Source organism: Mustela nivalis, assembly GCF_964662115.1.
Source record: "Mustela nivalis genome assembly, chromosome: 12".
Lineage (NCBI taxonomy): Eukaryota > Metazoa > Chordata > Mammalia > Carnivora > Mustelidae > Mustela > Mustela nivalis.
In genome coordinates this window covers 98,458,113-98,580,073 of record NC_139031.1, presented here as the reverse complement: position 1 = coordinate 98,580,073, position 121,961 = coordinate 98,458,113, and the positions used below count along the sequence as shown (strand labels likewise).

Sequence of the window (121,961 nt, the reverse complement as noted above, 5' to 3'; positions counted from 1 at the left end):
ATTTGCGACAACATGGATGGAACTAGAGCGTATCATGCTTAGCGAAATAAGTCAAGCAGAGAAAGACAACTATGATATGATCTCCCTGATATGAGGAAGTGGTGATGCAACATGGGGGCTTAAGTGGGTAGGAGAAGAATAAATGAAACAAGATGGGATTGGGAGGGAGACAAACCATAAGTGACTCTTAATCTCACAAAACAAACTGAGGGTTGCTGGGGGGGGTGGGTTGGAAGAAGAGGGGTGGGGTTATGGACATTGGGGAGGGTATGTGCTTTGGTGAGTGCTGTGAAGTGTGTAAACCTGGCGATTCACAGACCTGTACCCCTGGGGATAAAAATATATGTTTATAAAAAATAAAAAATTTAAAAATAAAAAAAATAATAAAAAATAAAAATATGAGATTATTCTACATGCTGGACATGAAAATCATGGTGGATTAACTTGGATGGAAATGGAAATCATGAATAGGAAATGGATGAATAGGAAATGGAAACGGATTTCCATGGAAATGGAAATCATGAATAAGAGTGTTTTTTCTGTATCCAGAATTTTCCAAATGAGCTGGTACCTCAGTTAAAAAGTTAGCCCACGGATGTTTTAAAGCCCTCGTGTCCCCCTTCTTAAAGACACACTGTGTTTGCTGTGTCCACACACCCAGTTCCCAAACCCTTTTGACAAATAAATGTTCTGATCCAGTTGTTTCTGCACAAAAAAAAAAAAAAAAAAAGAAGGGCACTTAAAGTAATGAGCAACAGACGTTGTATGCAATTGATGAATCACTGAGTTCTAACTCTGAAACTAATAAAATGGAATATGTTAAACTGAATTTACATTACAAATTTTTAAAAGAGTGATGCCTGGGTGGCTCAGTTGGTTGGATGACTGCCTTCAGCCCCGGTCATGATCCTGGAGTCCTGGGATTGAGTCCCACATCAGGCTCCCAGCTCCACGGGGAGTCTGCTTCTCCCTCTGACCTTCTCCTCATTCATGCTCTCTCTCACTGCCTCTCTCTCAATAAATAAATAAAAATCTTTAAAAAAAAAAAAAGAAAAAACATTTAAAAAATTTTTTTAAGATTTTATTTATTTATTTGACAGAGAAAGAGAACACAAGTAGGCAGAGAGGTAGGCAGAGAAAGAGAGGGGGAAGCAGGCTCCCCGCTGAGCAGAGAGCCTGATGTGGGGCTCAGTCCCAGGACCCCAAGATCATGACCTGAACTGAAAGCAGGTGAGTCACCCAGGCACCCCAAGATTAAAAAATTTTTTTTAAAGATTCTCTCTTCCTCCCTCTCCCTCTGCCCCTTCCTCCCACTCACACGCCTACACGTTATCTCTCTGTTTAAAAAAAAAAAAAAAAAGGCACAGAAACTGCACACAGGGCAGAACACATGTGAAAACAGAAGTAGAAATTGGAGTGATGTGTATCTAAGGTCAGGAGTGCCAAGGATGGATGGCAACAGCAGAAGCCAGGAGAAAGGCATGGACCAGCTCCTCTAGATCTTTCAGAGGACGCACGGCCCTGAAGACACTGTGACTTCTGATTTCTAGCCTCTAGAACTGTGAGAAGACAAATATATTGTTTGAAGTCACCCAGATTGTGGAAGCTTCTGGAAATGAATACAGAGAGTAACAGGCCTCCTGCCAGCAGCAGCACCAAACTGACAGCCAAGTGGGCGAGCCATCTTGGAAGTGTTCCTCCCCCTCCAGGTGACATCTAATTGCAACTTCATGAGAAACCCTGAGCCAGAATTGCACAGCTCAGTTGATTTTTAATTTCTGTCCCATGGACACAAATATGTTTACTGTTATTTTAACCCACTAAACTTTGGGGTAACTTGTTACACAGCAATAGATTGGTAATACCATAAGGATCTTGGGGGAAGGCCATACCATTGAATGAATAAATGAGCAAGTTCACTTATGTATTTGATAAATTAGGTACTCTGGTCTGGAGCTTTGATGATAGTTGGATGCTTGTTCTAAGTAATCAACTGAAACTAAAGATGATCAGAAACAGTTTGGAAAAATGGCATGGCCTTAAGCGTGGTTGAAAGACTAATTCCATGCCATAGGCTTTCCTCTGAACACTGCTTTTCTTCAAGTTCTTTCCAAGAGACATGTCTCTTCCTTTCTGCCTTATCTTATCCCTTCTTGTCCAACCACTAATCTTCTGTGTCAGAGACTTAGTTTCCCACCATCCTTCTCCAAATCATTGTATCTCCATGGTCCCAATCTCAGATCCCAATTAGAGGAAATTTTTTTAAAAAGACATCAAAACAAGGATTAGAATAATGAACTCTTAGGTACACATCACAAACCATCAGCAATTATAAATTCATGACTAATCTTGTGTCACCCATCTGTATTACTTGTGGCCCTTCCCTAGATTATTTTGAAGCAAATATCAGACATTTTGTCTATAATTATTTAAGCATGTAGCATTATCGTCTTAAACTCAGCAATTATTCTTTAATATCTTTAAAGATCCAATCAATATTTACATTGTTCCTGATTGTCTTGCAGTTTCTTTTTTTCATTTATTATTGATTATTGATTACTACATTTTACACCTCTGTAAGGATAGAGGTTAACTTGTTGAAAATAGGTGACAATCTAACGGATTTTTGTCTGAGAGCCACATAAGTGAATTTTGTTCTGCAATCGTGCAAATGGTTTCAGTGTGAGAAAAAAAAAGAACTGAGTTCTAATTGTACTGCTCTATAGTACATCATTCAGCTTTGCATGTAGTTTCATAGTCTTATTCCAATTTTCTTCTTTTCAGTTTTCAGTAATTATATATATGTCTGTATCTCCTCTACTTCTTTTTTAAAAGATACTTAAAATTTTTTTTCCTATTCTTTTTTTTTCTTTTCAGTGTTCCAGAATTCATTGTTTCCCAGTGCTCCATGCAATATGTGCCCTCCTTAATACCCACCACCAGGCTCACCCAACCTCCCCTACCCTCTGCCCCTCCAAAACCCTCAGTTTGTTTCTCAGAGTCCACAGTCTCTCGTGGTTTGTCTCCCTCTCCGATTTCCCCCAATTAACTTCTCCTCTCCATCTCCTAGTGTCCTCTGTGTTATTCCTTATGCTCCACAAGTAAGTGAAACCAAGATTATACTTTTTAAAACAGTTTAGGTTCATAACCAAATTAGGAGGAAGGTACAGATATTCCCACCCCCACATATACGTAGCCTTTCCCATTATCAGCATCCCCCATCAGAGTGGTCCATTTTTTATAACCGTTGACTTTGACACACCATTATCATTCAAGTTCATAGTTTACATTAGGGTTCATTCATGGTTTGTACATTCTGTGGGTTCGGACAAATTAATATTGACATGTGTCTGGCATTATAGCATCAAACAGTTCACTGTTCTAACAAATCGTTCCATGCTCCATTCATCTCTCAAGTCCCTACCCTGGGCAGTCACTTACCATTTTACTGTTTCCAGATTTTTACCTTTTTCAGAATGTCATACAGTTGGAATCATACAGTATGAAGCTTTTACATATTGCTTTCTTTTACTTTGTAATATGCATTTAAGTTTCTTCCATATGTTTTCATGGCCTGACAGCTCATGTCTTTTTAGTGCTAAATAATGTTCCCTTGTCTGAATATACTCGTTTACTTATCATTTTATCTACTGGCGGACATCTTGGTTATTTCCAAGTTTTGGCAATTACAAATAGAGCTTCTGTAAATATCCAGAGCTTCCATAAATATTCACATACACGCTTTTGTGTAGACATAGGTTTTCAGTTCCTTTGGGTAAATACCCAGGAGTACAGTTGCTGGATCATATGGTACAAGTAGGTTTAGTTTTTAAGTAATCTCCATACTGCCTTCCAAAGTGGCTGTGTCCTTTTATAATTCTCGTTAAGACTTCCTTTTGCTCTGCATCTTTGTCTCCCCTTCTAATTTCCCCCAACTCACTTCTCCTCTCCATCTCCCAGGGTCCTCCATGTTATTCCTTATACTCCACAAGTAAGTGAAACCAAGATTATACTTTTAAAAACAGTTTAGGTTCATAACCAAATTAGGAGGAAGGTACAGATATTTCCCAATATTTCCACCCCCACATATACATAGACTTTCCCATTATCAGCATCCAGTGTTCTGGATTTTGGCCATCCTGATAGGTGCACAGTGGTGTCCCATTGTTGTTTTAATTTGTAATTCCCTGATGACATATGATGTAGAATCACTTTTCATATGCTTATTTGCCAACTGTTTATCTTGTTTGGTGAGGTGTCCATTTAGGGTCTTTGGCCCACTTTGTAATTGGGTTGTGTATTTTCCTATTGTTGGGTTTTCAGAGTTCTCTCTATATTTTAGATTATAGTCCTTTATCACATGTCTTTTATAAATATTTTCTCATAGTGTGTGCTGTCTTTTCATTCTCCTGATAGCATCTTTCATGGAGCAGTAGTTTTTTATTTTAATTTTATTGCAGTCTAGCTGTTCAATTCTTTCTTTCATGTCTTGTGCCTTTGGAGTTGCATGTAAAAGTCATTATAAAAACTCTTATAGTTTTTCTGGTTTTTGCATTCTGCATTTAGGTCTATGATATATTTTGAGTTCACCTTTTTGAAGGTTATAAGGGCCAGATTCTAGATTTACTATTTTTGAAGGCTATAAAACCTAGATTCTAGATTCACTGTTTTTGAAGGCTGGAAGTGCTAGATTCTAGATTCACTATTTTTGTGGGTAGATAGAGTTGTTCCAGTATGATTTGTTGAAAACACAGTCTTTGCTCCATTGTATTGCCTTTGCTTCTTTGTAAAAAATCCGTTGATGTATTTATTTGTGGGGATCTACTTCTGGGCTATTTTATTTCATTGATCTTTTGTCTAATTGTTCACCAGTATACTGTCTTCATTACTGTAGCTTCATAGCAAATTGAAGTCAGGTAGTATCGGTCCTCTGACCTTCTTCTTTTCCTTCAATATTGTGTTGGCTTTTCTGGGTCTTTTGACTCTCCCTACAAACTTCACAATCATTTTGTCAATATCTATAAATAACTTGCTGGGATTTCTTACCAACCAAGTTGGCAAGAACTAACATCTTGACAATATTCAGTCTTATCCATGAATATGAACTATCCATTTAATTAAATTTGTATTGGTTTTTATAATTTTTCCCCAAAATTTCATGTTTTGTTAGATCTATATCTAAGCTTTTAATTTTAGGGGATGCTAAATTAAATGATACTGTGTTTTTAATTTCAAATTTGACTTGTTCAAATTTGACTTGTTCAAAAGCTAATGACTTTTGTATATTAACCTTTTATCTTACAACTTTATAATAATAATTCTGGGAGGTTTATTTGATTTTTATTGATTTTTTCAGAATTTTCAACACTGATTATTGTATCATCTGTGAAGGAAGACGGTTTAATTTCTTCTTTCCTAACTTGTACACCCTTTTTCCTTTCTTTTATTGCATTAGTTGGTGTTTCCAATATTATGTTGAAGGGCAGTGATGACATTAGTAGGAAAGCTTTGAGTTTATTACCATTATACATTATGTAAGATATAGGTTTATTGTGCATATTTTTTTTTTTATCAACTTAAGGGAATTCTCCCCTATCCCCAGTGGCTGAGAGTTTTTAGCATGATTGGATGTTGGATGTTGTCAAATGCTTCTCTGCATCTATTGATATGATCATGTGATTTTTCTTCTTTAGCCGGTTGATGTGATTAATTACATTAATTGACTTAGTAATATTGAACCAAGCTTTATACTTATGATAAATCCCACTTGGTCAGAGTGTATAGTTATTATTTTTATACATTGTTGGATTTGATTTGCTAATATTTTATTAAATATTTTTTTATCTATGTCCATGAGAGATACTGGTTTGTAGTTTTCCTGAAATGTCTTTGTTCAGTTTTGGTAATAGGGCAATACTGACCTAAAGAAAAGAGTTAGGGAGTATTACCTATTTCTATTTTCTGAAAGAGATTATAGAGAAATAGTTTATTTTCTTCCTTAAATATTTGGTAGAATTCACTAGTGAACCCATCTGGGCCTGGTGCTTTCTCTTTTGCAAGATGATTAATTACTCATTCCACTTCCTTAAAAGATACATGTTTATTTGGATTGTCTATTTCCTTATGTAGGAATGTAGCAAAAGGTAAATGATAAAATCCCATCTACACCTACCCCCTAGAATTGCCTTTTGTTTTCTCTGTCACATGACATATATTTTTTTAAAGATTTGAGAGAGAGAGGGAGAGAATGCACACATGAGACGGGACAGGCAGGAGGGAGAGGGAGAGACTGAATCTCAAGCAGACTCCCTGCTGAGCATGAAGCCCAACATGGGGCACCATCTCATGACCCCGAGGTCATGACCTGAGTCAAAATCAAGAGTCAGACACTTAACTAGGTCACCCAGCTGCTGCTATCACATGGTATTTCTATATAATGTTGAAGTAAGCTGCTGAACTTTAACCAAAGAAAAAACATCACAAATCGACTCCCAGCATTTTCTCAAGATTGATCCCAAGCTATGTACCTATAGTTATTCTATATAAAAATGTATTTTAAAAACCTGTAACATCAAAGGAAAAGGAAATACAGAGGATTCTCTTGGACTCTACTCTTTCAAGGTTTTACCAGTCTCTGGCATTGAGAAGGCACCCTTTGGTGGGTCAGAGCTTCTCATATTTAGAAAATCCAAATGTGGATTTCTTTTTCATTCACTTCTCTGATTTGTAGCTGGTGGTCTGACCAACTATTGTGTTCTCCCACTGTTCTCCTTTTTGAGAACAGCCTCCAGGTTTCCTTTCCCTCATCCCCTTTTCCCTTCTTGTACTTGCAGCATGCTATTACTCATTCTGTTCCTTCTTCTCTCCATCACCACCAGAGGTGCTCACATTGGAGTTATGCATTTGCTTTCTCACTTCTTCATATTTAAGGGGATTGTATTCTTCCCATCTGTAGTGCAGTTTGCTACTTGTGTCCCAATATTTATTTTCGCTTTTCCCCCATAATGGTGGCTGTTTAAGCTGAGTGCAGACTGCAACATTTTCCATGCGCCTTTGAAGCGAGGTATTTCCTTCTCATTCACGCACCATGTGCCTCTCCGATTTACTGAAGTGTGTTTTCCCATAATGTCTTCATTCTTGACCTTCAGCTGAAAGCAGCCACCATTGGGACTGCTCCTTCTTTCCATGGAGTAGTCTTCAGAGACAATCATTTTCAATTATTTATATATTTTATTCTTCCAATGCTTAACTCTCTATCCAAATATTATGGTCACAGTGCTGTTTTGATTTACCAGCTACAGACATTATCCATTTATAGGCTGCAATGAAATATTTGGATTTTTAAAAAAAATTCAACTTTCACTTCTCTTATTATTTAGGCACTTTTATTGTCAGTCTAACTTATTTCTAATCATCACCTCTGTAGTTTTTTTTAATAAAGATTTTATTTATTTATTTGACAGGCAGAGATCATAAGTAGGCAGAGAGGCAGGCGGGGGTGGGGCGGAATAGGCTCCCCGCTGAGCAGAGAGCCCGATGAGGGGCTTGATCCCAGGACCCCAGGATCATGACCTGAGCTGAAGGCACAGGCTCAACCCACTGAGCTACCCAGGTGCCCCACCTCTGTAGTTTTAAATAAAATACCTGAGATTGTCGTCTTCATACGCTTGGGCTGCCATAACAAAATACCTTAGCTCTAGTCTTGTGTTGCAGTTTCTTACAAATAATTTATTTGTATCAGGATCCAAATAAAGTCATACCATGAAATGGATTTCTAAACCTCTTTGAATGTACAGTTTTCTCTCCCATCTCTTTATCTTTTTGTAAAACAAACCAGGTTGTTTATCCTGCAGCTCTATCCACAGTCTGGAATTTGCTAAAAGCATCTCCATGATACTTGTATTTCCTATAAACTAGTAAATACAGAAACTTGATAAGATTCAGATTCTTTTTTGTTGTGTTGTGAAGGTCTGCTTGAGAGGTGGTGGTGTATATCTCTATCAGAAGGTATGGAAGGTCTGCTTTGTCTCCAGATAGCCACTGATGATCATTGCCTAGAGTCATTAATTAAGGGCAAAGCAGTAACATTTACATTCTGTTGTTCCCTCCAGTGTATAATAGGGTGAACCAGTGAGAATCGTGCTTCTTTGAGTAGGATATAAAACAAGAATATGGAGCTCATGTGATTGATTTTAATGCTTTAATTTTGAGCACATCTTTCAGCTGCTGCTTTGCTGTCTCTGTCCACTGAGCTTACTAAGCTTTAGATGCTGTGCTGTCACAGTATTGCTCATAGTAATGGCTTATCTTCCTTTACTGCCTTCACCCTTCAGCAAGAATGGAAATCAGTTCCATTTTTATCCTTGACCTTGAAACATCTGATGCTACTCCCATAAATTTGGGTCTGGTTGACTCTCTGCCTTACAACTCCGTGACACTGGGCAGCTCTCCCTATCCTGAGTTGCCTCCCAGCTAGTAGAATGGGGCTCGGAAGCCTCTGCACAGACTTTTGGAAGGCCTGAATGGGATAACTGCATATAGTGATGCTTGCCAAGTGCTCCACACAGTGCCCAGCTCAATAAGTGATCGATACTATTACGGTATGTTAGAAATGAAAAGCACTCAAGTGATTAAACCCATTAAAAGATATGAGAGCCTAGAAGAAAGAATGTGAAGAATCCCAATTGCTATATCCCTTGAGTGGGCCACTGGGAACGTTACCAGTGACTCAGAATGTGCTAGTTCTAAATTAAATACCACATCTTTCTGGCAGAGCTCATCATATGTGGGGGGGTGTGTGTGTGCTGAGGCTGCAGAACCTCAGTGGGAGAAGCAGGCAGCTCGCTGAGAAGAGGTCTGGTGCTCACCACAAGCAGCAGGGAAGTGGTGCTGGAATGGGAAAAGGGTGGTAAAAGCTGCCTCACCTGGCTTACTTCTGGGGTGGTGCTACCTCAGTTGCATTATTAAAAACTTCTTCCCTTAGAGAATCATTCCTGATTTAACTGTAAAGGTGACATTGATTTTGTGAATATTTGTACTGTGTTAGCCACTTTGCTCGGATTATTTTATTCAGTCCCCCAAACACCACTGTAAAGTACTAAACGTGGCAGAGCCCAGAGAGGAACCCAGAGAGTCTGACGTTAGAGACTCTCTAGAGACTCTTGAGTATCTTAGTATCTGTAAATGCTGATGAGATACTGAATAAAATGTACCTCCATCTCCCCAAGGCACTTTAGTTTTACGACTTCTCTCCAGATGGGGAGTACAGGAATATCAGCATTCGTCTGTAAGGCTGAATACTTTTCAAAGCAGGGGAGGTAGACGGGGAGTGCTTTCAGCTGTCCTGCACGCCCATGGCAGCTCCCATGTCCTGTCCCTTCCCACCTACCCTAGCCACCTTATTGACCTTCAAGGTCTATTCTTTCAGAAATGGCTATTTGTGATGGTAAAATGATTGAGAAACGATGGTGTTTTGCAAACACTTGACTTCTTCATTTATGAAGTTCTTCAAAATTCATTTATGAGTTTTCCCATTTGACAAAAACAACAGGTTTTCCCCAGGGGACAAAAATCACAAAATTAAGATGTTAGCAAAAACAATTCAATGTAAGAAAAATTCAGAAAACCAGAGTGGCCTGGGGTGTGCAGTGTGGAAGGTGATGCCCATCCTTCACTAGTCTGTTTGAACACACAATAGTGATGCTGACAACTGAGTAAAAGGGTGTTTCAAGTCTGCTCAATCTGTGATGATTATGGTGGCTGGGCAGTGCTTAGTGTAGCTTAGGAAGAGTCCCAGGAAAATGATAGAGGTTGAAACTCTTGAGGGATCAAAAATATTGGGCCACTCCTGGCCTTTCAGGCCAGCCAGGGAACCTCAGGAGAAATGGCATGGCTGAGGGACACCCTTGGGCTCCCTCCCAAGGTCTGCTGGAGTACAGCATTCCCCTCCCCCCCAGCCCCCAGTGTCTTTCGACAAAGAGTATGAGATCAAGAGGGAGGAAATAGCCATGCCTTTGGGGAAGCCAAAGAGTGGATGGATGAGTGATAAATGACTGAGCAGAGAAAGGCTGTGGAAGGAGGAGGAGCAAAGTGAGTCCAGAACCCCCAGCAAGGAGAACAAGAGCCACCTGGCCAGTTACCCAGGCCCTGCACAAGGTTGTGGGACTGAGAGCTCCAGGGCCTCTGGGTGGCAATGAGAAGATTAAGTCTAGTTGGTTTAAACCCCCAGTCAGTTCTCCAGATGCTTCCTCCACCTACCCAATGGCATCACAGCCCTGTTCCCAACCCTAGCAAAACTGAATTTTGAAAGCTTCTTTTCTGGAAAGAGTTCTCGTCTTTGGCCCAGAGGACACTTGATCTAATTGACAGTCAGACGACCATCTGTTGAAGGTGGCCACCCAGCTCACTGTCCGTACTTCCTCCGGCCACCTGAGGGCAGTTTTTGAGTTGAGGGAGTTAAGATGGCACAGTATTAGGGGGACCCTGTGCTGGCCTCATCCCTCAAACACAGCTAGATAAATATCAAATCATTAGGAGCACCCAAGAAATCAATTTGAAGACAAGAGAACAAACTGCACAATTAGAGGGAGAAAAGAGGCCACATTGTGGAAGGAGAAGATCTAGAGATTCATGATTTGGGGAGGAAAAGGATCATGGGTGCTGCAGCAGAAAGGGAGCCTTGGATCATGGAGACAAAAAAGAGAGAGAGAAAAAAATGGAGAGAGAGAGAAAAAAAAACACAGCACACAGGGAATTGCACAAGGAAAGTACTTTTCCAGAACCACCAACTGGGAAAACAAGAGGGGCTGATTATCATGAGGTTTTACAACCAGTGGAGCTCAAAGACTGGAGTTTTAGAAGTCCCTGCCATGGCCAGTGTGGAGCCTAGCATGTGCAGCCGTCTGTGTTCCTGTGGAGGAGGGCATAGGCCTGGGAGCAGACAGCACAGTCTGTGGATCCCCAAGGTCACACTGGGAGAGATAGTTCCCCTTCTTGGAGTGCTTTTGGGAGGTGTGGCACTGTTTCTCAAGGGACAACAGAACCAGTGGGTGCCATTGCATTCATTAGCACAGGGGCAGAGACCCCTGCTGAGGGCAGCTAACCTGGAAGCCTGTGTTTTGCTGTACTTTACTCTAAACTCCAACCTCCTGTGTTGGTAGGACTACCCTTCTGCGACAAACCGGCGCCAGCCCCAGCACAGTGAGACCCTCCCCCAGAGGATCAGCATGGGTCTATGCTGCCCTGGGTCCCTAAAATCTGAATTTAGAAACTCAGCCTGTGTGCCTGAGATAAAACACAAGTGCAGATAAAGACTAGAAAGAAAGAAATAATCTACAGAAACAATGACTTTACAGGTAATACAATGGCACTAAATTCAAATCTGTCAATAATCACTCTGAATGTAAACGGGCTAAATGCTCTAATCAAAAGATACAGGGTGTCAGAATGGATTAAAAAAAAAAAGAGAGAGAGAGACCCTTCTATCTGCTGCAGCAACAATGCCTAGAACTTTGAGAAGTTCCTGGTGGGCCCAGATGGTGCCGGTGAGCAGGTACAGCTGCTGCTTTCCAACCATCTATATTGATGTCATAGCCATCTATACTGATATCATAGACCTGCTGTCCCAGGGGCCCATCTCTTCTAGGCAACCCTATTCCTGCTGCTTGGCTGTCATAGCACTGCCCTCTGGGGATTTCATCCATGATGGGTGTTTTCCTGAAATCTGCATGGAGGAACACCTGATTTCCCAGAAAATCCCTTGAGATGGCAGCTTCTTGTCCATCCCAGCAAATCCCCTCCCCAAACCAAGTCTCCTCACTAAAAAAATGTCAGTTGTCAGCCTAAAAAACAAAAACAACAGCAACAACAAAAAAAAGGCAGGGGGAGGAAAAGAAAACCAACAAGAAAACAAGGGCTTTGAATGACCCAACTGACCCAGATGGACTTAACAGATACATTCAGAGCATTTCATCCTAAAGCGGCAGAACATACATTCTTTTTCAGCACACATGGGACAATCTCTAGAAAAGATCACACACTGGGTCACAAGTCAGCCCTCAACAAGTACGAAAAGACTGAGATCAAACCATGCGTATTTTTGAATCACAATGCTATGAAACTTGAAGTCAATGAAAAGAAAAAATTTGGAAAGGCCACAAATACATGGAGGTTAAAGAACATTCTACTAAAGAATGATCGGGTTAACCAGGAAATAAAGAAGAAATAAAAAAAAAATACATGAATGCAAATGAAAACATAAACACAAATGTCCAAAACCTTTGGGAGGTAGCAAAAGCAGTCCTAAGAGGGAAGTATATAGCAGTACAGGCTTACCTCAAGAAGCAAGAGAAGTTTCAAATACACAGTCTAACCTTACACCTAAAGGAACTAGAAGAGGAACAGCAAATGAAGCCTAAAGCCAGCACAAGAAGGGAAATAATAAAGATTAGAGCAGAAATATACATAGAAATAAAAAAGAGAACAGATCAATGAAACTAGGAGCTGGTACTTTGAAAGAATTAATACAATTGACAAACCCTGAGCCAGCCTTAACAAAAAGAAAAGAGAAAGGATCCAAATTCTTAAAATCAGAAATGAAAGAAGAGAGATCACACCCAACACCACAGAAATACAAACAATTGTAAGAGAATATTATGAAAAATTATATGCCAAGCGACTGGGCAATCTGGAAGAAATGGATAAATTCCTAGTACATATAAACTACCAAAACTGAAACAGAAAGAAATAGAAAATTTTAACAAACATAACCAACAAAGAAATTGAATCAGTAATCAAAATCTCCCAACAAAACCCTGGGAAGTTTTTTGCAGCATATAATCAGTGAACCCTAAAATATGAAAGGTGAAAACTGAAGCCAACAAATGCAAAAAAGCAACTCAGATAAACTAAAAAAGCAAACTGAACATGGCTGAAGAAAAACTCCCAGCCCAGTGACTGTTCTCACCTGTGCTCATGAGCTTGTGGTCATGTACTGGCGTACTTGCAGGTCCACTGAATCTGGACCCCAGTAGCCAGGGGGAGGAGAAGAAGTGCGTTTTTTTGAAAATGGGGTCACTAGATCAGCAGCATTGCTGTCAACCTGGGACTTATCAGGAAAAAAATTCTCCAGCCCAACCCCAGACCTAGGGAATTCGACACTAGCCCAGGGATCTGTGTTTTAACCAATCCTTCAAGTGTTTTCTGAGTGTGTTGAAATTTGGGAACCACTCCTTCCACTCGCCTAGGCAATACTCACTTGCTCTTCTCTCTTCAAATCCCAACACTGATGTCTCCTTCATCTTCACTCAGAAGTGAAGTTTCCTACTTCAACTGAGAAGACCAAAGAAATCAGAAGAGAACTCCCACAGCTCCCACCACCTCCCACCCACCCACCAGCATCTGTGCCGTCTGCTGACCACAGCACAGTGGCCAGGCTCCTGTCCACAGCTTACCTGCACTCAGGCACTGGCTTCCACCTCCTCTCTTTCTGAAGGACATCACTCCAGCACTGCCCCTTGTACAATGTCACTTTTTCTTTTTTAACTGGCCCATTGGTTCACACCCATTAATTTTCAAGCATGTTATTATTTTTCTGAACTGAAAAAGTCTTTTCTTGATCTTATTTCTTTGACCAGCTATAGTCCCATTTCTTTGCTTTTACAACAAAACTTTATGTATTTAAACTTTGAGAGAGAGAGAGAGAGAGAGCGCACAATTAGTGGGGAGTAGCAGACTCCCCATTGAACAGGGAGCCCAAGGCAGGTCTCCGATTGATCCCAGGGCTCTGGGATCGTGACCTGAGCCGAAGGCAGACTCCTAACCGACTGAGCCCCCCAGGCGCCCCTCTTCTCCTAACTTCTTAATACTGGTGTGGCCCAAGGCTCTTTGACCTCTTATTCTCTTCCCTGTTCTCTTTATCCTCACTTCCTGGGTGAACTCATCCAAGCCTATGGCTTTCAATAACACTGATATGATTCCAAAGTGACAGGTGCATCCCAGATTTCTGTCTTAAAACTCCAGACTTTTCATGTTTGGCATCTCAAACTCAATATGCTCAAAATTGAGTCCTCATCTTCCTGCCTTCATATCTCAGCCTCTGGTTACTGGGGACAAACACTTTGGAGTGGTCTTCGTCTACTGTTTTCTACTCTGGACCAGATTATAGGGAATTCTATAGACCCTAGCTTCAAGATACATCTAGATTCTGACCACTTCTCACCAACCCTGCTGCTTCCAACTATAACAGGGTAAGCTACCACCACCATTTCTTTCTTGGACTAGCTTTCTGATTTCCCTGCTAATCCCCTGCATTCTCCCACATGATCCCTTTAAAACATAGAACAGATAATATCCTTCCTTTGCTTAAGACTTTCCAGTGGCTCTCTACATCCCCGAGAGTGAGAGACAAGTTCCTGAGAACTACCTTCCAGGCCTAGTCTTCCTCTGTCTTCTATCACTCTCCTCCTCATTCACTCCGCTCCAACCAGGGTTTCTTTCTTTTCCATGAACGTAAGTCGCATGCTTCCACCCCACGGCCTTTTCACTGGTCTGCCTTCTGTCTGGGTGCTCTTCCGCATTCATCTGGCCAATCTCTCCACTTTCTTCATGTCTTGGCTCAGATGTCACAGTCTCTCGTCTCTCCACCACCATCAGTCCCTTTTATTCTGCTTTATCTCTTCTCCATATTATTACCTTAACATAAAACAACTTGCTTATTTATGTTCACTGTTTCTCTCTTCCTGCTATACTGCAAACCCTACAAGGTAAGCATCTTTGCTTTGTTCGCTGATGGATTCCAGGGGCCTAGAATAGTGTGACTGGTCTTGAATGAGCTCTTATTGACTACTTGTTGAGTAAGTTAACATCCTCCAAGAGAAAAGATACTGCAGCCAAGAAAAGAGAAGACAATAGACATAAAAGGTCTCTAAGAACAAGACAAACCCCTGGACATAAGGAAAGGAAACACTCAATAGAAGGAAGGACTGGAAAATAGAGTTGAAATCTCTTGGAAAGTAAAGCAAAAAGACAAGGGGATGTGAAAAGGGAAAAAACAAGGTCCATCATGGGGATTTAACACCCAAATAACAGGTGTTCAAGAAAAAGACAAGGAAATCAAAGGGGAAAAAACATTAAGAAGTTAAGAAAAGTCCTGGAATTGAAAGACACAAGTTTCCAGCGAAGCTGGAAGGACTTACCAAGAGTCCAGGACTGGCTCATTGTCATATAGAGAAGAAATCTGTAGCTTGCGAAATAATTACATGCAAAAATCACACATAAAGAAACAAGGATCACAATGGCTATGAATTTCTCAGAGGCTGCATTGGAAGCTAGAAGACAGTGCAGCAATGCCTTGAAATTTCACCAGTGATTTCCAGTCCAGAATTCTATAAACCATCTGTGACTTCTGTGCCAGAGAAGAACCAAAGCATCTTTCAGGCATGCACGGTCTCAGAACATTTAGTGCAGGTGCCAAGAGGGAGTGGGGTCCTCCTTCCCACTACTGGAGAGACTCAGGGCTCCTTGAAGCCAGAAAAGCAGGACCTGTTCTTTATCCCCCTTTTAGTTCCCAACAGCTGATATAGCATTTGATAACTTCAAGAAATGGTTTGAAAAGCCAGTCTCCCCCAGGTTTTAATTTGTACTTTCTGTAGGGGGCACCTAGGGGAAGGGGCATTGGGTGCAAGTCAGAGTATGACCATTGGGTGCAAAATGGTGTGGGTCTGTTGGAAACCTACCTGTCCTCCATTCTAGTGCTAATCCTGGGCAAGGTTGTCAGCTTTCTCACTTGTAAAACAGGCGTAACAGTGCCTGCCTCCAGCAGCCTTGTCACCATTTGTCACCATTAAGGACAGTGAGTGCAGTGAGATGCTCTTACCATCATTGTCCAGCTTTCACGGAGCCTTGAGATAAAAAAACAGAATGCATGTGTAGACACCGTCCGTTACTGTTCAGCTGAATTATTCAGTAAATTGTGATGTGGGCCATTGCCACATGTGTAAGTTGAAGAGTGAAATCTTCAGAACGGTGACCAATACTCCTAGCCAACCCCACTGTCACATGCAGACAGAGGTTGGAACAAACGAAGAGCCCACAAGTCGTCATCGTAAAACTGTCTTTACTAACAAAACCAAAGAACCCCACACACGTTTTGTGGCCATCACCTTTTTTTCTTTCAAATTTTAAAATGGTATTGTGCATACACATAGTTTTTAAATTTAGACACATCTTGGAGATCACAAACAAATCAAGAGATCACTGGGAGATGTTCTGAGATCTGAATTCAAACACGTAGAACCGCTGAACTGACTTCTGGAAGTCCTCTGTTCCTCAAAGTGGGTGCGCTTCCGCCTCTGCCTTCAGGGACTGATCCGGCATCTGTCCCTTCGGCAGCAGCTACGTGACAGATGCCAGGAAGGGGGACGATGCAGTCCGAGAACTGCACAGCTGTTACCACCCGGTGGGTAAGCAGGAAGGTGTCAAACCAGCTGACTAAAGAAGGAAAACCCATAAATAAAAGCTCCATTTATTCCATAAATATTTTGTCTTTCCCTCAGTACACCAGTTGGAAAGAAGCCTAACACTGACTTCTCATACGTGGGGAGATGCCCGGGGAAGTGAGTCCCCCTCGCTGTTTCCGGTCTGGAGACACGTGCCCCGAATCAGGGCTTCCACGTGTACCCCCTCGCTGAGGCAGGACGGGCTGCAGGTGTCTGGGGGCATCCCAATTGCAGTCCCACTGGCTTCCCCTGAAGAATTAAGTTTGGGCAAAAGCTTTTAGCCGAAGCCTCGAGGCAGGCAAGACCTCCTGAGCTCCCAGGTGTGGTTTGGAGGAGGTGGGTGGGGAGGGAGCGAGCAGGGCTGCTGGGCTCCGCTGTGTCATCAGGGGAGCTCTCCTGCCAAACCGTCTCCCTCAACGGGTTCAGGACCGCAGAGTCTGACTAGGAATGGGGCGCTTGGCCCCCGGAGAAGCACTGGGCGGGCCGGGGAAGTTGGTTACACTATAACCATGAGAATTTATACCCCGGGAAGCCATCAACCTAACTTGAGAGAGGATGGTCACGACTTAGGAACAATGTCTGCAATGAAGGGATCCATGAGGCTTCATTTAGAAAATGAAGGTCACAAGCTAGGAGGCCGCAGCCCTGCAAATACAGGGTCAGCAACATCCTACGAAGAAGATTTGTCTTCCACGTTGATATTCTTGCTCCTTTATGAAAGGAGAGGGAACCAGGGCTGATGAGTGATTAGACAGACCCTTACAGGCAAGGAGCAGACCAGCGAAGAAGCCTGTCTAGGCTTTTATGACCCGTGCCCTAGCTCCCAAGAGGACAAGTACATGGAAAGTCCTAGGCCACTGGTATAGTGATGACAAAACTCTTCTAAAAACTGAAATCCAAAAGAATTATTGAGAATATGCTAATCAAAATTAATGCCTTTTTTTTTTTTAGATAAAACAGGTCAGACAGATAATACCACAATTTTCTTGGTTAGATTATGTTTCCCATATGTATAAATGCAGACTAGTCCCTTTTCACTTAATATATTTCATCAAATGTGAGATTTCAAAAGTAGGCCAAAAAATGACTGTATTCCTCCCAAATTTATACTGCAGTAACTTACCAAATTTTGAAGTAAGCTTAATTGCAAGGACAAGGGAACAGATGAGTATCTGCTTATCACCACCTGGAACTGTATCCACTGAACTTATAATAGGTTACCATGTTGTCGTCTGTTTTAATAATGTAAACCAAATCTACAACTGCCAGTGCTTAGTCACTCCTACTTGATTTACATTATGCTCATGAAAAGGCTTCCCTTGACTGTTTTGTGGGATCACGACGTCCACTGGCCAGGGCACAGGCCGTTTTGGATGGGGTTGAAAGGAGCCTCTGAACGCCACAGGTGGCCGGAGCTTCTACTGAGAACAGGGAGCCCCAGTAGAGCTGCCATGCATGCCCTCTGGCTTCTTAAAAACACTAAGGGTGAACACAGAACACAAAGGGGGAGCATTCAGCTAGTTTGTGCAAAGGTGCAACCCCCACCCCCCCATCTGTCCTGTTAATTTCAGTCTTCGGACCAGTCTCCCCTCATGCTTGTCTGAAAGGTACTCACAGAAAGTGCTGACAAAGTATCACTAGGATATCACCTCAGAGAAACTTCCTGATCTGTAAGAGGGACACCATCTGACCATTCCTGCTTGTCAACACAGAGGACACCTCCCTTGAAATACTATGTACAGAGAAGTGGCTGCCACTGTCCTCTCGTGCGCGGTCGGCTCCTGTCTGGAGCAACTTAACCTACACATAACACACACCAAGAAACATGCAAGTGCTACAGAAGGCCGGATGTGAAGAATTCGTATTTTACACGGGGAGGGGAACACTGTTACAAAACGCTGATGGGATGGTTTCTGTCATTCATGCTCTAACTTGAGGGTCTCTGCAACAAAGGGGGCCTGTGAAGGTGTTTGCTTCTCTCTCTCTCTCCTTTTTTTGCCTTCTTCAGGATTCATAGTTGGTTCCGTGGCAGGCACTAAGCAATCTGGCTTTTGGTCCAAACAGGTGTCTTAGTAGTCTCTCTACATCTTTGTGTTCCTCTGCGAAGGGGCAAGTTCAAATGCCGGAAACCGGGAGGTCTCTGGTGCCAGGATGTCGGAGAGGAAGTGAATCGCGCCGGCCATGCCTGCAAAGTACAATGTGGGTCCCTTTATTAGAGGCCATTAGGGAGTGTCTGAAACCAAGTGAACTTTAATCATTTCCTTTACCAGGTGCTATCGGGATGATGGAAAAGGTGCCGAGGACTTTATCAATGACTTAATAAAAAAAAAATACAAAACAAACAAACAAAGAAATCCTTACATTAGCACCCAGCAGATAATACCAGTTTTCTTCCTTTTTTTGTTTTTTTTTTTTTTAAATTTGGGTTCTGGGCTTTAATCTCATATCTTGAAACTTTAAGATGATCTCACGGAATGGCTTCCTACAAAGCTACGATGCTGCTATTGTGCTATTTCAACTATAAAACTTCCTCTCTCAGAGCTTTATTCTTCCAAACAAAAGGTTGCATTTTTTTTTAATCTCCTTTAAATTTTAGGAATGACACTTTAATTTTTAAAACTTTAAATTTTAACATTAGCTTCGGGTGTACCACTGAGGGAGTCAATACTTCTATACATGATTCTGCGCTCATCCTGGGTCCTCTTCATCCCCTTCCCCTGTCCAGCCCCCGCCCGCCCACCTCCCCTCTGGTAACCTTCAGTTTCTTCTCTGTAGTTAAGAGTGTTTCTTGGTTTGTCTTTTTTTCCCTTTGTTTTGTGTCTTAAATTCCACATATGAGTATATCATAGGGTATCTTTCTCTGATGGATTTGGTTTGCTTTGGGAAGTGGAACATTTGACCTTCTCCATCTATGGCATTATGGCAAGATTTCATTTTTTAAAAATATTTTATTTATTTGACACACACAGAGAGAGGTCACAAGTAGGCAGAGAGGCAGGCAGAGAAAGAGGGAGAAGTAGGCTCCCTGCTGAGCAGGGAGCCGGACACGGGACTTGATCCCAGGACCCTGAGACCATGTCCTGACCTGAAGGCAGAGGTTTAACCCACTGAGCCACCCAGGTGCCCCAATTTCCTTCTTTTTTTGGTGGTTAAATAAATATTCCATTATTCTCTCTCTCTCTCAAACACACACACACACACACACACACACACACACAAATGCCACTTGAAAATGAACTTTGTTTTCGGGCGCTTGGGTGGCTCAGTGGGTTAATCATCTGACTTCAGCTCAGGTCATAATCTCAGGGTCCTGGAATGGAGCCCCATGTCAAGCTCTGTGCTCAGGGGAGAGTCTTCTTGTCTCTGCCCCTCCTCCTGCTCCTGCTGCTCTTTCAAATAAATAAAATCTTTAAAAATATATATATAAAACGAACTTTGTTTTCATCAAAATCACTGCAAATCATTGTGGTCTGCACCAAGATCGAGTTTTAAATTGATCTACAGGAAGGTGGGCAAGGTAGTCTGCTAGCTGGCTGGCCCCAGCCTCTAGGCCCCTTTTTAACTATTAAACAGGGGCACCTGGGTGGCTTAGTGGGTTAAGCCGCTGCCTTCAGCTCAGGTCATGATCCCAGAGTCCTGGGATTGAGCCCCCCATGAGGCTCTCTGCTTATCGGGAGCCTGCTTCCTCCTCTCTCTCTGCCTGCCTCTCTGCCTGCTTGTGATCTCTGTCTGTCAAATAAATAAATAAAATCTTTTAAAAAAATAAACTATTAAACAAACTGAACTTAAGTTTTAAAACTACCCCTGCCCAAATCTCTACTCCAAGGTTTTACTGGAGAATTCTACCAAACATTTAACACCAATTAATATATTTTATCTGTCCCAGAAAACAGAAGAGCAAAGGACAGTTCTCAATACCATTTATTAGGTTGGTATTACTTTGATACCAAAGCAGACAAAGAGAGTATAACAAGGGAAAACTCTAGGCCAAATTCCTCATGAATATAGATGCAAAAGTCCTCAGCAAAATATTAGCAAATGCAACTCTTCAATCAGAACATTTCCTCCCTTATTGGATCTTTGTTTATAGCTTTCCTTTTGATGTAAAATTCATAGCAACAAAACACACAAGTCCTCAGTGGACTCCTCTGAGTTCCAACAAATGCATACACCCGTGTAAACCAAACTCCTATCAAGAGATAGGGCACCCTTCCATCACCTGCCCTGGAAGTTCCAGTCTGTCCCTCTCTTGCCCTCGAGGCCGCCATCGCCAGCACGGATTAGCTTGGCCTGTTTCAGAATGTCCTTTGAAAGGAATCCCATAGCATACAGCCTATTCTGTGTGGCTTCTTTCCTCGATGATTTTGCAATTCATTCATATTTTGTGTGTGTCATACGCTGTTTTCCTACATTTTCGTTGTTCTCAGACTAAACCTGTAAGTTTTTGTTTGAAGAAAGGGTTCCAGTAGCCCAAGAAATCTGAAACTCACTGATTTATTAGAACCCAATAGGAAAAGATGATGACCAATGACTCCCTAGAGTGGTCCATGCTGGAATGACCTTTGTTTTCTTGTTTGGTGTGGTGGGGCAGCAGACTCACTGAGTCATAGCACCTGGGCCGGGGAAAGCTCCAGAAGGGGTTACAGGTGTCAGTGACTCTTTCGGCCTAGTCACCTCCACGAAGACACTAGAACTACTCTCCACACACCCCACAAGGATCTACTTTGACCCAACTGCCGGCACTTGTGAGGCACCGGGAGCAGATGAGTCTAACTTCCCAGCCTTTGGGAAGTGTACATTTGACCTAGTCGGGCTTTGGAGCTGCTGTTAATAAACTTGAATAAACTCCACTGAGAGTTTGGATATTAACTCTGTTAAAGCTGATGCAAAAATGCTGCATTTTTATGATGCAAAAGACTGAAAATTTTTTCTGAGAATTATTTTTTCATTATGATGGCTTTGAATATTAAAAGGATATTATTCTGCATAAGACAATAGCAAGTGCTCTGTTTTCTGCTTTTTTTTTTTTTCTAATATATGATTAAAAAATATAACCAAGAGCAGAAACAGAATAGGGCCAACCACCAGACAATTCAGACACCAGAAGGGAAACAGAGGGGCACTAGCTTTACACACATCAACGTGACACACACCAGCTTCACAGAGCAGGTGAAATAGAAACACAAACTACTGAAACTTACCAGATATGAAACTGATAACTTGATATTATTGACACTGTTGATAAATTGATAAACTATTAAACAAACTGAACTTATAGTTTTAAAACTATCCCCTGCCCAAATCTCTACTCCAAGGTTTCACTGGAGAATTCTACCAAACACTTAACACCAATTAATATATTATCTGTCCCAGAAAACAGAAGAGCAAAGGATACTGTTTATTGGGTCGATATTACTTCAATACCAAAAGCAGACAAAGATAGTAAAACAAGGGAAAACTCTAGGCCAAATTCCTTATGAATACAGATGCAAAAGTCCTCAGCAAAATATTAGCAAATACACTTCAGCAATATGTAAGACCAAGTGAGGTTTACCCCAGAGATGCAAGGCTGGTTTAAAATTTGAAAATCAACCAATGTAATCCATAATATATTAATAAATTTAAAAGAAAAAAAAACACATTATGTTAACTGATGCAGAAAAAAGCATTTGACAAAATGCAACACCATCTATTGTTTGGTTTTTAAAAAAATATTCAATCATTTATTCCTTCTGAAGTTTACTTCAGAGTTAGTTTAAAATGTAGCCCTAAAGTAATTAAAAGTCATCAACAATTTATGCTAATACCATTTAGCCTTTGCCCTTTGATCTCTGTGGCTGGCATTACAAATTATCTAATTCTCTCTTTCTCACACACACACACACACACACACACACACACACACACACATAGAATACAAATACAAAAAATATATGAGTCCTCTCCGTAGGGTTTCTATTTTGTTTTCCTGAATTATATTCTACACATGGTGCTTTGCAACAGACTTACTGTGTTTGTTCATTTCCTGTCTTTGCTTGTTTTTCAGAACTTTCTTCCCTATGCTATCATTTTTCCAACTACTAATACTTTCACATTACTAAGATCAATTATTTATACTTTTTTATATACCTGAAATAGTTAAACACATTTAAGTAACCAGTTTCCTGTGAATAGATCAGTTTTATATACACACTGTTACAGACAATATGTAGAGGAGTAAACTTATTTCTTCTATTACTGAGCAGCAAACATTCTATCTTGTGTGCACATATTTTCCACCAAAGATTGAGAAATATCTGAAGGACACTCATGGGTACATGAATTAGGTAAGGCAGAGAGACTCCATACAACTTTCAGCAATAAACTACATTGTTCACAGTTATTTCATGGCTGTGGAGTTATTACTCGAGTTAGGAGCCAATGTAATAGAGCCAGTGCAGAGAGAGGCAGAAGCACCAAACTCACTCACCCAAGTATTTAAACCTGGCGTTTCCTGCTCGCTCTTACCTTCGAAGAGAGAATAGGGCCGGTCGGGAATGCGGCACCCGTGTGCTCCATAGTCTAGACACCACTCGGCAAACTACGAGGAAACATATTTAAGAGCAGAGATTTCACTCGGTGAAAAGGCAGCAAGTAAGACACCGCATGAATTCACCAAGAACTCAAGGAAGAGGATTCTCAGGCAACAGAGAGCAGTCAACATGGCCCAGCTTGACCAGGGGTACGGTGGGGGGGGCGGGGCAGGAGAAACAGGGAGACCACAGAGTTGCAAGAAATGGGCTAAGAGAAGGGGAGAAGCCATATTTTTTTGATTCTGCGCAGGCTCCGGAGTATTCAAAAGCTGTCTGAGTAAAGGTTCCTTACTTTGCAAGCTCGGTAGAGGTACTTTTTATCCTGTGTGACATGGTACAGGGACAGGAACGAGTAGCCATTGCCGGCGGTCCCATGGCAGATCCCATAGCCCTTCCGAAGCAAACCTCGCTGCCAGATGACGTCACTGCACTCCATGGCGTCCTTCAAGTACTTCTCCTCCTTAAAGACCTGGGCCATGAAAAGGCAAAGCGGTGTTGAAAAGATGTTTCTAGTTTCCCGTTCTGCTTAGTCAATGACACGTTAGGAAACGTGACACGGCTCTGGGGGTAGAGCAAAAGCCACCAGCAACGCCGTGTACCGAGCCTCACCATCTTAATCCACCCAAAGTCTCCTCCCCTTGTCCTCCTGGTTCATGGTTTTGCAGAAGTAAAATGAGTGGTTTGGACGGAAAGAGACAAATGAGCTCAGCGAGGACAAAAGCCCAGTGAGAGGAAGCTGTTTGTGCCTCCTCCAATTCCCTTTTACATTTTCTTCTCTTTCTCCCCACATTTCATTTATTTTGTTTCTCTAGTCCTGCCCTCAGAACCTGTCCGCATCTCCCCCTGCTTAGCTCAGTCCATGCGCGCGTAAATGAATTAGAGGCAAAAGCGTCATCAGAGACGCTCTCCTTGGGGGGAGCAAACAGGATTCATCTACCTGCGACTGATTAGCAGCGACCTCAAAAAAAACAAGATGAACAACGGGAATCCCTGTCTGCAGAGGGTCAAAGGGGAAGGAGAGAGACATTTGCATTTCACTTACTTTCCTCATGTGGGATCTATTTACCAGGGTCAGAAGTGAGACTCTGACTCCTGAGAGCAGCTGAGTGTGAGCTCTGGGGTCACACTGCCCTGCGTCAGAATCTCAGCTCTGTCACCTTTTTAACTGTGTGGCCCGGCCCTGGACAAGTCGCTCAACCTCTTATGTCTCAGTTTTCCCAGCTATGCAAGGATACAAGGTCTTCATCTCAGTGGCTTGTTATGAGTATTAATGACACCAAATCAATCAAATGGGGGAAAAGAAAAGTCTTTTCAATAAACAATGTAGGGACATTCAGACATCCTGATGCTTAAAAAAAAGACTCTTCTTCTGTCACATATACAAACCTAATATGTGAAATATACATGTAATATATAAAACTCAAGATAGCTCATAGTTCCAAATCTTAATCCGTGCAGGCAGGGAAGAATGCTATCTGTATAATCTGTGGCTAAGTAAAATCGGTGACCATTAAAAAAGTGAAAACTGGGGCGCCTGGGTGGCTCAGTGGGTTAAAGCCTCTGCCTTCGGCTCAGGTCATGATCCCAGAGTCCTGGGATCGAACCTCGCATTGGGGGGGGTTCTCTGCTCAGTGGGGAGCCTGCTTCCCTTTCTCCCTCTCTGCCTGCCTCTCTGCCTACCTGTGATCTCTGTCTGTCAAATAAATAAATAAAATATTAAAAAAAAAAAAGGCGAAAACTCACTGAAGTGGGGTCAGGAGGTTAGAAGGAAAACCTGCTCAATTCCAGGAAGACTTGTCAGTTACAGATCCCAGCAGAAAAGGAAACAGGAAAGAGGAAAGAATCATCAATTTTAGGCCCCAACAGGAGATCACGGTGTCTCCTACAAGGAATCGGCTAGCCCTGCAACTCAGCCAATGAGAAACCGCCATGACCCTGAACTCCTGCTTTTGTCCAGTGGACTTACATTCGAAACAATCTCTCCCCCCCTTCCTTCTCCTTCTCCATAAAATAATGTTCATCTCCTTTGTTTGTTGGACTTGCCTATGGTTCTGTTATAGCTTGCATGTCCCAAAATGTAATTCTCCACTATTCTTGAATAGGCTCATTTTGCTGGTAAAATAACTGACTTTTATTTTTTAGGTTAACAATTTCTTAGACAAGATACAGAAAGAAATTATCATAAAAAACTTGAAAACACATAAGACTTTATCAAAATTAAAAACTCTATTCATCAAAAGATACCACAAACATTATGATCAGGAAACTACAAAATTATTTCTAAAACATCTATCTGACAAGGACTTGTAACCAGAACATATGAAGAATCCTTACAATTCAATTACAAGATAAAAGAAAGAATAAAACAATGTGGATAAAAGGAATGAACAGACATTCAACAAAGGAAGATATATAAATGAGCCAGGAACACAGGCAAAATTGCTATCTATTAAAAACTACAGTGGGGGCACCTGGGTGGCTCAGTGGGTTAAGCGTCTGCCTTCAGCTCAGGTCATGATCTCAGGGTCCTGGGATCAAGCCCTGCATCTGGTTCCCAGCTTAGTGGGGAGCCTGTTTCCCCCTCTCCGACTCTCCTGTTTGTGTTCCTTCTCTCTCTGTCTCTGTCTCTCTCTCTGTCAAATAAATAAATAAAATCTTAAAAAAAACCCCAAAACTACAATGAAATATCCGCCAGAATGTAAATAAAAAGCCTTTCAATACCAAGTGTTGCCAAATATGTGAACTCTCTTACGTTGTCGATGGAACGTAAAAGGAACAACACCCTTTGTGAAAAGGTCTAGCAGTTTCTTACAGTTACTCTGATCCAGCGATTCAACTCCTAGTATTGGCCCCAAAGGAATGAAAACGCGCATCTACAAAAAGGCCCGTACAAGAATGTTCATAGCAGCTTATGCGTAAAAGAGTAAAAAACTAGAAACAACTGGAAAACAAACGGATGAAGTGTGGTAGATTGATGTAAGTGATGCTTAAACTTAGGAAGGTCTCCCAATCTTGAGGAAGAAGGAAAGAAAGTGCAATTTGAAGGGATCTCCAGCTGATTCTGACGGGCATCCCAAGATAGTCCATGTTTCAAAATAATCAACTTGCAAATGAGCTTCTGGAACACTGTTTACATGAAAGCATGTTTGATGTAAGCTCAGCAGCCGGCCATCAGAGAGCACTTCTAATACGGCTCTGATGTGGGGTTTCCAGCAGAGGGACGTAGGTAGGAGTGGGGAAGGCAGGATGGTTTCATACTTCACAGAATCAAGAGTATATTATCTCACTGTGGTATGACTTACATGGTTTTCCTGGGCAGCATATTCGTAAATACCTTTCCAAGTACAATTTCATTGGACCAATGTTAGCATTTGTTGATAGTGGCTGAATCCACACAAATGCTAACACCGGAGGGCCCATCTGTATAGTTCGAAGGTAGAATTTGTTACCAACACCTGTAATCTATTGTCAGATAATCAAGAACTACTCAGCAAAGCAGCTTCTAGCTATAGGGTCCAGAAATGTAAGCTGCTAGAAAATCATCTGCAATTCCTATAATTCCTAATATAGCATAGGATATTATTAAAACCCTGACATTTTTCAAGGATCATCTAGAATACTCCATAATTTCAAATTAACAATATGTGTTCATACAAAGTAGAGGACACCCAACTATGCACATGATCAGCATTTCTGGGAAGGGAAAACAAATTAAGTGAAACTAGATTCAGTTTATAGTTTTATCTGTGAAGGATATTAATATTTTTTTCAAATACTTGAAAACCTTGTGATTCGGTAAGCATTCTTGAAGAACTTATGGGTTCACATGCCAGCAAGAGAAAATAGTGAAAACTTATATAAAATGTAAGCACTTCCTAATTCTGAGACTGCTTTAGTGAATGCAGATGCTCTGAATCTGAGTTAACAATAACGCGAGAGAAAAGGGAGCCTCGAGCTGATTTTCTTCTCGCCTACCTCGTGTTTGAGAGTCTTGATGGAAATGGACAAAATCAAGTTTTAGTGACTGAGTATGGGATATTCATGTCTCTGCTCTACGCTTAAGAGAAGAGAGAACTTTCTGTTTCAGAGTAAGCAAGGCAGGGCCAGACATTCAAATGATACTCTGAGCCGAAGCCAGACAGGAAGCAGGGGCTCTGGGACATCTGTGGCATTGCTCCCCATCTGACCAGCAATGCTAGAAGCAGATGGCAGGGACAGGCAACAGCACCAGGAGAAATGGGCCTTCTCAGGACGATGGCCCCGCTGGATGTCGGGGCTCCTAATTACCTGCTTACCACTGGCTCGGGTGGGGACAGGGGAGGTCCCCAGAAGCAAAAGGTTCCACTTTCATCAAAGTCATACATCTGTTTTGGATATCAAAGAGTCCTTGTTTGTTCACAATACACTCATTAGGGTTGGACAATTCTAAAACGGCAGATCTATCTCTGTGTCACTGAAGTTGCAACAGTCTCTCTAAAGCTCTAAAAAATGGGAGGCAATGATTTGAACAGAATTTTGTTTTAATTTAAAGACTGAGGTTGTGTTAAGATGAATCATTAAGTTCTTATTTCCAAAGAGTATATTTCACTGCACTTTTTAAAATCATAACTTTCTGAGTTATTTTCTTAAATGCTCATACCTGACTTTTATATTTGAATATTTTAGGTATTACTGTTGTAGGAAGACTAAAAAATTCAGAAAAATTAGCCAATATCATGAACGATTCCCACAATTTTTCTGAATTATTATGGTTAGCCACTAAGGGAAAATAAAATTGATTCGGGGACTAATTCTTTTGTTATTTCTAGGTAGAAATATGAATTTTGCTTCACTGATTCTATTAAAACTAAAGAGTTTAGGGGCACCTGGGTGGCTCAGTGGGTTAAGCCTCTGCCTTCAGCTCAGGTCATGGTCTCAGAGTCCTGGGATTGAGTCCCACATCGGGCTCTGCTCAGTGGGGAACCTGCTTCCTCCTCTCTCTCTCTCTCTGCCTGCCTCTCTGACTACTTGTGATCTGTCAAATAAATAAATAAAAATCTTAAAAAAAAAAAAAGAGTTTATGCCAAAACCCTAATCAATTATTATGGTTACTATTATATACCTTGATATATGAACAATCTCCAACACCAAATATTACAAATAAAGATGCATTAAAAAGATAAAATTACAGAAGAAGTACTGCTTATAATGCAATTACAAAATGGGCAGAGGACCTGACTAGACATTTTTGCAAAGAAGACATGCAGATGGCCAACAGACAATGAAAAGATATTCAACGTCACTATCAACAGGGAAGTACAAATCAAAATCATAATGAGGTATCATCTCACACTGTCGGAATGGCTAAAATCAAAAAGACAAGATATCACAAGTGTTAGAGAAGATAGGGAGAAAAAGAAACCCTGGTGCACTATTGATGGCAATGTAAATTGGTTCAGCCACTGTGGAAAACACTATGGAGGTCCCTCAAACATTTAAAACTAGAGATAACATATGATCCATTAATTCTACTACTGGGTATTTGACCAAAGAGAACAAAAACACTAATTCAAAAAGATTATGCAACTCTGTTTACTGCAGCATTATTTCTAATAGCTAAGATATGGGAGCAACCTGGATGTGCACTGATAGACAAATGGATAAGAAGTGTGTGTGTGTGTGTGTGTGTGTGTCTATTACTCAGCCATAAAAAAGGAGATCATAGCCATTTGGTACAACATGGATGGACCAAGAGGGTATTATGTGAAGTGAAATAAGTCGAACTGAGAAAGGCAAATGCCATGAGATTTCACTCATGTGGAATCTAAAAAAGAAAAGTGAATAAACAAACAAAAAGCAGACTCACACCTGTAAATACAGAGAACAAACTTGTGGTTGTGGGGGGATTGACAAAATGGGGGAAGGGGAGTGGAAGCTAACAGGCTTCCAATGGTGGAATGCTACGTCATACGAATCAAAGGCGCGGCATAGGGAATAGAGTCAATGAGACTGTAGTAGCATCGCGTGGTGACAGACGGCAGCTACACTTGTGGTGAGCAGAGCATAATGTAGAAATTGTGACATCACTATGTTGTACGAAGTACTACAAGTCTGTGTGTCAACTACATTCAAAGAAAAAGAAAATTAAGATTTTATTTATTTATTTTAGAGAGAGAGTCCGAGGGACAGTGGGGCAGAGGGAAAGGGGGAAGCAGACTCGCCACTGAGGGAGCCTGATGTGGGACTCGATCCCAGGACTTCAGGATCATGACCTGAGCCAAAGGCTGATGCTTAACCGACTGAGCCACCCAGGTGCTCTCAAATTAGAAATTTAAAAAATAAAATAAAATGTGGTATAGTCTTCTAAAAAACTTGCTTGAAAACTTTTTTTTCTTTAAATGTGTATTATTTTTCCAAAAAATGCTAAAATACTTAAATATTGCAGGATACAGTAAGCTGTTTGTAATTTCAACTTCTATGTAATAAAATACTATGAAAACATACTTAAAGACAACGAAAAAAAAAGCAGCATTGTTTGCTTTCAACTTATAAGGTTAATTCTTAGTCTAGGAGAGAAATCAAATATATTCCTAATATTATACCCAAATATTATCTTGAGACTACCAGAATTAATCAGTAAAGGTACTGCCTATTTTTTTTGTAATACCCCATATGTGTAAAACTTTGAATACCACACTCCTCCCTTATGAATGATTTTATAACAATTTGAAGGTCAAATTTAAAGGGCCCCAAATAAGCATCGTCGTCCAGGAATGAAGCTTATTCAAGCAAGAAAATAAAATGATGTGAAGTACAACAAAAAAGCATTTGGTTATAATAGTGCCTACTGCCTTCTCAGATATTCACATGCAGAATGTAAATCCTTACTCTGCTGCCACCCAGGCTTTCTTTTACACATGAATATAATCCCTGTTAAAATACACACGCATTGGGGAGGGTATGTGCTATGGTGAGTGCTGTGAAGTCTGTAAACCTGGCGATTCACAGACCTGTACTCCTGGGGCTAATAATACATTATATGTTGTTAAAGAAATTTAAAAATTAAAAACAAAACAAAAAAAAACACACACACATGCACTCACAGCTCCAACTGCCGGGGCAAGATAAAGTGAAATAGGGAGACTTAATTTTGTAAAAACATCGATTGTGAAGGGTTTTTTGTTTGCAATCAAATGGGCTGGCCAAAACCAGACTGAGAGCCTGGTAGAGGAAAGTGGATCTTCAAATATCCAATGCATGTGACACGAACGGCGACACTGACCTTGTAGGCCTGCATGAGCATGTGGATGACCCCAGGGGCGCCGTGGCACCAGTGGACCAAGCGATCTGTTTCATTGCTCAGTGATGACGGGTAGTTTCCAGAGCGGAATCTTTTGTGGCGCACATAATCGATACTAGGTTTCACCATTTCTGTCAGGGTTTCTTGGTCCACTTTTGCTGCTGGCTTTAAACAGAGGAAAGCAAAACATTTATTTTTCCTTACTTTTTTTTAAAGGGTTTGTACTGTAGCTACTATAGCAAAGCCTCAAGGCTTGGAATACCGAGAAGCATATAAAGCTCAAATTAATTCAATTATCTGGTTATTTAAGACTTGGGGGGGACCTTTCTTTAGTTCAATTTGTTTTGAGGTCGAAGCCGAAGTCTGAAGGCCGTCTGCTGGAGAATTCTCTCTTGCTCAGGGCAGGCCTTTGACTGACTGAATGAGGCCCACCCACATTATGGAAACGGCTTTACTAAAAGTGTAAGCATCTATGGGAGTGCTGACAATTATGACTCCATCTCCGGCCCCCCATCTTGTTCCTGTTCACTCGGTGACCTCTGCTGTGGCTACGTGCTCTGGGCCCCTGGGAGACTGACACATGTACCTTAGAAATGGTGACCAAGGCAGGGACTGGGGGAGGCTTATTTTGGCCTCTCATGAATTTGTCCAAGGTAACACAGTCTTGCCCTTTCCTGATGCACAGACGGGGGCCCCAAGATCTCCGTAAAGGGCAGTTGTCAGTTAGGTGCCTACAAACCCTTTGAGGTTGTGCAATCCCTCTGACCTCACTACAGTGCCCTCTGCACATTCCCTCCGTCTACACAATCTATGGTCTAAGGTCTGGTCTTCGCAGAGAATAACTAGGCAGCTGCTGTAGATCGTCCTCTGCTGCCCTTCCCCGGTCAGAAAGTCACCCTGAATAAAACTCTGTAGTCTCTGCTTCATTTTCTGGTCTCCAAGTGTCTTCTCAGTCGGGGGATACTTTACTGTCCCTCCTCACCTTCTAATGCCATTTAAATGTAAATCTCACCCAAAATGTCCTCACAGAAATATCCAGAAAAATGTCTGACCACTTACCTGGTCACTGTGGCTCGGCCAAATTAGTAGAGACTAAGAGCCATCTTAGACAGCCAGCTAACATTTATAATGGGGGCTCTGAAACTCCTACATTAGGCAACCTTTCAACCGAGCAGTTCCTCCAATAACAAAATATAACAACAACAGCCCAACTTCAATCCCCGTGGGGGCAGGGAGGGCCGCCCAGAACCTGGTGGACACACAGGCCTGCCCCTGTGTTCGGTTCTATGCTTCACTTCAACTGTCTCCACACTGGCCTTTCTGAAGCTGCAGGATCTGGTTCAGTTGCTCCAGACCCTTCCACCTCCAGCAGGAGTCAGGGGAGGAACAGTCAGTTCGCGGGCCATCTCGCTGATGGAGATTCAGTGGCTCCATGTGAAGATTTTCAAAGCCGCCCTCCTGCACCCACACCTCCCCTGTATGCACAGGCGTTCAGCTCTGCCTCCCCCAGCAATGGCACTTCTGGTCCCCGGGGCCCGGGTGCTGCCTCGCGGACGCGTTGGCTTCCAGGGCATCTTCCTCTGACCCCTGCATGATCCACCTCTGTCCCGTCTGGTCCCCCGCTGCTCTTTCCTCTACGCTCAGTCTATGTACGTGTACTCTGGGGCCCCAGAGTGTCTCCTAGTCTCATCAAGGAAGTTGGGTTTCTGGGGTTTTTTGTTTTTTGTCTGTTTTGAGCTCTTTTTCAAGAGGAGAAATGTCTTTATTCTGCCATCCTGAAAGCGAGTTTAAGTCACATTTTCAGTTTTCGTGCGGCCTCTTCTGAGAGCCTCCCCAATGAAACCGCACAGCAGAACCTACAGCACCACGCAGTTCCCCGCTGCTCTGAGGAGCGGCGTTAAGTGCCTGGCTGAGCGGACAGGTAAGACCTGGCTCTGGCTTGGGAGCTGGTGTAGCACACTGCGGCCTGTGATTGCTACAAGAAAACTGACATCGATTTCTATACAGAATCCTGCCTGAATTACAGCCTGAAGTGTATTCTCACATTCTTCACTTTAAAACAGATAAAGGGGACAACTTTGTGACTTGCGTTTCTCTCAAGGAAGCCCCTGATATCCAAAAAAATTAACCTAAATATCTACATCTAAACTTTAAGGTTATGTCTTACTGGTGTGGTTTTCATAGGGTTCCATTCCCCTAAGGGCATCATTTAAAAAGAAAGTTTCAGGGGCACCTGGGTGGCTCAGTGGGTTAAGCCTTTGCCTTCGGCTCAGGTCATGATCTCAGGGTCCTTGGATCAAGCCCCGCATCGGGCTCTCTGCTCAGAGGGGAGCCTGCTTCCCCCTCTCTCTCTGCCTACTTGTGATCTCTGTCTCTCAAATAAATAAAATAAAATCTTAAAAAAATGTTTGAAAGGCTAGTGTTAGCACATTTTTTGCAGAAATAGAAAATATACACAAACTACCAGTGTTCCAAACTAATAGCGCTATTTTAAAATGAGCTCTGGAAACCCAGTTACTTTGAAAACGTGTCTGCACCATAAAGAAAATTCATAAACTGGGGTATGTACACTTTGCTTCCTACAACAATAAACAAAGAGAACTAATTACCAGAAAAGGGGTTTTCGTCCCATGTAGATATGGATTTCTTTTAGTGGTAGAGTAGGTTCAAAAAAAGGAATTTGAAGTAAAAAATTTCTCGCTTTTAGTTAAAAAGTTTTAATCCAAATGCTAATCCATGTTCCTTGACTTACTAGCTGTGTGATTTTTTAGCATTAATTAACTACTCTGTTATGGGTGTGGTAAAGAAAGGCTTAATTAAAAAAAAAAAGAAAAGAAAAAGAAAAAAAGAAAAGGCTGTGTAAAAAGCAGGGAGGGGAACCAGAGGCCCGGAGGCTGAAGCAGGGTGAAGCGGTGTTGGCGGGTGGGGGGGGGTGTTCTCTGCCTGCCTGACGCAGCAGTGACCACTCCAGACGGCTGGCACGACTGAGAGACGAGATCATAACCGCGACAAAGCAGTTATAGGTTTAGAACAGGTTTAGAACACAGCTGGTAGCAAGTTGGGGTGTGTGAACATGAAAAAGTCCCTGTCTCCGTTGGGATTCTGGAGACCCTTTCTGCTCCGAGGGTCCCCTCTGTTCAGAGTCACTAATGCAGTGCGCAGAAGGACGCCGACAGAGGAGGAATGTGGGCAACAGACCCGACTTGGCACAGAACCGAGTGGAGAAGGTGCTCTCGGCACCTTACTGTCGGGGGGCCATGAGGCAGAGCTTAGGTTTTCATGATTTAAGGGAGGATCCTTCTTTTATATCAGCCTGCTTGACTTACACTAAAATTTCCATCCCCATTTACTCTTTGGCCAAATAGTTTCTTTTCTTTCTTTCTTTCTTTTTTTTTTTAAGATTTATTTATTTGAGAATCAGACAGAGATAGCGAGAAGACAGCATGGGCTGGTGGGGGGGGGTGAGGAGGAGAAGCAGGCTCCTTACTGAGCAGGGAGCCTGATGTGGGGCTCGATCCTAGGACCCCGGGATCATGACCTGAGCAGAAGGCTGACACCCAACCGACTGAGCTACCCAGGCACCCCATGGCCAGATACTTTATACCGTGGCCCCTGTCTTAGCATTTCCGAGTGCTCTCACCCACCTGCATTAACATGTAGTAGATCCCTGTCATGCCGTGGGCTGCCCCCACGTACTGCTTCCGGTGCCACTGATACAGCAGCGGGCAGCGCTCGGCCTTCCTTTCTTCCCTTGACAGAGTCTTGCCGGAGTCAATGATAGCACTGACCACCTAGGAGATAAGGCGACAGCGTTAGTCTAGAAAACTTACATGGACCCTGCTTTCATCTCCTTGACACTAACAACTCTCTATTGATCACTTAATCTAAAAATCTACAAGCAGTCAGCAGCCACGACTGTTACCTTTAGTTCATAATAAATACAAGCAGAGAAAAATCAGAAGACAATCTCAGGACAGAAAAAGAAATGAGGAAGTCAAACCATGAGACTGAAAGTTCTTGGGAAGAACAGTTCACTAGAATCTAGTAAAACTTCCTATAAAAACTCTTACTTAGTTGCCTTGTATCTGCAACGTTTCCCCAAAGGACTGGCACTATATCTTCTAGGAAAGGCTGGAGGGATTAGCCTTATTTATGGAAAGGCTAATGAAATGAGGTCTCTTGTGGCCTGCAGGGTTTAGTTAAATCAAAAGAAGAGCCTGTCTGTAGTGACTATGTAGCAAAGGCACAAAATGTTCCCTCCTCTCCTTTCTCCCTTCATACTTTCGGTAACAGTGCTCCAGGTTCTAGCTGGGTGTCTGGCCTGTTGGCCATAGACAGACACAGTCCTTTGACTATTTCTGGAAGTAGGAAGTGAGCAGAAGTGTAGCAGACAACTTCTGGATCGTGGCCTTAAAAAAGAAGCTGCTTATCTTCTACTTCCTCCCCTGTCTTGAGCTGATGGGTACTCAATTAGCTTTGAGCGGGCAGGCAGGCAAGGGCATGGCCCTAGGATATGGTAGGATACAAGAGAAGAACCCAGATCTGGAGCTGTATGTGCCGGGACTGCCTACCAGTTCGGATGCATTAGGAAAGAGAAATAAATATCCTGTCTTTCTGAAGCTGCTGCTGTTTGGTTCTAGTAAAGACAGGTGAATTAACAGGCCCAAGAGGGGGACAGATTAAAAAAAAAAAATTCCAAGAAAGGAGAATAAAGGAGCTACATATTGCCTATATGAGATCCCTTAAGAAATGACTCCTACCCAGAAGCAGTGTCCAGCCCGTAATGGTAGGTTGGGATGGTAGAGATGACGGGGTGCCCATGGTTGATGCCAACCCCACAGTACCTCTTTAATAGCTGACTCACACACGGTGCCTGGACCGATCTCCGTGTTCAGGTAGAGCAAGGCGTACAGGTAACCTGCCCGTCCGTAGAGCAGCTCGTCGGGGAGGTCTGAATCCCGGCACACAATGGTCCTCTGAAGCTGCAAAAGTCTATCCAACAAAAACAATTCCGTTTTCCCAGAGAATGTTGGAAACACCTCTTCAGGAAACTGTTAGTAACCCTATCGCTGTAGAAGTTTCCTGTTATTTATTTTTCATTTAAAACTGATTTTAAGGAATGCAAACAAATGGAACCCAAACAACAAAAACTTCTCCACTACACTCATCTCCCTCTCAGATATCACAGTAACGACAACACACCTTTCTGTTCAAAATATCTACCTTGATACTAGCCTAACCTATGTGAGAGATGATAATCAATTTTGAAATCAGAATTAGAAGAAGGTGATTTAAAATTTAAGAGAAAATAGTACTAAATAAATAAATAAAAGGAAAAAAAAAGAAAATAGTACTAAAATGTAGTCAATGCTTGGGAATTAGCTTAACTCAGTCTATCAGTCAAGAAACATCAACAGATACTCCACCAGGCACCAGGGGAGTGGAGTCTGATTTCTATCTCTTCCAAAACAGAATATAAACCAGAGGGGCAATAAAAGGTTTACACTGGCTGTTCCAAAACAACTGAACCTAAAAATAACTTAGTTATGATAGCAGATCTAAGGCATATAAGCTAATTTTTGTGCAATGAAGGCAACCAAAAATTAATTACGAAAAGGATCAAAGTAACATGAAGAAACATGTTTGTTTCTCCCAAAATTAAGGCAGACGCAAGCTTGATAGAAAGGAGGCACGTGAACTTATCATCACGCTCAAGGTTAATATGCAAACCTCTTTACTTCTTGGAAAGACCTGCTGGCAATAGCAGATGAACTAAAAAAGAATTTATCTTTTTGAATGACTTCCTACAGGAAGACCTTGATCTGAGAAGTTAGAGTAAATACTTCCAGTTTTAAAGACTCACTTTGTGATGCATTCCTGGGACTCGCAATCACTTTTGAGTTTATGATACACCACAGCTCCTACAGCAAGGGGTCCAGCATCCCCACAGAGGAAGGTGACCCTGCGGCCATTCAGGTTGCGAAGGGTTCTCTTTACGTAGTCCAGGGATCGGAGCAGGTAGGTCTGGTCACAGGTGACCCGGTACAACTGCAGGTACAAAAGGGCTATGCCTGGAAAATTCCCCCGGCCCCAAAGAAAAGCATTATTACCTTCCAGACATTATTTTGCGATCACCTGAAAAACTTACACAAACCCTCTGTTTCTGAAGGAGCATCAGCAAACTAATTACACCTGGCACATCTTTTAAAAACAGAAAGAAAAAACCTCTCAGGGTAGAAAAACCTGAACTGAGTTTAAATCCCTTCTTTTGCTAATTGCTCTTTTAGAGTGATTCAGTACCTCCTAGACAAGGTAAAAACCTAAGACTGCCCACACATTCCCATTTTCCGTACATTCATTTCAAGATTTTACTCCTCTGTATTTTAAGCTAACTGGATCCTCTCCTTTCTACTTCTCATATAATCACTTCTTCCTATCTTACCCCAAATTAAATCATGACTTTCTAAATTTTACAGACCTACCAGGCTCCCCACCAAGCAGGACCCGATGTGGGGTTTAATCCCAGGACCCTTTCTAAAAAATTAGAAAATTTTTCTATTTCTCACAATTTTTCAATTGTCTTTAGTGACCAAACTATCCAAATGGCCAACCGACCAGTGAGACAACTCACAGTTTATGGAATAAGCCATATGACGCAGAGTAAGGTAACAAACACAGAAGACAGAGTTTATCACCTATGCAACTTTCCTATCTCAAAATTTTTATTTATTTATTATTTTTATTTAGGGAGAGAGCAGACCATGAGCTGAGTGTGAGCCCCCTGTGGGGGCTCCATCTCACAACCCTGAGATCACGACCTGAGCTGAAACCAAGAGTCGGATGCTTAACTGACTGAGCCCCCAGGTGCCCCGTCTCCTTCCTATTTTAAAGGACAAATCCAGACACTTAGGTGAACCAGAGAGGGGTCATCTTCTGGAAATCTCCAGAGGATGACCTATATAGCTTCTGGAAGAAGCCTGCTATTATTCCTGGCCTCCAGTCACTATGATGGCTAAGTAAAAAAAAAAAAGGATCTGTATAAATATATGCTTAATAAAATATGTTATGGAGAAAGTACTGAAGGAAATGATAGGATGGTGAAAAGGACAAAGAGAACATTTATTCATGTTAGATGGGGATTCTCTCATATTATGTTCTTTGTCTAACATCCTACGCTCACTTCTGTTAATTTTCATTTTGCTTTTTATTTTGTTGTGATGTTTCACTTGAGTGTAACTGGCACGCGACATTCCAGCAGTCTCCAGTGCACCACACGGCGTGCTTTACCAGCTGTGTTCTGCTGTGTGTTTTGCTTTTTAAATTTCTCTAAATAGGTAGTTTCTTTTTCTTTAATTCTCCATTTCGGAGCATCCTATTTCACTTTCAAATGCTTAACAGCTCTCTCTCTACATGTATCTGAAAAGTCCTTTTCTCATTATCTATTTCTTGAAAGTTGTTAAGTTAGATATAAAAGTACCCTATTTGTAAGCCTTAAAAAGTGTCCTATAGGGGCGCGTGGGTGGCTCAGTGGGTTAAAGCCCTGCCTTCTGCTTGGGTCATGGTCCCGGGGTCCTGGGATCGAGCCCCGCATCGGGCTCTCTGCTCTCGGTAGGGAATCTGCTTCCCCCTCTCTCTGCCTGCCTCTCTGCCTACTTGTGATCTCTGTCTGTCAAATAAATAAATAAAATCTTAAAAAAAAAAAGTGTCCTGTATTTAAGCTGTTTCTGTATTCAATAAATTGAAATTATAAACATATAGAAAGCAAGCTGAAAGTGAAGTACCTACAAATTTCAAACATATTTATTATAAAAGGTTTACAAATAAGTACTTCATGATTGACTCAGAAATCCTTAAAAAAGAGAATGATAATGTGGTCAGCCTGTGAACATTAAAACCTATAGTTATAGATGTATTCAACACTTAAATATTGTAATTAATTAAATAATTAATTTTAGAGATAGGGAGGGGCCGAGGGAGAGAGAGAATCTTAAGCAGGCTCCACATCCAGCACAGGGTCCAATGTGCAATAAACATAGGGGTGCAAGTATCTTTTCAAATTAAGTTTTCTCCCTTTGGAAAAATACCCAGAAGTAGAATTGCTTGGATCACCTGGTAGTACTATTTTTAACTCTTTATATTTACTTTCCCACCAAAAGTATACTATGGCTCCCCTTTCTCCACATCCTTGTCATTATTTTTCATCTCCTTTATTTTTAACAAAAGCCATCTTAACAGGTATGAGGTGATATCTCATTATGGTCTTGATTTGCATTTCTTGATAACTAGTGAACACTTTTTCAGGAATGTGTCAGCCATTTGCATGCGTTCTTTGGAAAATATCCACTTAGGTCCTTGGCCCATTTTTAAAAACTGGATTATTGTTATTATTATTATCATTTTTACTATTGAGCTGTGTAAGTTTCTTATACATTTTGGATACTGACCCTTTACCATAAATATGGTTTGCAAATATTTTCTCCCATTCTCCCAAAAGAAAATTACCTTTTCTGTTAATTGCTTCCCTTGCTGTGCAGAACTTTTTGTTTGACATGGTTCCTCTTGTTTATTTTTTCTTTTGTTGCCTAAGCTTTGGGTATCATATAAAAATAATCATTGCCAAGATTTGGGTCAAGGAGCCCCTATGAATTCTCCTAAGAGTTTCATGGTTTCAGGCATTACATTTAAAGTCCCTAATCCATTCTGAGTTAATTTTTGAGAGTGGTAGGAGATAGTAGTCCAGGTTCACTGTTTTGCACATGACTCTCCAGTTTCCCCAATATGATTTATTGAAGAGATGTTTTTTTTTTTTTCTCCACTGTGTGTCCCCTTGTTGCCTTTGTTAAGGATATTAACCATTTATGCTGGGTTTATTTCTGGGCTCTCTATTTTGTCCCACTCAGCAATGTGTCTGTTTTCATGCCAGTACCATATTGTTCTGATTACTATACCTCTGCAATATATTCCAAATTCAGAAGTGTGATGCCTCCAGTTCTGTTCTTTCTCAAGACTGTTACTGCTATTTTGGTTGTTTTGTAGTTCCATGCAAATTTTAGGATTTTTGTTTTCCGATTTCTGTGAAAAATACCATAAAACTTAATAGAAATTATATTATCTATAGATTTCTTTGGGTGATATGAATATTTTAACAATATTAATACTTCTGATCCATGACAATGAGATTTTATCTACATCTTCTTCATTCTTTTATCAATGTCTTACAATTTACAGCACAGAGGTCTTTCACCTCCTTGATTAAATTTATTCCTAAGGATTTTTCTTTGATGCTATGATAAATGGAATTGTTTTCTTAGTTTCATTCTCCAAGTTTCCTGCTAGTCTATAAAAACACAACTAATTTTTGTATATTAATTTTGTACTGAATTTGTTCATCAGTTTTAACAATTTTTTGGCAGGACCCTTAGGGTTTTCTCCCTCCAAGATCATGCTACCTGCAAACAGAAACAATTTCACTTTTTCTCTCTGACTTGGACAGCTTTTATTCCTTTTTCTTGCCTAACCGCTCTGGGTACACGTATATATTCATTTCCTCTTGATGAACTAACTCCTTTATCATTACATAGCAACTGTCTTTGTCTCTTGTTAGAAGTTTTTGAAGTTGAAGTATATTTTCTCTGTCATAAGTATATCCAACCCAGCTCTATTTTGGTTTTCATTTGCATCAAATGTTATTTTTTCCGTCTCTTCACTTCCAGCTCTTCCACTTTCTGCAGTCCACTAGAGCTGACATGAGTCTCTTGTAAGCAGCATATTGTTACATCTTGTTTTTTATCCATTCAATCACTCTGTTTCTTTTGGTTTGATAATCCATTTGAATTTAAGGTACTTATGATATGTAAGGACTTACATATACCATCTTATTCATATTATTACTCATATTCTGGCTGTTTTATATTTTCTTCCTTCCTCTTTCTTTCTCCTAGTCTGATGATTTTCTGCATTGGTACACTTTGGTTCCTTTTTAAAAATTGCTTGACTAATACTATACATTTTTCCTTTGTGGCTTATATAACATATAACATTCTATTTTAAGCTGATACGTTATCTCTGACAAAAACTCTACTCCCTCCAACATTTTGTTTCTAATGTCACATTTACATATTCTATATCATATATCCATTTAAAAATGTCATAGCTATAGTTCTTTTTAATATTTTTTGTCCTTCGACTTTTGTGGTAAAGTGATCTACACTACAGGGTCTGAATTTGACTAATACACTTCCCTTTATCAGTGTTTTATTTGTTCATATTTGCATCCTTTCATTGCAGCGTAAAGAACTATTTCAGGGGGGACCAGGGTGGCTCAGTGGGTTAAGCCTCTGCCTTTAGCTCAGGTCATGATCTCAGGGTCCTGGGATCGAGCCCCACATCTGGCTCTCTGCTTAGCAGGGAGCCTCCTCCCCCCCACCACTGCCCCCAACTGCCTCTGCCTACTTGTGATCTGTCAAATAAATAAATAAATCTTTAAAAAAAAAAAAGAACTATTTCAGCATGTCCTGTAAGGCAGGTCTTATGGTAATGGACTCCCTCAGCTTTTGTCTGTTTAAGCCTTTGTCTCTCCTTCATTTTGAAAGGATGGCTTTGCTGGGTATAGTATTTTTGCTTGGCGTTTTTCTCCTTTAAGGACTCTCCTCCCAACCTACGAGGTGTTAGTTGAGAAATCCACTGATAGGTTGATGGGTGCTCCTGTGACATAAGGAGTTTTTTTTGTCTCTTACTGCTTTCAAAATTACAAAATTATCTGTGTCTTTGGTTTTAGACATTTTATTACAACGTGTCTCACTGAAGGACTCTTTGGGTTGAATATATACTGGGAATTACAGGCTTCATGAACTTTGATGTTCATTTCTCTCTTGAGATTTGGAAAATTGCCAGCCATTATTTCTTTAAATAAGCTTTCTGTCCTTTTCTCCCTCTTTGTCCTTCTGTGACTCCTCTAATGCACATGCATTGTTTCACTTGATGATATCCCATAATTCACATAGGCTTTCTTCACTCTTTTTTCATTCTTCGTAACTTTTTTCTCCTCTGACTTTACAATTATTAATTACATGTCTTCAAATTCAGAGTCTTTTGTTCTGTTTCAGTCTCCTGGTGACGCTTTCTATTGCATTTTTTCATTTCATTCACTGTATTCTTCAGCTCTCCAATTCCTCTTCAGTTCTTTTTTTGTTTTTATGATTTCTATCTCTTGTTAAACTTCTTCTTTTATATATAGTTTTCCTGATTTCATTGAGATGTCTTCCTGTGTTTTCTGGAAGCTCAATGAACTTCTTCAAAACCATTAATTTAAGTTTTTTCTCAAGCAAATTGTAGCTCTCCATTTCTTTTGTAGGTACTTGAAAATTATTTTGTCCTTTTGCTGGTATTCTTTGATTTTTCATGTTCCTTTAGGTCTTACATTGTTGTATTAGCATTTGAAGAACTAACCACCTCTTCCAGTCTTTACTGTCTCTGGAGGTGGGGGTGGGATGCCTCTGTCAGCCCTGCTAGGGATTCTAAGGCTTTTATCATACCTTCTCTACATATATGCCTACTCCAAACGTCTTGTTCTGTCTTAGGAGTGAATTATAATGATTGTATGACTGCTCCTAATTCCACAAAGTCAGGATACATGCTAGGACTCTCCTGTTTGCTTTCCCTACAACAGTGTTAAATGCTCAAGTTTGTAAGCTCTCTTTTACTTCTACAGGGTTGAGCTGTATTTCTATTTATTCTAACTGTCCACAAAGACTTGTACTCACTGCTTCCAGAGGCACATTCAGTTACAGGGTGGAGCACCACGTGGGTAAGGAGAATGAAATGTCAGAGATGCCTGTGGGTCAGATGGGAGGATTCACAGACCAATTGTCCCCAGTAGCCTGTGGCCAGGCTTCCTAATGGAATGCGTGGTTAGTAAGACCTGCATTCCTTGTTGAGTTCTGAACACTGGTTGCCATGCTCCCAGTGTCTCCCTGCCACTCAGTCATGTACATCACCCCTGTGTTCTCAAAGAGTAAGAAAGAAGATGTCTTTGATAGCTGTGGAAGCTGCAAACTCACTCACATGTTCTCACTTTCCCATGGGGGAAAGTGCAGACCAAGTTCGTCTTTTAGCACTAAGCTGTGCCACCTTGGAGATGGGTGACATGGAAACAGGAAACTGTTCTGCTTATTCTCTTCAGTGTTCCCAGTCTCAGATTTTTTTCTTCTCGCAGTGAGTGTGCCCAACTTGTCTACTGGACTCCTAGATCCCACAAAGGTTCTCTCATCTGTGTGTGATTGCCAAAAGCAGTGTTCTTTGGGAGAAAGTTGGTAGAAAACTCCTGTTCCACCATCTTGCTAATGCCATTTTCCTTGGGATTTCCTGTTCTTTCAAGGTTTGGTAAAATTTCCCCCTGAAATTTTGGGGTAGATCTTGAACATCATTTTCAAGTTTTTATTTGGAAGTTTGTCTACTTAGATATTAAATCTCTTCTGGGGAGAGGTTTGGTAGACTATGTAGTCAGAATTTCCATTTCATTTACATTGTGAATAAATTCATACACAGTGAAAAGGAGTGTGGCTTCTAAAATTTCCTGTTACAGTGGTTTCTCCACCTTATTTATAATGTTTCGGTGCCTTCTTCCCCTATCTGCAAACTTCTGTTTATATATCTGCAAACTTCTGATCTTAATTATATAATTAAAAGTAATGAATGTCATTATAAGCTCATGCCTGTGTTCCCTTAATCGTATCTTCGTTATGGTCCTCTACCATAGGATGGCTACTTTCTCCCGCCCCTTCTCCTTTTTTGTAAAGGGCCAGACAGCAACTTTTATGCTACCCTTTAAAGTCCCCATTCAGTCTCACTGCACACTCTTCTATTTCAAAATTCTTAAGAATTAAAAAGAAAAAAAGTACAAATATATATTAGCAATAGGTGAAAGCTCTGGTTGTTCCACATTCATCAGGAATTGGTATTGTCAATGTTTTGGATTTTATCATTTCCCTAATAACATACGATGTTGAACATCGTTTCATATACTTACTTCACATGTGTATTCTTTTTTGGTGAGGGCCTTTTAGTTATGTTGTACATTTGTAAAAGAGTCTTTTTTTTTTCCCTGAGTTTTTTTTAAAGATTTTTAAAATTTATTTGACAGAGAGAGAGCACGCACAAGCAGGGGGAACTGGAGAGGAAGAAACGGGCTCCCCACTGAGCAGGGAGCCTGATGCGGGACTCAATCCCAGGGCACTGGGATCATGAGCTGAGCCTAAGGCAGATACTTAACCAACTGAGTCACCCAGGCTCCCCTCTTATTGAGTTTTAAGAGTCTTTTGTATATATTAAAAAAAAAAAAAAACCCTTTATCAGATATGTCTTCTGCAAATATTTTCTCTTTTTCTAAAAGTTGTGTTTATTTGAGAGAGACAGAATAAGAGAGTGAGAGAGAGAGAGAGAGAGAGAGAGCATGAGCAGGGGGAGGGGCAGAAAGAGAGGGAGAAGCAGACTCCCCACTGAGCAGGAAGCCCAACGTGGGACTCAATCCCAGGACCCCAGGATCATGACCTGGGGCAAAGGCAGATGCTTAAACTGACTGAGGCACCAAGGTGCCCCACAAAAATTTTCATCTAGTCTGTGAATTGTCTTCCCATTTTCTTGACATTATCTTTCACAGAGCAGTGTTTAATTTTAGCAAAGACCAGATTCTGATTTATTTAACTAATAATGTCTTTGGTGTCATATACAGAAAGTCATTGCCATACCCAAGGTCATCTAGGTTTTCTTTTATGTTATTTTCTAGTTTTCCAGTTTTCTATTTTACATCTAGGCCTATGATCCACTTTGAGCTAATACTTTTGAAAGATGTCTAAATTAACTTTGTTGCACGTATATGCCCAGTTGCTCCAGCGTCATTTGTTAAAATGACTGTCTTCCCCATTTTGCTTTTGCTCCATGGTCAAAGACCAGTGAACTGTATAGAGTAGACTGCATTTAAGTGAGCTTACTTCTGAGCTTTCTGTTCTATTCTAGCCATCCATTTTTTGTCACTTCTTGCATCACACTCACACTGTTTTGATTGTCATAGCCTTATAATAAATCTTGGAAGTTGGGTAAAATCAGTCCTCTAACTTTGTTCTTTTCCTTCAATACAGAGTTGGCTATTCTGGATCTTTTCCCTTTCCATATAAACTTTAGAATCGGTTTGTCAATATCTACAAAATAACTTGCTGCAATTTTAGTCGGCATTGCACTGAATCTATAGATCAAGATGGAAAGAACTGGCAAGACGCAAGTCTTCTCATCCCTGCACACGGAATATCTATTTAGCTCTCCTTTGACATCTTTCAGAAGACTTTTGTAGTTTACCTCACACAGACTTTGTAGACTTTTTGTAATTTAAACCTATTTCATTTGGGGGAGTGCTAAGATGAATGGTATTATTATTATTTTTTTAATGGACTTCTTCATGAGTTTGTGTCATCCTTGCCCAGGGGTCATGCTAACCTTCTCTGTATCGTTCCAACTTCAGAGTATGTGGAGTCAAAATGAGCACATATGGTATTGTTTTTTCATTTCAAGTTCCACTTACTCATTGTTACATAGGAAAGTGATTCACTTTTGTATATTAACCTCATAACCTGTAATCGTGCAATAACTTACTCATGAATTTTTTCATTATTTCTGATTTTCTACATAGAATTATCATGTCATCTACAAAGAAAGTTTTATTTATTCCTTTCCAATTTGTATACCTTTTTATTTCCTTTTATAATCTTATTGCATTAGTTAGGACTTCTGGTATAATGTTGAAAGCTATTCTGTGAGAGAACATTCTTGTCTAGTTGCTGAGCTCAAGTTTCAAGTGTCTTATCATTAAATATGATGTTAGTTTTAGGCTCTTTGTAGATGTTCTTCACTAAATAGAAGAACTATTCCTAAGTTTCCAGAGAGTCTATCAAGAATAGGTGCTAGATTTTGTCAAATGTTTCTCTGCATTTATTGATATGATAATGTGGTTTTTCTTATTTAATCCTATTCCACTCTCAAATCACACTGTATCATTTCAAGGATAGAGCCAGCACTTCATAATAACAAAATATTCCTAATTCCTCCCTCTCATCCCTCATATCTTGAGGTCATTCAATTTACTTATATATATTACATGAATTTAAGCATTCAGAAGTATCAATATAAATATATATATATATATATATATACATGACTGAACAATGTTATTGTTTTGAACAAATATTTCACACAAATGTTATTTTGTATATTTTGACTTGTTAGAGCAATTAAGAAAAAAATAATAATTATTTCACTTTTACTTATTCATTCTCTGATGTTGTTCTTTTCTTCATGTAGATCCAAGATTCTAACTTATATCATTTTCCTTCTCAGAATAACTTGTTTCAACATTTCTTGCTAGTAGGTCTACTGGCAACAAATTCCCTTAATTTTTATTTGAGGTTTTTATTTCTCACTACCTTTTCAAGGCTAATTGAGCAGGTTACAGATTACCAGGACCCTGATTCTTTCCTCTCAGTACTTTAAATACTTCACTCCACCCTCATCTTGCTCATATGGTTGATGAAAAGAAGTCTGGTATAATTCTTTTTTTGCTCTGCTGTAAGTAGGATTTTTTTCCCCCTTCTGTCTTTCAAGATTATTTTTTTATGGTTTTATGAAGTTTGAATATAATATGCCTATGTCAAGTTTTTGGTTTTGGTCTATCTGTGGAGGTTTTTTTTTTTTTTTTTTTTTTTTAAAGATTTTATTTATTTATTTGACAGAGAGAAATCACAAGTAGGTAGAGAGGCAGGCAGAGAGAGAGAGAGGAGGAAGCAGGCTCCCTGCCGAGCAGAGAGCCCGATGCGGGACTTGATCCCAGGACCCTGAGATCATGACCTGAGCCGAAGGCAGCGGCTTAACCACTGAGCCACCCAGGCGCCCTGTGGAGGTTTTTTTTAGTGGAAGGCATCTCTGCTATTTGGTGTTCTCTGAGCTTCCTGGATTTATGGTTTCGTGTATGATGTTAATCTCTAGAAATTTTTAGTCACTATTGCTTTAAATATCGCCTCTGTTTTTCCTTCTGTTCCTTCTCCTGATATTCCCATTTCATATATGTTGTACTTTTTGTCATTGTCCCACTGTACTTGAATATTCTCTACTGGGTATTTTTTTATACTTTTTTTCAATTTCCTTTTCAGTTTTCTAAGTTTCTATGTCATTTTCAAGGTCACTATTTCTTTCCTTAACTATACCTCACCTAATAATAAACGTATCAAAGGAATTCTTCATTTTTCTTATAGTACATATGATTTCTAAGCATATCTGTTTCATTTTTTCTTAGAATTTCCATCTCTCCTAGGGTTTCAAAGATGGCGGTGGAGTAGGAAGACCCTAGACTTTCCTCATCTGAAAAATACAACTAGGTAACTATTGAATCATCCTAAATACCTCAGAAATCAACCCAAATACTGAAGGAACAAACTCCAAAACTAAAGGAAGGAAAGAGGTAGGAAGTGCAGAGAGACGGTTTCTGAACCATGAGAGAAATGGATCACGAGTGTTGTGGGAAGGAGGGAGCACAGGTGGTGGAGAAGGGCAAGAGAGAGAGAAGCACACAGGGGGATGCACAAGAACATTTCTCCAAAGCCGCTGACTTGGAAAATGAGAGGGGCTTAATTTCGTGAGTTCTTGCAGCCAGAGGGGCTTAAAACCTGTTGTTTTAAAGGTCAGCTGACATAGATGCAATAGAGCCTAGAGGGCGCTGTGTAAATCATGGAAGGAAGGCAAGCAAACAACCTGAGGGGCAGATAGTGTAGAAAAAGCGATCAGAAGAATGTCTGAGGCACACAGTAGAGATTATTTGCTCTTCTTGGAACATGTCCCTGAAAAGCTGTATTCAGGGAGATGCCTCTCAAAGGAGCTAGCTGGCACCATTTCCCTCTCCTGACCCGAAGCATAAAGAGAGTCACTTGCAGGAAGCAGCAAGGTGTAAACATTGTCTGCCTAACTTTTTGCACCAAGAAGCCCCACAACCCTGTGCTCTGGGGAGACTGCCCTTCTAGTCACACTTCCTTCAGTCCCAGTGTAGAGGGCCCTCGCTCCAAAGACCAGCACAAACTCATGCCCACACATCTCCAAAACAATGAGTTCTGCAGGGCCTCAGTTCCAGTGGAGGTGGTGACAGGTCTCATTTCAAAAGCAGAAGAGCACACCTAGTTAAAACTTGCCACATTCAGGCCAGGCAACAAACATGCCCACAGCAAACTACTGGTTTGAAGGATGGAGAAGCCAAAAACAGCAGTAAAGTCCATGCAGCACCCACCAGAGACACTCCCTGAAGTGCCAGGTCTTGGGCACTATACGAACACATTTCATAAAGCCATTACATTCAGAAGCATGACACATAACTGGTTTTTCTAACACAGAGAAGGCGGCAGAAATTTAGAAAAATGTGAAAACAGAAGAATTTGTCACAAATGAACAAGATAAGGCCACAGCAAGAGATCTAAGTAAAACAGATATAAGTAACATGCCTGATGGAGCATTTAAAGCAATGGTCATAAGGATACTCACTGGGCTTGGGGCAAAACACAGGAGACAACAGTGAGATCCTTACCACAGAGATAAAAGTTAAAAAAGAATCAATCAGAGATGAAGAGTTCAATAAAAAGAGATTAGAAACACAATTAATGAAATAAACAGCAGGCTGGAAGAAGTAGGGGAACAAACTAATGACCTGGAAGACAAAGTAATGGAAAGAAATGAGGTAGAATGAAAGAGAAAAAGAGAACTATGCATCATGAGAATAGACTTAGGCAACTCCATCAAATGTAGAAATATCTTTCTTATAGGAGTCTCAAAGAAAGAAGAGAGAGAAAAGGGGAAAGAAAATTTATCTGGAGAAATAATAGCTGAAAATATCCCTAAGTTGGGATAGAAAACAGAAAACCAGATACAGGATGCAGAGAACTCTCAACAAAATCAACAAAAGAAGGCTAATACCAAGACATACTGCAATTAAATTTGCAAAATATAGTGATAAAAAAAATCTTAAAAGCAGCAAGCCAAAAAAAAAAAAAAAAAAAAGTCTTTAACTTACAAGGGAAAACCCATAAGGCTAGCATGAGATTTTTTTCAACAGAAACATGGCAAGCCAGATGGGAGTGGAATGATATATTCAACATGCTGAATGGGAAAAGTATATAGCCAGGAATACTTTACCAAGCAAGGTTATAATTCAAACTAGAAGGAGAGAGTTTTCCAGACAAACAAAAACTAAAGGAGTTCATGACCACTAAATCAGTCCTGCAAGAAACATTAGAGGGGACTCTTTGGGTGGAAAGGAGAGATCAAAATTGACAAAGACAAGAAAAGATCAGAAAAAAAATCTCTAGAAAGAATGACAACACAAGTAATAACATTGCACTTAAATACATATCAATAATTACTCTAAATGGATAAATGCTCCAACCCACACAGAATAACAGAATTCATTAAAAAAACAAGACTCATCATGTTGCCTACAAAACTCACTGTATTTTAAATTCAACCAGTACATACAGTACACCATTAGTTTTTGATGTAGTGTTCAGTGATTCATCAGTTGCATATAATACCCAATGCTCATTGCCTCACGTGCGCTTCTTAATGCCCATCACCAAGGGGCCATCCACCTCATCCACCTCCCCCCATCCAGCTCCACCACCTCCCTTTCTACAACCCTCGATTTGTTTCCCATAGCTAAGAGTCTCTCATGGCGTGTCTCCCTCTCTGATTTCTTCCCATTCAGTTTTCCCTCCCTTCCCCTATGATCCTCTGTGCTGTTCCTTATATTACACATAGGAGTGAAACCATATGATAATTGAAAAGACTCACTTTACACCTAAAGTCACATTGAAAGTGAAAGGATGGAGAAATATTTATCATGCAAACAGATGACAAAAGAAAGCCAGAGTTTGTAATACTTCTATCAGACAAACTAGATTTTAACCAAAGACTGTAACAAGACAAAGAAGGACACTATAGGGGAGGAGTTAAGGTAGCAGAGGATTAGGGGGACCCTAAGCTGTGTTGTACCTCAAACACAGCGTTATATAGCAAATTATTCTGAATACCCAATAAATCAGTCAGAAGTCCAAGAGAACAAAAACTACAAGTCTACAAGTAGAAAAGCGACCATTTTTTGGAAGTTAGGAGGGGCTGTGAGTTGAGTTGGGAGAGATAGAGCTATGGATACAGTGGCAGGGATAAAGCCTACTTACAGAAGCCACCGCAATGTATTTTAAGCAAAATCTGACCTTTTAGAAGTCTGCTTTAGTGGGGAACGTGCCAGGCTTAAAGATGCCCGGGTGGTGAAGTAGGGCAGAGTCCCAGGTGTGACCCTGTGGTCTGAGAAGCCCCTGGGTTGCAAGAATGGGTGGCACCTGAGTGCTGTCCTGTGCCCAGACATTGGAGCACAGAAGGTGGCTGAGAGCAGTGAGTATTGGTGCTGGCTTTCTGCTCTGTTTGGACATAAACTGAGAAACACTGGGTGGCTGTATGGTCACTCTCCCAGGACGGTCCAGCAAATGGCGAAAGCATGGTGATACACTCCCCTGGAGGAACAGTGCAGGTCGGCTCTGGAGAAGCCCATACAATTCGGAGTTTTGAAACTTGGTCCTGCACCTGAGATAAAAAACCTCAGACACAGCCAAGGTGAATGCAGAATTCTGATCAAAACAGAGGACACAGGACTGGCTGACTGTTCTTCTGTGAGGGCTCACTGGAGAGTGTGGAGGTGAACTTTCACCTCCAGGGCTAGAAAGTAGGACATTCCCATATTCATCAGTGCTGCAGCCTCCAGGGAAGAAAAGAGCACCACCTTGTGGAGGCCAGAGTAGCTTATAGCCAGCCTGCATCCCTGCGCCCTGGAGGGGTGCACTTCCCACTGAAACAAGTCAGCCTGAGAATCCATTACAGCAGACATCTCCTTCAGACCAGCATGAACAACTTATTTACACTAAATTTCCTCATCACAGAGGGCTGCAAAGCTTGAGCTCCAGGGGTAAGAAGGATATAATGACCTTTTTACTTTCATTCTTTATTCATTTTATTATTTTGTAATTATTTTATTTTTTCAATTATTTCTTTCTCTTTTTTAATATTAACTTTAAATTTATTTATATGTGTATACTTTATATTTTCTTATTTTTTGTTTACTTTTACATTATTTTATCTATTTTATATTGGTCTCTAGATCCTTCTAACAAGCAGACCAAAACACACCTAGGATCTAGTTTTTTTGTTTCTGTTTTGTTTTCTATATTTTTCTTTATCCTTTATGATTTTTTCCCTCTTTTTTCTTCTTTTCTGGACCAAAATGACAAGATGGAGAAATCTCCCCCCGAAAAAGGAAGTTCAACTCATGGCCAGAGATTTAATCAATACAGATATAAGATGTCTGAACTAGAATTTAAAACAATTATTAGAATACTAATGGGCTTTAAAAAAAGCATAGAAGACAGTAGACAATCACTTACTGCATAGATTAAAAAAAAACCTAAAATCTAATCAGGCTAAAATTTAAAATGCTATAACTAAGATACAATCCCAAATGGAGGTCATACGAACAAGGATGGATGAAGCAGAAAAGCAAATTAGTGATATAGAAAATAAAATTATGAAAAACAATGAGCCTGAAAAAAAAGAAGGAAAGATAGGTAATGGACAGTGAAGACAGACTATGGAACTCAGCAACCTATAAAAATGTAAGAAGTCCCAGAAAATGAAGAGAGGAAAAGGGGCAGGTTTATTTGAACAAATGACAGCTGAAAACTTCCCTAATCTGGGGAAGGGCATAGACATCAAAATCCAAAAAGCACAGAAAACGCTCAAGAAATTCAAAAGAAGTTCACAATCACTAATGTGCATCATAGTCAAATGTGCAAAATACACAAGGAAAGAATCCAGAAAGCAGCAAGAGTAAAAAAAAAAGTCCTTAACCTAAAAGGGAAGACACATCAAGTTCACAGCAGATCTGTCCACTAAAACCTGGCAGGCCAGAAAGGAGTAGAAGAAAATATACAATGTGCTGAATGGGAAAAATATGGAGTCAAGAATTCTTTACCCAACAAGACTGTCATCCTGAATAGGAGAGAGAAACTTTCCTAGGTAAACTAAAGGAGTTCATGCTCACCAAACCAGCCCTGCAGGAAATATTACATGGGAATCTTGGAGTAGGGGGGAAGGGGGAGATCAAAAGCAAAAAAGACTAGAAAGGAGCACAGAATACCACCAGAAAAAAATCACACTAAATTCATCTTTCAATCATCACTCTGAATGTAAATGGACGAAATGCTCAAGTCAAAAGACAAAGGGGTATGAGAATGGATAAAAAGCAAGATCTATCTATAAGCTGCCTACAAGAGACTCATTTTAGACCTAGAGACACCTGCAGATGGAAAGTAAGAAATGGAGAACCATCTCTCATGCTAATGGACATCAAAAGAAAGCTGGGAGTAGCCATATTTATATCTGACAAAATTGACTTTAAAGTAAAAACTGTAACAAGAGATGAAGGGCATTATATCATAAATGAAGAGACCTATATCTATCAAGAATATCTATTCTATATTTATGTTCCCAGCTTGGAATACCCAAATATATAAAACAATTAATAATAAAAAAACTCATTGATAGTAATTCAAGAATAGTAGGGGACTTTAACACCTCACTTACAGCAATGGACAGATCACCCAAGCAGAAAATCAACAAGGAAACAATGGCTTTGAATAACATACTGAATCAGATGAACTTAACAGTTATATTCAAGACATTTCATCCTAAAGCAGCAGGATACACATTCTTATCAAGTGTACATGGAACATTCTCCAGAATAGATCACATACTAGGTCACAAATCAACCCTCAACAAGTACAAAAAACCTGAGATCATTTTATCATGCATATTTTCAGACCACAATGCTATGAAACTGGAAGTTACCCACAAGAAAAAATTTGGAAAGACCACAAATATATGGAGGTTAAAGAACATCCTGGTAAGGAATGAATGGCTTAATTAAGATATTAAAGAAATGTAAAAAATACATGGAAGCAAATGAATATGAAAAGACAACATTCAAAAACCTTTGGGATGCAGCAGAGACAGTCGTAAGAGGGAAGTATATTACAATACAGTCGTATCCCAAAAAACAAGAAGTCTCAATGAGCAATCCAACCTCACACTTAATGGAGCTAGGAAAGGAATAGCAAATAAAGCCTAACACCAGCAGAAGGAGGGAAATAATAAAGATTAGTGCAGAAATAAATGTTATAAAAGCAAAAAAAAAAAAAAAATCAATAGAACAATTCAACAAAACTAAGAGCTGGTTCTTCAAAAGAGTTAATAAAATTGATAAACCCCTAGCCAGACTTAACAGAAAGAAAAGAGAAAGGGCCCAAATACATAAAATCATGAATGAAAGAGGAGAGATCATAACCAACAAAGAAACACAAATAATTATAAGAGAATACTATGAAAAATTATATCCCAATAAACTGGGCAACCTGGAAGAAATGAACAAAGTCCTAGAAATCTACAAACTACCAAATCTGAAACAGGAAGAAATAGAAAATTTGAACAGACCAATAAACAGCAAAGAAATAGATTCAGTCATCAAATATCTCCCCCCACACAAAGATCTTGGGCCAGGTGGATTTTCAGGGGAATTCTACCAAACATTTAAACACTAATTAATACTTAAACTGTTCCAAAAAACAGAAATGGAAGGAAAAGTCCCAAACTCATTCTATGAAGCCAGTACTACCTTGATTCCAAAACCAGACTCTACTAAAAAGGAGAATTACAGAACAATATTCTTAATGAATATGGATACAAAGATTTTCAACAAGATACTAGCAAATCAAATCCACAGTACATTAAAAGAATTATTCACCATGATCAAGTGGGATTTATGCCTGGGCTGCAGAGGTGGTTCAATATTCTAAAATCTGTCAATGTGATACACCACATCAATAAAAGGATGAGAACCATATGATCCTGTTGATGATGCAGAAGAAGCTTTTGACAAAGTACAGCATCCTTTCTGGATAAAGACCCTCAACAAAGTAGGGTCAGCTGGAACATACCTCAACATCGTAAAGGTCACATATGAAAGACTTACAGCTAATACCATCCTCAATGGGGAAAGATTGGGAGCCTTTCTCCTATGGTCATGAACAAGAGAGGGATTTCCACTGTCCCCATTACTATTTAACATAGGACTGGCAGTCTTGGCCTCAGCAATCAGGCAGCAAAAAGAAATAAAAGGCATCCAAATTGGCAAGGAAGAAGTCAAACTTTCACTCTCTGCAGATGACATAACTTCTATGTAGAAAATCCAAAAGACTGCACCAAAAAATTGCTAGAATATGTGCATTCATCAATGTTGCTGAATATAAAATTGATGTGCAGAAATCTATAGCATTTCTATACATCAATATCAAAGCAGCAGAAAAAGAAATCAAGGAATCGGTCCCTGTGTAGTTGTGCCCCCAAAATAAGATACCTATGAATACCTAATCAAAGAGATTAAAGGCCTGTACTCTGAAAACTGTAAAACACTGATGAAAGAAAGTGAATATGACACAAAGAAATGGAAAGACATTTCATGTTCATAGACTGGAAGAACAAATAGTGTTAAAATGTCTATAGTACCTGAAGAAATCTACACATTTAATGCAAGTCCTAACAAAATACCAACAGTACTTTTCACATACCTAGAACAAACAATCCTAAAATTTGTATGGAATCACAAAAGACCCTGAATAGCCCAAGTAACCCCAAGAAAGAAAAGCAAAACTGGAGGAATTACAATCTGGACTTCAACTTATATTACAAAGCTGTAGTAACCAAAACAGAATACTGACAGACATAAATCAATGGAACAGGATGGAAAACCCAGAAATGAACCCACAGCTATATGGTCCATTTATCCTTGACAAAGCAGGGAAGAATATCCAATGGGAAAAAGACTTCAACAAAAAGGTGGTTGGAAAACTGGATAGCAACATGCAAAAGAATGGATCGGGACCATTTTGTTACACCATACACAAAAATAAACTAAAAATGTATTAAAGACCTAAATGTGAGAGCTGAAACCATAAGAATCCCATACGCAGTAGGCTGTGTGACATCAATCATAGCAACTTCTTTCTAGTTATGTCTCCTGAAGCAAGGACAAAAGCAAAAATTAACTACTGGGACTACATCAAAATAAAAAGCTTATGCATAGCAAAGGAAACAATCAACAAAACTAAACTGGTCCAGATGATATATCTGATAAAGGACTAGTTATCCAAAATATATAAAGAATTTATAAAACTCAACACCAAAAATACAAGCAATCCAATCAAAATATGAGCAGATTTTGATAACAGTGGAGGGGAGGGGGCAGAGATCCAGCAGAAACATGGACAGATATTTCTCCAAAGAAGACATCCAGATAGCCAATGGACACATGAGAAGATGTTCAACATCACTCATCATCAGGCAAATGCAAATCAAAACTAAAATGAGTTATCACCTCACACTTGTCAGAATGGATAAAGTCAACAACACAAGAGACAACAGATATTGGTCAGGATGCGGAGGAAGGGAAAACTTCTTACGCTGTTGGTGGGAACACCCAATCTGGAGAACAATATGTAGGTTCCTCAAGAAGTTAAAAATAGAGCTACCCTATGACCCAGCAATTGCTCTATTAGGTATTTACCTAAAAGACAGAAATACTAATTTGAAGGGATACACACACCCCAATGTTTATAGCAGTATTATCTATAAGAGCCAAAATATGGACATAGCCCAAGTGTCCATCAACTGGGAATAGCTAAAGAAGATGTGGTATACATATATACAGTGGAATATTACTCAGCCATAAAAAGGAATGAAATCTTACCACTTGCATTGACATGGATGGAGCTAAACAGTATTACGCTAAGCAAAGCAAGTCCAAGAAAGACAAATACCATGTTATTTCACTCATATGTGCAATTTAGCAAAAACAAAGGAGCAAAGCTAACAAAGAAACAGCCTTTTAACTATAGAGAACAAAGTGATGATTACAAGTAGGGATGTCAGTGGGGGATGCTGGTTAAATAGGTGATGGGGATTAAGGGGTGCATTGGTTGTGATGAGCACTGCGTGTTGAATGGAAATGTTGGATCATCTTGCATATTTACTTTTCACTAAAATCCTTAGCATTATTAATCATAGTATTTGAAAACTCCTGGTTTGATAATATCAACATTACTACTGTATCTGATTCTGGGTCTGACGTCTACTTAGTCATCTCAAATTCTATTTTACTTTTTAGTATGCCTTGTAAATTTGCAAGGTGGACTTAATGTATTGGGTAAAAGAAACTGCAATAACCAGTCCTTCAATAATGTGGTGGTAAGGAACAGGGGAGTAGCAGTATTCTATGGTCCTATGATTAGGAACTGGTCTTTTGGTGAAGCTGTGCCCTTGGACTATGACCTTTATTAGTGCTTCTCAGTGTTTCTTTCCTGTAGGTTGGACAGGATAGGTACAGGGGGCTGGAGCTGGGTACTTCCCTTCTCCCATGTGAAAGGCCCAGACAGAGAAGGTAGAGTTAGGGATTTCCTTTCTCTAAGGGAAGTCTAGCTTCAGTAAAACTCTGGTAGGTTAGGTTCTAGTAAAATAGTTTCTCTGGAGGGCGGGTCTTGTGAAGAAAAACAGAATGCTCTGGCATATTTCAAAATGGTTCCGCTTTCCTCCCCTTTCCAGAAACACAAAGGGATTTTTCTCTAGTATCTACGGTGAGAACCTGGGAGGACTCCTGGAGTTAAACTTGAAAAAGTGAAGAAGGGTCCTTGTAACTGGGTCCATCTAGAGGCATTTTCTTCTCATCAAATGAAGTTTAAAGTTATTATCCCCACACCAGTTTCCATGGATGTTCCTTCTTGTGGATCTCTGCTCCAGTAAATTGTGATTTTCTGTGTGTGTCTCTCTCTCTCATTTTTGGTGTAGACATTTGCCCTATGACCTCACTTTGCTAACGGATCTAAGAAGTGTTAATCTTTCAGTTTGTTCAGCTTTTGACTTGATAGGATGCAGTGACAACTTCTAAACTCATTACACCCCAGACCAGATCTTGTGTTTTTTCCATTTTTATGGTATCGCTGTGCTTTCTGGAGCATCAGTTCCTCCTTCAGCCCCTTGTCATTTGGACCTTGTTTCTGAAGGGACTTTCCCTTGTCCTTCAATTTCTCTTCTTAGTTCTTTCAATTCTTATTTCACATCATCTTACTGTCTGGCCATCTCTTCCCTGGGTTCCTTTATTTGAGCTTTGCGATCCATTTGCTTAATTAAGTTCCAAAATTCATGTTGAAAACAGGACAATTTTTCTCCACGTCGTAATGGCATTTTCCTGGTGTTTCTTCTTCCATTGATGAAATTTCCTTTTTTCCTAATATTACGTACACAACTGAATTTTTTCTTAAGTTTGAATTAGATGAATTTTTCTGAATCAAGACCCTCTAAAAGAGGGAAAGTATTAGGACAGCTTTGCCAGTTTTTTTTTGTTTTTTTTTTTAATCTCAAGGACATCCTCTTCATACCAAGGGACAAACAGGTTATTTGTATATGATGACTTGTGGTGACTGGATTTCCTTTGATTCTCATATCCTTCTTTGTTGCACAAGGGTTCCCCCACTGACGTTTCCTTTCTGACTAAACCTAATATTAGCCAGCGCCACCAGGGATGAAGTTCCTGCCTCATAAAACAAACCCCTTTATTTATTTTATCTTACATAATTCACAACAATCCTTTTTTAGAATAATGCGGTTTAAAAGAATTTTATAACCTCTGTTCCCTGTATGCTCTCCACACCATTTTTCTCTGCCTCTCTTCCTCACACATTTCATGTTCAGATATGACCTCAAAAATTCCCCCTGAGGGTGTGTCTCATCCTTCTGAGAATAACTATTTATTAATTTGGGAGAGGGGGAATTGCAGAATACATTTTGCCACCTGTGGGTCATCTTGCTTCCTCCCGTGGACAACACTGTGGCTTTCTCAGTTGTTTTGGATTCTATTTGTTTTTCATACATTATTATTCAGGGTATTCTCTATCTCACAACTTTGCTTTAAAAAAAAAAAAAAAGGTACGGGTGCTTCATTCCTTCTTCTTGTATTGTACAATTTTAGGAGAAAAGAGAGAGGAGGTATGGGTGTAAGTAGATTCCATGGTGCTACCCGGATCCCAAAGCCCTAAATACTACTTTTAACCATTCACACCAAATACCTCCATGATGGCTCTAACACTGAATCCAAAAGATAACAACAAATGGGGATTTTTAAGAAATACTGATTCTTGGACTCCTCTACTATGTAATCATTCTGAGATAGAGGCTTATAATATGTTGTTTATTATAAAGCTCTCTGAGTGTTTCTGATACATAGCTAACTTAGAACCTAATAATCATGGACTTAAAACCCCTATTTCAACAAGAAATGTTTTAAGTAAAAAATTTCTTAGGGGAACTGTGCTAATAATCACTATGTTATTTTTCCTTTAAAAATATTCTTCTTGGGGCGCCTGGGTGGTTCAGTCAGGTTGAGTCTCTGCCTTCAGCTCAGGTCATGATCTCTGGGTCCTGGGATCAAGTCCTGCATTGGGTTCCGGTTCTGTATTGGGCTCCCTGCTCAGTGGTAAGTCTGTTTTTCCTTCTCCTTCTGCCCCTCCCTCCCAGCTCATTCTCTTTCTCTCTCAAATAAAAAAAATCTTAAAACAAACAAATAAATAAAAATATCTTTCTTTGCTTTTTTAACTTCAAGTTAGCTAAAATTATCTTGAGGCTCCTGGGTGGCTCAGTCAGCTGAGAATCTGATTCTTGATTTCGGCTCAGGTCGTGATCTCAGGGTCATGAGATTGAGCCTTGTGTGGAGCTCTGCACTCAGCGGGGAGCCTGCTTGAGATTCTCTCTCTCTCTTCCCTTCCTCTGCCCCTCCCCCCACTTAAAGGCTCTCTCTCAAAAATAAATAAATAAAATATTTTCAAAAAATCCTACTTTGCATTTAAGTTAGCGAAAATGATCTAAATTTACATTTAAAGGTGAATTTCTTTGGTTCTGTAAGCTGAACTACCTCCATGTCTTCCTGAGTATAACAGTTTGAAAAATTTAATTTTCATGTCATTACGTAAATGTTATATTAACATGAACAGGCAAATACAAATAAAGCAGCACAGAAAAAATTATAAAAATGAACACACAAAAAAAGATCAGGGCCATCATGTTTGCTTGTACACTGCAAAAGCAGGTATCAGTTCTCAGCGATTCTAACATGAATACTTAAGTCTGTGCTGTTCATTGGCTAAACTGTAATAACTTAACAAGGGCTACAAATCGATACGTAAATTGTTATTAGCAGTAATCATACTGTAGTCTCATCTCTCAGGAGAGGCTCTTTTATTTCTTTTACACTCCCTAAAGAGTTATTACAATGTTCTGGCTATATAGTAAAATAATAAGAATGTAAAGATTAGATAAAGCAAGCTAATTTTGAAATCGAGTTATTTGAGGTATGGTGTGTCTATTACAGGTTGCTTATTCAATTATTATCACCAAATTCAAAATCAAAATCTTTAGGTGTACAAATGAGTCAAATGACTACAAGCAAGAGGTTAAACGGTTTATGCATAATGGAGAAATCACATACTACAACTTGTCCCAAAGATCAAAGGAATAAAGGCAAACAAAAAACTGACCTGAGGGCAAGTTTTCTCTTATTATGCATTTTCACAGATACCCATATATTCGGTCAAATAAATAATGCTATAAAAATAGGACATACTACATATCAAATTTCAAGTGGAGAAGATTTCTTTAGAAATAAAACTCCAAAACATCTCATCACTGATTAAGTTCAAGTTTTCACTTAAAGGGTAAAATCTAGGGCGCCTGAGTGGCTCAGTGGGTTAAGCCTCTGCCTTCAGCTCAGGTCATGATCTCAGGGTCCTGGGATCGAGCCCCACATCGTGCTCTCTGCTCAGCAGGGAGCTTGCTACCCTTCCTCTCTCTCTCTGCCTACTTGTGCTCTCTCTCTGACAAATAAATAAATAAAATCTTTAAAAAAATAAAATAAAAGGTAAAAAGTCACCATTTTCAAAGAAGAAAAATTTTAATCGAAGTCTTATAAACCCAAAATAGAACATCCCAATTTCTTGTATCCCACATTTGTACCTGTCCAACCAGTATAGGCCGAGCAGTCATGGGGATCGGCTGTCTTCAGCCCTTCTTCCATTTGCTGCAGAAGATCTTTGATTTTGGTCTGGATTCGCCTCGTGAAATTATGTATGATCTGAGAACCAAAAGAATACAGAAATTTAAATTGCACAAGAATAGGCCAATATTACAATAAATACTCTAATAATCTAAGTTTACAGAACAGAAGAGGTAGAAGTTATATTACTTGGCCCATGTCAATGTTTCACTGGTGAGAGGATATCTCCCTTAATTTTGTAGGTTAAGTTCTTAAATGAGGTAATGCCCTGTGTGGACTACAAGGCATTGGTAGGATTACAAAAAATAAGTTGTAGGAACCAAAGGAAAAAAAATTTTTTTAAAGATGGATTGAGTACACAAACATGTTAACTTCTGTAAGTTAAAGAAAGTAAGAATGATGGCTTAAAAATTACTGACAAGGGGGAAAGAGCTGCAATATAAAACACTAAGTAAAAAAAGACTACAGCAATACAGAAATAGACCTAAAGTTATTGATGTACCTTATAAAAAGAAAAATATCAAATGACAAACATATAAAATATTCCCTTAGCAATTAATGAAGTTCAAATATATATGAGTACCAGACTTTGCCTTATCAGAATAATGAAAAAAATTAAAAATATTAAGTCCCAAGGCTGCTAAGAGCTAAGGAAACAAGTTTTCTTAGTCACTGAGAGCCTTTCTCAAGAGATACTGAGTATTCTCAGATAAGTAGTTGAGAGTATTCAGATTTTTTATGTCTTTTATGATTTGTAAAATCTAGCTGCCAGAGAAACTTCTGAGGTATATTAAAATCCATGACCATGATCATGGAATTTCCTATTTAACCCTTTAATGATTATTTTCTGCTTTCATGTATTTTGTAGTTCTGTTATTAGACACAAATGTATGACTGTGCATCCACTGACAGATTGACTTGTTATAATGAAATGTTCCTCTGTGAGACTCAGGAGGAAATGTTTTTGTGTTACTACACCGTTCGGGCTTTCAAGGCAAATTTCCTGAAATTTGGGATTCTAGACTAAAAGTAAACCTTAGGAATCAAGTTACAACTGTATATATTGTAAGGCATCCAGAGAGGTTTACTTGACCCTGGAGGTATGTGTTTATATTTCAGGGGGATGAGGCCGTGACACAGGGATATACTTCTGAGTTGTACAACTATAGAGAACTGGGCTTCTCACTTTCATAGAGAAATCTATTTACATTCCAAAGACTTAGAGTATGGTATTTCCAATGAAACTCTCCCAGAAGGAGAAGGGAAGACAGTTGCCTCCTTTCCATTTGTAAAAAGCAGAGAAAGGTTCAGCTTCTTCCTTATTTGCCTACAATACATAGACTTTGCACATGGAAGACATCTGACCTAGGTTTCACTGTGTTGCCCCACAGGGAAGACTTGAGACAGGTGGAATCACTCACAGGTTATAGTCTGTCTGATAAATAATAAATCTGTGATCCAGAAACCTCTTGTGTAAATTCAGGAAAAAATTAATAGATAAACATTAAAGGCCTCAACCAGGGTGATGTCAGCATCACTGCAGCATTAAGATTAGGCATCCCTTGTTTTGTCCTCCCTTGAACAATAAAAATTAGGCATCCATCCACAAACAGAAGTGCTTTTGTGGGAGTTGTGGAACCCAGCACCTTACACCAAGGACCCATGGGCAGTCCAGCCCACCAGTCTATCAGGTAATAAGCAGAGGCTTTGATACTGGCTGTGGAACCTACAGGAGACTGGGAACTAGTCGTCGCCCCTGCCCCCAAGCTGTGATCGAAAGCGCATGCAGAACCCGAACTGAACAATCAGATCAGATCTGAAAACCTCTGCAGAAGTCCAGGGTTTCAGAGCAAAAGTTCCAACAGTCCAATAGAGGAAAATAAAATGAGTTTGTGTGCATTAAATCGGGTAAGAGCTTTTCTTTATCAGCATCACTCCTTCCCGAAGGTGGAACAGCATAGGGCGAAATAGATGCCCATGTTTTCTCCCAAAGGGAAAGGGAGAGCCCTCAAGTGCCTAGTTTTCAAATCTGTGTGGGACTCTGCTGAAAAGACTCACTCTCTCATGGCATCCAGAGCATTGCTGACAGAGCTCTACAAGTGGGGAGAAGAAAATCAGGCAGTAGCATGTAAGATTCTCAGAGCAGAGTGCATGAAAGGGACAAAGTTCCTGCAGATGTGTTCTGACTCAGACATAGGTTAATGAAAAGTTAAGGAAACATGACATACCCAAAAATCACAATAATCTTCCACTAACCAAATCCAAAGACATGAAAATGTATGATTCACCCAATAAAGAATTCAAAATAGCTGTTTTAAGGAAACTCAATGAACTACAAGAAAATGCAGAAAGAAAACTCAATGAAATCAGAAAATGAAATACATGAACAATATAAGAAATTTAACAAGGAGATGGAAATCATAGAAAAGAATCAAAGATAAATTCTAGAGCTAAAGAACTTAATGAAATAGAAGACACAGCACAGAGAATCAAAACATAGTAGACCAAATATAAGATAAAATCAGTGAGAGGATAGGAAATTTGAAACAACACAGTCTGAAGACAAAAGAGAAAAAAAAATCAAAAAGAGTGAAGAAAGCCTATGTGATCTCTAGGACATCTTCAAAACAAAACAACAATATCTGAATCAGTTCCACAAAGAGAAGGGGGCAGAAACCTTATTTAAAGAAATGATAGAGAACTTCCCAAACCTGGGAAAACATTGGGACATAATAAAGAGATCACCACATTAATTTAATCTGAAATGTCCTTGTCTAAGACACATTATAATAAAACTATCAAAGATCAGGCTGGAGGAGTGCTGACAACACTGACTCCATCTCTGGCCCTCCATCTTGTTCTTCCTGTTCACCTGATGACCTCTCGAGGCTACATGCTCTGGGCCCCTTGGAGATCAATACACACACCTTAGAAATGCCCATCAGGGCCAGGATGGGGGGAGGCTTGCTCTGGCTTCCCAGGAATCTGATAGAGACACCATAGTCTCACCCCTTCCTGAGGCTCAGGTGATGCCATAAGAGGTAATTAAAGATTAACTGCCAATCAGATACATGCAGGTCCTGTGAAATGCATGCAAACCCTTTGGTCTCTCTACAGGGCCCTTCTGTGTCCCCACCCTCTATAAAATCTCTGAACTAATGTCTGGACTTTGCAGAGAATGACTACAAAGTGACTGGATCATCCTCTACCTGATTCCCCATCAGTAAGTTCCCCTGAATAAAACTCTTGTAAACTGTATGAAGTTGCCTGCTTTGTTTCCCAGTCTCAAAGTCCTTCTCCATTTGGGGGATGATGTAGGAAAGATGGTAGGGTTCAAAGCCAAGGGCCAAAAAAGGATTCCTGAGACATCACAGGTGCAGAGAGGTGGTTTTGTGGGGACAGGACCCGTGGGTGGAAAAAGTTGCAATGAGGTCATGAGGGGTGGTGATTATATACCTACAAGTTGGGAGGGGGCTTAGGGATAGCATAAGTCTCTAAGGAATTTTGAAAACAAGGTTTTCAAAAAAGAAAACAAAACAAAACAAAAAAAAGAAAACAAGGTTTTCAGGACCTTAAAGGCACTTAGCCATTGTTGGGAAAAGGTCATTTATTACCGTTTAATAAAACCTTAGTCATGAGATCCTTCAAATGCATATCAGGGGGCCATACATTTAGGGGATGATTGCCAACACATATCTTATGGGATTTAGAGATAAAGGAAAATTTTTGAAGAAATTTTTATATGTTAAAGCAGACTTACAGGATGGGGAGGGGGGTTGGGCTAAGTGGGCCTTTTGCCCTTAGCAAGGTGTTGGCATTGGGGCAGTTGAGTCCCTAGAGGAATGTCACTCTGCCTGTTTCAAGGACTTGTCAGTGGGCTGTAAGTAATAATGATATTTAATAATTTATTTTCTTTTCTTCTGTCTCTGTTTCCCACATCAGGGGATACTTTACTGTCCCTCTCCTACCTTCTAACACAACATAAAGAGAGAAACCTAAAGATAGTAAGAGAAAATATTAAAACCTATAAAGGAACGTCCAATGGAATTTCTCAGCAGAAATCTTACAGGCTAAGAGAGACTAGGATGGCTTATTCAAAGTGCTGGAATACTGACACATGATTAATGAAGTTGATTAATTAAGTTCATCTACTTTTGGCTTATTACAAAGGAACGAAAGACATGTGGAGCCACTGGTAAACAGGTCTGCCCCATTGAAAAAGCTACCATGTGGAAGAATATACTTCTAGAAATTGTAAAACGTATTCATTAAGTAGCCAATTCACAGAATGCTTGTGGAACAGACAATCCATAATTGTTTACTTCTTAGTCTTCATTAGAAATTAAGGTCCCTAAGGGTTAAGAATCCTAATCAATACACATCATTAAAACTAAAAGAAATACCAAGACTAAAATTAAAACTAAAAGAAATAACAAGACTAAAAGGAAACAACTGTATTAAAAGTAGGCTAAGAAAAAGTAAAATATTTTAGATAAGGAAAGATATGTTTTTTTGTTAAAGAAAAGAAGTGTAACTGTGTCCTAGTAAAATGACTGGTTGTTCCAGGATAAGAAAGAGATAAAACCTGAATGGATGGGAAGGTTGTGGAAAAGGAGTCTTGGGAAAGGAATTTTCTGTGTCAGCAAGCAAGCTAAGATTGGAATGAATTCAAGTTTTTAAAGAATGAGTCTGAATATCAAATGGACATGCGCAAGATTAGAATTTGGTTTTCTCCCTGCTAAAAGAAACTTTACTTGGACTATTGGTCTATGAAGAGGCTGTGAAAGGTTTGTCTTTACTTTTTAAGTAATCGGCCCAGAAAGCAAAGATTGTATATCTTATCAAAGTAATTTTCTGTGCTTAATGTTGTCTCTATCAAGATTTTGATTACTTCGGAGCACTGAGTCTTCAATATTATAAGAGTTGAGTTTTGTTCTCAAATCCGCAACCTTGTGAATTTGCCTTTAAAACCTTGTGTGGCCACTGTGGTTATGTGAATGGCTAAGTATTATTTCATCATGATCTATGATGCTATTTAGTCAAATGCTCCAAAGAGTTGGCATTTTGGCAACTTGCCAAAAATCAAATTCTAAATTGTATGTTTGACATTAAAACAACCTGATTCTTCTGAGGGTCCCTGGAAGATCTCAAAGGATTTGTCTCTTAACCTTGTAAAGCAGAGATAAAAAACGAAATACGTTTATTTGGTATGTTAAATTACATGGGGATCATTGACAAATAAGTGATGATAAACTTTCCCAGGGTAGGTAGGGGTCAAGAGGAGGCAGCCCCAAGTCAAGATGGGCCACTTTTGCATGAACACTATTTTGAATTAAAAGTAACCAAAATCCAGGGGTGGCTGGGTGGCTCAGATCACCATCTCAGGGCCCTGGGATGGAACCCCACATTGGGCTTCCTGCTCAGCAAGGAATCTGCTTCTCCTTCTCCCTCTGCCTCCCCTCCCCCCTGCTCTAAAATAAATCTTTAAAAAAAAAAAAAAAAAAAGTAATCAAAACCCAGCAGATGCAGGAAGAGCTCTCTGTCTCCCCCACAACTGCCTAAATTTACATTGGAAAGGACAGACTGCAACAGGAGAGCTAGTAAAAGAGACTCCCCTTCTCCCCTTTACTTAAGGAACTCATCTGTGTAATATGGTAACCTTGTTTTTTCCGAACATTCCCTTTCACCTCCTTGCTAAAGGTCTTTCTCCCCCTTTCTGTCCTCAGAGGTCCCCCCACCTCTCTTATGTCGATCTGATTCTAAGTCCAGCTAGAAGGACCATAGGGCAAAGCAAGGTCTTCCACCCCAACAGGTATATGCGTACAGATGTCTGTTCCAATATGTCCAATTATCTTAAACTGTTTCACACCACAGAAATTACTACATTTCCTTATCAAATGAACTTTCATCGCATCTTTAACCATGGCCATTGTTTTAAGTCTTTGCTCATTTATAGTCATTGTCTTACTCTGATGCTTTTGCAAATGTGCTTCATCTTCAGAGAGATACACAACGCTAAAAATTCTGACAAATAGTCTAGAATACAGATTTCACCTAGCTTTAGGATCATAAAACTGAACTATGTAATAATTTTCAGAACTAATAAAAAAACTGGATTGGAGCAGAACAAGAATTAACAACATGGGACTGATTGAGCTGATGAGAATTAGAACTTTTTCTTTGAAACATCAGTGGACCCTTAATTTTTCCTCCAGATATAAGAAAACCTCTTCTCTCCACTCTTAAGCTATTTGTGACAGGCAATAAGAATACAAAATACAGGGGGAACCAGGGAGGTGAAGTGGGGCTTGGAACACTTAGATCAGTTGGGGGAGGAGGGGTTAACTGGTAAGCGTCTGGTTTTAGCAAACGTGAGCAGATATTCACATCTTCCTTTATTTCTACTTTCCCTGCGAAGTGAACATTTGTTCAAATAAGCAAGTCCTGGGCACTCAGACAAGACCCATTCAAATGACGCTACTGTTTATGAACAATATTTTGGTTGGTGTTCCTCTGCTGTAAATACCAAGGGCAGGGGCCAGGGGCCAGACCCGATTAAACTCGGCCTCAGGGAGACTAGGAACAGATCGTCAGGGGGCACGTGTGCAGCTCCAGAGGTTGGAGGGCGTGCGAGGGCCCCTGACAGAAAATACACCTGCACATCGACCGCCACCACAGCCCTGATATTCACTCCACGTGCCAAGAAACAGAAGCTTCATCAATGTGTTTCAAAGGCACAAGAGGCCAGGAGGCGCCTATCAAAACGCACGTTGTTAACAAAACAGAAATCCATAACCCTTCCTCCCGGAAGCGGGCAGCTTGCTCACGGAGAAAGCGCGCCCAGAAGCCATCCCTCTCTCCCCGATTCCCTCCAGCTCCCAGGGTGGGACCCGCTCTCGACACCCGGCGCGGAGAGGTGACGTCAGCGCGCCTTAGGGGCGGGGCGGGACGGGTGGACGCTACCATCGCCACCACCCCCCCTCACCTGGCGCGGCCCAAAGCCCGGCTAGCGCCCACCGCCGACTCACCTTTCCGTCGTTGTGGAAAGGGAGGCCAAGCTCGTCGGTGGTGGGCGGGGGGCGAGTACAGCCCGTCTCCTCGGCCGCTCCGGCGGCGAACACCGCGGAGGCAGCGGCCTCGTAGTCCGGGAAGGGATTGGCGAACGCCCGCTCCTCCATCTCTGCTTCCCCGCCCAGATGGAACTTCAGTCTCTTTGACATGGTCTCGCCCATCTCAGCCGCGCGCTCTTTCCCTTTCACGGGGGCCGCGCAGCACGGCGGGCGGGCGGGGACAAACCTCCTGCCGAGGCGCCTCGATTCGAGCAACGCTCTGCGAGCCCGAGGGTGTCGCGCCGCCGCCTCTCTCCGGGACCCTGCCCGGCGGGGGCCGAGGGCTCCCTTTACGAAGGCCGCCAGCTGCGAGGACGAGCGGGGCTTCGGAGCTGGTGGGAGCCTCTCCGGGGGGCCTGCCTCGCGGCGGGTGGCTGGCACATCTGGCGGCAGCTGCTGTGCTCCACGTGGTGCCCCGGCCCCGCCCGGACGCCGACTGGGCCGCCGATCCCCGGTGGCGCCGGCTCGGGTCAAGCTGCCCAGCCGGGAGCGAGCAGGCTCCGCGGGGAGCGCTCAGGCCGGACCCTCCGCTGCGCCCGGCAGCTCAGAGTCCGCTCACGCCTCTCCGCGTCGCCCCTTCGCTGCCGCCGCCGGCTCTCGGGCAGCGGCCTCGCGGGGACAGGGACCCGCGGCTGGCACAGCTCGTCCGCGGCGACGCGCACGGCAGGTGCCGGAGTCCCCGGGCTCTGGAATCGCTCCCGGGGTCGCCGCGCCCGGCTCCTCTTCTGCGTCCGAGACCCTCTCGGGATTTTCTAGAGAAAGCCGGAGGACCGCGCGTGGCTCTTCCCGCAGGAGAAGCCTGTAGAGAATAATCGCTGTCATTCAAGGTGTGTGCGATTTGCAGACCAGGGAAAGCGCGTCCCTAGACGCGCCATCATCAATCTGCATTTTCACCAGCCGGGAGGTTCCGCCGCTGTCCTCGGCCCCCGGTGCGCCAGCCACGCGAGCAGCAGCGGCTCCTTGATATTAAGGAAAAAAAATTCTAAAGAAAAGAAATTCAAAACAGCCTACAACACTGCAAGGATAGTGTCTCCCAGGGGCAGGGGGAAACAGTCCCTCCTATTCATCACAGTTGGGAGGGGGGTGTCTGGAGGAGGAGCCACAGGCCTTTTTTTTTTTTTTTCCTCTTCACGTTTTATTTCAGACCCTTTGTTTGAATAAACATATCTTTGGTAACAAGAGGTAATGTTAAGCATACTTAATCATCCAACTATTTAATTGACCTGAAATATTTCTCCAGTATTAACTTAATTGCCAGGGAAAGTAACATGCATAGTTAAAGGACAAGCAAATAAATCTTGCCATTTATGTAATCACAATATGGTTAACAATAGTCTTTATTGGTTCTCTTTGTTCTTGTTACCTTAATTATTTGGCACCAAACACATAATGATTTTTCCTTGAGGAAAATATCTTCTCTTCCCCTCCCCCATTTAAGTATTGACTGAATGCCAGGTGGTGCTAGGTGATGAAAAATTGACATTAAAAAGATAGTTTTTGCCCTTCAGGTTCCTAAAGTTAATGGATGAAAAAGGTAAGGATTATGGCATCGGGAGAGAAAGATTTTTTACCCCCCTGGAACCAAGCAGGATGCATTAGTATAACAAAATTGACATGACAGAGGAAAACAGGTATCAGACAGGAAGGGATAAATCTTGCCTGTGGTCTGCCTCCCATGACTGCCTGTAGGGTTGTCTCCCCCAGGTGCACAGGGCTGTGCATGTGAAACAGCCCCTGCTGATGGGATGGCCACCGGTGATAACCATGTAGGAGGAAATAATTTTAAAGGGATTACTCAGCACAAGTATCCTCAGAGTTTAAGGAAACAGCTGTACAACAGTGTGCCTGTATAGCTGTGTCCCTTGAGGGCCGGCTCCACTTTCTGCTTCATTTCCAACCCTCAGTAAAGGAAATTTTCGAAAATTTTCTTATTGCTTCCAGTTTTCATGCGTTCACCTGAAGGATATTGAATTCCCTGACTACTGATGTTCAGCTGCCTCAGAAACCAGCCCTCGCCCCCTTCCAGGGACATCACTAGACAAAATTACCCGCAGCAGATGTTCACGCAAGCCTGTGTTATATAGGACACCACAGGCAGGTGTGGCAGAGACAACCACAGCTGGCTTTGCTATGGAAGTCTGGTGACCTTTTGCCCTCGCTCACCCATTGACCTTTGCTCTCTCACCCACATGCTGTGAAGGGAAGATCATTTTTTTTCTCATTCTTAAAATTTTTTTTTTTTTTAAAGATTTCATTTATTTATTTGACAGAGAGAGATCACAAGCAGACGGAGAGGCAGGCAGAGAGAGAGGAGGAAGCAGGCTCCCTGCTGAGCAGGGAGTCTAATGCGGGACTCGATCCCAGGACCCTGAGATCCTGACCTGAGCTGAAGGCAGCGGCTTAACCCACTGAGCCACCCAGGCGCCCCTCTCATTCTTAAAATTTGGTGGCTACCTGCAGACAACTGATGGCAAGTACACGAAAGAAGGACAGCCAATATTTTCAAAGGCTGGAAAATTTAAAATCAATTTAAGGAATTGGCATATTTTGCTAAATACTGTCAGGTCTGCTGTTAGTGGAAATTTTACTTACACCAGTTTGCAGGGGAGTAAACAGTTCTTTCTTCACACTCCTGTTCCCTGAAGGCTTTTTAATACAGAAGATGTGGGGGTCCCTTCTGCTGCCCTGTCAAGCTGAAGGACCATCTTCCTCCAGTGGCCACTCTTTAGTAACAAAGACTTAGGTCAGTGCCTTGAAGTTACAACTTTCTATTCACTTAAGGCCAGACCAGATTCTTAGGGTGTCCTTCCCTACTCGTCTATGCAAGTAAGGGGGGGACAGTTATAAGGATTGATGTAAAAAACCAATACCTGGGCTTGGCGAGGACAAGTGGCAATTCCTAACAAAGGAATCTAACTGGGAGAGGGGAACACCTGTGTTGACCTGGCTGGAACTAGGACATCACTCAAGACTGGGAACTCAGAGGGTCCAGGGGATGAGGGGAAAGAAGACAAGCTAAGGACAAAGCAGAAGCACAACCCCCCCCCCCCACACACACACACGCACACACCATGGGATATGTGACACTCCTCATGTACTCCCGGCTGCCCTAAATGAAAAACAAATAGTTAACCTATAGAGACCAAAATCCTAGAAGACTTGAGTCTACCTCAATTTACAAAACCCTTAGCAGCGTTTTGAGGAAAATTCTTTTGAAACCTCCCTTTTCCCTTAATTCCCCCATCCCATAATATCTAATCAACCACCCCTCACAACGCTGGGACAGCAGCTCTTCTGCCCCTGGGTCCTGTCCCCATGCTTTAATAAACCACTATTTTGCACCAAAGATGCATCGGGAATTCTTGGTTGTCGGCTCCAGACCTCACCCGAACAAACCTCACCTGTATTCCAAAACCACATCACGGGGAGTGAATCTTCCTCCTGTAGGAGACAGGTTTTCCTGAGAAGGTGAGCAGGGCTGCATGGCAGAATCTTCTAGGTAGCATGAATGCTGGCAGAAGGGTCAGGTGAAGGAGCACCTCTTGAGTCCATGTGAAGGCCTGAGGTTTTGTTTGTTTGCTTGTATTTTGATTAGTAAATATCTTTTTATTCTCCAGATGTGTGTCATATGACAAGCTTTTAAATTTTTCTGAGTTCCTAAGCCACTGAGTGAGTCCTCCAGTCCTTTCTGTGTTTTCCAGAGCTGCCCAAGACCCCCCAATGAAGACTTTTCCTTTGCATAGTGCAAGGGGAAGCCCCAACAGGCAGACCAATAAATTCCCTTATTCTTACACAGCAATTCGCTTTTGAGATTGCCCTACACTCTGTCCCTCCAGCAGGGTCCAGGTTGTTGGCTTGCTGGGAGAAAACAGGCTGGTGCAGGGATACGGAGGGGAGATTTGCTTTATCCCCATTCTCTGTTGATTTGGAGGATGGTTCCTTCCAGCTTCAAGCCATATATGCCATACAGCTCGAACTGACAAATTTGATCCCTTAAGCTCATGACTGGTTCTCAAAGTATCATCAGGGACTTTTGGGGAGCAGCTGTAAAGCTAAAAATGTTTTTCTTTTTTTCTTTTCCTTCCTTCCTTCCTCTTTCTTTCTTTTTTTTTTTTTAATTTTGAGAGTAATTTAGCATGTTAACGTAAACATACAACTATATTCTAATGTCATTATTTGAAATATAAAGAAACTGATGCTCACAGAGGTTGTTTTTTCCCTTGTCCTTTTCTTTAAATTTAAACAAATTTGTACCATGATATAACAAATAAAGTAAACGCCATGAAGGAAAGCAGCAGTTTGCACTATACCCATCTAGAACCCAGGGCAGGTGCAGTAGACAGAAGTGGTGGTCATCAGGATAGCATAAAGAATAGAGTCGATAATATTGTAATAACTGTGTGGTGACAGATGGTGACTGTACTTACCATGCTAAGTATTACATAATATATACAATTGTCAAATCAGTATTTTGTGCACCTGAAACTCAACTATAGCATTGTGTGTCTACTATACCTAAATAATAAAAACTAAAACAACAATAACAACACATCAATTAGGTAACATCATGAAAAACTGGTTTGCAGTATCAAACTGTCCACTTAGATTTCTTTCCTCTTAACCATCAGAGGTCTCCTATCGTCTCCAGTTTCTTCATTGTGTTTTGTGTGAAATCCATCATAGAGTGGGAATTTTTGGACCACCACCAACGGCAGCACACGCTGGGGTTCATGTTTCTGGATGTGGATGTTTACTGTAGATTTACGGCAATGATCTTCAACATAAAGTCTCTGTAAACTAGATAAGCAATTGCAGCTGTTCTAGTACCACTGGTGACTGCTGGAATCCACTCAGCTGGAGCTCGGGAAGTCACTCTTTGCTTACAAGGCATGTGCCCAGGACACTGAGCACAAATGGACTTGTGTAGACAGTGCCGTCAAGGTGTGAGAGGAGTTCTCAACACATTATTTGCTTTTCTCACTACCATTCTCCCATGAGCGTACAGTGGGGTTTTCTAGAGGCAACATGGTATAAGATGTCATCGCAGATTTAATAGAGAAGCAAATATGAGAGTTTAGCTATCTTCTCTTAGCCAGGTGTAAAGAAATTTTGTAAAAATGTAAAACAATGCCATTTTCCTCATGTGTATTATTTCGGTTTTGAAAATAGTTACCTTTCATAAAAATATGTTGTTTACATTAACCTATAGCATGTAATTTACATCATGTTACCAAATTAATAGTTAAAATTTTTAGTATTAATTTCTAAATTGGTACCTATTAATAGATGTTGTCCACACAAAATTTCTTTGGGATTCTCAGTAAATTTTAAGTGTAAAGGGATTCTAAGATAAAAAAATTTAAGAATTGCTGCCTTCAAACCTATGGAATGGAAGATATTTGCAAATGACATAAAGATAAAGGGCTGGCATCCAAGATCTATCAAGAACTTCTCAAACGTAACACCCAAAAACAAATAATCCAGTGAAGAAATGGGCAAAAGTCATAAACAGTCATTCTCCAGAGAAGACATACAAATGGCAACAAGACACTTGAAAAAATGTTCAATATCAGTCAGCATCAAGGAAATACAAATCAAAACCACAATGAGATACCACCTCATACCTGTCAGAATGGCTAAAATTAATAACACGGGCGACAACAGATATTGGCAAGGATGAGGAGAAAGGGGAAACCTCTTGCACTGTTGATGGGGATGTAAATTGGTTCAGCCACTCTGGAAAACAGTATGGATGTTGTTCAAAAAGTGAAAAGTAGAGCTAACTTATGACCCAGCAATTGCACTACTGGGTACTTATCCAAAGAATGCACATAAAATGGTTATGCAAAGGGCACATGCACCACAATGTTCATAACAACAGTGTCCACAATAGCCAAACTGTGGAAAAAGCTTAGAGGCCCATCAACAGATGAATGGATAAAGAAGGTGTGATATAGTGATATATATATATATATATATATATATATATATATATTCCCATATATATATGGGAATATTATGCAGCCATCAAAAAGAGTGAAATCTTGTCATTTGCAACGACATGAATGTAACTAGAGGGTATTATGCTGAGCAAATAAATCAGAGAAAGACAAATACCATGATTTCACTCCTATGTGGAATTTAAGAGATAAAACAGATGAACAGAGGAGGGGAAGAAAAGGAAAAATAAAATAAGATAAAAAGAGGGGGAGAAAAGAAGGCAAAGCACAAGAGACTCTTAACTGTAGGAAACAAACTGAGGTGTGCTGGAGGAGAGGTGAGTGGGGGGATGGGGTGACTAGGTGGGGGGTATTAAGGAGGGCCCTTGATGGAATGAGCACTGGGTATTAAATACAACTGAGGAAATCACTAAATTCTACCCCTGAAACTAATAAAACACTAAAAACAAAAAAAACACAAAAAGGGAATTGCTGCCTTCAGCAAGCTGTTCCATTGGGCATATTTTATTTCAGAGATATGGAAAATACAAAAAATACAAAGCAGTCCAATGTGTGGACGAATATTGCAAAGTGTACATGGCAAAGAACACTTATCTCCTGCTGTTTCCTGCCTCCTGTTTTCTTTTTTTACTATGTCTCCCTGTGACAACTCATGTATTTTGATGTCATTTATATAATTTCTTATTTTGTGGGACTCAATTCATGACTGAAAGGTGATGATCAAAGAAAGGCTAAGTGTCTCTTCAAACATGTCAAAGGAGAGTAAGAAGTTACTGACCCAAATTTTGTGTCTAGTGATGGAAGTTTCAACAGATTTGAAGCCTGTGCTGAAATTCAGAAGGTAAGTTGGACGCTAGTGCTTATACTATACTTGTAGAACCCCAAAGCATTTTAGCTTTTAACCAAGCTGGGTTTCTGTAAGTTTTCCCAGGAAGACGTGATGGCACATTGGAGAACATCTTTTTCTGCTTTTGTCCATGTGGCAGCTGTCACGTGGGTTCTCTGTGGCACTGCACGTGGCTGCTGACCACAGGGCCTCTGCTTCATAGGGCTTGGTGGGGACTGCTGAAGAGGTTCTTAGCAGAGGAGGGCGTGGTCATCCTTAAAGTCTCTGAGTCAAAACAGACAATTTCATTTTCTTCCATGCTCTCTTTCTACCTAGGATCAAAATCTGTCATGATCATCCAAAATATCGAATTCGATTTCTAGCTTTTGGTAGGAATTTGTGAGGATCTAACTTGTTTCAGACTGAGGGACAGACAATGAGGCAGAAAGGAAGCCAGAAGCTGGTGAGATCCCAGGAAAGGTGATGGAGAAGCAAGAGGTGTCACCGAGGTACAAGCACAATTTCTGCACGACTCAGTCTGGACACCCCACCTCATGAAGGCTTCTCTGGAACACGAGGTCAGGACCTGAGGTGGAATGAGGAGCCGAACTTAAAACACTGTGCTTATGCGATGCTGGTAACTGGGCTTCATGTGGGAGACTCGGGCCAAGGGTTGTGCTAACATTACCATCTCCACCCTACTTTCTTATCAAGGCATGTGTCCGTGGGGCACCGTTCCTCAACTGTCCTTCTGGAACCTGACCTGAGGAGAAAGGCCACACTGAGAATAGCAAACTCTGGAGAGAAGCTCATCTAGAGTGTCCCAGAATGTAAGAGACATAAGGATTTACTCAGATAGGAAATTAAAGGTACAGCAGGGATCTCACTGCTGGGGTCCAGATATCTCTGAGAAGGTCTGGGGACTTTTCAGGCAGGCCCAACACCAGGCATTTTGCAAGAGTTAGTCTTCTCGTCACCCTCCGAGAGTCAGATATAACCATCTGGCGCAGCAACAAAGCCTCAGTTGTTTGCAGGCATGGTGTGATTCGGAGAACAATGTGGGTGGAATTGGGGCTTGTCCTCAGCTCAACCTGCCACGGGTGGTAGGAAAAGAGAAAGTCACATTGAAGGAAAGATGGGCTTTAGCAATCTTGTGTATTTCCGGCTGTGCACTTCTTCCTTCTTACTACAGACCAGGCACAACCAGTCAGGTGCCAGACACAGTGTGGTGCCCTGCAAAGGAGAACCAGCACCCAAGGGAGCAGACTTATTCATGAACATAGGAGACGTACTATGAAGACTCCCATGTATTTGGGAGGGGGTCGGTTTGCAGGTAATGAGCCAGTGAAATGTAATTACTGTTCATGTGATCCTACTCATAAGCTAGGGGGCTCTGCCCTACCTGGCACACAGAGCAATTGCAGAGGTAAAGTCTTTCTGAGAAAAAAATACAGTATTTTTTGGTAATGAGTATTGTAAGATAACTTCTCTACTTGGTTGACTGCTCTGCCTCCATCTAGCTAATTATCTCCTTCACTCTTCTCCATGCAAGAAATAGGCCTCTCCTGATGCAAGCTGAACCTCATTTGGGACAGCCCTCCCCACCCCTTCATTTATGAAGAAAGAGTTGACTAGCTAGTTAACTCCCTGACTCCCGAAGCAGATATTGACATGGAGAGGTCCACCTCCTACCTTACACATTGCATTCCATTTCTAAGAACTACTCAGAATAATCTATGAAAACAAAAAATAGATTAGTGGTTGTGTGGGATTTAGGGGAGTAGAGGTTGGGTTGGAGTGATGGTTAGGAGGTACGACGTGACTTTTTGTGGTGATGAGAATCTTCTAAAATTGGTGTTGGTGATAGTTGCAAAACTTTGTTACGTACTAAAACCTAATGAATCGTACACTTTCAATGAGTGAATTATGTATGAATTACATCTCAATAAAGCATTATACTGGAGGGACTGGTAGCCAATTCCTAGACAGCAGAGTGCTATGATCCCACTCTCCAAAAATATAGGTGAAAGAAAGGACTGTTCTAACTTGCACTATGTGAGGTAGAAAGAGACTCAAGACACCTGGGTTCCATGTTGGAACACAAATCATTATTGATTATTGTTGAAAAAGAAGGTTGTGGGAGTGGGCATTGCATGATACTGTTTGAATGTGCTCTAATGTGGGCCCCTTGAGACTTAGCAGGGGGATAGAGATAACAAAATGCCTCCCTAGGCCTTTCCTCAGAATTCTCTAAGTTCCTCTTCCATCCTAGGGTTGGCACAGTCTGGCAGTGCAGTCTGGGTGGGGAGTCCCAAGCCCTGACAAAACATACAAGGGCCCACTCCCATTTCTTTTCTTCATAGCACTCAACCCTATAGGGTACAAACCAGGAGCTCCAGGAGTAGTAGCTCTGAGGTCTTCCTGGGGTCCCCATGCCTGACCCAGATTCAAAGAGAGTGGCCTAGAGAGTGATTAGGCCATAAGAATGAGGCTGATACACTGATTCAAATTGTTTATGTAAATAGTGGTCCTGTAAAACATCTGCCATGGGCCCTACACACCCTAAAGGATGACTTCCCCAACCTCAGAAATAAGGTTAGTGGAGAAGAAGGAATGTCATGTGACTCTCTCACAGACAATATACGTGGTTAACAAGGGATACACAAGAATACACTTTATTTCTTCCAGAAATGGTATTGGAAAATGATATCCACATGCAAAAGATATCTTATACCATACACAAAAGATATCTTAGGCCATTTATCTTATGCCATACATAAAAATCAGCTCAAAATGCTTAAAGTCTTAAACATAAGGCCCCAAACTATAAAATTCCTAAAACAGAGAAGAAGCTTTATGGCACTGATCTAGGCAATGATTTCACCAATGATTTTGTGACACCAAAAACACAAGTAATGAAAGCAAAAATAAGCAACTAGGGCTGTATCACACTTAAAAGCTTCCATACAGCAAAAGAAACAATCACCAGGGTAAAAGGCAATCTGTGGAAAGGGAGAAAATATTTGAAAACCATATATCTGAGAAGGGGTTAATCTCCAAAATATACAAGAAACTCCTACAACTCAACAGTGAAAAACTAATAAATGGATTTAAAAAATGGACTAATGGGACACCTGGGTGGCTCAGGGTTTAAAGCCTCTACCTTCAGCTCAGTTCATGATCCCAGGGTCCTGGGATCAAGCCCTTGTCAGGCTCTCTGCTCAACAGGGAGCCTGCTTCCCCGCCTCCTCCTCCTGCCTCTCTGCCTATTTGTGATCTCTATCTGTCAAATAAATAAGTAAAAAATATTTTAAAAAATAAAATAAAAAATGGACTATGAACTTGAATAAAATAGTCAAATTCGTAGAATAAATAAATGAAATGGTGGTTGCCAGGAACCGAGGGAAGAGGGAAATAGGGAGTTACTAAAGAACAGGCATAAAATTTTAGGCAAATGAAATGAAAAAGCCCTGGAGATCTGCTATACCACTTTGCACATACAATCAACAGTAATATATTGTACACTTAATATCTGTCAAGAGGGTAGATCTTGCTAAGTGTTTTTTTCCAAAATAAAATAACAACAAAGAAGAGGTATGTTCAGCTACATCTCCCCTATAATTTGTGCTGTTGTTTATATCATCTACATATGTTATAAACATCACAATACACTGTTAAACTTTAAACGTAAATTAATATAATGAATGAATTAATATTTAAAATAAATTAATAGAATCTTAAAAATTCAAACTCTGTGTCCCCTGCAGTGAGAAGCAGCTGAAATCTCTGTTATTTCAATTTTCAGCTGTTACTATGTAGCTGGGCTCACTGGAGTCTCCCAGGCATGTGTCGTTTATCAAATCAGCCAAGAATTTGGGCAGATTTTACAATCAGATTCCTTTTGTCTTCCTGTCATCCAGGATTTATTCCCTAACTTTCCATCTGCTTTGCCAGCCCCACATTCTGTCATGGGACATCTCAAGCCAGTCAGTCTGAGGCTGAGGCTGCCTTGAGCTACCTGTGGACTGAGGAGAACCTTCTGGGCAGAAGCTGCATAACTGCCTATCTCTTGCCTACGGGGCTTCCTGATTTTCAAAGAATGACTGCACTCCTGTTTCTTCCTGCTTTGGGTCATACTCCAGTACCTGGACACATTTAAAAAGACATTTTAAGATTTTTTAATTCAGATTTTATAATAAGTAAAGAGTTACAGTTTGGCAAAATCATTCCATTATAGCCTCCAGAACTCCTTTCTGTTAAATATTCTTCGATAGCATGATTTTACTGTCTACATGAGATGCCACTGTATGACCTGCCAGATCTTATCTTACCAGTCTACTATTATTAGACATTTAGTTGTGTCTATTTGTTTAATAAGCAATAATAAGAAGATATTAGTGGCCACCAGATGGCCACCAAAGTGATCATGTGGCAGTACCCCTGTGTTGTACAGCTTTGGGTGAGGCCGCTCATACTGTGTTATACCTGAAGCATCCCTGGAGCACAACTTAGGATGTGGTTAGCACACTGCGGAGGTGTGCTTTGCTGTGGTCATATCTGGGAATCCCTGGGGCCCTTTCTGGGGAAAGGGGGATATGAAGCTCTTGGGGATCCCAGTGAAATTATGAGTTAAGGACTTGGAACTGAATAATAGCTTTGTTGTTAACCCTAAAATTACAAGTCATGCCCTTTATGGGGTTGTCTATGTCTCATGCTGCTGTGGAAAGTATGGATTACATATGGTCTCAAAATCATTGGGTCCTTTCTTCTTTTACACTTACCTTTGGTCTTTCTGAATCTCTTTCACCTTGTCTGACCTGAGCCCATTCCTTCTCCATTGTTCCCATATTCAGCTCCAGGAATTAGCGTGGCTCTGTCTGTATAAAGTAGAGAGTGGCACCTTGATAACAGGACATTTTTGAAGACTTGCCTAGGGAAGAAGAGAACATTCTTTATTGCTGATTTACATTTAGGAACTCTCTTGCTGGGTAGCGCTTGGCTTAGAAGAGAAAGCATCTTCACACACAGACACATACACAAAAAGACATAACTATAGTTTTTTTCCTGACCTGGATATTTTAAAGATTCTTATTTTGATTGAGAGGACTTTGGATATAATAAGACTTTAAACATTGCATTTACTTTCCTTTATATTCCGTTCTAGGAATATAACATCTTGACTGACAATTTATATATAAGGCTACACAACTAAGACAATAAAATATTATGTATTGCAAAGGAAGAAAAAAGGAAGGAAGGAGAGTAGGAAGGAAGGAAAGAAAGAAAGAAGGGGAGTATGAATGAGGGAGTAAGGGGAAAGAAGAAGGGAAAAAGACAAAAGAAGGATGTAGGGAAATGATGAACACTGCATATTATGTGTAGGTGATGAATCACTGAATTCTACACCTGAAACTGGTATTACACTGTATGTTAATTAACTGAAATTTAAATAAAAACTTGAAGAAGAAGAAAAAAAGAAGGATGGAGGGAAGGAATGAAAGGAGAAGAAAGTACCTTGTGTGGGTGTCTTAAGTGACTAAGCTCCTTCTGGGTGAAGTCAGTTGGGGTCCCCTAAGCCAAATCTTTTCAAATGAGTGTTAATATTGTAGTCCTACAAGTGACTAAATTTTAGAATGTTAATCCTGCTATAGACACAGTTTAGGATCATTCATCTCTCCATCTGTCAGGGAAAGAATTGGCAAGGGTAGGGCTGACTCACATGATGGTAACTTCTTCTAGACTTGTATTATTTCCCTGGCCATATGAACACCATGGGCATTCTATGTGCTTGAACAGAAGGTCTCTCTATGCTTTTTGTTATTATTTTTAGTAAACTCTATATACCCAGAATTCATATAACCATTGGAGGTTTCAGTTCTTAAAAGAAAATGAAGATTAACTAAGATTGGTTCCATCTGTACTTGTCCTGTTGAGTGTGGGATTCATCTTCCTCCTAGTACTTGGTTAACAAAGACAGAGAGCCTGCTATAACTCAACTGACTTAAAGGTAACCCAACAAAGAAAAATTATAGATTGGGTATCATGGATCTAATTAATATAAAATTTATCATTTATCACTACCAGTATATGGGTATCGATGGTTTTCTTGGGTTCATAGATTCTTCAGATATTTTACTGGTGGATAATGACATGATAACCCATTGATATAATCAAAGCAGGCAGTGAAAAACCCATGGTTAGGTGAAAATTGTACATTCTGAGAGGGGTTATTTAAATCTAAAAAACGTTTTCCCTTAAGTCTAAGAAAATCTTTTCCCATCAATATAACAACTCACAATTAACTTCATGGTAAAAGGATTAGGAAGATAGGAATATTGACCCTACTAGTATGATTTTTTTTACTTGATTTCTGAGATACTTATCTTTAGAATTTTCAGCCCATACACTTAGGATATTTTTAAAAAATTATTTATTTGTCAGAGAGAGAGAGGGAGAACAAACAGGGGGAGCAGCAGGCAGAACAGGCAGAGGGAGAAGCAGGCTTCCCCCTGAACAAGGATCCTGATGCAGTTCTTAATCCCAGGACCCCAGGATCATGACCTGAGCTGAAGGCAGATGCTTAACCAACTGAGCCACTCAGGCATCCCACACTTATGATATTTTTGTTATCTTTCAGTGTCTTTTAATATGTGACACTGAGATGTATCCAGATGGAGCTGGGGGCTCCTGATATAGTTGCATCCTACACGTCCTCTTCAGGTTCAGCATCAGTATGTCTAAATGTCTACAATATATAAAATCCAATAACTTTTTTTCCCCAAAGCAATCTACAGATTTAAAGAAATCCCTATCAAAATACCACCACCATTTTTTCCACAGAGCTAGAACAAACAATCTTAAACAAACAATCTTAAACTTTTAAACTTTGTATAAAACCTCAAAAGACACCAAATAGCTAAAGCAATCTTGAAAAAGAAAAGCAAAGCTGGAGGTATCACAATTCTGCACTTCAAGATATATCACAGAGCTGAGGTAATTGAAACAGTTTAGTACTGGCACAAAAAAAGACACATAGATCAATGGAACAGAATAGAAACCCCCAGAAATGGATCCACAATGATATGGTTAACCAGTCTTCGACAAAGCAGGAAAGAAGATCCAAAGGGGAAAAAAAGTCTCTTCAACAAGTAGTGTTGGGAAAACTGGACAGCCCCATGCTTCAGAAGAATGAAAGTAGATCACTGTCTTACACCATACACAAAAATAAATTCAAAATGGATGTAAAACATAAATATGAGACAGGAAACCATCAAAATCCTAAAGGAGAATAGGCAGGAACCTGACCTCAGCTGTGGCAACTTCTCACTAGACACGTCTCTGGAAGGAAGGGAAACAAAAGCAAAAATGAACTATTGGGACTTCATCAAGATAAAAAAACAATCGAAAAATCTGAAAAGCAACCTACAAAATGGGAGAAGATATTTACAAATGACATAGCTGATAAAGGGTTAATATCCAAATCTTATGAAACTCTAGCACACTCCCTAAAAAAAGTCCACTTAAGAAACAGTGTGTGAATAAAACAGAAATATCTATAAAGAAATAGAAAACTTTAAAAGAAACCAAAGAATTCTGGAGCTGAAAGCTTTGGTAACTGAAATGAAAACCCAGCACATGGATTCAAAGCTGGGTTTGAACATTCTGAGAAAAGCGAACTTGAAGGTAAAACAATGGAACTCTTTAGTCTTAGGAACAGAAAGAAAGAAGATTAAAAAAAAAAAAAAAAGTGAACCAGGCCTAAAAGTTTTTTGGGATGAATCTTAAAAACAGATGAGAGAAAAGAATCATCACTTGTGAGGGATTCTCAGTAAGATCAAAAGCAGATTTCTCTTCAGAAGCTTCGGAGGCCAGAGCTTAGTGGGCCAATACATTCAAACTGCTGAAAGATAAACACTGTCAACCAAGAGTCTGTATGTGACAAAACTGTCCTTTAAAGGTAAGGGAGAAATTAAGATATTTCCAGATAAACAAGAGCGGAAGGAGTTCATGACCAGTAGATCTGCCCTGGAGGAAATGCTCAGGGGAGCCCTTCAGGATGATGAACGGACACTAGACAGTAACTTGAAGCCATGAGGAGAAATAACATCTCAGTAAAGGGAGATGCCTCAGCAACTGTAATGCTAGCATTGTGATAATAACGGTTTATAACTTTACTTTTTGGTTTCTGTGTGATTTAAGAGACTAATAAATTTAAAAAGCAGTTTGAACAAAAGCTGGTATTACTGTAACATTGGTTTGCAACAACCCATCTTGTTTTCTACATACTTTAAGTGACTAATGCACTTAAAAGTATTACTTGTTTATGTTTCAGGGCTCACCACGTACAGAGATGTAATTTTGTGACATCAACAACCATAGTAAGTGGGAACAGGGCTATAAAGGAGTGAATTTTTGCATATTTTCGGAGTTCAGATGGTATAATTTCAATTAGAGTGTTATAATGTTAGGCTATTAAATGTAGTATCCATGGTAACCACAAAGAAAATAGCTGTGGAATATTCATAAGAGAAAATAAAAAATAAATTTAAGTATTTCACAACAAAAAAGTCAACTGAACACAAAAGGTGATAGTAATGTAGGAAGTGAGGGACAAAAAGCTGTAATGCACATGGAAAACAAGTAGCAAAATGACAGAAATAAGTACCTCTCTATAAGTAATTCTTTACATGTAAATGGACTACATTTTCTAACTAAAAGACTGAAATTAGCAGAACAGGTAAAAACGTGATTCAACTACAAGTTGTCTATAAGAGATTCGTTTTATGTCCAAAGGCTCAAAGAGGTTGAAAATGAAAGAATGAGCAGACATATTCCACATAAATAGTAACCAGAGGAGGGCAGGGGTAGCTCTGCTGATATCAGACAAAATAGAATTTAAATCAAAAACATTTAAGAGTGTGGAGATTCCTTAAGAAATTAAAAATAGAGCTTCACTATGGCCCTGCAATTGCTCTACTGGGTATTTACCCCAAAGATACAGATGTAATGAAAAGAAGGGCCATCTGCACCCCAATGTTCATAGCAGCAATGGCCACAGTCACCAAACTGTGGAAAGAACCAAGATGTTCTTTGACAGACGAATGGATAAGGAAGATGTGGTCCATGTACACTATGGAGTATTTATTATGCCTCCATCAGAAAGAATAAAACCCAACTCTTGTATCAACGTGGACGGGACTGGAAAAGAGTATGCTGAGTGAAATAAGTCAAGCAGAGAGAGTCAATTATCATATGGTTTCACTTATTTGTGGAGCATAACAAATAACACGGAGGACATAGGTAGATGGAGAGGAGAAGGGAGTTGAGGGAAATTTAAAGGGAGATGAACCATGAGAGACTATGGACTCTGAAAAACAACGTGACGGTTTTTGAAGCAGGGGGTGGGAGGTTGGGTGAGCCTCATGGTGGGTATTATGGAGGGCATGGATTGCATGGAGCATTGGGTGTGGTGCATAAACAATTAATTCTGTTACATTGAAAAGAAATTAAATAAAAAAATTTAAGAGACAAAGAAAGACATTATGTATTAATGAAAGGTTTAATACAGCAGGAAGATACAACAACTATAAACAGTTATGCACCCAGTGAGAGACCATGAATATATATGAAGCAAGAACTGACAGAATCAAAAGGAAAAATTAGTAGCTCTACAATAATGGTGAAAGATTTAATATGTCACTTATAATAATGAATAGAACAACCAGAGAGACATAAATAAGGAAATGGAGGACTTGACCAACACAATAAGCCAATGTCTTTCGTAGAACACAGACCCAACAACAACTACATAAACATTCTTCTCAGGGGACGCATAGGACATTTTCCAGGATCTGCCATATGTCAGGTCACAAGTGAAGTCTTAATATATTTTTTAAAAATTGGTATCACACAAGGTGTATGCTCTAATCACAGCAATATCAACATAGAAATTAACAATAGAGTAAGAACTAAAAAATTCACAAAATTGTGGAAATTTAACAACACGGTTTTAAACCACCAATGGATCAAAGAAATCACAAGGGAATTAGAGATGAATGAACACAGAAACACAATACATTGATATCTAGGGACTCTGTAAAAGCAGGGCTAAGGGGGACACTTATAGCTATAAAGACTTAGATTAAGAATCAGCAATGGGGAGCACCTGGGTGGCTCAGTGGGTTAAGCCACTGCCTTCGGCTCAGGTCATGATCTCAGGGTCCTGGGATCGAGCCCCTAATCGGGCTCTCTGCTCAGCAGGGAGCCTGCTTCCTCCTCTCTCTCTCTCTGCCTGCCTCTCTGTCTACTTGTGATTTCTCTCTGTCAAATAAATAAATAAAACCTTAAAAAAAAAAAAAAAAGAATCAGCAATGGTCTGAAACAAGATGGAAATGTAAGAGGATCCTGAATTCACTTCATGCCACAGACATACCGAATCTATCAGCCACATAAAAACAAAAAACCAAAACCTGTAACTTCTGTGAAAAACGACAACGACAGCAACAACAACAAAAACTACCTGAGCAGCTCCTACACAGCAGGCAAGTGAGGAAAAATGCAGATCCGAGTGGGTAGGAGAAAGTGAGACAAAATCTCATCATAAACCCCACTCCTGGTGCAGCAGCCCACAACTGGCAGGGAATTTTAAAATTCCAAGCTTCTACCTGAGAACTGAAGGGTTCAAACCCCACACTGAACATTCCAAATTCTAATATCTGCAACAGAAAGACAGGCTCCAAAACTGCTAGCTTTGAAATTCGAAGGGTTCATGTCCATGAGACCCACAAGGCTACCGAAAAACAAGAAACAGTTCTCACAGGGTTTTTGCATATGGACTCCCTCACCTCAGGGTCCAGGGCAGAGGCAACGGACTAAAAAGGACCCAGTTCTTGTGAAAGAGGCTTATTTGCTTATCAAGGCACCAATCTGAGGGGAGGCACTTAATCTCACACACACTTAGGGGAGGAGACTGGCCGTTTCCATCTTTTGTGTTCTCTCTCTCTGCCTCACTCCAACTTGCTGGTATTGCCCCCAAAGGAACACATGCCCTTCTCTGGCACCCTGATTTGTGCAGCTGCCACTGAGCAGACACCCCTGGATCACCTGGCTCTAGTGTCCAGCAAAGCTGTAACACATGGAGAAAGAGTTCCACCAAGCCTCAGGGCACACAGGAGGCAACCGACTGAGGAGCCCAGTCCTCTTGTGAAAGGGGCCTCTTAGCTCATCTTCACAGCTATGGTGTTTAGAAGCAGGCTTTTCATTAAACACACATCTAGGGACTAACTAGAATCCTCTCCAGAGACCCTGGGGCATGGATGCTCTCCTCGGACCCTCCCTCTGCTGGACTCCAGAGCATCTGTCTCTTCAAGAGGGAGTTCTACATGCATCTGGGGCTCTGGTTTTTACTCTCTGATTAGCGGCCATGGGTGGCCAACAGTCCCTGCATTTCTCAGTCTCATGGGGCTGTACCAGTTGGGGGGAGAGCTCTTGGCCAGCCATTGACCTCAGGGAAGTGTAAACAGACCAAAAAATAACCTTAGTCATTCTGTGAAAAAGAGGCTATTTGCTTGTCCTGAATCTTTGGTCTGAGGGTCAGGCTTCTGGTTTAGCTCACATCTAGGAGTCTAGATGGGCTCTCTGAGGAGAGGGTCCAGTGCAGGCCGTTTTTGCGTTTGTCCTCTGCCTCACCCCAGGTTGATGGTATCTATCAGGAAGCAGTCTGTATACTCACCTGTCACCCTGATCTTTGTGCTGCTGTCAGGGGAACACCCCTAGATCCCCCGGCTCTGGTGGCCAGTTGAACTTGTGCTTGTTGTCCCATAAGACACTGCATTTGCATACTTTAAAAACCACTGTGTGAGACTTTAACTTCTAATCAGCCTGTGTCTAGATGCTGACTGAAATCGTCTGCTTTAAGACACTCATAGATCTTGTATATCTTTACCTCCTAGGGGCCACTAAAAATAAAGTAGGCTGTTTGGACAATCACAAAGGTTTAAGAGACAACCATAAATTAGGGTAGGGTTGAGCAGTATGGCTCATCTCCTAAACAAGGTCACTGCTTTAAGACTGGAAGAGGAGGGTGCCTGGGTGGCTCAGTTCTTAAGCGGCTGCCTTTGGCTCAGGTCATGATCCCAGGGTTCTGGGATCAAGGCCCAGAGTGGGCTTCCTGCTTGGTGGGAAGCCTGCTTCTCCCTCTCTTTCTGCTCGTGTTCCCTTTCTCTCTGAGTCTCTCTCTCTGTCAAATAAGTACATAAAATCTAAAAACAAACAAACAAAAAGGGGCACCTGGGTGGCTCAGTGGTTTAAGCCTCTGCTTTCGGCTCAGGTCATGATCTCAGAGTCCTGGGATGGAGTCCCACATCGGGCTCTCTCTGCTCAGCAGGGAGCCTGCTTCCCTTCCTCTCTCTCTGCCTGCCTCTCTGCCTACTTGTGATCTCTGTCAAATAAATAAATAAAATCTTTAAAAAAACAAAAAACAAAAAACAAACAAACAAAAAACACACAAAAAACAAAACCTTAAAATAAAAAGCCTGGAAGAGGAGGCTCTTTTTATGTATTGCTTAGAAGCCAACACAGAGAGTCAAGCAAAACAAAGAAGCAAAGCAATATGTTTCAAACCAAAGAACAAGGTGAAACAGCAGACAAAGACAACTTTAATAAAATGGAGATAAGTAATTTACCTGATAAAGAGTTCCAAATAGAGAGGAGTCCATGATGGCAGAAAAATAGGAGACTTGAATTTTGTCTGATTCCCAGGAATTCAGCTAGATAGTTATCAAACCATTCTGAACACCTGTGAACTCAACCAGAGATTGAAGAAAAGAATGGCTGCAACCCTACGAATAGAAAAGTGACCATTTTCTTCAAGGTAGGTAGGAGGTATGGAGGAGTGAATCCTGGGCAATATATGGGAAAATAGTCCGTGGCGGGGAGGGAGCCTCCATCAGCCGGCTACCGGCAAGTGACAAAGCAGTGGAACACAAAATCAGAAGTTTTAGAAGTCTGCTCTGGTGAGGGACATAGCTTAGGTGGCTAAGCAGAGGTGGAGGAGGGGTGGGGAAGGGGTATGTGTGAAACCCTCGCTGGGACAGAGTGGTGTCAACATCCTCAGGGTTCCAGGAAGACCAAGGGTGCCTGAGTGCGGCAGAGCTCCCAGGTATTGGAATGGGGAACCCAGCTGCCAAGAGTGAGCCCAGGAGTGGGCTCTCAGCTTGGGGTTGGCATAAACTGTGATCTGTGGCACAGTTGGGCCCCTGCTGTTTAAGCAGGGGCCCAACAAGTAGCAGAACCGGGGAGTCACCCATTCCTTCCCTGGAAGGAGCAGCCAGGGAGCATACCATAGGGGTCTTCTGGGCTTGGAGACTCCAAATGGGGTTGTGAACCAGAGATAGAAACCTCTGGTCACAGGCCAGGTGAGCACCAAGTGCAGCAGAAGACCAGGGAGATAGGAATGATTGACTGTTTTTCTCTGAGGGCTCATAGAGGAGTGGGGCCTGGAGATTTCGGCTCCAGAGCCAGAACTGGAGGCAGCCATTTTCATTCTCATCCTCTAAAGCTGCGTGGAAAGCCTTCAGGGAACAAAAGTCACATAGAGCAAACCAGAGCTGGTTACTTAGCCTGGTCCCTGTCGAGCATGGAGCAATTCCGCCTGGGGCAAGGACATTTGAGAATCAATGCAACAGACCCCCTCCCCCAGAAGATGCCTGAATCTGTGCAGTTTGGTTTGGGCACAGAGGTATTGACGGATTGACCTGGACTGCAACATTGTGGCTCTGGGCTAGAGATTCCTGCATGACCAAATTCGCTCTGACCCTCTAAAAAGATGCCAAGAAGCTTACTTCCCACAGGACTGTAAAACTCGAGTGCCAGGGAAAAATAATATAGGGAGCTCCACACAACTCGTTTACACTCCAGGCTAAAATCTTACATTCCTTTTTTAGTTTCTTTTCGTATTCTTTTTTTTTTTTTTTTTTTAAACCCTGCTCCCGTTTCAATTAGATTCTTATTTACCAACCTATGTTTTTAAGTCACTTCTTAACTTTTATCTTTTCATACATATATATTTATGCCCCATACTAGCCTTTTTTTCGCTCTATTCAACTTTATCTTGATACGTAAGTTCTGATTTCTTTGCCATTTTGGGATATAGTGTCTTCTAACACATAGACCAAAAGTCAAGCAGGAACAGCCAAATCACCCTGCTTTGTACACCTTGAGAGATTAAAATCTCACTCCACCCCCCCATTTCTTCTTTCTTTACTTTCTTCTATCTTTTTCATTGTTTTGGATCATCTTGGCTTTTGTGGCATGTCTGTGGCTTTTGACCACTTTTTCTAAGGCATATTTTGCTTGGATTGTGGTTGACATTTTGGACTCTGTCCATTCCCTCAACCATTCCTCAACAGAATGACTAGGAGGAGGAACTCTCAACAAAGAAAAGAACCAGAGACAATGTCCTCCCCACAGATCTAATGGATATGGATATAAACAAGATGTCAGATATAGACTTCAGGGTAGCATTCATGAAGTCAATAGCTAGGCTCGAAAAAAGCATTGGTGACAATATAAATCTGTAAGGGCAGAAATGAGATCTAGTCAAGTCAAACTTAAAAATGCTATGAATTCTCCAAAGAAGACATACAAATGGTGAATAGACACATGAAAAAATGTTCATCATCATTAGTCATCAGGGAGATTCAAATCAAAATCACACTGAGATTCCATCTTACACTCGTTAGAAAGGCCAAAATTAATAAGACAGTAACAATGTGTGTTGGAGAGGATGCAGAGAAAGGGGAACCCTCTTACACTGTTGGTGGGAATGCAAGTTGGTGCAGCCACTCTGGAAACCAGTGTGGAGATTCCTTAAGAAATTAAAAATAGAGCTACCCTATGACCCTGAAATCACACTACTGGGTATTTACTCCGAAGATAAAGATGTAGTGAAAAGAAGGGCCAATGTTCATAGCAGCAATGGCCACAATAGCTAAACTGTGGAAAGAACCAAGATGCCCTTCAACAGATGAATGGCTAAAGAAGATGTGGTCCATATATACTATGGAGTATTATGCCCCCATCAGAAAGGATGAAATGCAACCAATTTTTTGCATGTTGACTTTGTATACTATTAATTGCTTAATTTATTAGTTCTAACATTTTTTGGTAGAAACTTTATGTTTTCTTACATATAAGATCACAGTATCTGTAAACATAGATAATTTTACTTCTTTCTTTTTTGTATGCCATAATTTTATCTATCTATCTATCTATCTATCTATCTATCATCTACCTATCTAATCTATCTACCTATCTAATCTATCAATACCTGTAGCTCTGGCTACCATACCATTAACCGTCCACTTGAAAATGCTTTAGATGGTAAATTTTATGCTATGTGTATTTTACCACAATCAAAAAAAATTTTTTTTAATTTTTTAAAGATATTTTTAATTTGTTTATTTGACAGAGAGTGAGCAGTGAGAGTGAGCAGTGAGAGAGGCCATATAAGTGGGAGAATGATAAGCAGGTTTCCTGATGCATAGGGAGCCCAATGTGGGGCTTAATCCCAGGACCCTAGGATAACGATCTGAGCCAAAGGCAGACACCTAAAGACCGAGCCACCCAGGTGTCCCAAAATTTTAAATGGGGCATTTATTCTTTCTATACTGTACCTAGCACATACAATTTGACACCTAAAATAAATTCAGTATTTCTATGTAAAGAACTAAGAGTAAAAAACAGGGAGAAACTTTTTATTAGAAAACATTCCAATCTATATAAAGCATGTTGAAAAAGAAATTCCATTAACTGTTTCTTTAAGAAAGCAAATGTGATTTCAGGAAAAGAAAGAACAACTAAGCACCTCAATGAAATTTACACACCGTCTGCACTACTGAATGCCTCTTTATGTAGGGATCTTGATGTGGTCAAAATGGCCACAAACAAAAATCCACCATCACCATCAATGACAACAGGTACTGGATTTATTAATATTTTTAAAAGATTTTATTTATTTATTTATTTATCAGAAAGAAAGAGCAGAAGCAGGGGGAACAGCAGGCAGAGGGAAAAGCAGGCTTCTTGATGCAGGGCTCAATCCTATCATGACCTGAGCTAAAGACAGACGCTTAACTGACTGAGTCACCCAGGCGTCCCTGGATTTATTAATTTTTTTAAAAAGTTTCATTTACTTATTTATTTTTTTGAGAGGGAAGGAGAGAGTACACCCACGTACACACACAGGATATTGTGAGAGGGAGCAAGACTATCCTATACAAGCTCTATGCTCAGTGCAGAGCTCAACTCGGGACCTGATCTATGACTCTGAGATCATGACCTGAGTCAAAATCAAGAGTTGGATGCTTAACCAGCTGAGCCACCGAGGTGCACCAGGATTTATTAATTTAACCTTGGATTATTCAATGACCAGTGATTTGACATGAGGGTTTCTTACTGGATTATGAACTAAAGGTCAAATCCATATGAAATGTAAAAATGGTGCACAGCTTTAGTTTTTTTTTTTTTTTAAACATATAATGTATTATTTGCTCTAGGGGTACAGGTCTGTGATTCATCAGTCTTACACAACTCAGCACCCACCACAACTCAGCACCCACCACAGCTCATACCCTCCCCAATGTCCAACACCCAGCCACCCCATCCCTCCCACTCCCCTCCAGTAACAGTCAGTTTGTTTCTTGAGATTATGGTTTGTCTCCCTCTCTGGTTTCATCTTGTTTCATTTTTCCCTCCCTTCCCCTATGACCCTCTGTCTTGTTTCTCAAATTCTTCATATCATGGAGATCATCTGATAACTGTCTTACTCTGATTGATTTATTTTGCTTAGCATAAGCATAAGCTTAGCATAAGCAAAATGACTTAGTTTCACCCACGTCATTGCAAATGGCAAGATTTTGGGTTTTTTGATGGCTGAATAGTATTCCATGGTGTACATATATACCACGTCTTCCTTATACATTCATCTGTTGATGGACATCTAGGGTCTTTTCATAGTTTAGCTATTGTGAACATTGCTACTATAAACATTCAGGTGCACATGCCCCTTCTGATCACTACATTTGTATCTTTAGGGTAAATACCCAGTAGTACAACTGCTGGATCATAGGGTAGCTCTATTTTCAACTTTTTGAGGACCTCCACACTTTCCAGAGTGGCTACACTACCTTGCATCACATCCTCACCAGCATCTGTCGTTTCCTGACTTATTAATTTTAGCCTTTCTGACTGGCGTGAGGTGGTATATCATTGTGGTTTTGATTTGTATTTCACCTGATGCCGAGTGATGTGGAGCACTTTTTCATGTGTCTGTTGGCCATCTGGATGTCTTCTTTGCAGAAATGTCTGTTCATATCCTCTGCGCCTTTCTTGATTGGATTATTTGTTCTTTGGGTGTTGAGTTTGATAAGTTCTTTGTAGCTTTTGGATACTAGACCTTTATCTGATATCCCATTTGGAAATATCTTGATGAAGTCCCAATAGTTCATTTTTTGCCCTTGCTTCCCTTGCCTTTGTGATGTTTCTAGGAAGATGTTGCTGGGGCAGAGGTTGAAGAGGTTGCTTCCTGTGTTCTCCTCAAGGATATTGTTGGATTCCTGTCTCACATTGAGGTCTTTCATCCATTGTGAGTCTATTTTTGTGTGTGGTGTAAGGAAATGGTCCAGTTTCATTCTTCTGCATGTGGCTGTCCAGTTTTCCCAACACCATTTGTTGAAGAAACTGTCTTTTTTCCATTGGACATTCTGTCCTGCTTTGTCAAAGATAAGTTGACTATAGAGTTAAGGGTCCATTTCTAGGCTCTCTAATCTGCTCCATTGATCTATGTGTCTGTTTTTATGCCAGTGCCATACTGTCTTGATTATTACAGCTTTGTAATAAAGTTTGAAATCTAGAATTGTGATGCCACCAATTTTTTTTTTTCTCAACATTCCTCTGGATACTTTGGTTTTTTTCTGGTTCCATGCAAATTTTAGGATTATTTGTTATATTTCTTTGAAAAAAAAAAAGGATAGTATTTTGATAGGGATTGCATTAAATGTGTAAATTGCTCTAGGTAACATAGACATTTTCACAATATTTGATCTTGCAATCCATGAGCATGGAAAATTTCCCCATTTCTTTGTGTCTTCCTCAATTTCTTTCATGAGTTCTTTATAGTTTTCTGAGTACAGATTCTTTGTCTCTTTGGTTAAATTTATTCCTAGGTATCTTATGGTTTGGGGTGCAATTATAAATGAGATCAACTCCGCAATTTCTCTTTCTTCTGTCTTGCTGTTGGTGTATAGAAATGCAACTGATTTATGTGCATTTATTTTATATCCTGATACTTTATTGAATTCCTATATGAGTTCTAGGAATTTTGGGGTGGAATTTTTTGGGTTTTCCACATAAAGTATCATATCATCTGCAAAGAGTGAGAGTTTGACTTCTTCTTTGCTGATTCAGATGCCTTTTATTTCTTTTTGTTATCTGATTGCTGAGGCTAGGACTTCTAGTACTATGTTGAATAGCAGTGGTGATAGTAGACATCCTTGTCATGTTCCTGACCTTAGGGGAAAAGCTCTCAGTTTTTCCCCATTGGGAAGGATATTTGCGGTGGGTTTTTCATAGATGGCTTTGATGATATTGAGGTATGTACCCTCTATTCCTACACTGAAGAGTTTTGATCAAGAAATGATGCTGTACTTTGTCAAATGTTTTTTTCAGCCTCTATAGAGAGTATCATATGGTTCTTGTTTTTTCTTTTATTAATTATTTGTATCACATTGATTGATTTGAGGATGTTGAACCAACCTTGCAGTCCAGGAATAAATCTCACTTGGTCCTGGTGAATAATCCTTTTAACGTACTGTTGGATCCTATTGGCTAGTATGTTGGTGAGAATTTTTGCATCTGCGTTTATCAAGGATATTGGTCTTCAATTCTCCTTTTTGATGGGGTCCTTGTGTCATTTTGGGATGAAGGTAATGCTGGCCTCATAAAATGAGTTTGGAAGATTTCCTTCTATTTCTGTCTTTTGAAACAGTTTAAGGAGAATAGGTATTATCTGGTAGAATCCCCCTGGGAAGTCGTCTGGCCCTGAGCTCCTGTTTGTTGGGAGATTTTTGATGACTGCTTCAATCTCCTTACTGGTTATGGGTTCGGTCACATTTTCTATTTCTTCCTGGTTCAGTTTTGGTAATTTATACATCTCTAGGAATGCATCCATTTCTTCCAGATTGTCAAATTTGCTGATGTATAGTTGCTCATAAAGAGTTCTTACACTTGTTCATATTTCTTTGGTATTGGCTGTGATTTCTCCTCCTTCATTCATGATTTTATTAATTTGGGTCCTTTCTCTTTCCTTTTGGAGAAGTCTGGCCAGGGATTTATCAATCTTATTTATTTTTTCCAAGAACCAGCTCCTAGTTTTGTTGATTTGTTCTACTGTTCTTTGGTTTCTATTTCATTGATTTCTGCTCTGATCTTTATGATTTCTCTTCTTCTGCTAGGTTTAGGCTTTCTTTGCTGTTCTTTCTCCAGCTCCTTTAGGTGTAGGGTTAAATTATGTACTTGAGACCTTTCTTGTTTCTTGAGAAAGGCTTGCATTGCTATGTACTTTCCTCTCAGGACTACCTTTATTTTGTCCCAAAGAGTGCGTTTTCATTTTCATATGTTTCCATGAATTTTTAAAATTCTTCTTTAATTTCCTGGTTGACCCATTTATTCTTTAGTAAGATGCTCTTTAGCTTCCATGTATTTGAGTTCTTTCTAACTTTCCTCTTGTGATTGAGTTCTACTTTCAAAGCACTGTGGTCTGAAAATATGCAGGGAATGATTCCTGGTTGGGACCTGATTTGTGACTCAGGATGTAATCTATTCTGGAGATTGTTCCATGTGCACTAGAGAAGAATGTGTATTCTGTTTCTTTGGGATGGAATGTTCTAAATATATCTGTGATGCCCATATGGCCCACTGTGTCAGTTAAAGCCTTTATTTCCATGTTAATCTTTTGCCTAGATGAACTGTCCATTTCACTGAGAGGGTGTTTAAGTCCCTACTATTATTGTATTGTTGTTGATGTGTTTCTTTGATTTTGTTATTAATTGGTTTATGTAGTTGGCTGCTCCCATGTTAGGGGCATAGATATTTAAAATTGTTAGATGTTCTTGTTGGACAGATCCTTTAAGTATGATATAGTGTCCTTCTTCATCTCTTATTATAGTCTTTGGCTTAAAATCTAATTTATCTGATATAAGGATTGCCACTCCATCTTTCTTTTGATGTCCATTAGCATGGTAAATTGTTTTCCACTCCCTCACTTTAAATTTGGTGGTGTCTTTGGGTCTAAAATGAGGTTCTTGTAGACAGCATATTGATGGTTTTTTTTTTAAATCTGTTATGATACTCTGTGTCATTTGATTGGGGCATTTAGCCCATTTACATTCAGGGTAACTACTGAAAGATATAAATTTAGTGCCATTGTATTGCATATAAAGTGACTGCTACTGTATATTGTCTCTGATCTGTTTCTGGTCTGTTACTTTTAGGCTCTCTCTTTGCTTAGAGGACCCCTTTCAATTTTTCTTGCAAGGCTGGTTTGATCTTTGCAAAATCTTTTAGTTTTTGTGTGTCCTGGAAGCTTTTTATTTCTCCTTCTATTTTCAATGACAGCCTAGTTGGATATAGTGTTCTTGACTGCATGTTTTTCTGGTTTAGTGCTCTGAATATATCATGCCAGTCCTTTCTGACCTGCTAGGTCTCTGTGGATAGGTCTGCTGCCAATCTAATATTTCCATTGTTGTGTGTTACAGACCTCTTGTCCTGAGCTGCTTTTAGGATTTTCTCTTTATCACAGAGACTTGTAAGTTTTACTATTAGATGACAGGATGTGGACCTATTTTTATTGATTTTGAGGGGGGGTTCTCTGTGCCTCCTGGATTTTGATGCTTATTCCCTTCACCAAATCTGGGAAAATCTCTGCTATAATTTGCTCCAATATACCTTCTGCCCCCCTCTTTCTTTCTTCTTCTGGTATCCCAATTATTCTAATATTGTTTCATCTTACGGTACCACTTATATCTTGAATTTTCCCATCATGATCATGTAGTTGTTTGTCTCTCTTTTGCTCAGCTTCTTTATTCCCATCATTTGGTCTTCTATATCACTAATTCTCTCTTTTGCCTCATTTATCCTAGCAGTAAGAGGCTCCATTTTTGATTGCACCTCATTAATAGTTATTTTTTATTTCAACTTGGTTAGATTTTAGTTCTTTTATTTCTCCAGAAAAGGATTTTGTTTCTCTAGAAAGGGATTCTCTAGTATCTTCTATGCTTTTTTCAAGCCCAGATAGCATCTTTATAATCATCATTCTGAATTCTAGTTCTGACATCTTACTAATATTTATATTGTTATGTTTCTAGCAGTTTTTTCTGCCTCTTGTTCTTTTTTTTTTGAGGTGAGTTTTTCCACCTTATCATTTTATCCAGATAAGAATAGAAGAATGAGAGAACAAAATACTAGCAACTACCCCAGAAAAATATACCTTAACCAAATCAGAAGAGACTTGAAACTGGGGGGAGAAGAAAGAGGGAAGAAAAAGAAATATAAAGAAATTATATACACACACACACACACACACACACACATATATATGTATATGTGTGTATATATATGTATATATATATATACGCACACACACACATACACACACATATATGTATGCATATATATATATATATGTATGACTGGTGAATAGAACAAATCACACACTTGATTTTGGGTGTATTTTTATTAGATTTTTGTTGTATTTTGTTGTATTTTTGTCTGTTAGAAGAAACTACCTCCCAAAATTTTAAAGAATGAAATACACACACACACACACACACACACACACACACACAATGAAGGGATGGAAAGGGGTGGAATGATGAAAATTTAAAAAGATTCTAAAAATGAAATTGATAAGGTAAGAAGTTGGTTGAAAAAAGAAAAGAAAAAAAAAGGGAAAGAATGTGATTAGGCTGGAGACTAAAACAAAACCATGCACATGATTTAGGGTATATTTTGATCTATTAGAAGAAATTGTATCCCAAAACTTTATAGGGAAAAAACTCCTATATATATATATATACACACACAAAATAAGGTTAAATACAATGAAGGGATAAAATATGCCTATAACAATGAAAATTTAAAAAGATTTTTTAAAAGGTATTGATAAGATAAAATAGTTTAAAAACGTTAAAAGAGGAAAGAGGAAACATCTTAAAAAATAGATTAAGAAAAAAATTTTTTTAATTTAACTTTGAAAGACTAAAGGATCATGGGGAAAAAAGCCATGAATTCTATGTGTTGCTTTCCCCTAGCTCTGGAGTTCTGCAGTTCTCATTGATCCGTGAACTTGGTCTTGGCTGGATGTTCTTGCTGATCTTGTGGGGGAGAGTCCTGTTGCAGTGATTCTCAAATGTCTTTTCCTGAGGTGGAATTGCACTTCCCTTGCCAGGGGCTGACCTAAGTAGTCCGCTGGGGTTTGCTCTCAGGACCTTTTTTTCCCTGAATGCTTTCCATATCGCTTTGGAGGAGTAGAATGAGGATGACAGCCTCCCAATCTCCAGTCAGGAGGAGGTGAGAGCTCAGGGCCAGACTCCTCAGTGTGCACTCAGAGAAAAGCAGTCAATCCCTCCCATCTCCCTGGTCTCCAGCCACACTCAAAGCTCAACCGGCCTCTGACTGAGCGTTTCAATCTCTGGTGCATGGCCCTGTTTGGAGTCTCCACACCCAGCAGATTCCTGCTGTGCTCCTGCAGCACTCCTCCCAGAGGAGTGAAGTGAGTTTCCCCAGATCTGCCACTTGTGGGGTCCCTGCTCAAACAGTAGTGGTCCAACTGTGCCTCGGACCATGACTTAAGGTAACCCAGACCTGAGAGCCCACTGGTCAGCTCTATCTCTGCAGCCGGCCTTTCCACTCTGATACCTGGAAGCTCTGCTGCACTCAGACACCCCTGGTCTTTCTGTGACACCATGGGTCCTGAGACCACACTGTCCCTGCAAGGGCTCCATCCCCTGCTAAGACTCTGGAGTGACGGCCCTCAGTGGAGCAGACTTCTAAAAGTTCTAATTTTGTGCTCTGCTGCTCTGCCACTTGCTGGAACCCAGCCCCTCCCCCTAGAGTCTATCTTCCCAAATGTTGCCTTGGATTCACTTCTCTGCACATCTTACCTTCTGGAAAGTGGTCGATTATCTGTTCCTAGAATTGCTGCTTTTCTTCTCTTCTCTCTCCTGTTGAGTTTGTAGCGGTCCAGGATGGTTTGATAACTATCTACCTGGACCCTGGGACCTGATGATATTTCAGTCTCCCACTCCTCCACCATCTTGCTCCTCCTAGTTTAGCTGCTCTTGTTTATTTGATGTTATTTTCTGGTCCACTTCTGTGTTTCATATTGAAACACATATATGGGAGACTTATGAAGTCTCTCCCATATATGGGAGACTTATGAAGCATTCTGGCTCATGCAGAATCATGTCTTTCCATGGACTTGGGCAAATAAATATATGAACTACAGAAAAGTCTTAATACCTCTGTTTAGTTGTTTGAAGATAGCAGTTATGAAACAATTTTTCACTCCATCCCTTTGACGAGTGTTGTGCTCTCTTCAGTAGCAGCAGTGGGAGACTGAAAGAGGGGGCTTGACTGGGCACTGGGGGTGTACATATAAGAATTTCTGGTGTTCATTTGCAGTTTGAATGATCTCCTCTGATGATTCTAAGATGCCGGATCAGAATCTCTGCTGGAAGGGCAGATTTTAAGGTCTGGTGTGGCCATCTGCTCTATTTGCATTTCAACCACTTTACACTCATAGCTCTAATCTACAAATGCAACTCCATGAATCGGATACTATCTGTAGTTTTCATTTGACTCCACCAAAATTTGATATATATATTCTGATTACATATCAGAGTATATATCAGATTATATATCAAAGTATATAATCTAGACCCTGAATACTTTAGTCAAGGCACAACTAATATGAAATAAATGTTCCTTGATATCACTATTATTTCCTTATCATAATAACTTAATAAGAGGATTCTTTTTATAATAGCTCTTAGATAATAAAACTGAAATTTGTTTGCACCATAAAATTGAGTTTCAGGCCTTTTAAAAGCTTAGTGATAATTAACCAAGGAGTTGTCTGCATGCTCCTTTGGAACAAAGTTGAGTATGCTAGGATAAGAAGCACACAGCTTCATCATCATGCATTATCAGAATGTGTCATTTAGTTTAAACCAAGAGAGTCCCCGCTGAGCTGCAAGAAACTCATTTGACAAAACACCCTGAACACAGTTGCAGTTGGCTTCAATCCCAGACAAAATTGAGATAGTAGAGGTTCGCTTCTAAAATTCTCAGTACTGCCTTTCTGAAGCTTTCTGCATCCTCTGTAAATTCTCCTTTCCTGCTTTATCTTCCTCACCTGTTGCCCAGAATCTATCTGTTCCTCCACAGATATAGGAAAAGACTTGATTAGCTTTTGCTCATTTAAACAGACATTTACACTTTAAAATTTTTGTCACTGAATTAACAGTAAACTCAAGTTAGCTAACTTAACACTCAGCATAGGGAGGATGGTTTTTTACCCAGTAAGATTTTGAAATCATTATGTAGTTGTCAGTGCAGCCTCAATAGGGAATTGCAGAAAGCTTGAGAGGGCTTGGTGCCTGGGTTCCTGGTACTTCTGGGGTTAATAAGAGGAAGTAGTTGTTGGAGGAAAGAAGAGCTAATGCCTGCTGCATTCAGATAAATGTCTGAAGGACAAATGTCAGGGACAGCTGAACATCAAAGTTGGAGAACTTCTGCTATTGACTGTGGACGTTCCTGTTCTCCTGGACAGCTACCACCCTTGTCTTCTCTCTGTAGATCCTCAACACCTTGATTGCTACTTGTGGGTGGTGAGAAGAGTTTTTGTGCTGGAGTTTTTGTGAGTAGCTTTGTCGATAATTTTTAAATGTGATAAGTAGAATTTCTGTAAGTAGCACAATTCCTGAATGTATATGGGAGACTTATGAAATAGCAACATTATAGATGAGCCATAAACTCTCCTCTCAATTCCTAATAACTGAACATTCCAAAAAAGAAATGCAGAACAATTGTGGAGGCCAGAAAACTTCTCACAAACACCTTCTCTTTTCGTGTGATTATATTTGAAATTTAAAGTTTTTAAAAATTCTATACTATTTTATTTGCTAGTCTGAATGTGTGGAATTCTTGTCTCCCCAAGTAAATTATGAGTTCTTTGAGGGAAGATAGATTACATCTTTTTTTTTTTAATTAAATTCAAGTTAATTTAGTGGAGTATTTGTTTCAGGAGTAGAATTTAATGATTCATCACCTACATACAACACCCAGTGCTCATCCCAGCAGGTGCCTCCTTAATACCCATCACCCATTTAGCCCATCTCCCACCCACTGCCCCTCAAACACCCTTCAGTTTGTTCTCTATAGTTAAGAGTCTGTTAGGATTTTCCTCCCTCTCTCTATCTTATTTTCCTTCCCTTCCCCTATGTTCATCTGTTTTGTTTCTTAAATACCACATTTGAATAAAATCATATATTTGTCTTTCTCTGACTGACTTATGAAATTGAAAGTTTTGATTCAATATTTGTTTTATTTTCTTCCTTTATAAAATACATGTGAGGCATGAGATTGTTATATATAAATTTTCTTAGATAATTTTCTTGTTCCTTTTTGTGAACACATAATTTTTATGATTATATATGTTAATGATAAAAACTAAATATTACTCATAATACTGAAAACTAGAACTAATTAGTGTTGACATTTTTTAAATAGAATTATTGTTTTCTCCCTCCTTTCCTTTCTTCCTTCCTTCCTTTCTTTCTTTCTCTCATTCCTTCCCCTTTAAATAATGCAAACTATAATTATAGTATACATATTCTTATGATCTTCTTTTGACCTGCCCATATATGTTGTACATATTCTCCTTTAAGATTTAATGGATACAAAGTATTTCACTGTATAATTTATTACTGAATTCACTGTATCATTTATTACCAGATTTTAGCAATAATTCCTGTTGACGTATTCATTTATTTTCTTAGAATAAAGTTCTGGTGAACTGATGATTGAAATTGATGATATGCACATGCTTTGGGCCTTTTTAGAAAAAAAAAAACACTTCTTTGCCTATAGTTGATATACAGAAAGTTATACATATTGAATCCATACAACTTCTGATTAATTACCTTTCCCGGACACTTCCTTTGCTGAGGGTGAGGTGGAGTGTGGGAGGGAAAAGGGAACAGGCAGTGTCCTGAAATCTTGCCAGGCAATCACCACAGGGTTCTACACTTCCCCTGGAGGTACAACTTGCTCTGGGGTTGGGGTTGGTCTGTAAGTGCTCCTCAGGGGTAGATTTCTTTGAGGCACACGGACGGAGAAATAAAAACTTGTTCTACTTTCATTTCCTCTCTCAACTTTCCCTAATTCTTTCCTTCCGTTCCCTCCCCAGCCTGGGTCTGAAGCATGGGAGTGGCAGGTGGGAATCCCAGAATCCCAGGTCCCTTTCCCCATTTCAACCGGAGTCTAACAAACGGAGATGACCTGTCTGCAAATCTGGGATAACTAGGAACCATTGCCCTCTACTGTTTGCAGTGCTGTGAGAATTTAAATCCTAATCAAAACCCAGCTCCCAGCCCCAAAGAGTGCCTTCCCTGTGAGTTTTCCTGCAGAGGACTCCTAGAGCTCTGCTGGACAGTGCAGGGTTGAGCTGCAAAGTGTTCCTACTAATTAGGAGAATTCAGCATTTGGGGAAGGAGTATGAGAACAATGAGGTACAGCCAGAGAGAAGGTGGGGAATCTAGAAGGATGACTTGAGAAACATCTTTGAAAAGATAAATTATATGAAACAGAAAAGTGACAGCAGAATATAGAATTAAGGGAAAGATAATCATCTGGAGAACATTTGCAGACTTCTGAAACACACCTAGGAGTGCCCAGAAGCTCTGTGTGAGCTCCTTTGAGACTCAAATCAGCCCTGAAGCATGGAGAGTTAGATGGGCCTGCCCAGGCCACACAGCTGCCACACGAGGACACAGGCAGGGCAGCGGACTCAGAGACCTGCCCCTGATAGCTGTTCTAGGCTCCAGCCAAGGACAACTCCCTGGGCCACAGGATGAGGAATCAGATTTGAGCTCCAGCCTGTCTTCCTGGCTTGGAGACTATCTGGAAGATTTTTAAAAAATCCATTATATTTTCCTCTTTTTTGGGGAAGAGGAGCTGCTGGTTACGCTTTGTTACTGTCTCATTTGTTCCCAGCTACAATTTTATCAGGTTGACAGGACAAGTATCATTATTTTCCTTATTTAACTGAATGGACTGAGGCCCAGAACAGGCTAGCAACTTGGCTGAGGTAGCAGCTAAATGGTGAGACAACTAAGATGGGGGCCAGAGGGTTAGTTTTTGTGCCATCTGCCATCTGGGACCCTTGGAATGATCTGACACCCAGCAAGAGGCCGAGTAAAGGGTTTGGTCAGCAAAGGGGCTTCATCCCAATCTCTCACTTATGAAGGCCAACAGCATCGAGTACACAAAGCGGGCAGGACTTTACTCCTTCATCTTGTGCCGTTTTAAAAAATGTGCAGGAGGTAGTATGTAAGCTTTGGGCCAAGGAAGGGTTATTCACTGTTCAAGGCCTGCCTACTCATCACCCATGAGCCACGGTCCCAGCTCGGTAATTCTAAGGCCCTCCAGCTGTGTGCCTTCCCTCAGGCTCCCTCTCCTTGGAATTCTGGGGTTCTTCCTGGAGTTGTAAACACCCCATGAACGCTCCTGCCTTCGGTTTGAACCTTGGAACCTCCCTCCAGCACTTCCCTTTCAGGCCACCAGAGGTCACCATAGTCCACATAGAATTCTTCAGGTTGGGGCTGCCCAGGTGCCTTAGGCAGAGTTTGGGATTACACTCAGTAATCCCAGTGAGGGGCCCCTGGGTGGCTCAGTGGGTTAAGCCGCTGCCTTAGGCTCGGGTCATGACCTCAGGGTCTTGGGATCGAGTCCCCCATCGGGCTCTCTGCTCAGCAGGGAGCCTGCTTCCTCCTCTCTCTCTCTCTGCCTGCCTCTGTGCCTACTTGTGATGTCTCTCTGTCAAATAAATAAATAAAACCTTAAAAAAAAAAAAGTAATCCCGGTGGGGGGTAGGGTGGGGCGGAGTGGGGGGGTGGGGCAGGGGTGGGGTGTAGTGGGGGGGTGGGGCGGGGGGTGGGGTGTAGTGGGGGGGCGGGGTGTAGTGGGGGGGCGGGGTGTAGTGGGGGGGCGGGGTAGGGGGGTGGGATGGGGGTGTGTCAGGCTGGCTGAGGCCATTCTCATGTTCTCATGTTACAGGGCAAAATTTCCCTCCATTCCTTCCCTGTGGATCCTGTCAGCTCATAACGGGTAGGACAATAGTGTGTTTTGGCCTTTGAGAGCTCATTTTCTTCAAACCTTGCTTACTTTTTTTTTTTTTTTTTTTTAACATTTGTCCAGGGGTTCATACTGATAGTACAGTACTTGTCCTCGAATTCTGTTCCCGTGGCTAAGAAGTGAGGGCAATAGTGGTGATGTTTCTTAGGGGCTTCACATAATGGGTCAAACCATTCTCTTGACACGACCTTGAGCTGCTGGGACAAATGCAGCAGCTTTGCTCTATGGGTTCAAATCCCATTTCAACTACCTCCTTACTGGTGGTGGGAAACTCAGGCAATTCCTTAAACCTCTCTGAGACATACTGTGCTGGGTTGAAACTCATGTTCACCTGGACCCTGAGAATGTGACCTTATTTGGAAATAAGGTCTTTGCAGATTCCATGAGTTAAGACAAGTTTGTACTGAATTTGGGTGCGTCCTAAGTCAGTCCAATGACTGATGTCCTTATAAGAAGAGGAGAGGTCACAGGGGGACTGGCACACTGAAAAGAGGGCCCTGTGAAGACCGAGGCAGAGACTGGAGTCATGTCTAAAAGCCAAGGATTGCCAGGGGTTGGTAGAAACCACCCAGAGAGAGAAAGAGGCAAGAAGGACTTTTTCCTACAGCCTTTAGAGGGAGCATGACCCTGCTGACACCCTGATTTTGGACTTTTGGCTCCCAAACTATAAGAAAATAAATTTCTGTTGTTTTAACTCATTCAGTTTGTGGTAATTTGTTACAGCAGCCTAGGAAACTAATACACTCAACTTCCTCACATGCAAAACAGGGATAATATCACCTCAGGGGGTGCTGTGAATTAAATAATACAATGTTTTATGAATGGCTGTGCAGTCACTCTGACAGCCAGAGTGGTATGCCTCCTTTTTGCCAGGCATATAGTAAGCCCTTAAAATGTTAAGTTTTCACTTGAGCAGATTCTTTGCTTTTCAGGGATTTCATGATTGACAGCCTCCTGATCCTTTGGAAGCCCTTCCATCTCATTTCAGATCACCTTCCTTTTTGTTCTTCACCCCGTTAGCAAACCCTCCAAGCCAACACCCTCCATGGCAGCAGTAGGCGCTGTGGGGACCCCTTTGTTGCTTTCTCCGTGCTCCTTCATGACTTCTTCCTATCTGCTTGGCCTTCCCAGCTACCTTCTCAAGTGGCACCAGTTTGCTGGACACAAGCATAGTGTGGTCAATGGCCACTGTATTATACTTTTGCTTGTGAGGCTGGAGAGGCCCCTGAGAGGGCCAGGCACCTTTAGCGAGGGCCTGATGTCCTGTCCCAGAGCCACCTCACAGCAGCTGAAGGGCTAGGGCAATCCTGAGAGTTCTTCTGCATTCCATTCCCACTGTGTCTTGTCAACCACATCTGAAACGAATCACAACATTTCAGCCACAGCTTAATCCCCCTCACAGATTCCCACGCTTGTTCCCTCAGAGCAAAACCCAGTTGCAATAACTACTTCTAAATAGTCTCGGCCTCTGCGGCCAGCTCCCGTCTCTGGCACTGGGCAGCAGGTGGACCCCTTGTCCACTTCATGTCTTCTGTTTCCCAACAGGCGGAGCCAAGCCACATAGGATAGGATAGAGGTGATTCAAGCCCAGAGCCTTTCCTTCAGGTTATCAAGGATCAGTATCAAGGGTGTCTGAAATGGTTAATTGATAACCAAACTCATCAGTTCACCGAACATTTATTCTGTACTACCCATGTACTAGGCAGAGTGCTGTATATGGAATTTTAAAATAAGTGAGGCTTTCTTCTGCTGCTTTCGTGGTAAGACAACCAAGTCAACCTCCACCCATCCCATTTCTGCACAAAAAGGTCCAGGAGCTGCAATTGCAGGAACTCTACAGATTACAAGATAATTCTACGCCTGATCTTCTGTAAAATACCAGAAACTTCTTGACGTACCCAAGAGGTGTTGTTCTTACCCATTTTATCTTAGGTGGTTTTTTAAATATGTCTGCAAATTTCTTGAAACTTGTCATATCAAGAGGTAGAGTCTGGTGCACCTAGGTGGCTTGGTCGGTTAAGTCTCTGACTCTTGATTTTGGCTCACATCATGATCTCAGGGTCATGGGATCAAGCCCTGCACTGGGCACCATGCTCAGCAGGGAGTCTGCTGGAAGACTCTCTCTCCCTCTCCTTCTACCCCTCCCCCATGCATTTGCTCTCTAGATAAATAAATAAATCAATAAGTCTCAATTTTGAGGTGGAGTCAATGACTCCTCTTGTATCTTCACCAGCTCAGACTGCTATAACAAAATACCATCAACTGGGGCTTAAACAATGCTTATTTTTCATAGTTCTGGAGACTGAGTCTGAGTTAAAGGTGCCGATATAGTTAGGTTCTGGTGAGTGTCTTCTTCCTGGCTTATAGATTCTTGCTGTGTCTTCACTTGGCAAAGAGAGAGAGGGAGCAATCTCTCTGTGTCTCTATAAGGGTCCCACCCTCAGACCTCATCAACTGGGATTATCTTCCAAAGACCCCATCTCCAAATATCATCACAGTAGGGAGTTGGGCTTTAACATAACATATGAATTTTTAGGGTGACACAAGTCAGTCTACAACACCATGAGCTTGGGCCTTTGTGACTGCCTTGATAACAAAATGTGACAATGTGGCATCACATCCAAGGCTGATGTCTAAAAGGTTCTACAACTTGTGATGGTTTCTCTGGGATGCTTACTTTTGGAACCCAGCCACTGGGCTGTGAGGAAGCCACATGGAAATGTGGATGGAAGCCACATCTTCATGTAGATGTTCCACCAACAGCACACAGATCCAGGTTGACAGCCAGCACCAACCACCAGACAATACGTGAGGAGGCCTTAGAGGACTCTGGCCCCAGTCACTGTCTTTCTGTAACCACATGAAAGCATCCAAGTAAGGAGCATCTAGCTGAGGCCCGTCAACCCCCGGAACCAAGAGTGGCAATTAGATGGGTACTGTGGTTTACGCCACACAGCCATGGATAACCAGAACAGCATCTCATTGGCTATTTGACCATTGTTGCTCTTCAGAAGAAAGCTGACTTCAGTGTGCACAGTCCTGGAGCCCCTGTCCACTAGGCTACATTAGAACAAAGGGCCACAGTTTGGTGCCTACCCTCACCATACACACATTTAGCCCAGCCACGTAGACAGATACTGAAGCTTTTGCCTACAGAAGTGATTCTCAGCCAAGAGCTGCATATTAGAATCACCTGGGGAGATTTTTATGACTTCCTTACACCCAGGCTATTGCCCAGACCAATTAAACCAGAATCTTTGGGAGAAGTAGTCCAGGAATCAATATCTGCTTAAGTTTCCCAGGTGATCTTAATGTGTAGCCATGGACAGAGGCAGTGAGCACCTAGGCCAACTTGGAGCAGGGTGGGCAGTGCCAGCATGCGTCATCATGGAGCGTAATGACACCGGTCCTTCTGTGCCCTGGGGAGCGATGTTACTCTCTCTGGGAAAATAGGGATAAATGTACCCTTTTCTATTTCACTTTCAGTGACATATAACATTTTTGGCCTGGATTATTTTGTCTTACCTAATGCCTTTCCCTTCTTGTCTCTTCATCCTTCTCGTCCCTTCTCATAGCAGGGCTCAGAGTCCGAGTTCCTTCTTGAAGTGTTTCCAGTCATTCCAGGCATATGGATTTTCATTTTCTGCTGAATAAATCACCCCCAAACTCAGCAGGTTAAAACCACAATGAACATTTATTATTTCTTATCATTTTGTGGGTCAGTAGCTGAGAGGTGGCTTAGCTGGGTGCTCTGACTTGGAGCCTCTCATGAATAGTTGGTATGTCAGGAAGGACTAACACTTGAAGATTTCACTAGGGTTGGGGGGTTCACTTCCAAGAAGTAGCTGGGGAGTAGCTAGGAGTCAATGTTAGATGTTGTCAGGAGGCCTGGGTTTCTTTCTGTGTGAACTTCTCCATAGGGTTGCTTAAGCGTCCTTGTGGTGCGAGGTGTCAGAGCAGTGATCCAGAGAGAGGGAGGAGAAAAGCTGTGATATCTTTTATGACCTAGCTTTGAACCACATATCATAATTGTTGCAATATCCTATTGGTCACACGGGTCAGGTGTCTACTCATTGTAGAAGAAGAATCCACAGGGCATGACTGTCTGATGGTTTGAATCTCTGGGGGTCAGTCTAGAAGCTGGCTGTCACGACAGGCCTCAATCACCTCTTCCTCCCACACTGTTCCAGCGGTTCTCAAATCTGGATGGTCTATGAAATCATCTGAGAGACTTCTAAAAGTAAAGATTCTCAGATGCCACCTGAGATGTTTTGATTCAGTCAGGCCTAGAATCTGTAATTTTAGTCTCCCAAAGCAATTCTGGTGATCACAATAGAAACGGACAATTTATTCCATTTGGGCACTTAGTTCCTGGTCCAGGTAGGATAGACTCTTTTAGATTTTGTCCCCATGGGCCACCTCACATAAGGTGGGGGGGGGCTGTAATACCATAAAGGAGCCCTCCTGTTAGTTCAGAAACTGCTGTTTTGTACCTTTCTCCTCTTCTTGGCTACTCCTTCATCCCCTGGCCCCCCTCATTCTTATCCCCACCAGACCAGTTGTCCACCTGGCCATGTTGATGGATTCAGATCTTTAACTTAGCCCCTTGTCCTTGGAAGAGGATGTTTCCAAGACTGAAAAATAGCCTTATGACCTCCCACAACTGTGTATGGCCATTGAACATGGGAGTGAGTGGGTGGGGAAGTGGGAGGGATTTTGAGTAAGCCTAACTTTTTTCATCTCAAAAATAAAAGTTTCACTGGTCATCTGGGCAGTTCCTTATTTTTGTTTGTTTTTAAATTTCATTTAACTTTTAGTTAGGGAACATGCAGTGCAATGTTGGTTTCAGGAGTTGAATTCAATTATTCTCCACTTACATACAACACCCAGGACTCATCATGAGTGCCGCCTTACTGCCCATCCCCCACTAGCCTGTCCCCACCCACCTCCATCCACCAGCCCTCAGTTTGTTCTTTACCACTGAGTCTCTTAGAGTTTGTTTCCCTCTCTTCCCATATATTCACCTGTTTTTTTTCCCTTAAATTCCACACACGAGTGAAATCATACGGCATGTCTTTCTCTGACTTATTTCACTTAACATAATACATTCTAGCTCCATCTCCATCATTGCAAATGGCAAGATTTCATTCTTTTAGGTGGCCAAGTAACATTCCATTGTGTGTATACACACAACATCTCCTTTATCCATTGATCAGCCGATGGACATTGGGCTCTCTCCATAGTTTGGCTATTGTTGATAATGCTGCTACAAGCACTGGGGAGCACGTACCCCTTTGCATCTGTATTTTTCTATCTTTTGTGTAAATACCTGGTAGTAGAAGTGCTGGATCCTAGGGCAGTTCTATTTTTAGCTTTTTGAGGAACCTCCATACTGTTCCCCGGAGCAGCCACACGAGTTTCCATTCCCACCAACAGTGCAAGAGGGTTCCCGTTTCTCCACGTCCTTGCCAACACCTGTTGTTTCTTATTTTCTTTGCATCCATTTTGGCAGGTATGAGATGGTATCTCCTTGTGGTTTTGATATGTGTTACCCTGATGATGAGTTGAGCATCTTTTCATGTATCTGTTAGCCATCGGGATGTCTTCTCTAAAAGTATATTCATGTCTCTGGGAAGTTCCTTATGTGTGCTGGACACTCTTGGTTTGAGCACCAACAAGTCATGAAATAACTTTCAGGGGAAGGGCGAGGGCAAAGGGATTCTAGAAGTGTGGTAGGATGACTGAGCCCTTTTGGGGTTTATGGTTATAAAAGAGAAGAAAGGCTGTAACACTAACCTTTGCTGCTCAGCCCCTCTCCCTGACAGGAAGCAATAGTCCCACTGAGGCAGAAAACCTGCCTGTATTCTAAGAACCTAGGAAGAAAGCAACAGGATGGGAAACCCAGGCTGAATATCCAGGACAGATGGCCCCCATGGTGTCAGAACAAATGGGGGCATTTCTGTCACTGCTGTTTGGAAGTAGGCAGAAAAGCAGCCAGGAATTTTCCAAGGGCTACAGCATTTCCCTTCATCAGGAAAACAGCTACTCAGCCACGTGCCTCTTTCCACACTAAGCACTGGGAAGGAAACAGTAAGCACGGCCAACAGGGCTGTGCCTTCACTAAGGCCATTTTCCACACACTTGTCCAGTGTAGCTGCTATGCTAAACAATTATTTCTGCAGAAAGATCTTGATGGCGGTCTAGCCTCTGACACAACTAAGGCATTTGGAATAGGAAGGCCAATTTCACTCTCTACCGTCTTGACATATTCCAGACTTTAAGGCTAGTTGACTAGATGGGCCGTGAGGCAGGACTTTGCCCAACACTTAATTTTCCTCAAGGTTGTGCCAGCAGACTTGACTTCCTCAAGGAGGAAATGGAGCTCCTGGCCATAAAGTCTGCCCTTCAGGTCTGCCGGCCACATGCAGCAGGCATCTGACCAGCCATGGGCGCTTCCAGCAGCTGCTGCCTCTAGCTGCCAGCCAGTAGCCGAGACATAGGCCCTGTCCTTTTAGCATGTGGAGTTCAAGATGAACTGAGGTGTCATCTCAAGTTTTGTCCAGAAAACCACAGGGTCAGATGGGTGTTGTGTGTACCAGAGATCTTGGGACATAGCTATCCAGGGAGTTTCACAATCTCTGTCTTAGTCAGCTCAGGACACCATGAAAAAATGCCACAGAGGCCGGGAGGAAGGCTCAGGGCTTAGACAACAGAAATTTATTTCTCACTGTTCTGGAGGCTGGCAAGTTCAAGCTCAAGGTGGAACAGAATTTAGTTTCTGGTAAGAACTCTTTTCCTGCCTTACAGAGAGCTGTCTTCTCATTGTGTCTCACATGGAAGAGAGAAAGAGAAGAGAGAAACAGAGATCTCTTCTGTTTCCTCCTCTTTTACAAGGACACTAGTTCTAACAGACCAGGGTTTTACCCTTAACGTTAATGTAACCCTAATTAGTTCCTTAAGGCTCTATTCCTAATCAGCTACATGAGGTTTGGGTTTTAACATATGAATTTGAAGGGGGCACAATTCAGTTTGTAGTTGTCTTATAACCTTGCCTGGACATGAGGAGTCCCTTTCAGAGTCCCAAACAGACTGTGTCCAGAACGTCTGGTGGCTCTACCAGATAACCCAGTGACGCTGGAAACAAAAATGGGCAGTAGAAGTAGTTGACAGGTGTTTGTACACATCAACGTATGAGCTTCTGACTCTGGGCTCCATGGGGCCAACCCTGCTCATTAAAAAATATGTATATATTTAAAATATTTTTGTTTATTCGTTTTAGAGAGAGAGAGAGAGAGAGCACAATGCAAGGGGAAGAGCAGGCAGAGGGATGGGGAGAAGCAGGCTCCCTGTTCAGGGGCTCGATCCCAGGAACCTGGGATCCTGACCTGAGCCGAACGTAGATGCTTAATCAACCGAGCCCCCAGGTGCCCCCCAGCCCTCCTTGCTTTGGTTCTCTGGATTTCTGGGTCACATATCAGTGTGGGCATGTTCTGCCTGGGAGCCACGGGTTGGGGTTCTTCGTCCCGAGCTTATGCCCTTTTGGAGGGGAGCAGCTGTCTTGCCACTTTATTTGTGCTTTTCTGGCCTTCCTGAAACCATGGCACGATTTCAGACATCTGATGTGCCCAAGGTAAGGCGGCCACCTCTTACTGGGCTCGGCTCAGATCTGGCAGGGAGTCGTGTTTCTCAAAGGTACAGCTGCCTGCTACTTTCCCGGAGTCACTGTGACATGAGCACTGGGGAAGGGGCAGGAGATCTGTTGCTAATGTACATCCCAATTTCAGGTCCAGGCTCAGTGGATTTCCCTCTGTTGAAGCTGGGGCTAGTTAGAGAAGTCCAAGTGGAGTCTGCTTAGAAAGAACAAGGGACTTTACTGACTCTTAGAACTAAGAATTAAGCATGTTTCTTCCCAGTAACAGGATTCTGGTTCTCAACCCTTGCTGTCAGGAGTCAGTTTCTCTCTATCACTCAGCTCTGCTTTGCTCTGGGAGTCATCTCGGGGAAAGACAACTTCCAGATGACCCAGGCTTTCATGACTCCTACAACTAACAATCTGATAAAGAAAGAGAACATTTTTTTCTCCTAATGTCCTCACCCCTCTCCGTGAATACTCTGGTTGGTTTTGTTGGGTCATATCTTACCCCTTAACCCATCAGAGTCTAGAGGGATGGGACACACCAGTAGGCCAGCCTTGTGATGAAGGAGGCTGCAGTCCTCAGCTTTCAGCCCTGACGAGACTATATTGAGTGCAGAAGTTTCCATGAGCAAAGCATGTGTGACAAACGAAAGTGTAAATACATCTGCTGTTTAATGTCTCCACTGCACACACTTGAGGTGGACGTTTAGCTGGGATGTGATGACACATCAGAGGGCAGCAGGAACTGTACCTGCTACTCTCAGGACAATGGGATCACTTGGCTCCCCACTGCAAAGTTCATGTATAGATACCCTCCTGATGCCTCCATTTAGAAAACACTGCAACTTGGTTTTCATCCTTTGTACATCATACTTCTAGCACTTATGCTGCCTTTGGGTTGTGAGGGGCATTATCTTGAATGATGGACACACAGGAAACCTGACTTCCCACATGTTAGTCCCTCCCTATATGGGCTACTTGTTGACCATAATCTTACAGTGCTAATAGTGTTTTGGCTCAGCACAAAGTGGCCTTTTGCCGACACATTTCTCATTTTTTGGGCAAGTCTCCCTTGATTTGTCCTTTTCTTTTCATAGTTACCTATTTTCCAGCATGTCCCCCATCCCCTTCTCAGATTCTGCCCCACCCAGCAAAGGGAGGCCAGGTAAGGGCTTGGGGTTGGGAGTGGGCATGGACGGCAGCGATGATAGCTTGTTTTCTTTGAAATCTTGTCCCTGGTTTCATGAAGCTTGAGGAAAGGTTTTTGAATTTTAAATATATTTTGCTCATTAGATGAAAACCCACCCCTCTCCCCCAGTATTCATTATCCTCCAAAAGAGGGATAGCATAATATATGAGTAGGATTTGTAGAATTAATTTGAAGACTATTTGCTCCAAGGCAATCATGGGAATGTCTCAATATCAGATTACTAAGTGACTTTCTCAGAATCATGGTAGGAAAGGAGCAGACGTTTTGTGGTCAATCAGTGATGCAATGACAGTGATGCAGGACAATGCATAGGGCTCATGGAGGTCAGCCTGAGACAGAGTCAGGGGACAGTCCTAATCTGCCAGAGATGGGGGTGTTTAGTCCAGGAGCTAATGTTTGGGAGCCTGGATCATCCTGATTGTGGGACTGAGATATGTGTGAATGCAGGTCCCTGTGTTGATTGTTCGGCTTCTAGAGAGAGAGAGGAGTGGCATCTAGTAGGCCCAGCAGCACAAGGGTCTTAGGAGGGTCAAGGCCAGCACAGAGCTGGCATGGAGGTCTGGACTGGGCTTGACAATGAGACAAGACCCTGGGGGAACCTTCAGGAACACTTGGGCACATTTTAAAGCACATTAATATCTAAAAAGAAATATCCCTGTGATGTAGGCCAGACACATCCGACCATCTCATGTTGACCATTCCCTGGTTTTCCCTGTTGACTCCTTCCACTCTGGCATTCGACCATTTATTTTCTGGCACCCAAACTGTGACTTTTCTTCCTAAACTCTAGTTCAGTCTTTCCCAAACGTGGTTAGTAGTCTGCTCTAGAGAAAGTATTTAGTCAAACTTCTGTGGGTATTCAGGTGCCAGAGAGTGAACACAGAGTCTCAGGTGCCAATCAGAGAGTGACGCTTTGGGTGCTGCCATCTGTCCGTCATAGAAGTTATCACCGCGCCGCTGGGAGCAAGTGTTTCCTAAGCGTTTGCATGAAGACCACACAAATGAAAATAAGCAGTGGCCATCTGCTACAGCAAGGCTGTTGGCGACCATCACTTGCTTTTGGCATGAACTCAGAAGAGGACTGGGAAAGCTTTGTGGTGGAAAGAAACAGAAGGCTCAGGTGCGCCCCGACTGGAGACTGTTGTCATGACAAAGCTGGAGACGGATGTAGAAGGAGGACAGCCTACTTGATTGGTTAGGAGTAGTTATTTGACTTTCTTTGCGTTGGTCCTGAGTTGGAAATAGGAACAAAAACTAATGAAGCTGTCCGTTATTAATCGAGTTCTGGCCATCTGGGGCCAGTTGTTACAGAAGTTCTTGTTTGGTTTCCTGGATTGTTGCTACAGAGTGCAGCCCGAGTGCTTCCAGGTCCGACTTCCAGCAGCCGGGCTTCCTGAGCTGGTTACTGTAGGTATGGGGTTGCTGCAGGTTGTGGGCTAGAGCTCTATTTTCACATGTGGTCTGGCCGCTGTCTGTTTGTGTATTCATTCTCTCAAGTGCTTGGATATCGTAATAGACTTCTAAAGAGTAGCTATACTGTTATTGTCGTCTACACTGAGGATGTCCACATCGTTCACCTAGATGGTTTCAGAGCTCGGTTTTGTTTCAGTCAGTGGCTTCTCTAAAGCATGCATGCCCTAGGGCCATTTTCGTATCTGGCTAACTGGCTTTGTGGCCTGTCCTTGTGGAGGGAGCTTGGCCCAAGCTTTGGCACATCAGTGTGGTCAGAGCCATGGGTGCGAACAGTTGAATAGGGCTCCTTTCCTAGAAGAGCTCCTTTCCTTTCCAGGTTCCACAAATGATTTTTATCATGTTCTGTGCTTTGTGTTCAAATTCTCTAATATTATAAACTTCTCTAGGCCAGCATGTCTTCTGTAAGGCCTGCTTCCTTCTGAATTCCTTACTCATCTCTCCCCCTGCATTTCTCAATTTCTTTATCTCCTTTTCTCTTCCTTCCTCATTTCCTTTGGTACTTTCACTTGAACTCCAGTTTTTTATTATTTTCTGGTTCTTCTATTTCCTCAGTCTCAGAGCTTCCAAAATGTTTCCAGACTAGAAAATTATATTAGTTTTCTTACTGCTGCTGTAACAAATTCCTATAAACTTAGTGGCTTAAAACAACACAAATTTATTATCTCGCAGTCCTGGAGGTCAGATGTTTCACCGAGCAGATATCAAGGATATCAAAGTGTCATTGTGTTTCTTCTGGAGGCTCTAGGGGAGAATCCTTTTCCTTGCATTTTCCACTCTCTAGAGGCCACCTGTGTTCCTGGCCTCACAGCCCCTTCCTCTGTCTTCAAAGCCAGCAGTCCTTCCCTTCAATCTGTCTCTTTCTCTGACTTCTGTTTCTGTTGTCATACCTTCTTCTCTGATTCCGATACTTAAGCCTCCTTCTGAGGACAAGTACCTTGAGGCCACCTAGATAATCCAGAGTAATCTCCCCACCTTAATATCCTTAAATCAATTTAATCACATCTGTGAAGTCCTTTTGCCGTGTTAGGTAACATAATCACTGGTTCTGGGGATTAGGGCATAGAATCTGTTATAGGCTGAATTGTATTCTTCCAGAATTCACATGTTGAAGTCCTAACCCTCAGTACCTCAGACTGTGACTGTGACTGGGGACGGTATCTTTAAAGAGATGATTAAGTTAACATAAGGTCACTAGGGTGGGGCCTAATTCAAGATAACCGATATCCTTATCAGAAGAGCAAACTTGGACACAGACATACACAGAAGGAAGGTGATATAAGGGTACAGGAAGAAGACAGCTGTCCGCAGCCAAGGAGAGAGGTCCCAGGAGAAACCAAGCCGCCAACACCTTGATTGGAGACTTTCAGCCTGGAGAATCATGAGAAAATAAGTGTCTGTTGAACCTAGCCAGTCTTTTGCAATTTCTGTGTCATAGTCTGTGTTATGGCAACCCTAGCAAACTAATACAACATCTTGGGGGATATTATTCTGTTGACCACAGGAGTGATGGTCTAAAGTTGGTCTAACTTTCGTGTATTTTGGGAGCAGTAATACTTCTCCTTATACTTGTGAGACATAAGAGATCAGAGGCCTACATGCACTGACGTGTTTGCATGAGCTGAGATATTTCTGTAAGCCTCTTACTATTTGAAAGGCTCTGAATTTGAAACGTGACATGGACCTCTTCCGAAGATAGTTGGGAGCCAGTAGGCAATTTTTTGGCAAGAGCAGACTGGAGCTGAATTAGGATTTGGAACACTGATAGTCTGTCTACACCAAAGAGAAGCTCTCCTGACAGAGATGAGAAACCGGATCCAACTACAGACAGTGGTAGAGAGGTCACTGCCGGATGTTCCCGCGGCGTATGGACGTGGGCCTCCGGGGTGCAGGCCATAAGGACTCTACGGTCTCAAAGGCATTTACAAACCATCACGAAGTCGACTAAATACACGGGCTTTTTATAATTGTCATAATTGTAGAAATAATTGTAGAAATCCTACCCACTCTTGGTGATAGACTCCTGCCCCCTTGCTGTGGAGGGAGGGGTGGGGCTGAGGGTGAGGCTTCCTCCCTCCCCCAGCACTCACCATTGTGGCCACATGGTGTTAGAGGTGACTGGGAAGAGAGAATGTGGAAGAAAAGAAATTGTGTAACAGTATCACAGAAACAGTGCTGCAATTATCTCATGCGTTTCTCTTCCATGAGGTCACAACAGCATGAGGGCAGTGGCTGTGTTTGGGTTGACTATCACTGCATGACGACCTAGCACTGTGTATGGCACATAGTAGGCCCTGAACATATTAATTAATAAATTAATTAAATAATGGGATTAACTAATCAATTCCAGATGGAAGGGACTTTGGAGAATGAGATGAAGCTGACTTAGCATTTGTACATTACTTTGTAATTTCTGAAAGACTTTCATGTTCATTTTCTCATTTGATGCAAGCCTGTGAGGTTGCTGGTGTTTGGAGGACTCTGACAATGATGGTCCCATTCGGGGAGGCACAGGTATGTGCCCACGAGCATGTGATCAATGGCAGGATTGGGCCTGGAAAGCACTGCTCTGACCTGTCCCATGGTGTTCAGCTGCCTACCTTCCTCGATAAAGAAAGTAAGGTCTACAGCGGTAGAATGATCCTCCCAGGGTCACACAGCTAGCTCACATGAAACTCAAAGTCATGGTGAAAATCTATCAGGTAAAAACAAGTTTTCTTCAGTTACTTGCCTCCATTTTAAAAAATTCTGATCCAAGGCAGATTCCTTTGCCACTGTGTAACCACACTTTCCCTACCAGGATACTCCTTTAGAGTAAGTGAAAAGAATTTGAATTTGGGGATCTTTGTTTATGTGACTATTGAAAGGTCATCACTTTTACTTGCTTTCCTCATATTCTCTTAGGAATAATCTGTATGTGTTTTGTAAGGACAATTTGGCATGCCCTTTCCTGTCCTTTCCAGTATATTTGAAATGAGAAAAAATAATTCCAGTCTGGAAATGGCTTATACAGAAACGCCTAGAGCTGGGCGTACTTGGTATGAATCTGTGCCTGGCCTGTGGGAACTGAGGGGGCAAAAAACTGATCGTGGCTTCCCAGCGCCTGAAGGGTACTCGGCCTTCGAGATACAGTTATTCCCTGGGTCCTTAAAGATTTCCTCATGGTTTAATGCCCTTACACTGGAAAAAAGTCAACATCTGCATATTTTCTCTTGTTACTGGGCAACACTCAGTACCTCAGTGTTTGAGTGGGACAAACAGAGCATTTTATTGTCCTGAGAGGGCAGCTGGAATACTAAGACAAAAAAGAAAAAAAATTAGCCTGTTCAGAGTCACCTTCTGTCTGAATCATCCTACTAAGTCATTTCATTAAAAGGGATTCTTATTTTCATAAAGTTCTGTCTAGTTATCTTATAGGTGACTGTTGTGTTAAGCAGGACTATTTACTCTGATTCTTTAGAAACAGGTAAAAAAATAACTGTAGGTTTAAAAAATAATGTATTACTCATCCTTGTGTAATAAACACATCCTTTACTTGGGTTAAATATTAGAAATATTTCTTTCCTTTTCGATAGCCTCTCCTGTTTGCAATATTTTCAAATAGAATACATTCTAAGAGACAGAGTGTACTTCTAACAATGAGATATCTTCATCCCATGTACCTGTGACAAACTGTTGCTTAAAATATTTCCTTCTCCTCCTGTTGAAGGATTATGGAAACCCACCAAAGCACAGCTCAGATGAGGGAATATGACTGACTTTCCCTAATGAGGAGTAAGCAAAAAGCTTGTTGATGACCTTCACCAGCAGTAAGAGTCTCACGTTTTGGTTAACATAGTCTGCACACCTGCCAGCGAAAAAATTAAAGAGCGCCTCAACGGAACAGCCATGCCTTTGGGGAGGGGAGTGGACACTGGGTCTCAGGGCTCCTTACTTCCCAGGAGTCGGACCGCAGGGAAGCCTGTGAGCATGCCCGTCACAGGTGCTCAGGAATTCACTTCCTTCCGTCTCCTTCGTCCCACGCTGCTCTCCAGTCTCGTATAAAGTTGAAAAGCCATAGTAAAGTTTGTGACATGCTATTGACCTGAAGGGTATGGTGGCTCGGGGAGTCTTATTGCCTCTTTAGCAGGCTGTGGAAGGGTCTGGGTCCCTGGTCTTGGCAAGAGCGTGCAACTGATGCCACGCTGTCCAGAACGCAGGAACCCGGGAGCACTGAGAGACCCCGGACCCGGCTGGGACTCTGCTCTGGAACAGACCACTGAGGCCCAGGAGCGGGAAGTCATTCGTGTAACGTCAGGAAGTCAATTGGCAGAAGGGGCTGGAATTTAGCTGCTTCATTTCCGAGTTAGCACTCTGAAAATACCGCACCGGCATTTCTGAATCTCAACAGCCACGGAGCACGGGCCTCGGCCTGCTACGGTGTCCGTGCCACACGTCACCAGCAGAGGGCACCATTAACCTGCGGGTGTTTCCAAGAATTTTGGTATCTAGTGCAGACATTATAAGGAATGCACGAATACTTGATAAAATATAATATGGAGATATTGCATTCATAGATTTTTAAGTATAGACACCGAGTGTTTGAAGGCATAGGATTTTATAAAAGGATACAAAACATCACAATTTGACCTAAACCTGGAGATAGACCCCTCTATGATACGTGGACGTTCACTGAAACACTGGATTTAGGGAAGTATCCGCATTGGCGGAGCAACTCAGAAGCCACTGAGCATGTCTGTCCCGATGTCATCCAGGCACTGCCATGTGCACTGAGATACAACAGGTGGGAAAATTGGATTTGTTCCCTCTTTCAGACGAACTCATCCCTCCGCCATCCCCACGTTCAAACAAATAACTCTTCACGGTGCAGGGTTCCCCGGACAGCCCAGCAGGCAGATGCGGCACCACTCTGCCCGGCACATGCCAGCTGTCTGACCTGGTGGCAGTAAGGCCTCCTCCCAGGACCGTCCCAGGAATGAAACGAGGCCCTGTAGGAAAGCCATCAGGCGCGGTACCCGATGCGCAGTACGCAGGAGGGGAGAGCACCTGTTCCCAGGTGAGGGCCTGCGGCGTCAGGCTGGACTGGAGGCAGCCGGTGGTCTGCGATGTTTGACCACCAGGAAACCCAGTAGGGCAATGGGCTTCGGAGTCAGGATGAAAGCGGAGACCCGGTGCTTGGAACGTGGGAAAGTGGTGAGCGTGGCTTTGTCCTTGGACTCAGGAGGGCCTTTATCAGAAGAGGGACTAGAACCGCACCATGAATAAGGCGGGAATTCGGTGGTCAGAGGCGTGGCTCCACCGGCTGTGGCCGTGCCCCCTAGACTCTGCGTCAGTGCGCGCGCGTGCCTGTGCGTGTATGTGCGCGCTGCCAAGCTCCGCACCATGTGCGGTTGTGCCAAGGGGTTGCGGTGGGAAAGGCGATTTTCACGGCTGAGCGCTCCGTGTTCACCCTGGGTCTTGGACTCGCAGGCGGTGCAGGCAGTCAAGCCAACGCTTCTAATTCCAAATGGGTATTAGAAGTTGCCTCTGGAGACTCCTGCCCCAGCGTAGGTTCTGTTCAAATGAACCCCCTTCCCTTCTCTCCCCATCGTCCTCTGCCTGCGCTTTCCCTCTTCCTTCTCTTCCTCCCTCCTGCCCGTCCCCTGCCTCTCCCCTCTGCCCACTCGCCTTTCCTTCATGCCTCCACGGGTTAGAGATGGTGTCAGCGACATTTCAGCTCTAACAGGGGGTCCCTGTGGAAGCGGCGATGGCAGAAGCGGCAGGCGCTGTAGGCAGAACCGGGTGGAAGAATGGCGATGGAATGAGGCTGAGTGGCGGGGGTGGTCATTGCAAATCCAGCGACTTGCAGAGCTGGCTGCTGGTTTTTTATTGATTTTTTTAGGGGGAGCAGAGGTAGGAGGAAGTTATAATGTGTCGTTTCTAGACGCAGTAGATGTGCATGTGAACCTCAGGAAAGGGGAAGTGACTGGAGAGACACATGTGGATGTTTTCCATATGGAAGTTATAAATTAAGTGTGGATCAAATCTCTGAGGTGTTAAAAAAAAAAAAAAGCAGAAGCCGAGAGGGGGCTTGGATTGAAAATTGAGATAAGTTCCCTTGAGGGCCCAAGAGGAGACTGAGAAGCCCGAGGAGAAGGCAGCAAAGAGGCCAGGGAGACCCGTGTGGGATGCACTAGGCAGTGGGGAAGGAGACTGTCCGGGATTTGGTGGGGGCAGTTCCCACCCTTTGGAGCTCAGGTGCCCAGTGCTGATGAGCTGCCATCCTTACCAGGTACAGGGCTTTGGAGGCTGAAGGTGGGGGCAAAAGCAGCCTCTTCTCTGCTGAAATTACCGACAAGTCACCACGTGTCAACACTGAGGACAAGTGAGGTGGAGTGCGGATGAGCTGAACTAATCGCTGAACCAATGTGACTAAAGCAATGAGACGGAAGGGTAGAGGGACCTGCCTGCTTTCGCTGAGTGCCATTTCCCTTTCAGCCTCAGTCACTCTGAGGAAGTTACAATTAAATCCATTTTGTAGAGGAGACTGAGCTATATGTGTCCCAGATCGCAGAACTAGAAATGGTAGAACCAGTTTCTAGCTGAGTTGAATGACTCCAAAATTGAAATTCCTTCGGCAGGGCCCAGCTGCCTTCCAAACACTGCATGCCCCCTGCAGTGGACTGTCCGTTGTTCAATGAGCCAGTTTCTCTGTGGCCGTGCCCAGCTGCCCACTTAACACAGTTATTCGATAGACGGTTTTCAGTCCTTATCTTCCATGACATCCAGCTGGTATCTGACCCGGACTGTGTCCTTGAAACTCCTCTCCCTCAATTTCTGCAAAACCACTCAACTATTTCTTTGCATTACCTTTCCCCAACTTCTTTTCCACTGTCTACCCCTTTAATCGCTAGTGCTCTCCAGGGCTATGTTCTTGGATATCTTCTTTAACTTTACTCCGGGAAACACAGACTAAAGACTTTGGGGGTCAGGGAGGGAATGTAAATGAGAACAGCCACCGAATGTAAGATCTTGGCATGCCCAGCTCCTGTGAGGTTCAGGAAGGTGCTATAGAGATATGTGGTCGAAGTGAGGGGTAGTGAGGAACGTGGGAAGTAGGGTCTGTGAGAAGCGAACAAGCAATGTCCAAAAGGAGCTTAGGCAAAAAGCGACTGGGAAAATGTAGAGTCAGAAGAAAATTAGCCTTGAGGAAATTAGTAGGATGTTTGGAACTAAAAGAACTTGAAGTCTGATGGTCAGTTTAGGCCAATCAGATACCAAAGGCTAGGAGATCATTCTTTGCATTGTGCCCTTTAGACAAAATCTCTGAGCAATAAATAGGCAAGTAGACTCCATTTACAACAACCATCTGAGCAAGCCGCTGGGTCATTCTGAGGTTAGTATTCGAACTGGCAGCAAAGCGGGGGGTGTGAACCAAAGTTGGGACACTGTGTCACGGTGGAGATGGGTAATGAGGACAGGCAACACTGAATGGGTACCAAAGGGCATTGTTAGCAAAGGCGGAGTGGCTTCCACTGATAAATGAGAAATTCCATCCATCTTTTCATTTGAAAAAATTTAGCTTTGGGGCACCTGAGTGGCTCAGTTGGTTAAGCATCTGACTCTTGATTTTGGCTCAGGTCATGATCTCAGGGTCGTGAGATGGAGCCCCACTTTGGTCTCCACACTCAGGGCAGAGTCTGCTTGGGATTGTGTTTCTCTTTCCTCACCCTTTATCCCTCCCTCTATCCCTCCCTTCTCCTCAAATAAATAAATAAATAAATATAGTCTTTTAAAAAATTTAAGGAGTCTCCATTGTCCTTACTAGGAGAACATGGCACTCATCCAGGAACACCAGCTTTTGAAAAGAACGCTTAGGGAATGTCGTGACCCTAACATGCCATTAGTCCGACCACAGTGAGATATACAGGAAGGACTGCAAATTGGAGAGCAAAGTCACCTTTTCAAATGCATGAGGTCACTTGGAGATTTGAAGCTGGGGTTGGAAACCTCTCCTGGTAACTACAGAAGTGGAATGGAGAGGGAGTGGGGAGGAATCCCCAGACTATGGATCCTTCTCTGAGTCTCCTTCGTCTCATTCCCACCAGCTTCTCAGAGCAACCTTGCTTCTTCACTATTATCATTATCAGGTAAGCAGCTGAAAGACGTCCCGCCCAGCCCGTGTGTCCTTGTGGTTTCTCCTACACCTGCCCCTGACCTTCTTTACTATTCTCAAAGCAAATACAATCCCAGGGATCACATACCACTTCACCTCTGTGGCCAACTCTTAGGAGAAGGGTATTTCAGTCTAATTTTCAGCCAAAAGCAGCCCCCGGAATTCTGAAATTGCTAGATGTATGTTGGCACATGTAAACGAACAGGTCCCCTCAGACAGACTTCAGACCCTCAGCAGCTCCAAGACTCTCCACTCTCGTTCAGATTCATTGTGAGATTTCCATGGCTCCTCTCCTGACACTTCTCTCCCTACACACTTGGGGTAAACATCATTAGCTAATCAAGGTATTCTTTCCACGGTGCCTCAGACCCCTGGTAGGCAGTTGCTTCCAGCTGATGGAAACTGGAACTTGAACTGAGCAGATTGACCTGCTGAGGCTCAGATCTTTCTAGCCTGGCACTTACAACATCCTGTGTTCTTACTTTGCTATTAATTGATTTGGGGCTTCACCCCCCTAACTCTGTATCTTTTCTCATCTTGTTATTTCTGCCTAGGATGGTCTCCCCACCGCATAACAATTCCTCAAGCCAAGACCCCATCTATTCAGACTCGAGGTTGTTTTGATGCCAGATGAGAAACACAAAGTCATGCTTCCTTTTCTTCCAGTAGAAAACTAGTGAGTATCCATGAAAGACAAAAACAGCTCTGTAGAAGGACAGCAAAAGAGCCATACCCAAATTTCGGGGGAGACTTTGACATCGCTGTCCTTGGCAACCAACTCTAGTTCTGAATTCTGCATACCTGCTTTCTTAATCAGTCTAGGAGAGAGGAAGGCAGAGAACATGGGGACTCACACTGTCTTCTGCCTGTAGCTCTAGGTAGAATGGCTGCATTCACCAGGACACCAGGAAGTTAACTCCCTCTGATGTGTTAAAAGTCCACGTCTAAAAACAAAACGTCCCCCAACACACATGTGGACGGTGTGATGGGCTGGAGACATCCTCCATACCTCGTTTTCATACTGTGTGACCAGGCCAAGAGAGACCTCTCCATTCCAGGATGGACGAATGAATCTTTCCCGTCACAGGTCAATTTCCCCTGCAAGAAAACAGACAAACTCTGGTATTTTAAGCAGCTATGCCTCAAGGCACCCTGATTACATACCTCAGAAAAAGCAAGACATAAAAATTCCAGTCCTTCTCCCGAACAGACCCAACTCCACACCACATTAACAAGGCATGGATACCTACGGAAGAATTTGTAGATATTCAGAGGATTTGCATTGCAAACCCCTATTACAAAATCCTTACATTTTTTTTTCTTTTTCCCTGAATTCTTTCTTGGAGTCAGCAGCCTTGCTTTCCACCTAAAAGTCAGTGCATCTGGGCTTTTCCGGCAAGGCTGGCTTCAGCCCTGTCTTTCCAGACCCTGCACACTATCTCTTCCCTAATATAGAACAAATTCCCATTTGTATCTTCACATTCACTCCTTTGGTGA

At 41.6% G+C, this 121,961-nt stretch overlaps 1 protein-coding gene and 1 long non-coding RNA gene across 2 annotated transcripts; one reads left to right on the top strand and one right to left on the bottom strand.

Annotated features, from left to right (window-relative positions):
- Window positions 1–16,097: 16,097 nt before the first annotated feature.
- LANCL2 (LanC like glutathione S-transferase 2) lies at window positions 16,098–68,536 on the bottom strand. Its single transcript, XM_082691737.1, has 9 exons — window positions 66,654–68,536; window positions 59,586–59,703; window positions 36,211–36,418; window positions 35,192–35,339; window positions 33,992–34,138; window positions 30,330–30,512; window positions 23,361–23,537; window positions 23,004–23,076; window positions 16,098–18,681 (listed from the first exon to the last, which is right to left on the bottom strand). The coding sequence occupies exons 1-9, from the start codon at window positions 66,855–66,857 to the stop codon at window positions 18,578–18,580; spliced, it is 1,362 nt and encodes a 453-aa protein (XP_082547863.1). The 5' UTR covers window positions 66,858–68,536; the 3' UTR covers window positions 16,098–18,577.
- A 40,167-nt stretch (window positions 68,537–108,703) lies between these two features.
- LOC309845822 lies at window positions 108,704–121,056 on the top strand. The gene is made up of 3 exons (XR_014301521.1): window positions 108,704–108,774; window positions 120,117–120,438; window positions 121,019–121,056. It is a non-coding gene; the product is annotated as an uncharacterized lncRNA (long non-coding RNA).
- The last annotated feature ends 905 nt before the right edge of the window (window positions 121,057–121,961 follow it).

What these genes read in the sequence shown, in the direction of transcription:
- LANCL2 (XM_082691737.1), bottom strand. Translation starts at nt 66,857, where the DNA reads ATGGGCGAGACCATGTCAAAGAGACTGAAGTTCCATCTGGGCGGGGAA. An exon ending in TCCCAGGAATGCATCACAAA is followed by an intron (nt 35,340 to 36,210) that starts GTGAGTCTTTAA and finishes TTTGTTGGATAG; the next exon opens with ACTTTTGCAGCTTCAGAGGA. An exon ending in TCTACTACATGTTAATGCAG is followed by an intron (nt 30,513 to 33,991) that starts GTGGGTGAGAGC and finishes CTCTGTTTAAAG; the next exon opens with CCAGCAGCAAAAGTGGACCA.